At 32.0% G+C, this 144,179-nt stretch overlaps 2 protein-coding genes, 1 long non-coding RNA gene and 2 pseudogenes across 3 annotated transcripts; 2 read left to right on the forward strand and 3 right to left on the reverse strand.

Moving 5' to 3' along the window:
- Positions 1-4,028: 4,028 nt before the first annotated feature.
- LOC134261333 (multiple epidermal growth factor-like domains protein 10) lies at positions 4,029-42,448 on the reverse strand. Its single transcript, XM_062743770.1, has 17 exons — positions 42,376-42,448; positions 38,790-39,017; positions 31,857-32,105; positions 27,251-27,388; positions 23,331-23,468; positions 21,635-21,775; positions 20,113-20,250; positions 19,126-19,257; positions 18,891-19,028; positions 18,439-18,579; positions 16,960-17,091; positions 16,041-16,178; positions 10,058-10,198; positions 7,808-7,945; positions 7,028-7,126; positions 5,544-5,655; positions 4,029-5,403 (listed from the first exon to the last, which is right to left on the reverse strand). The coding sequence occupies exons 1-17, from the start codon at positions 42,437-42,439 to the stop codon at positions 5,229-5,231; spliced, it is 2,442 nt and encodes an 813-aa protein (XP_062599754.1). The 5' UTR covers positions 42,440-42,448; the 3' UTR covers positions 4,029-5,228.
- Positions 42,449-47,215: 4,767 nt separating this feature from the next.
- On the reverse strand, positions 47,216-85,869 carry LOC134261334 (multiple epidermal growth factor-like domains protein 10; annotated as a pseudogene).
- A 12,945-nt stretch (positions 85,870-98,814) lies between these two features.
- On the forward strand, positions 98,815-123,031 carry LOC134261335 (multiple epidermal growth factor-like domains protein 10; annotated as a pseudogene).
- A 7,450-nt stretch (positions 123,032-130,481) lies between these two features.
- Positions 130,482-132,867, reverse strand: LOC134261330 (uncharacterized). The gene is made up of 3 exons (XR_009990796.1): positions 132,838-132,867; positions 132,012-132,198; positions 130,482-131,079 (listed from the first exon to the last, which is right to left on the reverse strand). It is a non-coding gene; the product is annotated as an uncharacterized LOC134261330 (long non-coding RNA).
- Positions 132,868-136,156: 3,289 nt separating this feature from the next.
- LOC134261336 (uncharacterized) lies at positions 136,157-141,812 on the forward strand. The gene is made up of 3 exons (XM_062743771.1): positions 136,157-136,191; positions 141,099-141,272; positions 141,556-141,812. The coding sequence occupies exons 1-3, from the start codon at positions 136,185-136,187 to the stop codon at positions 141,810-141,812; spliced, it is 438 nt and encodes a 145-aa protein (XP_062599755.1). The 5' UTR covers positions 136,157-136,184.
- Positions 141,813-144,179: the final 2,367 nt, after the last annotated feature.

The following is a 144,179-nucleotide window of genomic DNA, read 5'->3' on the forward strand; positions in this document are numbered from 1 at the left end:
GAGCGCAAGGTTGTTCAACAAAGATATTTTCACACAATCTGTGTAAATATAATACACATATTATATTTTAATCTCGAATTTGAACAAATCTGCGCTCGATGTTTACGAAAGCTGACAAGTAGGTACCTGTCACAAATTTCTTTTGATATTCATGTAAATCAAAGGACCCTTCAAAACACAGCTTCGCGTGATGTCTATTTCAATTATTTGACATGTTTAAACGTTGAACCAAATACTAAAGACATGAGAGAATAATATAATTTACTTTTTAAGTTTTTTAAATCAAGTTAAAAATTTTACGAGTTACCAGGGACCACAGATAATGCCTTAGTGAGACTTCTTCTTTCCTCTATAATTTGATTAATCGTTTATAGTGAAGACACATTTAAAGAATAATAAAATTGTGATTATCGGTACATTCATGAACTCCATTGAAGTGCCTAGTAAACAGTGTTATAAATAAATCAAACACTTGTCTGCCCCCTGGAAATTTTATAAGATTAGAATAATAGTTGGTTCATGGTTTATATTTCCCTTCAATAACGTAGTAATCTCGCAGCACTGTTCAGGCCTACTATGAGAAATCAACGGAAAATAGACGTTCAAAAAGGGGGTTACTCTTAAAATTGAATTTATTTTAATTAAGCTGTTTATTATCACAGAACTTTAATACTCATTGAAATAACATTAACCCACTTCATACAGTATGAACTTTAGTCCCATCGATGGACAATCATGTGGTGAATGCATAGTTCGTGTACTGAAATTAGGTCATAAACAAATTTCAATATCGCAAGGGCATAACCTAGTTGAAATTAAAAATTTAAGCTATTAATTGTTTCTGCATGCTTTGTAGTTTCTGAAAAGTGCTGCTGCTTTAAATATATTACGCGTTTTAATAGTTAAATTTTCAAGTAAATAGTCTTATGTCGAAACATGTTTGAATTTTATAAAAATATTTTGTGTACTTATAAAATTACGTCGTCAATTTAAAGAAAGCAGAAGCACTTTTCAAGCAAAGGAAAATATCTTTTATCTATATTCAAAAAATGGTTAAAATCTATGCAGTGCATGCCCTTGCAAAAGTGCGATTTGATGAATAATCTCGATGTAAAATATACGTAATCTGAATATAAAAACACGACATAATTAAAAAAATACATTCTCTTGATAATTAATGAATAATCGCACTAAACAAAGGATATACATTGGTATTAATCGACTATTTAAAATCTGTAAATAATATTCCGTTTAATAATAAAAAGGCATTTTTCACTGTTGAAAAATTCCTCAATCTGCCTCACACATCACATGGAGTACGTCATTTTTACCCAAATGACGTCATATTTACAAGTTCATTGCGATCAGTGCTTTGTTTATAACCAGCTACATGGTAATTAACTAGCAACTTTTGTAATGCATTGATAAGATTTATTGTTTTTTATGCTAATGCAGTTTTAAGTTGCAAATTATTTCATTTTCAGGTATTATGAGAAATACATGAAAAATATATTTTTGTGTGACGTCACAAGTCAACTTTTCCTGTATAAATTTGACTCCATCCCCTTTTACAAGCCTTAATCATGCTGCACTGCATATTGAGGTAAAGAGAAAAGAACATAAGTACATTTATTAGATTATGTTTTGATTAAATGTATTGATGCCCTGCATATCTCGTATAAAACAGACAGGGAAAAAAAAAACAGGACACTTTAGTTATTCAGGTGTAAAAAAATCAATCTAGAAAGGAAAATAAAATGTTTTCCAATATATCGAATTCTTGCTGATTCTAAAGATTTGGAATCTATCATAATTTACTCTTATTTTCACACGATATCACTTATGTAAGATCGTCGCTAAGTATCTGTGAAAGGCTTTAAATATTGACCTTTACGCGAACCTATTGAGCAATGAGTTTATTTATCGTGCTAACACCTTTCCGTGACACAGTACCTCAGTTTCTAAGATCACATCCGAAGGACGCACATAACTCACTACAGGTACCGATCGCTGAACGTTGAATAAAATTTTCACATCTACTTTTTGTTGAGAAAAAATCTTTATAACTTCTCTAGAAGATAATTTTATTATATGATATCGGTAGAATTGCACAAAAAATTCTATCCAAATAATTATTACTATTAGAAACAAAAAAAATATATATTACTGGCATTAGATTAAATATGACGATAGAAACTATTCAAGGGTACAACTGTTCTGTGAGCTCACTATTTTATGGTACCCCCTCTTTCCATATGATTACTGTAGCAACATTCATGCTCTACTTTGTACTTATGGAGGATACAAAATAAATCTATCCCCGAAATAGAGATCAAAAAGTTAAACAGGAGTTGCACAATGACATCATATTTCGAAGAATCTGTAAAAGTATCGTTAAATTTTATTCAGTAACGAAGAAAGAGTTTTGGATAAGATATTGCAATTTGTAATTATCACTATAAAAGACAAAACGGCAGTGCCTATATTTTGCTATTGTAAATCGAAATTTGTGTCTGATCTAAAAGTAAAATGAAGGTGCCTAAAATCGTTTTGTAACAATGGTTTTGTAAAAATGTCATCATATTCCATTCAGTCGTATAAGAGGAGTTGCGGATAATATATCGTTACCCAAAGCGTTAAAGACAGAAGGATATACAAACAGACATACATTTATACTGATAGATGGACATGCAATGACAACACTTCCTCTATTTTTTTTAATTGGATATATATATTTGATGATTGGTGGGACAATTAAGAATTAGGTACATAATAGACTTTCAGGTGGAAAGGTGACTAGGACCCCATTGGAAATTTGCACGAATATCCTGAGACTTATTCACATGAAAATTAGACGAAAAGGACTTTGCCTGATATTTGCAAGAACCTACTGGTCCATGAATTCTGTGGTTCTTTTTTTACCCTATTTCTTTCCTATTATTTATTGATTCAGTCTTTATTAACAATATTTTTTGTTGAAATGCCTCTAAATTTCTGTTTTTCATGTTCTCTCTCCCCCCCCCCTCTCTCTCTCTCTCTCTCTCTCTCTTTCTTATTTTCTTGAAATATGAGAACACATTGAAAGAAGAAAGAATAATATAAACATATGAATTAATAAAAATGAAAGAGTTTTTGATTGATTGATTATTATGAACATTTACTGGAACCCACAATGTATCTTTCATGATTGATTATTGTTGTTTGCATCGAGTCGGAAAATTTAAAGCAATTTCTTAAAGCACAATGAATATTTTTAACATTTTAACATTTTACAAGGTTTTTTTAAATAAAAGAGATTACACAAACAACTCCTAGAAAACAAATAAATCGATTATTTTTATATGTAATTGGAAACCACATTATCATAAGAATCCTTACAAACAAAGATCATTGTGGGTTCCAGTAAATGTTCAACCAAGCCTCTTTCGTTACTCTTCACTAAGATATTGACAGGAGAGACGTCAAAGTTAACCTAACAACCAAGTTATATGATAAACGTGACGACTTTAACTTTTTTATCGACAACTCCCCTTACTTATGGAGCAATATACCTTCATCTTCTAAATACAGAGTGTATATATCTCAGGTGATTCGATACGCAAGAGCTTGATCTACGTATGAACAATTTTTAAAAACGAGGTAAATTTTTGAAAAGCAAGTTGATTAAACAAGAATATCAGCTGTCTCTTTTAAAGTCATCATTTTGTAGGTTCTATGGTCGATACAATGATATTGTCAGAAAATACAATTTATCATTGACCCAAATGCTGAGTGAAGTTTTTCATACCAATTGTTAGTCCATTTGTTGAAATATCTCTCCAATTTTCTGCTCTCTCTCTCTCTCTCTCTCTCTCTCTCTCTCTCTCTCTCTCTCTCTGATTTTCCTAATAAATTAAAATGCATTGAAGAAACAAACAATAATTTATTATCACAAAATGAAACAAAAGTATACATTGTAAGCTATGTTTGGAACAATACATACTGAAAACAGAAAAGTTTTCAGTATGTATTGTTCCAAATATCTAGGCATAAGTACTCAATGTAAAGTAAAGATATAACATTGTTTTTTTTTCTACTTTCAAAGACGCCCTCATCAAGAATAAAATACATTTATTTTTTTCTTTAAAGAGCTATTGTGACATTCAAAAGAAAAAAATGAAAAAAAGTAGAATTTTTGCATGAACCGAGTTCATTTCCTAAACGTATAAGGCAGAAATGTACAGGCTTCAGAACATTATTTTATATTCATTTAGAAAAATAAAAGTTGAAATAATTTCCGTATGCCCTACCCTGATAACGAAACCACTCCATTCACTTCCTCCTCCCTATTGTACGCGCGCACGTATAAGTTTAATGCGTTTCTATAGATAACTTAGTCTAAAGTACCTATGAAGGAATGTTAGTAGACCAAAACTTTTGATGCCATCGTTTCAAAAAGTTGTTGTTTTCACCTTTAATTGTTCCATTTTATTTTTTACAAGTTTGAGCTAAAATTAAAAATGCCGTGACCTTGACATAAACGAACACGACGAAAGGATCGATACAATCTTGTTTCTCCCGCACTTATATTGTGCAGTCTTTCTGTGCTTTACAGTGAAGTTCAATTAGCATATCTTCGCAATTTACTAAGTCTTATGATTTCCTCTGTATGCCTAATATTATTATAATAAATATATCTAAAGAGAAACACGTGATTTTGACTCATTGTAATTCTTTCAATTGTTATTTTAGAAATAGAATGTACAGACAAATGTTCTGTAGGTGATAATTCTACATCTGGTGGCTGATGAATAACTGAGAATGGATTTTAAATATTTTATAAAGAGACGGAAATATATGGGTTTGTGAAATTGTGAATTTTTGATGGATTTTGTCCTTGAATACTGCTCATTATATCCATATGTTTCAAGCGTAATGCATAACCGTATAGAGTCTAATTTTCGTCCTTGTCTCATTTTTGCCATTTTCGCTCCTCACACATGTGGTCGAAATTAAAACGAGACACACCCAAATAATAGAATATACCAGAAATATCTTTACAAACTTTGACTTGGAGAATAGAAGACGGGAAAAAACTGTTTAGAACTGTAAGGGTGCAAAAATAAAAAGGGTTGAAAACAATCCTGTAAATACATGAAACATATCATTAATTTACATAAGAGTTTGAAAAAAATCATTTGGTAAAAGGGTTAAACACTACATGTAAAAAGAGTTTTTGCACAATAATTCTATTGTAATTTATCATAATGAGAAGGTTGACTTATTTGACCAAGTTCCTGGTACCCAGCGTTGTCTTCCACTTTATCATAGATTTCTATGTTAGGTGCGGTGTGCTCTGTTGACAACTCTTTTGTGGTTTTTCTCTCTACATTTGATTTAATACACGTTCTATTTCTAAAAAAGCTAAATAAAAAAAATACATGAAAATCTTCATAGATTAATCAAATAATATTTCAATAGGGTTAGTCATTTGTCTACAAAATTTAATATATGAAAACCTATAACATGTTTTAATTGAAAGATGTATTAAAAGATGAACTCACAAAATTCCAAAGAAAAAATTTAAAGCGATGCTTAAGCAGAGAGCTGATATAACTCCGTAAAGAGATGGATAGTAATTGCTGTTGATACTCAAACCTAATTGTTGTCCCATCACTGAAATAAAAAAAAAAAACAAACTAATCTCGCAACAAGTCGTCACAATATTACTTGGGAATATTGAATCAGTTCACATTTTTTTAATTTCAACGAAATTTTTTTTCTTCAATTTAAATGCATGTAAATAATTATTGTTAGTAAGTAGAAATAAAAAAAAAATATATTTATAGGCAGGGCAACCATATTCCTTTTAAATAATATCAAAAAAAAAATGTACATGTCTTTCGAATAATAATCTTAATAAGTAAACATAAATCACAGTAAAATAAAAACTTCCCTGATGTAGAGTCATTTTATGATAGATGATCCTTTCGGGGATCTTAAAAATGTATCTACCACTCAACAAAGGCATACGAAATAAACAAAAAAAAAAAAACCTAAATAAATAAATAGCTTTAATATTTGTATAACATACCCCTTAGAACGATGATAACAACATCGACGCCAGCGATGACTACAACTATTACGACATACAATGGACAAATCTTGATCAGAAAAATTTACTAAAGAGCATGCCGCTTAAATGAGCTAAAAATTAGTAAACGTTCCCTTGCATGTACATATATGTCCAAATCCAGAGGTAAATTTATGAGTCGTGTATAAATTTGATCGGTACAAATGTTTAGAAATTATGAATTAAATATGTTTTGAGTGAAATTGACTTTTAACTGAATTTTTCTGGGGGATCGTATGAATTTTATCTTATTTTGTATAAATTGCGATGTAGAGCAAAACATGCTCCTTCTTTTCTTTCGTGGGTAAGTGGAAATTCTCGTTTAATATTTTCTTAAGAAGTGTAATTCATATTTGCCTCCAGCACTTTATGTATATACAATATACAAAAGATTATAATGCATTAGAAAATGTAACAAACTTTTCACAGTAATTTTGTTTTGCACTATCCAATTTTTGTTCAACGTGTAAGTTTTCATTGGTGTTCGTCACGTGGTCAGACAAAGTCATGTGTCAAAACAAAAATGTTTATTGTTATACTTGAATAGATCCTTACTACGAGTTGACTGGGAATTCATGTTTTAAAGGATATTGACATTGAAACCAAGCACAAAAAAAATAAATAAATTTTTAATGCATTTTAAGATTTTAATAGCTTTAACATAGCTGTGTTCCCTACCCGAACCCAGACAGATTCATAGAGAGGTTTTTTTTTATCTACATATCAGACCTTGTATTTTGAATATTCTAAACTACCGGTAAATGATTTTTTTTTTTGGGGGGGGGGTGATGGTCAGACATATAGGAATTATGTTTTCAGTGCCTTTTAAGCATCAGTATGCATGCTCAAATCTAGTTGAGATAAAATTGAATCATGGATTATAAATAATGTTAATAAAAAAGAAGGAATTATTACCGCTACATTGCCCCGAAATGGCGTCACATGTCGTTGGAACTCTACAGTTGATATTGCACGTCTCCTGGCAGTTGTATCCATAAAGCCCGTCAGGACACGCTGTGGAAAAACAAGTTCATATGGATACTTTATATATCTCCAAAAACATCTTCCATCTGTTTTTCAATCTCAAATTGAATTTTGATTCATTTCGTTTCTTTGCAATGTTTGCTTAAAACATGAAGATCTATATCTGTTTTTTATTGATTTATTTTCTAACTAATTTATAATATACTTTAACATTAAGTAACTTATCTACAATTTAAATCAAACACTATTTTGGTAAGTATTCGTATTTCATTGAATACATTATTTGTATGCTGTTTGTTTAGATGTTTCACACCCTTTTCGGAATTTTTCAATCATTGTGAAACACCGTACCGCTTTTTCTTGGAGTAGGATTGTAAACTTTTGAAAAGTGACTATAATCCTTTTTGTGCAAGAATCTACTATGACAAAATGTGTGTCCAATCGAAAGGACTGGTCTTCATGTTGCACAGAGGACTCGTTGCAAAGGACCAGCTCCTAACAGTGCCACTGTAAATCATTAGCTATCAATATTGCTATTCTACAGTAAACCCTGTAACTACTGCACCACAAATGCAACCTTTTATTGGATGAGACTGTAAACTATTTTGGGACCAGAATTTTATTTTTTTTTTTTTGATATGCGTAGAAATTAAAAAAAAAAATCAAAATTATATTAGTAATATTTCTTGAAGATACCCTTAAGTCTATTACCTTGCGTACAATTGATTCCTCTGTAACCTTTATCGCAGCCATTCAAGCATGAACCATTTATGTGATGACATTGTTCTTTATCAAGACAAACCCCGCATGACTGAGCACAATTTTGTCCGTATTTACCACCGTCACATTCTGTAAATATAATATCGAGTGCGTATGTGGTTCAAATTTTTTTCCCTCAAATTGTTCATGTTCTTCAAAAAAAAACACTGAAAGGGGCCTTTACAGTAATTGTACTGAAAGAATTAAAATTTATTAAAAGAATCAATTTGATATGTAAGCTAAGCACAAATAAATAATAGGTTAGGTTTTCTTTATCCATTAGAATGGCCTTGTGTATATCCAAGTCCGATCGTCCCTTTTTAAACATACATGACTGTTATAGTATTAAAGGAGGACAGTGTGCTATCATTTTATATTGAGATATCGTTTACGAACTTTTCATAAAATGAAGCAATTTATTACGATATGATATATCGACAAAATAATACGCTATCTAAAAAAGATATGCATCTTAGAACTTTTTTCTTAACTTGTCGGTTCATGATTGTGCTTATATATGATGATAAATGTTACATGCCCGAGTATCGTCTTTCCTCAAAAGATCACTTACACAAATGTTACATCAAACTATAGTTTACTATAGTTATCTTTAGTGTGCTATAATATGAAATAAAAACTTTTTATTTACTATATGAAAACGTTGGTACTTTGATTAACTATAGCAAAATACTTTTGGACATTGATTTACTATAATATCAAATTTGGAACTTTCATTTACTGTAGTAAAAACTTTGGGACTTTGATTTAGTGTGGTGAAAACTTTTGAACTTTGAATTACTATAGTGAAAAATTTGGAATTTTGATTGAGTCTAGTTAAAACATTGAAACGTTGATTTACTATGTTGAAAACTTTTGAACTTTGAATTACTATAGTGAAAAATTTGGAATTTTGATTGAGTCTAGTTAAAACATTGAAACGTTGATTTACTATGTTGAAAACTTTTGAAACTTTGATGTAATAAGATGAAACTTTGGAACTGTCATCTAGTGCGATAAAATGTATGAAATTATTTTTTTATGTTTTCCTTTCTGTAAAGAGGTAGAGCCACTTTGGGCTTCATTTGGCCATGAGAATTTCTGAAATTTCAAAACCGCTCAGTTTAGGTTGCAAATGCAGTATTTATTACTTGGACTGTCGGTGACCACGTATCTATTAATTGTGACGTAATTTCACATCTAGTCAGTGCATTATGACGTCATAAAATGCGTCATTTTCCTCATATCCTGTAAATTCCTTTGAAAATGACCTAAAGATGAAGCGTTTTTTCAATATTTCATATAGAGCACAATCTCTGATCCAAAATATGCCAATACATAATGAAAGGCCTATTTCTGAAGATCAAAAAACATGTTTTATTTTTTGGATCGTGGGCTGTGCTCATATTTAAATTCTTTGCTGAAGGTAGTCAAATAGGCATATTTTCTGCAAATTTCAAGAACATCGCAATTTCTCAAAGCCTGTTTTTAAATATTTGGATTCTCAAAACGAAATTTCATTATAGAACATGAAAGCACCAAGTGTCTACTTTATCTTGATATATGAAAATGGAAAGAGGGTGATAGATAATTAATTGATATAAGTACAGGGCCATTTTATGCAAAAGATGGCTCTTGCTCTTTTACATGATTTTTCAAGATGCAGATTCATGAAAGCTTCAGAAAACTTTTTTAACAAGACCTTTCCCCAAAAGGCATAATCTAATGGAAATCAATTTTATGTAAATGTTGTTTATTGCGCCAATAAAATAAGCAAAATTTATTTAAATCTATTCAATTTTAATGTTATACAGATGTAGCGTCTCTTACAGTGTATTTAATGAGAAAAAAAACTACGAAAATAGATTTGCGTCATTTAGAATTATTTTATATACATGTATTTGAATTTAAATGTTCAACAAAATCCAGATCCAACCAACCCCATATCACCCCTTTGAAATGTTTAGATATTCAAAATAACTTGATAAAAATACATAAGTTATAAAACTAACAAAAGGACTCCAAAATCTTGATAAACTACAGTAAAAACGTTGGAACTTTAATTTACTATAGTGAAAACTTTAGAACTTTAATTTGATAAAATAAATTACGGCTAACTACAGATTACTACATTTTATTTCGGTATGATCGTCAAGTTTGTGTAATATATTTGATTTAGACATTAAGTTCCTAGAAAAAACTTACGTTTGTCACATTTCGATTCTTTCCACCCTGGTTGACATCCACCTTGGCATTCCCCTGTTACTCTGTTACATCTATTAGGAACCCCACAATTAATGTTACATCCCTCTCTGCAGTTGTACCCATATTGCCCCTCAGGACATTCTATTAGGAAATAATACACAAAATTAACAGTAACATTTCACTTTTACTACTTAAACAGGTAACTTTCATTAAAATTGTTTTCTGAGCGTGGCTGTACACAAGATGCTAAAAATAGATGAAGAAAATAAAAATCATTTTAGGTGCACAAATTCCAATAACATAAATCTTTATATTTTTTTCTGAGAGGGTAAATAAAACAATAAATATAATTAAATATAATATAATTAAAGCAATATTATCACAGATAATTCAATTTATGCCGCTATGAGAAATATATAATATTTTACACCTTAGGATAATTCTGCATATCCCTGCGCAGTCTGCACGATGTGCGCCTTTATTGCAGGGCAATTGTCATATAACCTCTCACTGCAAAATTGCAACCTTTGCTTATCTTGACAGAGAAACCCAATCAAAATCCTTGATTTTGTTGCGCCATTTTTGTTAGCCTGGTAGTGCCTTAAAAAAAACCCAAAGTTTTTGTACAATCATTCAGTATAATGTTTTAAGTATTTTTGTGGAAGCATTCAATATAACATTTCAAAGCTTATGTCGAAACATTCAATTTAATGTGTCAAGTTTGTTTTGGAAACATTCAGTATAATGTTTCAAATTTTTTGGGAAACATTCAGTATAATGTTTTTAAAGTTTTTGTAGAAACATTCAGTATATATGTTTAAAAGTTTATGTCAAATAATTCAGTATAAAGTTTCAAGTTTGTTTTGGAAACATTCGATATAATGTTTCAAAGATTTTGTGAAACTATTCAGTATCATGTTTCATAGTGATGTATTAGTGTTTGTGGACACATTTAGTACAATGTATCAAAGTTTATGTTGAAACAGTCAGTATAATGTTTTGAATTTTGTTTTGGAAACATTCAGTATAATGTTTCAAGTTTTGATGGAAACATGAAGTATGGTGTTTCAAAAGTTTTCTGGAAACAATTTTAGTAATACTGTATAAAGTTTCTAGTCTTTGTGGAAGCATTCAGTATAATGTTTCAAAGTTTTGTGGAAGCATTCAGTATAATGTTTCAAAGTTTTGGGTGGAAACATTCAGTATAATGTTTCAAAGTTTTGTGGGAGCATTCAGCATAATGTTTCAAAGTTTTTTGTGGAAACATTCAGTATAATATTTCAAAGTTTTGTGGAAGCATTCAGTATAATGTTTCAAGTCTTTGTTGAAACATTCAGTATAATGTTTTAAAGATTTTTGGAAGCATTCAGTATAATGTTTCAAGTTTTTGTGGAAACATTCAGTATAACGTTTCAAGTTTTGGGTGGAAACATTCAGTATAATGTTTCATAGTGTTTGTGGAAACATTCAATATAATGTTTTAAAGGTTTTGTGGAAATATTCGGTATCATGTTTCATAGTCATGTATTAATGTTTGTGGTAACATTCAGTATAATGTTTCAAGTCTATGTAGATATTATTCTGTATAATGTTTCAAAGGTATTTTGGAAACATTCAATATAATGTTTCAAATTTTTTATGGAAACATCCAGTATAATGTTTCAAAGGTTTTGTGGAAATTTTCATTATAATGTTTCATAGTCATGTATTAGTGATTGTGGAAACATTCAGTATACATGTAATGTTTCAAAGTTTATGTCGAAACATTTGGTATAATGTTCTTTGTTTGTTTTGGAAACATTCAGTATAACATTTCAAAGTTTTTTTTGGAAACATTCAGTATAATGTTTCAAGTTTTTCGTAGAAAAAGTTCAGTATAATGTTTCATAGTATTTGTGGAAACATTCAGTATAATGTTTCAAAGTTTTTGAAGAAACATTCTGTCCATACTATTTATACCTTTGTGGAAACATTCTGAACAGTGGTTTAATTGTTGAAAGAAAAAAAATGAAAATCATATCAGTAGAAACATTCTGTTTCATCTTGCAATTTGAAGAGGAAAGAACTTTCAGTATTATGAGAAACAGATATTTTAAATAATTTGTTTCATGCGGTACATGTAGCATGAGTTCAGCAAATTGCTGATCATGTAAAATTGTTTCTCATTTTGTTTGAGTTCCAGTATCTACATATTCCTAGGCTTTAGTAGTGCATTACACTCATACACTATTTACCATTGTATTCTGTTACTTGTAGCAGTACATCAATGCCAAGGGCCAACATGAAATATAAAGTGATCAACACCTAACTTCATGCAGTACCAACCAAGGCACACAAAATGGAGAGGCAATGTAGCTTACAAATTTCAGATGGCGAAAGTTGTGCATTATTGGATTGACAATTGCAAAATTGTTGAAACAGTGCTCTCAGATAGAACCTCTAATGCGGATATATGATCAAGCGATCAACTAGATCATTCAAGGATTTAAGTGCTCTGGGCATGATGCCAGCTGTCTTCATAGTAAACTGTTGGAAAATGATGCCACCAAAGTTTGAAATCCATACCAACAGGAAGGACAAGCTACACCTCAATATGCTCAAGCTCCTGTAGTGGATTCTATGTAGATATCTGTGTTGAATGGCAAATATCATTTTCTCCAACAGGTACTGCCAAGGAAATTCATATAGAGCAGTCAGCACCTGTCATTTATCTTCTATGTAAAGTAAGATGAGGCAATGTATTAGCTTCTTATGTAGCATAAATTGTGCTGTCATTAATTTTGTAAATCTGGTCATGAGACAAGTAAAGAGTTTGATAATATTGCACAATGTACATCCTCTATAGTCGTCAACTCTGTATAATTCAGCTCAATTTTTTTATGAGGTCAGCACTTAGCTGCTTTTGCAAAATGTATTTTAGGTACTGAGCCCAGTATTGATGTACTTGTAATGAATCCATAATCTGCTTACAAATGTAAATGAATGCATCATTGAATGATTGAAATCGGCCTGCATAGTCTTTGAGCTACATGTAAGATGATGGCTACTCATTTAAATTGTATGTTTAAATCTGCTTCCATAGTCTTGCATTAAGATACATGAGTTAAGCGGATAGCTGCTCGTGTAAATTGTACGTTAAAATCTGCTTAAATAGTCTTGAGTTGAGATACATGAGTTAAGCGGATAGCTGCTCATGTAAATTGTGTGCTAAAATCTGCTTGCATAGTCTTGAGTTAAAATACATGAGTTCAGCGGATAGCTGCTTATGTAAATTGTACGTTAATATCTGCTTGCATAGTCTTGAGTTGAAATACATAAGTTCCGCGGATGGGTGCTCATGTAAATTGTGCGTCAAAATCTGCTTGCATAGTCTGGAGCAAAGATACATGAGTTCAGCAAATTGCTGATCATGTAAATTGTGCGTCAAAATCTGCTTGCATGTCTTGAGATAAGATACATGAGCTCAGAGGATAGCTACTCATGTAAATTGTGTGTTAAAATCTGCCTGCATAGTCGAGAGTTAAGATACATGAGTTCAGCGGATAGCTGCTCCTGTGAAATTGTATGATAAAATCTTGCTTGCATAGTCTTGAGTTAAGATACATGAGTTAAGCGAATTGCTGCTCATGTAAATTGTGTGTTAAAATCTGCTTGCAAAGCCTATGTTAAGATACATGAGTTCAGCGGATAGCTGCTCATGTAATTAGCATGTTAAAAATTCTGCCTGCATTGTCTTGAGGTTAGATTAAGACCTTCATAATTTCACATATATATACTAAATATTCCGTGCAGTGATTTTGCCTTCCCTTGATCCACAATTTAACAGCTAACAGGTGAATGTTAATGTCTTTGTTGCATCAGTATTTGTTATTTATCAAGAACACATAAATCTTTAAAGGATGTAACATCATATATGAACTTCACGTTCAATATCGTTATATGCGAAAAAATACTTTTAAAAAATGCTGTAAATTTCTGTATTTTGCTGTTTTTATAAAAGAAAGAAATTCTTTTGATTTTCTCCTTGTTTGGCGTCAACCCCTCACTGCGTGACACTGCCTGAGGGCTTGTGGCGCAATTGTTATGATGCCTGCAAGGATTTACTCATTTATGTTAGATTTTATGCATATTTACATGTACTCTGATATGTTCACTGCATGTAAATTTCTAGTCAGTCTCAGGGGGATCACACTTGTATCCTTCACCTATGTACATGTAACCTGTATTGTCTAATATAAGGTGATCCCCCTTAATGATTTGTTATACATTTTACTTTATGCCATTCAAGTAAATGACATAATCGACAAAACTGCATATCTGTGTTTGGTTATTTTTTACTGCACTATCAGGCTGATATTTCTCATAGGAGGCATAAATAATCATTGTGTTTGATTAAAAATTCTTAAATCCCCCTGTAAAGCTTTAACTCAACCAGAATAAGCTGTTAACCAAGGGCGTTTGAATAATAATTTCACCAATCAGATTCCATAGAATACAGGATTCAGTTAATCTTTACATTTTTCACGAATGGTTTGGTTTTAATCTATAATCTTACCGTCTTCAAAATGTAGTTATTAACCATAATTACAATTACCCGATTTGAATAATGTTTTAAAAATAATTGCCATCCTTTTTATGAATACACTTTTTATGCAAAATGTTGTCTACATTCCCAACGCGCACCTTAACTGCACTGCGAAGTTGATGTTTAATTCTTACTCGATACATGTAAGTCATTTTCCTATAGGACTGAAATTAGAGGCTTCATCAAAGCTGGCATGAGGTTGGATAGAGACTCAAAAGATATTTAAAAAAAAACAGCATCGATCTTGCAAAAATATCCAATAACATTGCCAAATGATGATCCACTAATACTTAAGCAGATATAATATGAGAAGGTAATTCATCATGGACAGTTTATACAACTTTAAAAACATCTTGAACTCTAAAATATTGGTTCGAGATGGATACTCCGTCTTCTGTTCCAAATAAGGATATACGAAAAGTGTTATCGTAGATGTTTTTCGGAAATACGTGGGTATGTTGAGAAGTATTGAAATCATTTCTCTTAAAATTTAGACACTTGGAAGAAAGTTTATTCTGATTGGCTATCATAGCAAATTATAAAACATAAATTATTATTAACGTTTTCTATTAACTATTGCATAAAGGTCAACTTTTGAATGCTATTACTTGCGAAAAATTCCTCAAGTTTAACATTACCAGAACAAAACAATCCAAGGGTTCAGTACGATCTTTGCCTGCATTATAAATGATAAAGTTAACAACATTTATTTTGCCCAACAATTTCTGTTACAATCCCACTATTCGACCGGAAAACATTTTCATCGCCTCTACCCGGTAAATAGTATGAAATTGTTATTAAATATTCAAAGTTTATAATCTAGTCTCATTTGCTTTAAAAATAAGAAAGAATTACTTGCTTTCATTTACACAGCTTCGCACACTTTTTAAGTTTACATAATTATTCGAACAAATTAAAGTCACACTCTTCTTGCAATAAATCTGATCACTATCGAACTTCAGTATGAGGCATAACCCGAATATAAGCAGTTGAACAGATAGGAAAGACCGTTATTACTTTGCGCTTTAGAGTCATGTTAATGTATAGAAAATACATAAGATACATTGGCTGCAATTTTCTTGTATCTAGGCAAGATAAAAAACTGTATTTAAAAGAACGGATACAAGGACGTCGACATCCAAAAAGAATATCAGAACCCAAATTAAATATCTGCCATAGTCTTGTAACTCAGAGCATTAATGTGTGAAATATTTTTTAAACTGTTGAGATCAAATCATTAATAAGTTATCAAAAAACTTTTTAGAAAAATACATTTTGTTGCTTAGTTAGATAATTTTGCATGATAGCAATGTGACTTTAATTTGTGCAAAAAGCAATTTAAATAAAAAAAAAGTTCGCGGAGCTGTACAAATTGGAAGTAAGAATTATCTTATATACCTTTAGAACATCTCTCTCCCTGAAATCCTCTGTCACATCCATTTAAACATGTTCCATTGATGTGGTGACATTGTTCAAAATTAAGACACGAACCACAAGAGATATTGCAATCTTTACCGTAACGCCACCCATCACATTCTAAAGGAAATTTGAATTTGCATTTATATACCTAATACCTTTAAGAAGAAATTACACTCAATATTCTAATTAGAAAAATAAGATATTCTAGGCATAAAAAAAATACTGCTGTAATGCAATCATCCCTGATTGCCTTATCAGACGGGTGATCAAACAGTTTGTGAACTAAATAAAAGAAATAAGATTATATTTCAGTGTTCATTATTTCGCACTGTACATGTATTCCTCCCCTATTTAAATGTGCTTCTCCCATCGTTCTGTTCATGTGTAAATGATGTAATCTAGGCGGAATTTGACATGCTCTGTAGGGTTCTGTCAGAAAAATATTATCCTTACGAACTCTTTATTTCTTTCCAAGTTATTATTTAGTTGCATACAACGTCCAATTCGAATGATAGGATTGGTGGATACATATATCCTTTTTTTCAGAATGAATGTGATTACAAGAACCTAAGTTCTGGTATGTGTCGTGGCTTTATGTCTGCCAAATCTCATTCCCATCGATATCTGAATTATGGATTTGTACATGTATGTATAAAAATAGTCTGCGAACTTTATGATAACATCTCATATATATTTTCAATTTTTAAATATACAATTTATGTAGTTCTAGATAGTCGAATAAAGCTTTGATGTTTTTTAATAGGGAATTTTCTTGTATATATTATTCCATTTTTAAACCTTTTTTTATTTGCGTTGCAACAGTTATGCCAAATTTTGCATTTGATAAAAAGGGAATAAAATGAAAGAAAGATAACGGTCTTAAAATATGTATTCATACCACTTTCGCAAAAGGTCCCCTTCCATCCAGGGTTACACCCAAATTCGCAGACACCAGTAAATCTGTTACAGCCTCTACAATTCTGTTTACAGGATTCAAGACAATTCTTCCCGTGTCTACCAAAAGGACAAGCTGTTGAAATGTGATTTTTAATATATAAGACACACAAGAAGTTGTTACTAGAAAGTACAAAGTATGCAAAACAATAAATAATTCCCCATTTTCTTCAAAGGGGGGATGCTCTTTCAATTTAGATATACGCAGCACTGTTAAGGCTTACTGTGAGATATCAACGGAAAATAGAAGTGCCAAAACAGATATTGTTTTTAAAACTGAATTTATTTTTATTCAGCTGCTTTATTATCACAGAACTTAAACCGAAGCGGTTTATAAAAAAGCGTAACGCGGGTATGTTAAGGAAGCATATAAGTAATTTCTCGGGAAATTTAGACTTTTTGAAGAAAATTTAGTTTAATAAATTACCAAAACCACTGATAAATGTAAACTGTTATTTACTATTGCATACAGATAAAAGCGTGTCTAACGCAAAGACGTGCATCACCGCCACGACATCACGTGACTTCTATTGATAGCAAAATTTTCCTTTATAAAAAGGCCTATAGAACAACAATACCTCGGAGTTTGATAATTTCTTTGAGTATGTAATATAGCTGAAAAACATCTATTTTGTCTAAAAACTGCTGCTAGAATCCAACTATCTTGTCCGTAAAATATTTATTCCACACATTCGCACGAAACCTTACCCTTTGTTTTGAATTTTATACATATGAATCGAGATTTTTCGTACAACCATGCTTAACTCGGAATTCTAGCAGCACTTTCCAAGTTTGTCAGAACGCAAACTTTAAATCTGTACAAATCGTATGTTTTGAAATATCCAGCTTATTGTTGTTCTGTTGCAATTTTTGGTCAAGAATGTCAGACGATAGGCCGACCGGGATACGTAATATAGCTGACTGTCTTCGAAAGATAATATAATGGATGAAAATAAATTAGCATACCTGTTAAATTTATTAAACTCCATATGAATTTAAAACAATATTTCCGATATTTCTTTTTAAACTCTATTTTACCTATCTTTGAACATGCCGTCTTAGCCAAATTCTCTTTACACGACATGATTAATTTCCAAGTTACTCGATGTACACATATGACGTCATCGGTGGTAGATTTCAATCATAATGACTGTTACAGCATAACAAAATAAAAACATTTTATTTTCGTTAATGTTTACACGTTTCTAATCATTTTCTAGAGTTAAATTACATCGCTAAATACCAATATAACGAAAACCTGATTTCTAAAATTGACGTCATCTTGCCTACTATGACGTCATATTGCAGCACTGATTTAGCCAAGGTAGAATATTTTGTATGCTTCCTTATTCCCCCTGCGAAACTGTGCCAACCCTCTAATTGTACTGTTAATTAAGATATATTGATAATTTTAAATGTCTACTTTGATCACACTTGGTCCCTTCCCAGCCAGCCTGACATCCGCCCTGACACTTCCCAGTTGTTCTGTTACATCTACCGGGGATTCCACAGTTGATCTTACATGTTTCATTGCAGTTGTAACTATAGCGTTCGACAGGACATTCTTGGAATAAAGGAAATATCTCTAATATGTAAGTCATTAAGCATGATGCAAGTAATAGTGAACTGTTAATGCACAATAATTTCGGGTTATTGAATTGATATTGGCACGAGTTGCCTGTTCGAATCTGTACAGCTAACTAAGGCCGATATTAAGCAATATAAGTTCAATAATCTTTCATTTTATACCTAAAACATCCATCATAGATTTATTTAAATTACATGTATACAAATTAAGAAGAATGTTCAGTTTCGATATTTAAATAAACGTTTGTCCTGCATTTGTTCAATATCTCCAAAGAAAGTATTATTCACCTTCAGTACATATATCTCCTTGGAATCCTCTGTCACATCCTTTGAAACATGTCCCATTAATGTGGTGACATTGTTCTAAATTTAAACACGTTCCACATGACAGACCACAGTCTTCTCCGTATGTCCGGCCATCACATGCTGCAAAAAATAGACATTTGATATTGTTCAACGAAATGATCCACAAAGTAATTTCTTATTGTACATGTAAAACTAATCAAAACTGGAATTAAAGTACCATCTTTACAGAAGATTCCCTTCCAACCAGGTATACATCCGAACTCACAAATACCAGTAAATCTGTTACAGCCGTTGCAGTTAATACCACAGAACTCAGTACAATTCTTTCCGTGCCTATCCGAAGGACATTCTGTCAAGATAGAAATATCTTTTCTTTTCTTTTTAAATGAAGGTAATCATTCTTTGAGCATTTTGAAAATTACAAACTTTCTGTTTCTTTTGAAAATATATTTTGCTTGTCTTAAAAAAAAAGGATAACAGTTTTAGCTGTGTTATCTTCAAATGATATGCTTTGAAGGAAAAAATAGAAAAAAGATCAATCCATATGTGTTATCATAGAAAACATTCTCATAATAAATCAAGGCCTGTCTTTCTGTACATCATCAATTTTATTTTATATAATTTACATTTTTACATATAGATATTAGCAAACGAGAGCACGTGCACGAAAGCCAGTTTAAAGATATTTTTTTTTCATTTGATATATACGTACATGCTTAACATAATACTTTTGTAACGTTTCAATAATAACATTTTTTGTTAAGTAGAATGATATAAATTTCATCGAAATTTCTATTCTTTGATATTAAAATCAAAGGATGACTACTCCTCCATGGTTTCACATATCTAGTCTGTGTTTGTTTAACTTTTAATATGTATATCTAATTGTTTTTATGATATAGCTTTTTTTTTGGGGGGGGGGGGGGCGGAAGAACCATATATTATATTTGTTGTATTAATTAATATAAGCATTAATGTGTATTTATACTGAGATTTCTTTTTTAAACAACAGTTTAATTGGGATCAAAATTAATGTAATATAAAACAACGAGGGGTTTATATAATTCCTATTAATTGACTCATGTTTTTATCTAATCTTATCAGAAATATTTACGAAGATTCAAATTTTTATATTGATATCGTTTGTCGAAATCCTTTTTTTGTGAATATTTACAATTGTACTACTTTTATCACGTGAACTGACCTTGATCACACTTAATGCCTTGAACACCAAAGTCACATCCGTTCGGACAACTTCCGTTCACGTGATTGCATTGTTCTACGTTGCTACAGTTACCGCAAGTGATATTGCACTCAGGTCCGTATCTATTATTATCACACTCTAAAGATAATGAAATAAGTTATTTTTGTCCAGTACAGTAACTTTACACTGAAATCTTATATAATTATCAATAATAATCAGTTCATGTCATCTCAAAGAACTATATGCGGTATATTGCATATGTTTGCCCCCACAAAAGTCAAATTTTGAAAACTTCCTGAAATGTGCTGAATTCAATAAATTGTACGAGAAATATAAGTTAACAGAAAATATTATAGTTCCAGAGCAGTGTATTCACAATTTCTGTTTTTATGACGTCACAAACTAGTCCGATTTTATATCCTTTTCCAGAAAGAGGACAAAATGGAGAAAATTTCAACAATTTAAGCTTTAGAATTTATAGAGCGCATGTGTGTTCAGGAACAATATTGACATATTTCATTGATATTATCATTCTACACATTATATCAAAATATTAATCCTGAACACACATGCGCTCGGTGACTTTTATTTAAAATGTCGACGAAATATGTACATTTTTCTGCAAAATTCATAAAAAACTGAAATTTACGTCATATTTGTGACGTCATTACGTACATATGACGTCATTACTTATGAAATTATTCAGTGCTTTGATGTCAGCATATACTCCCCTGTTTAAGGACTTAATTAAATATTACTCCATCAAAGTTTGATTTTGGGGGGCAAATGTTGGTTAATACCGCATATAGTTCTTTGCTTAAATATTTATTTTACATTCTGATAAAGTATTGAATAGATTATTCAACTCTTTCCCTAAACTGTGCGTCCATGATGAAACGCAAACACCATCTTTCAATTCATCAAGATCATATTTGGTGAAATCACGGACAGTATTACCACAAGCAAAGTTGTAAAAATCAGTGCAGGATCGGTTGTTACGAACATTAATTTCTGTTTAAAGTTTTTCAAAGAGATCCAATGTAGATTTATTTATTATCATTGAAACAAATGGGGATAACGAACAGTATTAACGATCAAAAGTCCATAATTGTATAGTATTAACGATCAAAAGTCCATAATTGTATAGTATTAAAGATCAAAAGTCCATAATTGTACAGTATTAAAGATTAAAAGTCCATAAAATAATACAAATAGGAGCAGCACACCAAAACATCAGAGGTGGGATCAGGTGCTAAGAGGCGTAAGCATCCCCTGCTGACCAGTCACACCTACAAAGTGCTCCTTGTCATGATCGAGAAATAACGAGAAATCCGTCGTCAAAATCAGTATAACGTTGATAAATAATAGCCTGACAATAACATAAAAACGTCAATTTATCTTGAGAATTTCATGTATGTCCTAATTCTTGCTTTATCTCGCACTCGTTAACTATAAACATGACAAGATTCACCTTTTAATTTGTATTGTAAATAAAGATATATTGATAATTTTAAATGTCTACTTTTGTCACATCTTGTTCCTTCCCATCCCGCCTGACATCCGCCCTGACATTCCCCTGTTGTTCTGTTACATCTACCAGGGACTCCACAGTTGATGTTACATGTTTCATTGCAGTTGTAGCCATATCGCCCGACAGGACATTCTAGGAATACAGGAGGTATGTCTAATATGTAGGTCATAAAGCATGATGCAAGTAATAATGAACAGTTAATGCACGATAATTTAGGATTATTAAACTTATATTGGCACGAGTTGAATGTTTAAATTAGTACAGGCAACGAGCGCGTATATTAACCACTGTAAGGTCAATAAATTCTTTATTATATAGCTAAAACATCTCCCATACATACACTTACAAAAAAAACACAATGTATTTCAACTAAATAACACAAATTAAGAAGAGTTTCCCTTTTATGTATTTAAATTAGCGTCTGCCCTGCAAGTGTTCAATATCGCATCATTTCAATGCCCCTTCCTAGCGTTACGATCTGTTTATGGAGGTAATATTGATGCTTATATATGTACTGAATTATGAATAAACAATGCAAATTTTGAGTGAAAATAAACACTTCTTACCTAGAAGCCACTATTTATCAGAAATCTGCCTCCGATATGTTGACCAGACGACAATTCTTGTTTACAAGGGGGCGTTCGATATTGAACGCTCGTATTTGGAATATTTCGGGAGTTCTCATATACGTTGTGCAAACTAATCGTTCATTAAAACACTAATATATTAAAAGCTAAAATTCTCTAGATTTTTAGTAGTTTTTTATGGACTATTCATTAGGCACATAATAATAAGTAAGATTGTTTAGTGATCAATTTTTTTCCAAGATGTTTGTCTTTATGCAAGAACTCAATAATAATTCTTAAGAGATCTTATCTTTATCATTTTGAATTGTTTGAAAATAGGACTAAATATATACCATTTACCTGAAACACACCTCTCTCTTTGAAATTCTTTGAATTAATAATTCTATCAGAACTGATGAAAAAAATAAGAGCACAAGTATTGTTACCTTTTAAGGAATGTTTCAACGAAACTCAAGTAAATATGTCTATGTACACCAGTGAAGGACTTCAAATTTTGACCTTTACTCAGCACTATAAGGACAAGTACGCAGTGAGGAATCTCTGTCGTACGAACGCCTGCCATCAAAAGGGTTTTAAGGTCTCGTCCGAAGGTTCAGTGCAAGCCCAACCGTGTGGCAAAGGAACAGTTGCTACCCATTTTGTTATCGACCTATGTGAGTTTCGACAGCCCTATCAGGGAGTGGGCGATCTACCGTCTGAGTTACAGTGAGCATTTTTCTTTAGAAAGGAAAGACATATCGGATACAATGACATTGTTAAGAATTACAATCATTGTAATGTCGATTTTTTTCATGTAAAATGTTTTGCTTTTTTTAATATTTGAAATAAAGGGGCGCTTAATTACTTCTCTGTGACATCTATGACCAACGAAATCATATATTGCCTTTTTCTTAAAAAAAAAGCAAGGAACTATATGAAAAAAGTTAATGTAAAATGAAACAATGATGAGATCATGGTGTCCCAATTGTCTCTTATTTCAATATTATCTGATTTAATGCGTTGAAGAATAGATGCATAATACCTCTTATTGATATCTTTTAACGATATTCCTGTAGTTTTATTATTTCTGACAATGATTTTGTTTAATCACATTAACTGACCTTGTACACATTTCTCTCCTTGGAAACCGACGACACATCCGTTGGGACAAATTCCGTTCACGTGATTGCATTGTTCTTCGTTGCTACAGTTACCACATGTCAAATTACACTCAAGGCCGTATCTATTATTATCACACTCTGAAAATTATGAAATACACAACCCCTGTGAAATACTTTTAATGGAAATTAAAAATAGTTATACAGCACCCCCCACCCCACAATTAACTTACTATTTCCTCATTGACTTCAATTATGAATGCAAGAGGCATTTTAACAAGGGCTTCTTAATTGTCCCTTTCGATAAATTTTCACTCATATGGAGAAGCCACCACTTTCCAGTGGAAAGCGGTAAATTTTGTTCTACGCCCGGCACTCAGGCCATATAGCTGTGAGGTGTCTTTTTGTGCCAGCACCAGACATGAGAGCTCGGTTTTATCCAAAGGACCGGTCTCCATGTCCCACAATCTTCAAGTCCCACAGTTGGATTTGAGCAGATGCCCTAAACACTTCGTATTTTTAGGGCGTAGACAAAAAAGTATAGATTAATTTTATTATCTTGTTCATAAAATATTCAAGTTAAATGCAGAGATTAAAAATCAACTTATCTTTCTCTCTTTCAAAAAAATTTTTTTATCTCCTAAACATATTACTTTTTAGTTATTCTACATTTCAATGTTCATTTCGTTTATATTCTGTGAAAACTGAGACAATATTATTACTCGGAAAGTTACCATAATCAGCACATAGTTGGGTATTTTGTAAATTGAGAACAATTTAAAAATTCTGCAATTTGTTCTTGTTTCATATCCAAAAAGGATTTCTGTAAACATATTCTTTTTCAAGTTCAAATTTTAAACAGAGTGATTGAATTATTGATTGTATATTGTTTAACGCCCCACTCGAGAATTTTTCACTCATATTGAGACGTCACTGTTTGCCGGAGAAGGGCTCCAAATTAAGACCTGAACTCGGCACTCGTGGTCATTAAGAAGTGAGGGCTCTTTATCGTGCCAACGCCTACCGTGACCTATATTTTTAACGTCATATCCGAAAGACCCCTGACTACACTTCTAGTGCCGAGCGCTTGGCGAAGGAACAGTCCCTACCTATGTTTAGGTCTTAGGTTTGATGCAGCGCCGCGAACGAGAATCGAACCCAGACCTCTCGATCACATAGCGAACGCTCTACCACTAGGCTACCATGACCAGTTTGAACAGAGTTTAATGTCTCTATTCACGTAGAATCAAAAATGTAATAAAGTATGAGACATGATACGATGATTATAAACCAAAATATAAATGAACAATATTTTTTTTCACTCAAAGTCCTCTTTCTTTTTAACAAAAAATCAAACAACAAATGCTTAGCAATTTTTTTTTTTTCAGGTACATGTGTAACAATATATCATGGCCAAAAAATAACGATAACGGAACCTTTTAAAACGGAATCAAAAATGATACTTTTTATTTTTAAATTTTCTTGTGAATGTTAATCATTTCACTTTCTCTTTATCTGTCTCTCTGTCCTCTATAGGGATCCTTAACAAGAGTACTACTTAAGTGAAATATATTTTATCTATTGCCATATCTTATTGAACTTTAGTCTTCAACTATTTGCATTTTCTAGAGCTTTGTTTTTCCCACTAGGAACCTTCAGTCCTCAATTCCGTTCATAGGACTACAGTCGCAACTTTTTTCTTCCGAGAGTGCTTCTCCTTTTTCAACATTTTAATAGTACATGTGCAAGTTATACTTCACTAGTAAAAGGCGTTCAGAAGTATATTAAATGCAATTTTGTGAAAAAGAAATAGATATAAGTTTTTGATAATTTTCTATGGATAAAAAAAATTAAATATAATTTCAATACAATTTCTGATATTTATATCTTTAAAAAAATATTTTTTTAATACACTTTTCATTGTATAATATTTTTTTTTATGGATGAGAACTACCAAATCTATATTTTTTTTCTATTCATATTTTGGCAATGTTTTGCAAAGAACGATACCTGGAACTCTTCATACCTGGGTGTTTGACACACAGAAAAATATAAATTTATGTAGTGATATGTCTATTTAAGGGACGATTTCAACTCTTAAAACTTGATTAAATTAGTTAACAAATCAAAGAAAAGCATTCTTGAGATTTAATCATTATTACAGCATTGTCTTTTTTCTTCATAGTATTAAATTAATGATTTTTGGTTAGACGGTTTCAATAACGTTTATGACGTCACAACTACGTCAAAACACACATGAAGACAATGTGACGGCAGCACAACTTGTATTCAGATTACTTTATTTGAGAAGCAAATAATTTTTTCACATTGTCTGTGATTTATCAGAGGAAATGTGCAATGATCAGACCTACTGATTTTATAGCTGTGTGTTTTCCTTTACTGAAGACAACAAGCCGCGTCCTTATGTAAACCAGGATTTCATCTGATATTCTTGACAACATCAAAAATGAAATATACTGAAGGGAAAAAGAAACACAGGGTAAACTTTTGAGGTGTATTAAATTTGTTTTTCTTAAAATACTTTTTAGTTTTCCTATTGAACTTTTAAAATCATCTTTCAAAAAGATATAACCAAATTCTCATATGATTTTGTGTAATTATTCATGAGTTATTGAAGCTCAAATGACGATACCCCACAAAAGGGAAAATCGACAACTCTCATTATCTTCAATGTCCATCTCGTGCATCTGTCAGAGTCTTTTTTCTACTTTGCATGGAATTTCATCGGAGTGTTTATCTTTTAAACCCTGGCTATATTTAGCATGGGTAACCACGCAAAAAAATAAGTCAAACGACGCGCGCATGCGCCAGTGAGAGGAATACAACAGTAAGTTGACTGGCTGAAAAAACCAAATTGCGGTATTGTTTTCTTTCAAATTTCGTATGAATGTAATTATTATAATCGTGTACACTATAAATGGCTGTTTTTGTGGTAGTAAGGTGGCGATTTAAAAGATGGCAGTATGAATAACCCGCTCGTAACATGGCTCTGTTTCGCGTTAACGTCAGCTTCACGGTTGATTGAAATCCACTCCAGACCCTCTCTGACAACGGCTAAAAAGTTGTATGGGGGGAAATTTACAAGAGACTGCTTAGTAAACCGTAGTTGCCTTTTTCATTAGTTAGGCAATTCGAAAACAAGACCCCATAAAACTTCCGTAAACTGTGCCAAGATTGCAATAAATTCATAATGTCTCTTAATATTGAAAAACGATGTGCATACCTCATATGCATCAAATAATGCAACAAGATTTGTGAACAAACACGTCGTTATCAAATTGCACGTGTTTTTGGCTTTTTGGCGTTTTCCCTACGTGACGTCATAAATTTTACGGTTGAGTAATTCTGAATACTGATTTAGGTTTACAGTAACTACATTTCCCATTTGACCAATTTTTGTAATTTTTGGTCATGTGGTTAAAATTCCATCGACAATTATGCTACCCTGCGTTTCTTTTTCCTTTCAGTATATAAGTAATGAACAACGTAAATTCAGTGAACATGATATTATGATTAGCAATATCTGTTCTGGGATATTGTCCATGATGCGTGCTAGCGCATCATGGAATATTCTAGCAGAGCAATTGATATTAAAAACGCCATGTTCACTGAATAACTTTGTTTATTTCTAAATTCTAATTTCTTTACATAGTACCTACATATTGAGTATGTCATTTTCTGATACAATGTGAAAATATACACGAAATACTCAATATCCGACATCCGCAATTTTCCTGTATGAATTAAAAAAATAAAATATATCGATCTGAAATAAGAGGCATAAATACATAGACTTACAGTTGTGAAAAAAATGATATACTAAATTGAAAATATTAAAATATGGTTTTAAAAAGTTAACTAAAATACTTTTTTTGTTAAGAATTGCTAGTATATGGTAATACCTTCTTCACACCGTGGTCCCTTGTATCCAGCAACACATCCAAGACAGGTCCCATGAACAATGTCACAATGTCCTTCCTGACAATTCCCTGGACACGGTAAAGAACAATTTTCTCCATAAAATCCTGAAGTTGGACATCCTAAGTAGACATTTATTTGTTTTTCACAAATCAAAGAAACATGATACACTGTACGTACATGTAAAATCTTATTCAATATGAGACGAATAGTTGTCGTGTTTTGTTTCTTTTCTTGCGCAATACATTTAGCTTCAACACGTTTTCAGGCGACTGAACAAATGTTTCTTTTTCTGTAACGCACAACTTTTATTTCATAAAGTGATATTTATATTTAAAAAAGAACATATTTATTCAAATTAAATGTTATACAGAAAATATCAAGTTGATATACTTCCTACGACGCTCACACAATGTGTTGAAAACAAATTCAACACCACAGCTATGATAAGGCTGTCCCAAGGCTTAAAATGCCTAAAAATATACATTTCAATTTGTTCCAGATTTTAATTTTGATATGTAATCCTTGTTTGAAATTGCAGTCAACTTGAGATAATAGTTAAATCACGTTTTATTTTAAAGCATTTTTGTGATGTCATTTGACTGTGATGATCACATGACGTAGATTCATGGTATTTCTAATTGTTGCACAAAAATTGCTTCGGCACGAGTACAAAACAAAAATATTATGCAAAGTTCGTTACATAGATCAATTCACCGTGATCTCTGGGATATAGAAAGTGCTGGGGCAGTTTTAATATTTACTCGTTAAGAAAATGTTCAGTTAGAGGACATACTTCTCGTGTAGATTCACACAGAATTTCTTTAGTTTATCCTTGTCTTTTACTTGTACTAGCCCAATATAAACACTTGTGCTAGCCCAATATAAACACGATTCATAAATTCTAGTTTTTTTTGCCATTTAATTTTTTTTAATCGCCAAAATATCAGAAACTAATGGTTCAATTTTCTTTATTTTAACAAATTTTATTCTGAAACCTATTTGAACCATTCTGTTAACTTTTGGCAAAAATTGAATAATACATTTTTTCTTTATAAAACTTTAAGTGTAGGATATTACATGTGAATTTTCAATTCCAAATCTATGTATGTTCTATTCTTACTTAATATTTTTCTCAAATGAACCAGTATGAATATGACTTACTTAGTTAAAGTAACAAAAATGTTATCTTTATCAAAATTATAACACTAACTTGTAATAGATCAATTGATAATTCTAAAATAAGGCTCATTCTCAAGTCGCGTGTCTGATTTCATAATCTGATAGGCCATATTTCAGACAATGTGGGCAAAATATGTGTGGTTAAATTTTATTCATATTATATATTAACAGAGATTTTGTATCCCAGAACAAAACATCAAAGTTTCTGAAAAATTGAATTTGAGGAAAAAATTAGCCTATCTAGTTGGTCCTACCTTAATTAGATTGATTAATTTATGTTTTTTTTATCTTCCGTCAGTACATATTTACCTTCTATATATTAGTTTGTCTTGACTTGAACAAAATAATTCTAGCCAATCAAGATCATTTGTAAAAAAAAAAAAAAAAATAAAAACTACAACTTTGGAAGATTACAAAATGTTCTATCTATGTGCAATGACTATTTCTCAAGATATTTCCAGCAAGTTCAAGTGAAATGTAAATACTGGTCGATACTTAGGTGTCAGTCTATATATTTCCATCTATTTTTTTATGAAGGATAAATAACCGGGATATATCCTTATTATAAATAATAAAATCCTGTAGACGTTTGTATAAATACCAATTTCGCGAGTTTATAGTGTAGTTGTAAACACAACGTGGTATATATATTTAAACCTTCACCCAAACGGAAATAATTTTAAAAAAAATAAATATTTCATTTGACTGTTCAAGTGTCCTAAATTCCAAAATCTTGAGTTTGGTTTGTCACACTCTTTATATTATGATTAGAATTCAAAATCCTATTCATTGGGCAATGGCTTTGCTATAATGAACTTCGGTAACGTAAGACTATACCCTGATCATTTAATTTAGTTAATCTGAAGTAAATTGAAACAGCCTGTAAAATCTAACAATGCAGCAATTGTTTTTAAAATGATTTAACTTCTTCTTAAAAACATATGTACTTAACAGTTGCTGAACAGCTACAAAATTTCAAGTTTTCTTGAAAATTTAAATTTGGTAGATTAAGAAACCTTTTATTCCTAGATCAATTAGTAATAATTGCGAATATTTTCTTTTATATGATCACGTGGTTTTACACACCTTTTTCTGGTGGCAGGAAGCCGTTTAGAGCATTTCAAATATTTTTTATCAATCCTATGATTTTTATAGTGGAATAAACTTTGAATACATTGAATATTTTACCTTAAATAGATAACAAGGTTTCAATTTTTACTTTTATTCTGATTATAACACCTTTTCGTATGCACATCAAGTAATAATGTCATTATGGTTCATGGAACAGGATCGCAGCACTGTTAAGACCTACTTTGAAAAATTAACGGAAAATAGATGAGCAAAAAAGGGGGATTTTTAAAAATTGAATTTTCTTTTATTAATCTGTTTTATTATCACAGAATTTTTATACTTATGGAAATAGCATATTATAACCCACACTGTACTGTATGAAGTTTAGTCCCATCGATGGACAGTCACGTGATGAATGTATAGTTTGTGTACTGAATGTAGGTCATTTACAAATTTCAATATCGCAAGGGCATACCCTAGTTGAATTTAAAAATACAAACTATTAATTGTTTCTGCACAATTTGTAGTTTTTAAAAAGTGCTGCTGCTTTGAATAGAATTAGCTTTTTAATAGTTAAACTTTCAAGAAAATAGCCCAATGTCGAAATATGTTTGACTTTTACCATATACTTTGTATATTAATAAAATAATGCCCTCGATTTAAAGAAAGCAGCAGTACTTTTCAATGTCTTTATCTATATTTAAAAAATGGTTCAGATCTATGCAGTGTATGCCCTTGCGAAAGTGCGATTATTTTGGCATCTCTGTGTAAAATAAACGTAACCTGTACATAAAAACACGACATAATTAATAAATTACATTATCTCGGTAGTTAATTAATAATCACACTTAACAAAGGATATACATTCGTATTAATCCACTATTCAAAACCTTGAGATAATATTCCATTTAATAATAAAACGCATTTTTATTGTTAAGAAATTCTTCAATCTGCCTCTCACAGTACATGCAATACGTAATTTTTACCAATATGACGTCATGTTTACAAGTTCATCGCGATCAGTGCTTTGTTTATAATCAGCTACATGGGATTTAACTATCAACTTTTTTAATGCATTGACGATGCTAATACAGTTAAAAGTTGCAAATTATTTCATTTTCAGGTATTATGAGAAATATATAAAAATCATATTTTTGTGTGACGTTACAGTAAATTTTCCTTTGTAATTTAGGCACCGTCCCCTTTTTCAGGCCTTAACAATGCTGCAATTGTGTAATATTTTGCTTAAGATATGTTATACTCTATACTTGGTCCCTTTTTTCTGAACCCGCTTTTGTTAACTTTGCTTTACTTCTTCCGTCATTTACTTTTATAAATGACATAGCTCACTTCAACATATTTGTTTGCCTCACGCAGTTTTTAACAAAACACGAGCTTAGTCCTTTGACCGGATAAGTAAAAGACATACCATGGTTAATATATTTTATATTGTGTGGACTAATAGATGGTGAACATTCTTCTGATAAATATACGTATTCCATCCATTGCCTAATTTTTTTTCTTAAGATAAAGTTTTTTCAGCATGTTCAAATGAAGTTAAAATAATACTCCCAAGAAAATAACGGCAATATACATTATTTATAAAATGCTCAAAAACCTTTTTTTTTTTACTTTGATCTATAATTTCTATTTCTATTATTTAATTTAGATATAGTTGTTTTTTCTTCAAAATTATTTTTTAATTATTTTTTATTAACCTGCTAATAAGTCGGTGAAAGTTTCAAGAATAAGTTGGTAGAGTCAGGAATTAATTTTCTTCTTTCATATATAGAAAATTCTCATTTACAAAGGCGACCCACCGGAGAAAAAAATGTGTACCTACTTGAACTGTTTAAAGGGCTTCAAATAGTGAAAAAAGATTGAATTTTAACATGAGTTCCCTACTAAAAAAATTTATATCTTCCAACGTTTGTGCTTATTTTCGGTAAAAGTAGCTTTCCATTATAGTTCACATACATACATGTATTTGGGATTATATTTGAAAAATGTGTTTGTAAAGGAATAATTATTCTAATTTGTCTCCAGGGACCGAATTGCACCTTATATATTATCATAACTGGATTAAGATAAAACCTATGCTTACTTTATTTTGAATCACCATTTAACTTGATGCTACCCGGTATGTATTATCAGAGATAGACATCCGAGGACCAGTGCATTTGTTATCACATAATAGTAACGATTTAGGGCGAAACGTGTCTTCATTATCATAAGAGTACTTTTCAAACAGTGTGTGAAAAGAATCATTTCTTGTTTTAGTTATAAAACAATCTTGAAATTAAGTGTATATTTTTCACCATTATTTAAATGTCTTACCGTAAACTTGAAGTTCACAAAGGTCGTTAGAAGCGGTAGAGGAATATCCAGGGGGATCGTTCGATCCCCTTTCATTGTAGTAAATGACGTATTTCCCATGCTTTACACATTCTATTGTAACATTTTCTGGCACTGAATCTCGTGTGTAATTTGTGTCTTTAAAACATTGAATCCCGTCATCTTTGTTGGTTGTGTTCGATATGTAGACTGAGAATCCAAGAACGTGTGCTTTAAAACCATTGGTCGAGTCTGGTAAAAAAAAAAAAAAAAAACAACCGTACATTTAAATAATGAGGATGTTTTGAATGTGTTATGATTATGCTTTGTTACTTGAAAAAGAAAATACATTTCATCATAATCATGATAATAAAATGACATATCCAGCTGTATACTAAAATGAAAGTTTTTTTTTTGTAGTATGCAGTCGGATATATCATTTTTAAAGCGCGCATAAAATCAAATTCCGTGCTGTTTTGGTGTATATGAAGCAGAAAGGTTTACAAAAATAAAAAAAAAATATATCACTGTGCACTGAAAAAAAATGTATCAATTATAGTTCGATTTTCCTCAACAATACATAATACAAGAGAATATACAGTATCTTTGACCCAAGCGCGTATGACTTCAAAGAAGACAGTAGATATTTCTGAACACAATTTAACCTTTTATTTTTGTCTATGACAGTATGTATATATTGGTAAACTTTTCTAGAGTACCATGAGATTTGGTGCCGAGCGAAGCGAGGCACCAAATCGAATGGCGAGGGAAAAGTTTAACAACATACTTAGTACATGTTTCACACGAGGAATTAAATTCTTTATGTCTTCATCTTATCATATCACAACTCCACTGTGTTTGTAATTATCATATCTTCATTATTCTAATTGATGTAGTTTAACACTGGCTAGGTTTGATAATTAGTACCCTTTGGCAAAGTTAACTGTATAACAGACAGGTAAGGGTCCAAAGTGAGTAGAATTCAAGAATACTAGGTCCTATTCTTACATATTCATAAACCTCATTTTCTATGATTTAAGACAGTATGGTATGTCTTTTCAAATTTAAGTCAAGCATTACAAAGTCTTTTCGATGTCAGTGAGGATTCGTTCTCAGACATTACTGGAAAAAGTACACGTTTTCCTGAAGTTATCACTGGAGCTGCATTGTTAAAGCAGAGAACTCAAAGAATACCCAAGAAAACGCGACAAAATAACCATTTTGCGGTAAATGTTTTGGTCGCCTAGGCAACCAAAAGGAACAAAAGAGCTGTATGATTCTTGATGAATATCAAACTGTCCCTCTGACTTTAAAATCCATATGAATTGTTGAATTAGACTTCTGGATGTGTCGATTTGTAAATGAGGCCCGCAGACAAGATGGTGAGTACATTTATATTTCCTATCTATTACACAAATAACTATTTACAATATACCCAATCAATGGCAGAGCTAAAATAAGAGAGAGAGAGAGAGAGAGAGAGAGAGATTGTAGAACTTAATTTTTAAATAATCTTTGCATCTGCGCTCCTGTTCAAATGTTTTGGAGGTCAGTGTTTGCTCTGCTTTTATTTTGTATATTGTTTAATGGACTTTGAGATTGAATACTGTTCATTATCTCCATATCCCTTGGTAAGTACATGCGGTCAATGCTTGATTGTGCTGGAATTGACAAAAAAGTTGTAAATCATTCAGGCAGGGTATACTGCTGCTGCACTCTGTACGATTCTGGATTTGAGGAGCAGGAGGTGATGAAACGCAGCGGACATAGGAGTTCTGTCGTAAGAACATATAAAAGAGCAACTGAAGAAAAGGAAAAGGATATTTCAAATGCTCTGCAACCCCCTGCTCCCAAAGCCCAGCTTTGTATAGAAAGTGAAAATGCACCAGCCACAATACCACCATCAACATTGACTGCAGGTACTTCCAAGGGTCAACTAAGCAATGTTTTGAGGGTAGAGATCCCATCATGTATTGATACTATTGTCATAAGCAAAGATGGAAAAGACATCACACTGTTTATTTAGTATACTTACCTCGTCATTGGTCATTTGCAAAATTATTTTGATAAAACAGATTCTGATTACACACAAAAGTACTCTGAAGTTAACATCAAGAAGATGCTTGAGTTTCTGATTGATAGTATCCATGTGGTTTAGGGCGACCAGGTATTCCAACAATCTATTGGAATTCCAGTGGGTACAAATTGCGCCCCGTTATTAGCAGACTGATTTTTATATTCATATCAAGCAGAATTTATGCAAAGTCTTATACGTGAAAAGAAGAAAACACTTGCTTTGGCCTTCAACTCGACATTTAGATATATCGACGACGTATTGTCAATAAATAATGATAATTTCCATTCCTACGTCGATACGATATATCCTGGTGAGCTTGATATAAAAGACACCACAGAGTCCGACTCTTCTGCTTCATATTTGTATATTTTATTTGAAAAAGACACTAATGGTAATATAACAACCAAGCTATATGATAAACGTTATGACTTTAACTATTCTATCGTCAACTGTCCTTTCTTATGCAGCAATATACCTTCATCTCCTACATACGGAGTATATATATATATCAGTTGATTCGATACGCATGAACAATTTCTTAAACGAGGTAAATTATTGACAAGCAAGTTGATGAAACAAGAGTATCAGCAGTCTCGTTTAAAGTCATCATTACGTAAGTTCTATGGTAGACACAATGACCTTTTCAGCAAATACAATTTATCATTGAGTCAAATGCTGACTGACGTTTTTCATAGCAATTGTTAGTCCATTATTTATACACTGAATTGACGCCGGATTTTTTCTGTTATTTCCTGATCATGACAACAAGCACACCGCGAGTGTGACCGGTCGGCAGGGATGTTTACTCCCACATGGTATCTGATTCCTTCTCTGATGTTTTGGAGGTCCGTGTTTGCTCTGCTCCTATTTTGTATATTGTTTAATGGACTTTTGGATTGAATACTGTTCATTATCTCCATATCCTTATTATGTACATGTATTAATATAAAATATAATAGTACTTTTCCTGTTCTTCTGTTTACTTTTCTTTTTGTTTACCAATACCATACAGTGGAGACGTGGTGTGTGACCCATAGTGTATGATCATATTTGATCATTACCTATCATTCGCAATTAAAGGTTCAGTAATTATAAACACGATAGCATGGTCAATCGCCCGTGAAGCTTCAGCTTGGAGTGTACCATATGAAGCTTTAGGTGTACCAAGTTATTTGGTAAGGCCAAAAATCCCTTGTTCTAGAAGTGACACATGTACTATGTTGGTCTCTATTTCTATGTAAATGTTCTTTACTCTCATTTTTTGGACTCCTGTGTGATATAAAGAAATAGTTTCAATGTACATGTATTTCATATACAATGTATAAAGGTTATAATATGTATCTAACAAAATAACATTTGGTTAAAAAATATGGTCATGGTTGGGTTTGAACCGTGCTCCTTGGAATTGTTCGGCGAGCTGCCTATCAGCTGGACCACGGAGTGATAGGACCATTGAATCGTAAACCATTTAAATAGTAATGATATAAATTAAATCTTACTTCAATAAATATTTTATGTTAAAATCACTCTTGGATTGATGTAAATTAAAGTGTAACAATAAAATATTTTGAAAAATAGTTCTTGTTTTATCAAGACTACGCTATTGTTTTACTATTCTATAATATGAGATATAATGATTATTTAACAGAAATAATAAATTTGATCAATATTTTCCTTTGTAAGTAACAATTTCATATGTAAACAATTAGCTCGATCATTGATTATACAGAATGAAGTCTTAGTATACTTTAAATCAGACATAATTTTACAGGATACTAAAAAGACAAATACTTACATACCTTGATATAACGTTTATAAAAAACAACAACTTTTAATTAATTAGAATTTCAAATGCTTTTAGGTAGCAAGGAGGGATTTTGATTGCATTATGGCGACGAATCAAGGACGAATCTAACAAAGGAACAAAAATTATTACATTAAAGAAACATTGTTTGGAATATAATGATCAGTAAGATAGAATATACATTGAAGGTCAGTTATATTATCATATTAAGTTAATAAAAGAGATGTGATAGATCACGATCCATGGGTTTTTGATTACCCCCTTACTTATGGTATGTTTCTTATCCATGAATGAGATCATGCATATTGGTATATGTAATATTCGCAGCATTGTAAAGGCTTGAAAAGGGGGTGGGGCCTAATTTATACGGGAAAAGTTTACTGTGACGACACACAAAAATATGACTTTTATGTATTTCTCATAATACCTGAAAATGAAATAATTTTGCAACTTTTAACTGTAATAGCATAATAAACAACAATGTAACTTATCAATGCATTAAAAAAAAGTTGCTTGTTAAATCCCAAGTAGCGGGGTATAAACCATGCACTGATGGCGATGAATTTGTAAATATCACGGCATATTGGTAAAAATGACGTATTACAGGTGCTGTGAAAGGCAGATGTGGCATTTTTTAACAATGAAAAATGCGTTTTATTAATAAATGGAATAGTATCTACTTGTTTTGAATAGTCGATTAATGCGAATGTATATCTTTTGTTTAGTGTGATTATTATTAATTGCCGAGAGAATGTATTTTATTAATTATGTCGTGTTTTTATGTACAGGTTACATATATCTTATATTGAGATGCCTCATAAGATAGTACTTTTGCAAGGGCATACACTGCATAGATCTGAACCATTTTTTGAATATTGATAAAGGATATTTTGCTTAATTTGAAAAATGCTGCTGCTTTCTTTAGATCGAGGGCGTGATTTTATAATTACTCAAAGTATTTAGTAAAAGTCAAACATATTTCGACTTTGGACTATTTACTTGAATATTTATCTGTTAAAACGCGAATTCTATTCAAAGCAGCAACACTTTTCAAAAACTACAAAATATGCAGAAACAATTAATAGCTTGTATTTTTAATTTCAACCAAGGTATGCCCATGCGATATTGAAATTTGTTAATGACCTACATTCAGTACACAAACTATGCATTCGTCACGTGACTGTCCATCGATGGGACTAAACTTCATAAGGTAGAGTGTGGGTTATAATATGCTATATCCATAGGTATTAAAGTTTTGTGATAATAAAACAGCTTAATTAAAATAAATTCAATTTTTTTTAAAAATCCCCCTGTTTTGCTCGTCTATTTTCGTTGATTTCTAATAGTAGGCCTTAGCAGTGCTATGTTGGCATATACAAGTATAATATTGACATAATAACAATTTATACGAGGGTTGTCCCATAAAATCGTGGACAAAGCGTTTTTCTCGAAAAGTAATGGGCGCACTAAGCGGAAAATTTCAGTAAATGTTTATTTATCATATTTAAGTGCATGAAAATTTTTTTGATTAAATATAGGCAAAAATAAAGATTTTATTACGCTTGAATGTGCACGAGGTATTGTCCTACGGCGCACGGTCAAAAAACCAAGGTTTTCTTAAAGAATATACAAGTTTGAATTCAAAATAAAAGTTTTAAATACATAAGATTTGGATTAAAATTATCCTAATTCAATTCCACAATCAATTTTGTATTCTTTGTAAAAATTTTAAGGCATTTGCTTAATTTTTGGCAGTTTCTCGAGCATTCGAAATAGGAAAGTGGTAAACACAACACACGAAAAATCGCGACGTTTTATGACGTTACGGCGCACCGGAGAACAGTTCAGTTTTATTTCGATGATGTAATGACACCTTTAGAGACTTGAAATGACCATAGAAGAAAAAAGATTATAAAAATATCACCATATCTTAAGTATACAAATGAAATAGGAGTTTTCTTAGCGAAGTTTTTTTTGATCGAGTCCCTGGGGAGTACAAAACATACGGACAAACTCCTAATGTAATAGCAAAAGACGCTGTCACAGTAGACCGCTGATATGAGATTTTCTATTAGTTGAATGATGGTGAGAATATTGTCCGTAACTTACTTAATTTATGAATCTTCAGAAGATGGCATGAGGGTGCCAATTGGTTCTTCGACTGTTTATGGAGACTAAAGAATGTGTATCAATGAAATTCCTTAATTTAAGTCGGACTCATCCAACTTCATTTTCAGCAAAGATAAAACGTGACGCTATTTTAGACACTTTGACGTTATAATCCATGCGCCGTAAGGTGATACAATACATGGCATAAAATCTCATAATTTGTTTATTTATGCATATATTTATCTGAAATTTGCTGCGTATATTGCTAAAATAAGTACTAAATAATAGTGAAAATTTCAGAACGCAGTGATGTTTATTTTTCACACTAGACAACTTGTCCACGATTTTACGGGACAACCCTCGTACATATGCCTGAGTGTAATGCAATTTATTTATTTGTGCAATTGCATTGCAAATTGCAAAATATGTAATTTTCACAATTATTACTATTGTTGTTAGATTGTATTACTTTTCATAATATATTGTAGGCCATCACCATTAAAATTTCTTTTAAGAAAAAAGTGAAAACCACTAAAATACGACGTGTTTCACTTGTTTTCCTCTTTTGTACATCTTTGTGAGTTAATTTCTAGATCATTATATATTCATTTTAACCTTGATAAAGGACGAGGGCTAAAACATGCTTAATCTGCTACTCAATTCTATTCACTACATGTTTGTGTGAAAAAACGCTTAAATCAAATTGAAAATATTCAGAAAGAAATATAATAAAATCATAATTATCAACAAACCAAGAAAAAATATTGAAATGTTTCAAAGATATCAGTGTAATATGGAAATGTTTGCTAGAAAGGTCGTATAAATATAAACGTAAGATTAAAAACTTTAGAAAAAAACCATGCCGAATAAGTTACATTTTTATCACTATTTTGATGTTCTTCATTCATTTGTTATATAGCTTTACTGTACTATTTATTTTTAATACCCCAAATGGAATTGGCAGTCCTGTAGAAGAAATTGATATGATGTATGCTGACTACGTCTCCTAAGTCCACCCGCCAGGTGGCAGTTTGTTTTCCGTTTGCCGATAACGTGCATTGTCCTCCACCAGCAGACCGGTCTGTATACCGTCCATCCACAGCTTTATCTGCTCCCCAAAAAGAGTTCGAATACGGATGCTGCTGCCAGGCAGGCTTTCCAAATGCAATATTTTCTGTTAATAAAAATATATGGTAATACTACTGTCGATCCCCTTGCAAGCAAAATTACACTGCGTCAAGGTCATGCCACGTTTTAAATGTCCTACCCTATCTTGAAAGGGCATACATTTACACTGTTTTGTTAGCCTAATAAAATGACATTAAGATATTTTTTTTGAGAATTTTCAAAAGGTGTGTTACGGAATCAACAAAGAATTTACGCAGATTTGTTTTTAAAAATTCAGGCCAAACATCGGCACAAGTGCAAAACAAAAATATTGTGCAAAGTTTGTAACATTGATCAATTCACCGTGATCTCTGGTACATGGAAAGAGCTGTGGTAGGATTAATTTTTACTCGTTTAGAAAATATTTTACGTGATATTCAACTTAGCAACATAAGAAGGGGTATTTTCCACTTTTTATCGCAAATTATACAAAAATGGATAAACTACACAAAATCCCACAGCAAGATTCAGATAGAGGACATACTTCTCTTGATCATTCAAACAGAATATCTTCAATTTGTCCTTGTTTATTACTTGTGACAGTCCAATATAAACACAATTCATAAATTCTAACTCTGTCTATGGACTTATAAGGGGAGCGTTTCACACATAATTTTCCCGACGTTATTGTTTGACTATGTGGATATCGGACAAGCAAAAGAAATTCCAAATGTTCAACATTATAATAGCACACTTGAGCTTAAAAAAACAATCCTAACACTTGAATTAAACCTGTTTCAATTAAATCTACATGCCATGTAAAAATCCGGACACTATTCCCGTCGTATTTGCCCAAGTATGCAGTGACTTGATGTCATATTCTTTTATGACGTCACGTCTAGATAGTTTAGATACGTTAGTACAGTTTTATTTGTTTATATTTTACGGGTAGCCTTATTCTAGCTGCGTATTACCCACTTCAGAATGAAATTGATTTTCAAAAGTGAATTTGAAAAATAAACATTATACATGGAATTATATAAACATACATTTGAAATAGATAAACGAATAGGGCTCGATGTTCAAGGCCTGACAAATGACAGAACGAAGTAAGTAAATTAAAAAAAAACATCGTATCGTATTCATTTATTAACGCTAATCATAAATAAGCGCGTTGCTGTCTGCACCAATTAAAAAAATATGAAGTCTGTTTTTATAGGTACTGTACATATACAGTACTTTATTCATTATCGATGGATTTGAATGAACTTCAGGTATAAAAAAATATAATACCTCTGTGAAATTTGGTCGCCCGCTTAGTGAAGTTTAGTAGTAAGAGTGTCTGCTCTAAGGGTTCGATCCTTAATCACACTGTGGGACAAAAGCATCGATCCTTTGGATTTAATCGTATAGGCCGTGTTTCGGTACGATGACGCAAAAATGTCCCATTACTGCTAAGTGACTCTGGGTGCAGAAAATGGGACGAACTTTATTGATCTCCACCGGAAAATTGTGGCGTTTCCTAGTGGTGAAAAATGCTCGAGAGAAACTTACTGTTCAAGGTAGCTCAGTCGGTAGAGCGCTCGCTTCGTGATCGGGAGGTCGTGAGTTCGTATCTCGGCCGCGACTGACCTAGTCGATAAAACGGGTAGCAACTGTTCCTTCGCCATGCGCACGGCACATTGAAGTGAAAGTTGCGAGTCCTTCAGATAAGATCATAAAAACCGAAGCCCCGTTTCAGCAGCAGGCGTTGACACGATAAAGATCTCTCACTGCTCAATGGCCCTGAGTGCCGAGTAAAGGTCAAAATTTTAAGCCCTTCACTGGCATACAGTGACGTTTCCATATGAGTAAAAAAATTCTCTAGATGGAAATTAAACAATATACGATCCATCAATCAATCAATCGATAGGAACTTTCAATAGCATCAATCTATGAAAGTTATTTAAAGACCCAAATTTTTACCGTACGGTTACTTGAGAGATTGGTCTAGGTAACAGTGGTGTTATTTACCTGGAGATCCCCAATACTTAAGATGTCAAAAATCTATATACACGTAGGATTACACAGGATGTCTGTCTTTGGTAATCATTACGTGTTTCGTGTCTAATTTTAAGTCAAACTACCGTGCTTGAAATAATCTAAATATAAAAAATAAACTATTCCATTTATCCTTCGCGTGAACATTGACCGCGATCGGAATATTTGTTTTATGTTCTGATTAACAATAGTGTCCAAAATACATGTATTCATAATTTCCGAGTCTTCGAATGTCAACACAATTTTTATTTGCTGTGCAAGATTTATTTTCTGTATCGATCGAGCATTGTTCGTTATCTTTACCTTTCCACTACGCATAGAGACAGACTTCAGAAAAAAAATCGAACAATAACTTACTCGAAACTCGCGTACTTATTCTCGTAACATTTCTTTATAACATGGTGTAGATTGTATCGATATAATTATACAAAGATAAAACATGTAAAAATTGAATTTTTTGTGATCCATACCGTTTGTACTAAATATCTTTTCTTTTTAAAATTTATTCTGTTTTGTATCAATTAAATCAGCATTAATTTCTGTGGACTGTCTACAGGACAACATATCGTTTACAAGAACCATGCTGCTGTGAAGATTGAAAACAAGTATTTTTTAAAGTCTTGTTTTAATTATTTATCTAGAATCGGGTAGATTTCGGGGCGTCAACGTAAAATTGGGTGTTTAAATGGATGGAACTTGAGAGGCCGTTCGTGTTTGAAAACATGACTATTTTTTGTTGCTTTAGACATTTTAATCAGGAATGCTTTAACTGTGTTTCGATCAATTGAAATGAATGATTGTGTATAATCACATCTTTCATTTTCAATTTTGCTACAGCGCACTTTGCTTATTTGGCAACCAAAATGATTTAGTAGATAGGTTTTGAGCTTTGTATATATTTTTGATTTATTCTTAAGAAAATAATGACTTTAAAAAAAAGTTACTTTTTGATAAGACAGCATGTTTAAATGTTATAAATGTATCTCTTGGGATGAGTAATGTCTCTCTTTATCTTAATTAAATGTTAAAAATGGTTTTCTTCGATAAAATAATTGTCCAATGCTTGTTTCTACAAGTTCAATCATACTAATTTATTTAGTCTTGCCCATAACACATTTGCATGAAATTCTTGTGGCAAAGAATTTCTAGAAATGTTTCATAAGAATATTTGCCTGAAGTATGCACGGATTTCATTTCAAATTTTTCGTAACATGTTAGTCTTTCATCGTTATGAGATCTTATATGAATTATAAACTATCGATTAAAAATCACAACATAAAAAGGATTAACCTATATAAATACAATCACACGAAAAGAGAGAGGGAAGGGGAGTCAGAGAGAAGAGGATAGAGAAAAAATGTTTCATTTGAGATTGCTATTCTTACCGTAGGTAGACACAATTCCTATTAAACTACCGAAAAAGTAAAGCGGCACAAATTCTCTATTCATATTGTTCGAAATGAATTAGTTGAACACAAGGAAGTAGAATTTAAGAATTTAATCGATATCGATAAGGTTAGATATGAGTACGAGATTTACAATCCCCCATAGACGAATTTCACATTCCTAAGAGTTATCTCCCCTAGTCGGCGTTATGCTCATTTTTCCCTCTTAAGGTTAGATATGAGTACGGGGTTTAAGATCCCCATAGATCTTTACATGAAGAGTTTTTGAACGCCTTTCAAATAAATTTAATTGAATTAATTTTGAAATCGTTAAGTTACAAAAGAAAATTGTTGCCAGCGAATTTTAAATCAATATTTTGGCATTTTTTTCCAAACAATTTGAATTATTTTTTTAATGTATGACATCGACCATAGTACTGTCTGAACATTATGTTCTTAAACGAGTTCAAACAAATTATTTGTGAGAAATGGAAAAGTACCTTTATATTCTTATTCATCTTATTTTTAGTGAAGACACTATTTTGAAATATTATAATAAAATTTTAATTATCGGTAAATTCTTGAACTCTTTTTAAGTGCCTAGAAAACAGAGCTATAAATAAATCAAACAATTAACTGCCATGTATAATTTTAAACTTGTAGAATATTGCTTGCTTCATGTATAATCTTCCCCTTTAATAACATAGTTATCTGTATAATAAGATGCAGAAAAAAATCTAATTTCGAGAACGTTTATTAGGTAATGGTTTTTATTCTATGTAGATGTACATATATTAAAGTCTTGCATATGTCGTAAAAAGACAAAGAAAAAAGGACACTTTTGCTATTCAGGTGTTAATAATTCAATCTAGGAAGTGAAATGAAATTGATTAAGAACCTTACAGGGTTTACTGGGGGGGGGGGGGATTTCAAGTGATTTTTGATTCATAAGATAAAGGGAAGTCAGTTGATCACTTAGAGATTTCAAATTCTAAATAGTTAAAAGAAAAATTTTTGTCACAGAAAACATTATTTAAGCCTTAGGATAGATGTTTAAGGATAGATGATACAAACATAAAAGGATGCCTGGATTGGTATATATTGTTTGACCTTATATCATTGCAAATCGATTCCTAGAATATAAAAAAAATGTAAACTTTCTGTGATGTTCAAAATTCAACCTTTCTGAAGCCATCTTTATTATTCTTTACGAATATTTAATTTTTTTTCTTCAAAGTCATTTTTGTGCAGCTTTGAATAAAAAATTTAAAACTACGCGGTGAAACTAATTCATTTCAATCTTTAAAACATTACCCAAATTGTTATTTAAAAGAAAATGATTAAAAGTATCATTTGTCCTTAAGATACCCTGCTTTGAAAATAACAAAGCTACAGATTTCTGCTAAACTTCATAGATCTGTGTTAATTTGGAGGTCAACCGGACCTCCTTTTGTGAGAACTGTTACTGAAAATAGACATTGCCTCGTGAATTACAGAAATGCAGTAATTTAAATATTTATACAAGCTTTTTAAATTAAAATGAAAATGAAAAACCTTAGATATGTGAATTATTAATCTAGAGAAGATATGCTAGTTTAACGTTCTATTATATTTTTTTATTCACGGGTCCTTTTTATAGTATATCTGATGGTGAAGTAAACATATTTTGGCTCAAAATTATTAACTCCTTTACTGGTATAATCAAATTACTGCTAGATATTTTACTGACAGATTTCTCTTGAAATAGCATGTTTTATTTCCGATGATATTTTCAGGAAAATTAAGTGGGACAGTAGATACCTAAAAAAAAATGTACATTTTAAAACCAAAATCCCTCCAAACTGATTATTTGATCGATTGATTGTTTAATTTCATGCTGTTAAATGTTTTGTTTGAGAATTTTTAACCCGTGTAAAAACGTCACCATGTACCGGAAAAGTATTTCAAATTTTGATCTTTACTCGACACTCAGGACTAATAATGAGCGATAAGGAATGTTTTTCTTGCGACTGACTTTTGACCGCGGTATCTTAGGTCTTACCTTATGGACCTTTAACTTTCACTTCAAATGTCGATCGCTGAAACTTCAATTAAGGTAGGATTCTTCTCTCACAAATCTGTATTTCTTGTATTTAAAAACTAATGAAATGTTCACAGAATCAAGAGGACAAGATCACTAATTGATGGCATCAGTAAGATTAGTTTAAACCGTTTTTGATAGGGTCAACGCAGTACAGTTAAGACTACATGGAAAAACTAGAGGTATTGTGAGCGATGAGCTCACTAAATGATACCCCCCGCCTCCCATATGGTTATAAGTGAAAAAGTCCAAGTTTTCCTGTGGCCGGGAAACCCAAAATATGTGTCAGATCAAAAAGTAAAATAGGAGGTGCACAATGGCAATATGTAATAAAGATTCTGTGAAAGTTTCATCAAATTTCATTCAGTGGTATGAGAGGAGTTGCGGATAAGAGATGGGTACCCCAAAGCGTAACAGACGGACGGACAGACAAACGGACGGACGGACGGACGGACGTACAGACGGACGGACGGAATTAACGATTACTATATACCCTCCCGCTTTTCAAGCGGGGGGTATAAAAATATGGTAATGAGGTCATAATGAGGTTTGACGTCATGATAAACCGAACATTTGTGGGACTGTTCGGTTTATGATCATCTCTCTGACAATAACAATGCATGTTTTATAAGATCTAAGGAACATGTTTGACCTCACTATCATATTCATTACTGTCAATCTGTCAGACAATAACAATTTAGAAAATATATTCTATTAAATATAAATTACTAAATTTTCATAAATAAAACAAAATTTGAAATTGAAGTACATTTGTACGGCACTGAGCTGACCATAAACTGAGAAGAAACGGAAGTTAAATGAAAAAAATAACATTATGATTATCTTGAATTTTATTTAGCAACTATATATTTTGCATGTTTGAAAAATATCACATACAACAGATGATGAACTAAAATTTTAAATAAGAATAAATTATGAATTTAAATTTAAAAAATCATACATTTAATATTTGATATTATAAGACAGTTTCACATTTAAAATGTTTAATATGTGAAAGTCAAGATTTTCTAGATCTACATTTTGACTTGTCTGTTTCGTTTATGGTCTAGTCATATCTTCTTTTTTAGAATTGCATACAGAAAAACATGTTATACAGGCACAGTTAGACTATACATGTACATGTACATGCATGTTATTTTCATGGTGCTCAGTTTAGTAAAAAATAAAATTTTACATGAAACATATACTTAAACATTATAACCGTATAGGCCTATGGTTTTTAAAAATAATTAATTATAACACGCCGGACGCAAGTCGCGATCCCGGGTCTCCCAATCATTGTTAGTAGGAAAATTAAAACACTAATTATATTTTTTCTATAATTCTTCTGGAAGCCAAATTTCTTTACAGATATGTTCGCAAAATCAGTACTTACCCACGTTTAATTACGATCTGTTTGTTTACATTAATTTTTAACAGGTAACGATAATCGTAAATTTTATTTGTGCGGTGAGTCGGGAATTATGGAATGCCGATCTCGATTATTTTTCTCCATTAAAATATATAACATTTAAATGAATGCCATAACTATATCTGATTTCTTTCTGGATTCCTTTTTTTTCCTTTTGTCAAATTAATTCCTAAATATTAAAAAACCGAGAGTTGAAGGATAGGATAGGATAGGATTAGACTGAAATCACAGGATAGGATTGTGGATGCAGGATTCACGATAGGATAGGATAGAATTGTCAACTTATAGGATAGCAGCACTGTACTTGTGCATGATTTATTTGTACATATTTCATCTTGTCTCTTAATATATGCTGTTATCAAAGCTTCCATTATCATGATAATGTTTGAAGCTAATGTTGATGGTGTTATATGTGTGTTGTTGATTTGAAATAATGGTTTATGTAGTTGATTACTTTCTGTATCAGTCAGTTGCGTAATCCGGAAATATTGTCCAGATTTTTTTTTTAACAAACCGTGTTTCACTCTGAGTTTACAATATCCACACTCCCTTTTGTATCAATACCGATAACCGGCAGACTGTTCAGAAATCCAAAGCTAAAATTGTTTAAAATACTCTCCCACCCACCCCCCTTTAGCTACTTTATTTGACTTGTTCAGGGTTTCTACCGTTTAAGTTTTGTACTTCCATATAATATTAGCTGTCTACAGACATAGGAATCCTTCAAGTACATCTTATCCCCGTTGCAGTATTTCAATTGTCAATACAAAGTGCTGTAAAAGCATATTATCACCTTTAAATTGGTTGTGAAAAACAAAAAAAAGGCATTATTGGACATAAAATCTCGCCACAGCGTTTTAATTCTCAAAATGAAGTGCAGCGAAGCCATATCGTCACCTTTAAGTTGGTTGTGGGAAAAAGACGGGAATCCTTAGACCTTTATTTCGTCACAGTGGTTTTATAATTGCGGTGTAGTCCTCTTCGTCTTCTTTAAGTTGATTGTGAATATGATGTTGATTTGATACTATTTTCATCTATAGATAATTTATAGTAAAGGGGTGTACATTTTATTAAATATTAATGTGTTGGTAGCATGATTGTAACCCCTACCCAGCATGCTACTTGTAGTTTCGGACTACACATTAAATGTTGTTGTAGGGGTGGGCCCTATTATCTTGCAGCCAACAGGTTGATGTTGATTGTTGAAATACATATATATGACCACTATGACCGAAATTACAATACTATAAACAATAAACTTTAAATATTTTTTTAATTCTGAAAAGATTCAAAAGCAATGTGGCAAATACAAGCATAAGGCTTATTTAAGCTCATGTATATTATGGATGTGTGTAGGATATTCCATAAGGCATTACTGTCTTTGATAATGCTTTAGTTATTTGCAATACAATGTTGTCCATTAAGATATCAATAAAATGTACATTTTATGATCAGCTCAGTGTTTAATTATTAATTTATCCATTAAACTAGAGAATTGCTTTACCTTTATGAACACTGCTTGGTCTGAAAATACGACTTTTCTCCGTATCTCTTTGTTTTTTTTTCTTTATTTGAATGGTCATTATCTCGGTCGATTCGTGAATGGAAACAAAAGTCTAACATTGTTTGAAAATTTATTTTAAATTTCATACTTGAACATCAACACAGTTTCCATGTTGAACATTTTGTTTACTCTTTATTTCATATTTTTCCCGTTGCTTAATGTTTGCCCTTATGACTTAACATGTGATGGAAATTGAAACGAGGCAAATTCAAGCAACGCAGTATGACTTCTTGAACAAGACTAAGACTTAGCAATATTAAAACGGGCGATATTGTTTGCAAGTCTATACATGTATCTGCTAAAATAGTATTGGGCGAAAATACACTATGAGTGAAAATTTTATGGAGACGCAAATTTAACGATCTTCTTAAAAAGTGTTGTTTTTTTTTAATTTTCAGTGAGTAGTAGTTTTAGCAATATTTAAAAGCTAACTAAAGAGCCCATTGCAGCTTAAACGCAAATAATTTTATGAGATCTCAGCACCCTTGCTAGAAATGTCAAAATTAAATTCTCGCTAAAATTCTGCTTATACGGTTACCATTTTATATTGTACAGTGTACATGTATATCCTCAATTTGCATTTCCATATGACCAAAAGAAACTAAAATTATTTGGTAAAAGGATTAATAACAAATTAATAACACGGGTGATACAAAGGATTGCCTGAATGTTAAGATTAATGTAGTTTGTCGTAAAGAGAGGGTTGACTTAATTGACCCAGTTCCTGATATCCGGTATTGTCTTCGACATTTTTATAAATCTGTGTTTTAGAAGTTTTGTTATCCGTAGACAGACTCATTTGACCCTGCTTCTGGTATTCAACGTTTTCTTCAACTTTTTCATAAAACTCTGTGTTAGGCATAGCGTATTCTGTGGACAACTGGTTCGTGTTTTTCGTTACTGGATGCTGTCGGTTGTATGCTCTAATTTTGTAAAACCTAAAATAAAACAAAATCCTGAACATAATAATTATATATTAAATAGAAACTACCCACCTTATATATCATTATACAACATTAATTATTTGTGTTGGATAAAATGAAAACTCACCAGATGACGAAAAATATATTTAGAGCCACGCTCAAGCGAAGAATTGATATAACTCCGTAAAGAGATGGATCACACCGTCTGCTTGCCTTGCAAACTGATGAATATTTTTTAACTGTAAGAAAAAATATAGACAGTTTATCACATATTTTATCCGATTGGTTATTTCTTTTTTGTCCAAAAGCTAACTTGAAAACTTTGAATGGTCTCGAGAATTTAAAGTAAGTAGTTTCATAATTTCTCACGATGGCAATCTCAATTATTTTAGTTTGAAAATTTGTGGACAGCTATCGCGGAGATTTTCAGTGCGTTTGTTAACCAAGTCGTAAACTGTGTCAACCGATGCTCAGCTTTAAAGGCTTGATGTCAGTTCATGATTATTTATTACTTTTCTTTATCTCATATTGTATAAAACATATAGAGATAACGAACAATATTCGGGATTAAAAGTCCGTAAATCAATACAAAAATTGGCAGTGCAAACAAGAATTTCCAAAATACCAGAGGTGGGATCAGGTGCTATGGAGGAGTGAGTGTCCCCTGCAGACCCGTGACACCCACTGTATGCTCCCTGTCATGCTCTAGAAATAAGGGGAAAGTCCGTCGTCATCTCAGTGTAAAAATAATAGACTAACAATCAGTATGAAAACGTCAGTTAACAATTTACTCAATGATAAATTGTATTTGTTGATAAGGTCATTGCATCAACTATAGAGCTTTCGAAATAATGACTTCACGAGATTGCTGATACTCTTTTTTTGCCAACTTATTTTCAATAATTTACCTGTTTTAGAAATTGTTCAAACGGAGAGCATGCGCTTACTATATTTAATAAACATAAAAACATAGTACCCTTTTCCACCTCAATCTCTATCAGCCCTCGACCAATATCAACCTTCGGACCTTAAGACCTATCGCTGATAAATTGGTATCTCGGGTTGAAACAGGATGTGAAATGGAGAAAAAGGTATGCACGAGGGTTGTACCTCGAGCATTGTTTTGTAAGAACCCCATGTCATACATTAATGAAACTTCGTAAATAGATTAAACCAACACAATCTAATAAATTTATGGACAAATATGGAGTTACTTCACAAGTTATTCAAATTTAAAAGACACATTTCATTGTCTGGTGTAGGAAAGCAGCTCAATACCCAAAGGTTGCAATTACAATGTATATTATATTCAAAATCCGACGGAAAAGCAGTTACTACCCGAATGTTTTATTAACGATATTTCCTCAAATTTTGGTGCTTATGCTTTGATAAATATGAACTTTATAACGTTTTATATACATGGAGTTAAAACCCGACTCTTTTAAAAAAAGATTGCAGTTGCGTTGGTGCAGGCGGCACACTTTTTGGAACATAGACTAGGATTTTTTTATCGTCCTTAGAATTTAAAATAAGGAAAACAGTTTCTCTCTCTCTCTCTATATATATATATATATGTGAATAACAGTAACTAAAATAAAAGACAGGGCTGACAAATGCACGAGGGTTCCATTGTGCAACTCCATTAGAGTAAAAAAGACGAACGGCCCGAAGAAATTAAGCGTTTTCAAATTATTATAATTTCATACAGGTAAATGCATATACTTTGTTTTACATATTTTATTGTTTGATCATATCATAGTAAGTAAAATACTGCACATTTATAACTATAACATTTTCGTTTAATTAAAGAATTTGATTCTTGTAATTGAAATATTTTTCTCCAAAAATTAGAACAGTTGACATTTCTATTGTTTGACTTTTCAGGTTGCTCCGGGTGTTAGAGATCGCCATCACTTTAAATGTTATTTCTAGAAAAGTTTTATAGTAGACATAATAAAACGTATTTTATCAACTAAAACACCCTTTATGTACTCTGAAAATTTTATAAAGATATATTAATTTCCTTAAAAGATACCGTGTAGCGGATTTTCTTGGCGGGTGTAAAATTTGGCGTTTTGCCAGCTGAAAGGTTTGCCAATAATTTTTGGCGTATTTAATTTAGCGGACACAGGGTTTCATCTCTTTGCAGTTGTACACTAAGAAGACTAAATTAACTTTTAACTGACTATTTAAGCTGTTAAAATTTTAGCGGGCTGCCATCTGAAAGCCAAAATTAGCACCCTATTAAATAACCCGCTATACGGTATAAGCCCATATCATTCACTATATCCCTACCACTACATTGTCCGGTTATGGAATCACATCTCTTTGGATCTACACAAGTGGTGCTACATGTCTCCTGGCAGTTGTATCCATGACGGCCTTCTGCACATTCTGATAAAAAAAACTGACAAGTTCAATATACATATATCTACAAAAACGTGTCTTCTGATAGATTTTATTTTGGTCACTGGTGCGACGAACTGAACAAATCGTTAATGATATAAAAAGGTTTTTATCTAAGTGAGTGATGCTCTTTTATAATGTGGTTACCTGTAAAAGTCAATGTGATTAAGTTTTAGGAGGTATTGACCATACATTATCTTTAATGGATATGGATGATAAATTACTCTCTTCTGACTGTTAGTCAATAACCCACAATCAACAAAAAGGTGTTTCTCGCTCATTTTATGAGCCGTAAACAACATTATAAAGGCATGCAACGAGAAAAAAAACGTAAACAGGTTTTTCTATTCGTAAATCTCATTGTTGTATGGATTTTATAGTACATTACCCTGTGTACAGCTGATTCCTTGGTAACCTCTATCGCAGCCATTCAAGCATGATCCGTTTATGTGATGACATTGTTCTTTATCAAGACAAACTCCGCATGACTGAGCACAGTTTAGTCCAAACGCACCACCGTCACATTCTGTAAACATAATATCAAATAGATATGTCATTGTCATGCTTTTTTGGACCTTCCATGTTCATGTACAAAAATTGAAAAGGAAACGGCAACGACAATGCTTATAATAGAACATATAGAATGGAAAAATAATCGGTTAAATAAACAAACGCGATTTTTTTTATAAAATCTTTTGCAATTATTCTAGTTGTGTGATTTCTACAGTTGTATCAAGCTTGTTGATTAAAAATTAACAATTTAGTAATAGGTTTGTTAATCAACTGAAAAAGCATGAGATATATCAAAGCTTTCCCCTAATTTATCAAAGTTGAGTAACGTTTTTCATTGACGCATTCTCTGTATGGAGTAAGCTTACTCTTGTCAGATTTCGTCCCTTTCCACCCCGTTTGACAGTCGCCTTGACATTCTCCTGTTGTTCTTTTACATCTACGAGGAACTCCACAGTGTATGTTACACACGTTTTGACAGTTGTAGCCATAACGTCCTGCAGGGCATTCTAGGAGGAAATGATAATAATAGTAGGAAAGAAAATAAATTGAAGTTTCATTGCTACTTCAGCAAATGGAAGTGTTTCTGTTTACAAGGTGAATATAAGATGGTACAAAACACTATAGGAATAATTGCACACTGACTTCCTTAACACGAATTTCAAGAAACATTAAATTTTGTCCTTAATTTTGCTAAAAAATAAATTAAAAAATCAAAAAAATTAAAATTGTTTTGATTCATATCTCAAAATTATTTTTATTCCAATCGTCAATATTATTTTACAAACCAGCAAGTATTCTTTCGTAAACGTCATATAATTAGTCCATCTATGATACAAAACTTAGGATGGTTATGAGAGAATTTTTAAGGTATGTCTCTCGTCACAACCTCTTACTTCACAACGAGCTTGATACAAGGATAATTGTATATTTTATTGCCTCTTTAGATTGTTAATACTACAGGTATGTCACTTATTAGTGTGAAAAGGTCATACGGTAATTTATGTGCATTTGCATGATTTACTCTATGATATATATTATTTCATCAGTTTTTCACAAAACCAATTACTTGAACCTCTCTTTCTCTCTCTCTCTCTCTCTCTCTCTCTCTCTCTCTCTCTCTCTCTCGTTTTTCGGAGGAGGCGGTACCCAGAAAAAAATCACAATTTACTAAAAAGATTGACAATCAATAAAAAAATAAGGAAGTTCAAACTCAAAAATCCTACTCCCTAGTTGTCGGAAAATGGGAGACAGAACAATAGATTTTATTCTTAACCAGATTTCATCAACATATAACCCATCACCACGCTAACACAACTTAACAGTAACTTAGTAACTTAAGCTTGTACATATCTCACATTTCAGAACAATTGCAATGGAAATTAGAACGATTTATATGATACAATTACAAATATACGGTATCATTAAGTAAGCTTTAGAGAGTAATATTGATGTAGAGATCAGTGGCAAATGTACCCGAGTTATACTTCTATGTTACTAACCGCTTACACTGTAAACTAGTAACTGCTTAATGATATGAGTAGATATTGTCACAGGGAAAAAATCTTTCTAGTAAGCGCTATCATTTCCATTCATTTTAATATCTTCTGAGTAATGACAGACTTAGCTAAAGACTTAACACATGAGCAGCAAACAACGTAAGAATAGGGACAATAAAAACAACGCAGCAAAGTTAAGGTTTAAGTAAGGAGGCGGGGCCTAAATGTACGAGAAATGTTTTCTATGACGTCACACATAATATAATACCACAAAATGAAACCATTTGCTATTTCAAACGGCTGGATAGCTGTAACAACATACACACTTACAATTACATGCAGTCATTTCGTTTATTAAATCCCAAACAACAATATATAAAAGATACATCGATCGCAATGCACTTGTCAATGTGACGTCATCTCGCAAAAATGACGCAGTTTGTACACAGTGCGAAGCTGATCAAGTCACAGTTTGAACAATGAAATATGTCTTTTGTTCTCAAATAAAATATTATTTGCAATTAAATAAAAGGCCGTTAACTTGGATGCGATGTCTATTGAGTATTTTATTTATAAACTGTCCGTACATTCTCCAGTTAGGTGATCCTGTCGTGTGTTTGTATGCAGATCCATTGAAAAAGCAATGTAATGGCCCAAATAAATCAATTTATTGCAAGGGCATACCCCCAATGTATCTTGTCAAGTTTTTACACACAAACTCAAGAAGCATTAAGATATTTTAAAAGTGCTGCGAACCTCATGGAATCTGCAAATAAATCAATTATACAGACCCTAAGCTGTACTACTACACCTCAGAAACGAACCGTACCGTTCCGTGCAGAAAGCGTACCGTACCGTGAACAAAACGTACCGTTCCGTGCACAAGGCGAACCGTTCCGTGCAGAAAGCGTACCGTACCGTGAACAAAGCGTACCGTTCCGTGCACAAAGCGTACCGTACCGTTCTCAAAGCGAACCGTTCCGTTCGCAAATCGTACCGTACCGTCCACAAAGCGTACCGTTCCGTGCAAGAAACGAACCGTACCGTTCTTTGGTTAATTATGCAAACCACGCCCCCAATGATTTTTGAATCATGTAATGACCAAATAAGTCATTTTGGTTTATTTCTCGCTACGGCGCCTGTGAAAGGAGGACGGAGGTTTTGTCTGCCTGTTCGAAACACCATTATCAAGTATCATGCATATGCCTCTGGGCCTTCAACTGTGAAAATAAGGAAACTACTCGAAGCAAAATACAACTTTAAAACAACTAGACAGAGTGTGAGACGATTTCTTATTTGCTATAAATTAGATCAACTGGTTGTGTTTGTGGCCAAACGTACAGTACAGGCCAGGAGTTTTTCCCGCAAAACACGTACGGGGCAGTGTGGACCTCGAACGATGTCGGCGTCTTTGAAGTCTTTCATTTTCTTTATATTAGCAAATTAAATCAGTTTTCTTTTGAAATATTAGTTTTTTTAATAATCGTAATTTAATTATACAGATATTTAAAATAAAATTATAAGGTGCCCCAAAATTCAATATAATCGTGCTCGTGCCCGGGGAAAAAACCCTCTTTTAATGTGTACATGTACATTCATGTTTCATAATCCTATAATTATATTTGACATAAAAATAGGTTCAATAGACTATAATACCACTAAGAAAGAACACGCTTTCATGAATTTATTCCCTGATTGTCTCTACTTTTGATATTAATTTTGCTCATTTAAATTATTAAATCTTATCGGATACAAGATTTTTGTCGTAAGTATGCATTCTTATGTAATACATATCAAATGCGTGATTCTACTAATGAATTATTTTGCAAGAATTATAAAACATATATTAACTGTCTAGAGTAAAAATTAAAAAAAAAAACCGTATTAGACTCTCACATTAATTCCGTTAAGATTTTTACTATAGGCGAATCATTGGTGCAGTTTTACTTACACTGAAAATCTGTAATCATGTAAAATATGGATTAAAATATTACATGCGGTAAATGTGAATATCTCTACTGAACTGACAGAGATGATAATCTTACTAATAAAACTGTGATAAACTTTCACGCTGCACATACAAAAATCGCCAGCCGAAGTTCTTGCAAATAAAATGTGCAAACTGCAGTATAAATATTACTTCATTCTGAAATACATCTCATGAAAAATGAAAAAAAAAAGTTTGTGAAAAAATAAAGATATTATAAGGTTTGTTACACTGTATCCCGATCCCCTTGTAGAAAGCAATACGAATTAGCTGGTCGAAAGTTCTTTAGAAGTCTGCAAAATCGTACGTTGTTGTAAGTAAAAAAAAATAATAATCTACAGAAAACATCCTTATTAGTGTCTGAAAAAAGATAATTTACTAAATAAATGAAATTAAAAAAATATCAATCCTCTTTCAAGCCATTCGAGTTATGTTTGTTACCCCCCCCCCCCCCTCTAGAAGGCGATACTTATGCAACTTTATGAGACTTTAAATTGTGCTTAAAAAAAAGAAAATTAAAATTTAGGGATACATGCTTCATTTTTGTCTGAAAAAGGATAATTTAGGAAGTAAATTTATAATCAGTGTTGTGGTGAAACATGGAAGATGAATTTGCTGGCTGTCAGTTGAGTGATTAAATACACTTGATGTGGTCAGAACTAAGTAATTGAAAAGCTGTGTTAAGCATCCCCCCCCCGCCCCTCCGGCTGTGACCCAATATTTTATTTAAACAGGTGTGAACTATGAACTGACCATAAGAATGTTTCAAATAACAGGAGAAATTCTTCTTGCGTAAACAGACTTTCCGGGTTACCTAGCGTCATACCATTTTGATTGACAGGTGATGCACGAGAATTTCATGCGTGCAGCATGCATGTACAGAGAACGGATTATTCATTGAACAATAGTTGTAAAGGGGTGGATTAAATAGAATCATAGACTGATTAATTGTGACTTTAGCGATGTAAATAAACGAAGAATGAGAATAAATACAAGTTATTTTTTTTTTTACAGATAATGTATTAAGGGGTTGCATCTTTCTCTCTCTCCCCCCCCCCTCTCTCTCATTCACGACATCGTTTTTACAGACTACAAGAATAGAATAACTTAATAAAATAAAGAAAACTTATTGAAATAATTACTTAATACACTGAAAGGATTATTGAAAACATAAATACTTGTCTGTGAAAAGAATTTTTCTGTAGCGAGAAAGCGCCCGGAAATTATTGTATTGATTTCATGTTTCTGCTGCCGATTTTCGTATTTATTTTGTTTACTGATATTTTTCTTCTGATGCAAACGTTTGAACGGTAGATCTATTATTTTAAAAATAAAAAACAATGTACATATCTAATTACTAGGAATAAAAATGAAGCAGGAAGAGTCATATTTATTTCTATAGATCAATGAATCAAAAATAAGTTACATATGTGCGTAGCGTTATATGTATAGAACCAGTTTATACCCGATATATATATTAATTCCTTTTAATTATCTTACAACTTTATTTGAAAGTGAAAAAAATATTTCATTTGATTTTTTTTCCGTTTTAAAATGAAGGTTCAGCATACGTAAATAATAAGCACGGAAATCTTTACGAGTTCTATATATATATTAATACATATCTATACATAATGTCAAAGACATCGGTGGGATGATGTTTTTTTCTTCCTTTCATTCTTTTTTCATTTTTCCTCAATCACTGCTGTAGTGTAAACTAATGTTTAAATTGAAACCGAGAAATTAATTTGTTAAAAGCGGAAATATAATTATATACGTGCATTAAGTACTTCAAAAGTCATTTGAAATGAATTAATTTTTAGCAGCCAATCAAAAATTAAAGCTAACAGGCTCCGCCCACTTCATTTGCATACCGTTTCCCAAAGCGTACCGTTCACAAAACGAACCGTTCCGTGCAAGAAACGAAACGTACCGTCCACAAAGCGTACCGTTCCGTGCACAAAGCGAACCGTTCCGTGCACAAAGCGTACCGTTCCGTGAACAAAGCGAACCGTCCCGTGCACAAAGCGTACCGTACCGTTCACAAAACGAACCGTTCCGTTCTCAAAGCGTACCGTTCCGTGCACAAACCGTACCGAACCGTACCGTTCAAGTGGTGTAGTGGCACGGTTTAGGGTCTGTAGCTTTATTTAAAGTAGTTGACCAGCAAAATATTCAACCTCCCGTCCAATAAATTAAATTTTAGCAATTAAAAAAGGAATTTATATATGTTTGCAGCTTTTTTCACAAACTCCATATAGTGTTGAAAAAGATTTTTAACCCGGTTATGCCCTTGCAATATTGGAATTTATAAATGAACTCTTAAAGAAGTATAATTGCTAAAATCATGTGACGTCGACATCACGTGACAAGTCTAAATATAAAAATCTAAATGTTACCAACATGAAGATTTAAAGCACATTACATTTTTGTATATCAGTTAAGTCCTAAAAAGAATCGCCCATCCAAATAAAGTGTGTATTTTTTTTATCTTAAAAGATTGCCGATATTTCCATTTGTAACCTTAACTGTGCTGCGAACAATTCATGTCAAAATCTGTATCACACCCCATTTAATTCTTTGGCCAATGTCAGCCCTCTGGTCTTCGGCCTTCGGATGGATATTGGAGTCTTAGGTTAGTGTGGGACGTGTTATTGATTTTTCCATGCTTTATTTTTTATTGATTTAACATTAAATGTAAGTAAAAATGTATATTTTCTTTAACATTCTATCTTGCATTATTTTTAGCAAACATGAAAACATGAGTGAACTAAGTACAAGAAATTATAAGATCTAATATCCAACTTTTTATCGCCATCTTAATATAATTACTTATTACATGAAAATTACTCCCGAATGACAAAAACAGGCTTATTAAAGGTTATTGATTTATAATCATTTGGTTATTTCTTTAGGTATCAAATTGCCAATGATGAATAGAAAATTTGTTATAATCATATCTTATTCATTTATACAATCATGAGAGAAATGTTCAGTTATCTTTCATTGTTCGTAATTTATCAGAATTTGATCATAAAACGTTCTTTTATAATGCATTTACACAATTCAACAACACAAGTGCCATAAATCTTCTTAATAATCTTTCTTTTTAATTTTCGCCTAAAAATCCAGTTAAGGAAGTAGACAAAACTTTTGATGAAAGTGCAAGTTTGAAAAATGAAAACATGTACTGTTAAAGAAAATTATTTCTGACCTTTATCACACATAAATCCTTGAACACCTAGGTCACATCCGTTTGGACAACTTCCGTTCACGTGGTTACATCGCTCTCCATTGGTACAGTTACCGCAGGTCATGTTACACCCAGGTCCGTACCTTTTAGAATCACATTCTGAAAATCATATTGCCTAGAATCATTTTCCTATTTAAAAAAATTGAAAAGAAAAGTAAAGACAATTGTTATTTTACAAAAGATTCAAGAAATTAAAAAAAATGTATTTGATGTATGACAACAAATGCGACACTCTTAAGATATATCAATTTCTTTATATATTTTATCCTGCAGCACCCCTTGCATTGGCCAAAAAATGTAACCTAATAAACCAAAGCTTTATCCGATCACCGCCCTAATAAAGCTTTGTGAATGTATTTCGACATTATAAATGCATTGTGACATCATGAATATTGCAATGTATAAGCCATGGTGTCATAGTTTCATCTGCGGAGATGTGCCTAGATCTGTCAAAAATAGCTAGTTTTGGACGTCCAAATGTAAAATAAAATATGTTGCAGATAAACAAAATACAAGATAACTTTCTTGAAATATAAGCGATATTTGTGAGTTCTTCGAGCCAAATGGTAGACGCAGGTAGCGATATATCCCGAAAGGATGTAGTGAGCAGTGATTACTGACGTAAAAATCTAGCAGTCCAGTAACCAGAGCTGGCATCTAGCTTGGAAAAGTACCTGCCACACATGACACTTGAGGAAGGATATCATCCAAGGTCCTCATAGGGTAGTGTGGTTTCAAAATGGCTTTGTTAAGTTCTATGGGATCCAAATATATTCTAAGCTTTCCCGATGCTGGCTTTGTAGTAACGACTAATGAGTTCACCATTCTGTTGGTTCTGTTACCTTGGTGATGATTTGCTCTGACTCCGTTTCTGTCTCTAATTTTAGCTTGTCGCGTAGGGCTACATGAACCTTGCATGGGGGGTTGAAAACCGGTCATTGGGATCAATCAGAATGTACATTCTTCTGAAAACAGACCTATGCCGTGAAATACATCTGACTACTGACTAAGTACATGACTCTTACTGATGAGTATAACCTTATCAATAGAGTAAGTGAGGTGAACATTTCCTAAATCTAAGCATGCTCGTAAACCTAGAATTCGATGCAAATGTGTCTGTACGACTTAATACTCTATGCTCTAGTCCTTACTCTTAAGGTTGCTTTGAATAACAGAATAGCCTATGGGGTGTACAGCGTGGCCACTATAAGTAAAAATCTTAATCTTACATTTGCCTTATGTGTGATAGGGGGCTAAATCAATGTACAAAGATTCGGGCAGAATATTGTATCTACTTTGAACCTAACCTCTTTGTGGTTTTGACCTAGCTTAGTGTTAATGAATGCTTGATCATGCTCAACATTGCTATCAATATTGGCAGTATTAGAAACTGAATCTAACTCGTAAACAACTTTGCCAAACCCATTACATGCATCATGATTAATGCCAACAGATCTCTGCACTGTCACTTGTACGATTATCATTGTTCATTTCACTGCGCAGCACAGTTAAGGTTACAAATGGAAATATATCGGCAATATATCGGCGATTTTCTAAGATAAAAAATATATACTTTATTAGGATGGGCGATTCTCTTTAGGAATTCACTGATATCAAAAAGGAGGTCATCTATAAATTTCAATATTGCAAGGGCATAACCAAGTTGAAAATCTTAGTTTATTTTATCATCCTTTTCAACATTATATGTAGTTTGTGAAAAGTGGTGCGAACCTATATAGATTCCCGTTTTTAATTGGTAGAATTTAATTTCATGGACGGCAGGTTGAATATTTGGCTGGTCAACTACATTAAATATAGCAATAATTAATTTATTTGCAAGATTTCAAGAGATTCGCACTTTTCCAATATCTTAATGCTTCTTGAGATTATGTGTAAAATTTTGACAAGATACATTGAGGGTATGTTCTTGCAATAAATCAATTTATTAGGGCCCTTCCATTACTTTTTCAATGAATCTGCATACAAACACACGACAGTATCGCTTGTCTGGAGAATGCACGTACAGTTTATAAATAAAATACTAAAATAGACATCACATCCAAGTTAACGGCTTTTTATTTTACTGCAAATAATACTTTATTTGAGAACAAAAGACATTTTGCATTGTACAAAATGGGACTTGATCAGCCTCTCACTGTGTACAAACTGCGTCATTTTTGCGAGATGACGTCACATTGACAAGTGCATTGCGATCGATGCATTGTTTATATACTGTTGTGTGGAATTTAACAAACGACAAAAGTGCATGTAAGAGTAAGTTTGTATGTTGTATACAGCTATCCTGCTGTTTGAAATAGCAAATAATTTCATTTAGTGGTATTTTGAAGACCTTATATTATTTATGACGTCATAGTTTACATTTTCCATACAAATTAGGTCCCACCTCCTTACTGTAACCTTAACTATGCTGCGTGGGCTTCTGCAGATAGTAACTCGAGTTCAAATGATTAATATCATTTACGGTTCGTGAGCGACACACACTGGCAAAGTGGTTCCACTTGTGGCATTTGTTGCACCTCTGACCTTGTGCCGGACAAGTATCTTGAGTTCCATGTCGCTTTCCGCACTTGCCGCATGGCTTCGTCTTCGGGGTAGACGGAAACTTTGTCGGAGTCTTTGCTGGAGTGGATCACGTCTTCCTCTGGAGGGGTGGTCTCCTATAGCTCCTCTCTGCGGGTGAGTGTGCATGGGGTGTAAACTTTGACAATGCTTGTACGTGTACTGATTACTGTCCCATGAGTTTGAGCTGCTCCTGAGAGTACTCGTATGCTTGAGCTATCTGAACCGCCTTATCCAGGGTGCGTCCCTCGCCAACGTTTATAAACTTTTCCCGATTTTTTTTTCCGATTGTATCCCAAACACAACCCTGTCTCTTCGGCGTCTTTAAAAATGCAGGCTCTTGCTAACAGTTTCAGTTTTGTTACAAACTGATCAAACGTGTTTGTTCCCTATACTTCATTGTGAAACTTGTATCTGGCGAAGATTGGGTTTAACTTGGGTAGAACGTACCTGAAAAATATATATCATAGTGTGGTTGTAGTTTCTTAATGTCATCCTTTGAAAATGCTGGGAAAGTGTTATAAATATCACGACCTTTCTAGCCAATCCACAATAAAAGGTATGAGACTTGTTCTTCTACATCCTTTTCTTTCAATGGGACTGCAAAATCAGCTTCACATGCTGTTCAAACTTTTTCCAGGCTTCGGGCAAATTCGAACTAGACCAGTCCATGGTCGGGGGTGGGGATGGGGTAGGGTGCTGCATAATTCGATGATAGGCGTGTCTCACTTGTGAAGGTTGAAGTATCCGCCACTTCTGACATGTATGGTTTTGAACTAGTCTTATAATGTGGGTTCTGTGGCTATGCAGATTCACAACACGTGCGTGCAAAACAGAAAACGTTTATTCAACGAACACAATACAAAAGTAACTCGTATATCATTCAGTGCGTACGTGTACATATTCGTATTATGACAGCATTACAGGCTTGGCAAGCCTCGCCCTCTATCACGTTTTCTTACCCTCACCAAAATATCGCTCATATTTCAAGACAGTAACCATGTATTTTATATATACGACATTAATGTGACCCATAATGTCCATACAGAAATCACTAAATAGATCACTTTTATTGTTTTCACCCGTAAAGCTAAACGGTAGTTATGGTATCTACAAAAGAATTTATTTGCTAAAAAAAAAAAACTGAAAGTGCTACTGCAGAAAACAAATGATCAATTAGATCGATCTCTCTCTCAAATGATATATACGTACTTTCCTCACAACGTGGACCTTTGAAACCATTAGTACACCCCAGGCATGATCCACTTACAATGTTACAACGACCCTCTTTACAGTTCTTTGGACACGATGAATTACAATATTTTCCATAAAACGTTGAGTTAAGGCACCCTAAGAAGCAAAAATCCAATAATGATAATCATATATTTGCATATCCACGGCTATCTCCCACTATGAACATGTGGTCATCAATTGCGTTCATAGGACTATAGATGCAACTGCTTCTGCTATGAGAACATATTGCTCTATTAAGTTTCTGTAGAACAATCTGCACTGTACTTTATAACCGTGTCGAGAATTATATATATGAAACTTTTCGTAAAAGGAATAGAAATGAGTTTTGAATAATGTTCTTTAAGAAAAAAAGAAATTCAGAATAATTCAAATTGCTGATCTATATCTTTAAAACATTAATTTTGGTCAATATATTTAACTGTATAATAAAACTTTGGAAAAATTGTAGAAAACTGCCCTATTTTTATTTTTTTCTACCATGCATATTTGTTCAAAGAACGATAACTCTTCACAATTGGGTAATAACATTCAGAAAAATAGTATAACTAGTATATCGACTTCAAGAATAAGCTATTAATAATAAATAGAAGAACTTAAAATAAAATAGAAAAGCATTCTTCAGTAATAATCATTATAAAAGCATTATCATTTTTCATCAAAGTGTTAAATCGTTGATTTTTGCTAGAGGAGTTCAAAAACGTTGATCGATGACGTCAAAACTGCATCAAAACGAAAATATTAGGAGAATTTGTTGACGGCGCTGCTTGTATCCAGATAACGGTGTTTGAGAGGGAAATACTTTATAATTGTTTGTGATTTATTAGATAAAAGTATCATTGATCAGGTGTACCGATTTTAAAGCCGTATGTTTTTCATTACTGAAGACAAGAAGCCGCGTCCTTATGTAAGTCAGGATTTCCTCTGATATTTTTGAATAAATCATAGAATACAAATATAAGTTATAAACAACGATTATTTAGTGAACATGGCATTATGAATAGCAATAGCTCTGCTGGCATATTTTCCATGATGCGCTAGCGCGGATCATGGAATATGCCAGCAGAGCAATTGCTCTTCATAACGCCATGTTCACTAAATAACGTTGTTTATTTCTTAAATAACACCCGGTGTATACATTCCAACATCCCTTAAAATATGAATTAAACATTGTAGATAACATTTTTCTGCACATTAACAACGTATTAACACTTGTTAAAACAAGGGGAAAAAGAAAATAAAATTGATAAGATTAAAAAATGTAGAATTTTACAAAATGCCATCGATATTTCATGTAGCAATATTTACGATTCTTTACTATCTCACTGGTTGATATTTGATATTTGCTGCATTTCCATTTTTAAGAACGTTACATGTACAATCATTCATTACACATGGCATTTCGATCGAAATTGATTCAGGATGGATATTTTAAGTTAATATGTGCAGGTACAAATTTCAGAAGCATCCTTTTCCTTTTGTTGATATCGATCAAAATCCGTCTTTTTTATTTAATTCTATGCAAAATTTGGTTTTTAATTTTCCCTAAAAAATAAGACAGTAATGTGTATAACTGCAAATAAAATCAATAAAGGTATCTACAAGAAAGAAAATCAAGAAAATCATTATTCTCTCAGTAAATAAGTTTTGTAACATTTAATTCTTATAAAACATTTTTCACTTAAAAACAAAATTCCTCTTGGGTGTAGAGCAAATTTTCCTTGTAATTCTCTTACCGTAAACTTCAAGTTCACAGAGCTCGTTGTAGGCGTATTGAGAATATCCAACAGGGTAGGAAACTCCTGGGAGTCTCTCATTGTAGTAGATGACGTATCGTCCATTCTTAACACATTCTATGGTTACATTATCCGGAATTGTGGCCCGTGTGTACTTTATATCCTTAAAACATAGAACCCCCTCGTCTTTGTTGGTTGTGTTTGATACGTAAACAGAGAATCCAAGGAATCGGGGTGCGAAAAAGTTGCTTGCGTCTGGTGAAATATTTAAAAAAATGTTATGTATAAAATTAATATGGATATGATATTGTGAACAACATTTAAACATATATTCCACTGCAATCAAAATTAAGATCTTTTGGATGCATGTAAAATCAATGACATATGGATTTCAGATTGTTTTACGATATAATTCTTATTTCAAAATGCGCATTTCTTTTATATTAAATAGAAATGTTATTTGTATATTAACATATTATCTACAAGCATTTAATGATATTTAAGTTCAAAAAGTTTTATCTTAAAAACCAAAAAAAATCAAAGTGTAAATTTTTATTCAAAATCAAAGAATCAAAATATTTTCTATAGTGATTTCGGTAAACTATAGCTAATCATGGTGAATGTTTGTGAGGAGGTGGTTGAAAGCAACATATATTATAATCACCCAATTATCTATATTTCAAGTCAATCAAAAGGAAAGAAGACATCATGTTTAAATTTCTTTATTCTTAGATGTTTCCACATAAGCAGAATGGCCAATTTAAAATAGGTACCCTTTCACATATTTGAGTTTTTGACCATTATAATGTCTTGGTCGTTAAAAAGAAAATTCTATATATTTCATGCAATGTTACAAAAAAAAAAATATCAAAAATGCATAATTATACTAATATAATATGGACGTGACCAAGTAAGTAACTGAAGACATTTCTATGAGGAGTAGTTTATGTAAAAAAAAAAGAATTGAAACAAGTTCGAGTATTCAATGTACGTATTAATCAATTTAAACTGTGTTTATTTTACCCCATGTCTTATTATCCGTCCTGTAGTATATCCTTATATGGTGTATACTGAGAAAGCCTCCTAGGTCCACCCACCAGGTGGCGGTTGTTTTATCGTTGTCTGATATTGTACATTGTCCTCCATCAGCGGACCGGTCTTTAAACAGCCCATCTACAGCTTTCATTGCTCTCCATCGCAAGGAAGGAAACGGATACCTTTGCCAGGCAGTTTTGTTTAATGCTATTTTTTCTGTAAATAGTTATAAAATTTAACTGTCGCAAAAAAATTCATTTCTCGACAACTATTGATTTCTCTTTATGATGCATTCATCAGAATCATAAAATTCCATTTAAAAGTCAATTTTTTTTATTGTGTTTGTTTTGTTTTAGTATACCCCGTCGGACATACTCATGACAGCATTTCTGCTTGATGAAAAAATCTTTACAACAGTATCTGTGTTCAGCCCATTATTATTATCTTGAAGCAAAATGAATGTGTTTATCAAAAAGGATTCTTACTGAGGATATTTTCTATCTATGGTATAATTGTTCTAACAAGTTCCACTGTGTCAATGTATCATTGAGGCAAATAGTTCTCAGGAAATTGTAATATATTTGGGACTCAATAATGTTCAAACTTACAGCAACATACTAGGGTAAAATATCAACAATATAAACAATACAAATATGTTTAGATGTACCTTTTATAGGAATACTTTGATTTAAGGTAGGATTCTTCTCATATTTCTAATATTTAGATATTAATGAAATTTTCACAGAATCAAGAAGACAATATCAGTAAGTGATAGTATCAGTGAAATTAAATTTGACCGTTTTATATTAGAGACAAGGTCAGGACAAGGTCATTATCTTGTTCCTTAAAATTAAGAAAAAAATTAACTGTTGCCAATCATGTGATACCTACTTCTACTTCAAAAGTTTAATGATTTTTCTTTTTGCATAAAAACATATTAATATATTGGATCTATAGCATGATATTATCAAATTTACATAAATAATTTAACTTAACTGGATATTGGCTTATCCGAATTTTCTCTGTTTTTCTTAATTTTTTTTAGGATATATTAGTCATTTTCATATGCTTTCTATATTTAACTTTTTCTTATTTTCACATATAATAAAGTATTCCTATAAATGTACAAAATGATACAAAAACAAAAAGTTTTGATCGTTTACTAAGAGAGAAAAAATACTTTTTATGGATTTTTGGCTCAAAACTACACTTCGATAGGAAGCGTTAAAAAGCTAAAAAAGTTCTAGTTTGTTTGAAAAATCATATTTATTTGATATATATTAAAAGATTAGCCCCTCATTATGAATCTAACTTACATTTGAAAATTTCTCCAAGTCTTAAATTGTGTAAAAATTATAACTAAATTCCTTGTTCTATTATAATTTTGAGAGGCAGAAAAGAAGATATTTTCATACGCCTTCATTCCGCCAAAAATATAGTCCCTGCTAGTTTTCAAACGCAGTTTACCATTTCTATTTAAAGTTGTACAATTGTGATGAGGAAAGAAAAATATGGTCTTTAAATTCCTTACACCTCAATATATAAGACATATAAGCAAATATACTTTAAATGTTTCATCTAGTCAGAAACCAAAAAAGAATCATACCTTTAATTATACGAGTAGTTACAAATTAAACCGAAAATCTCCAAAATCTACGAAAACCAATGACAAAATCCAATTCTTTTCAAAGCAGGTAGTTAAAGAGGTGCAGCTTCTCAGAAATTCCTAAAATTGCATTTGTTGGACGGTAGGATAATTTTTTTGCTGGTCAACTACAATGCGTATAAGAATAATCAATTTATGTGCAAGATTTCATGAGGTTTGCATCATTTTTCAAATATAACCAATGTATTAGGGACCTTCTAATACGTTGTCAATGAATCTGCCTACAAACATAAAACAACATCACTTTTTTTATAGATGTGGAGACAGAATTTGAATAAAATGATATAATAAACATCGCATCAAGGTTAACAACTTGTTTATAACTGCAAATAATATTTTATTTGAAAACAAAAGACATTTTACATTGTACAGACGTTTACTTGATCAGCCTCTTACTGCGTGGAAACTGTGGCAACCTTACATTGACAAGTGCATTGTGATCAATGAATTGTTTATATTTTGTTGTGTGGGCGTTAACAAACGACAAAACTACGTATAATAGTGAGTTTTATGTAGTCTGAAGGTATCCAGCAGATTAAAATAACAAATAATTTTATTTAGTGGTATTTTGAAGATCTAGCATTTTTTGGTGTTATGTCATAGAATACAATTCATGTATAAAATAGGCCTGCCTCCTTTCTGTAACCTTAACTGTGCGGCGTTCATAATCATTAATATTTTTTTAAAGATTTTAATGAAGGTAAAAGTATTTACATATTTTAAATTTATTTTTATGCATTTTTAACATGACTGATTTCTTTCATAATTTAAAAATAAATGTAATCTTTAAAAAAAGAATTGAAACTAGGTTAAAATATCAGCAAATTTTCATGAAATTGGCAACCAAATCTAGCAGAAAGTTGTGCTGACTTATATGCACGTCAATAGCTATTCCCTCCATGATAGTCTCAAAAAATAAAATCAATTTATAGGCGAGTATATATAGTCCAAAGCCTACTTTACAATTTTGTCCAGAGGCATTTACTGATACACTGAAAATGCATCCAATAACATTGAAGCAATATTTCAAAATATGTTTTGAAAAACTATAGAGCACATAACTAGATCATCCGATTTCCAAAATTATCAATGCTATCATTTTTAACCAAAATATTATTATTAGCAAATTCACTTTCATTTGGCAAATGCGAGTTATGTCCAAAATAGGATGTAGTTACGATATCAACATATATTTAATGACTTTCTATAATTTGCTGAAAATTGCTTCATACCAATGTATATAATAAAATAGTTTCTGTTTTACAAAACTTTCCAGCACTGTCAGCAAGCCTAATCTGACTAGTCGACATAAAACCGTGGATATCCCATGATATTATGTCGACTAGTCAGATTAGGCTTGCTCAAGGGATTATGATAACAACCCTTTATATTATGCTTTTAACGTGAGTTACTTGATTACTAAAACTATATAAAGTTTTCCAGTGGTGTCAATACCAACAATATCGACGATATCACTTCCATATTGAATCACGTTTGCTCTACCCTTGCTAAGTACAGTCCTTTTAATTGCGCATATTTATGTGTCTTTATATTTGAATTTGATAACATGAGGCTTACATGGAAGAAAATTGTAATTGCCATCAATATCATCCATATCGTATCGATGTTGAATAATATTCGCCATTGCTTTTGTTGCTGTATGTCTTTACGCAATACTTGTGCAGATGTACTTTCTTATTATTAGTTGGCCTTATATTCGATATCGACGATGTCGTTTCGATATCGAATCATAAGTTTTGAAAATATAACTTTTTTTAATAACATATACCCTAACAACAAACCTTATCTAAATCTTATCTAAGGCACTAACCTTTTGTTTGTCATTTATATTCACATATCCGTGCCAATACTTAGATTATGCCAACTTCGTTTTTGTCCATGTTAATTATTTTATAACTCAATTTTAAAAATAAAATGTGTATATCAGGATCGATACAATATCGTCATGGTATTGTCCATGTCGCCGAGATTGACAAAGAATTTGTTTTTGGACATGTATGACAAATGGCAAATTGATTGTAAATTAATTTTGCTCTACTTCTATAATATATCTTTCTTGTAAGTAGATGTGTGTGGTTGTGTGAGAGAGAGAGAGAGAGAGAGATACTCGGGGAAAGAGCAATATTTGGAATAAAAATAGTTTGAAAAAATGAATGCATCCAACCGTAGGCAGATATAACATTTCCTTTTAAAATAAATCCAACAATACAAAAATTACACACCAGCAAGGCTCCTCTACCCATGCTCTTTGATAAGGGCCAGTTTGATTGCTAGAAGTGCAAAAGTTTTTGAGACTTCGCCGCTATTTATGCATTATTTCTTTTTCTTATTTACGTTGAACAGTTTGCTTGGTACACAAAACAGATCGTTGAACTGGGGAAAAATTTCCTTGAAAAGGTTTGAGGATTTAGTAAGAAAACTAATTACGCTCCTTTCGTTGACATATATTTGTGTCATTGATATTGTGGCTTAACTACTCTCTGTGTTCCTATGAAATCATCTTTACAGAGTACTTACAATGCGGATAAATACGCTTGAAAAATATCCGGTGAGGCATGTTCCTTTCGTATTTTGTTTTTGTTTTAATGCATGCATAAACAAATTTTTTACGTAATATCACTATTATAATGTTTCCTTAACCTTCTAAATACTTCCACAAATTAAAACTGTTTAACAAGCTCCTGTACACGAAGAATCAACTCTTGCGAACATTCATTAATCTACAGTTAATTCTCGATAAACCGCCACCTTTTGTAATTTAGAAATCATGGCGGTATAACGAATTTGGCGATGATTTGAATTTCCCATATTTTAGGAAACAAGAAGTAGAGTTACCGTTCTTAGAATTTCTATTCTTATAATTACATGTACATGTAATAAAAGCATCTAAATTTTAAAATACTTCAAGTATTTTTTTATGTACAATTTCTTTAAAACAAAATGTGCAATTAGGAAATAAAGACATGTACATGTGCATTTATGTACTTGTAAATCGGCACGTCTGATATTGAAAAAAAAACATGCTGGGTCGATCGTCGTGATATATTGCTGACAGTACGTAAAATTTATTGTTTATGGCATCATTGTTCGTGAAACGTTCACAATTTATACCGTATAATCATTTTTAAGCAAACTTTGCATTGTTTAAAGCAGAGATAATCAAAATTATATCGTATTCGGCGTACTTTCACAACAACCGCTTTCGTGGCGAAGCCGTGACTAAATGATTTTTTAAACAAAACAACAGAACAAAATCATTGTAACAGTTCATATTAAAATTATTTGTTCATTCAATTATAATTTAATTATTTAATTGCGTGTACCTTGTCTGGCTTTGCATACTTTACAACAGGGATAGTGTCAACCAATTAGCCGCGCTTCACTGACTGCACGCACCTGTGGCGGTATATCGAGATAATTGACACTTAAAAATGGACGTTTGTTTTGAAAACAGGGTGGCGGATGGCGGTATGCGAATTTGGCGTTATGAAGAGAATTTTATATAGCAGGAAAAACGTTCTTGAGAAATCATGGCGGTATTGCGAAAATGGCGATGAATCGAATGGCGATAATTCGAGAATTGACTGTATATTCAAAAACCCTAATTATTACTTGCAAATAATATTAGTTAAACAATCATTTAGTGACCTAATATGGAGTCATACGGGGAGTGAAATGAAAATCCTGATTGGGCGAGGCGAAGCCGAGTCCTAATACGTATTTCCATTTCACATCCTGCATTACTCTGTATTAGGTCACTAATTGACTGTGTTACGAATTTATCCCGCTGAAGACCTTCTTAAATATTAAAAATATATATATATATGTGCATATAATGAAAAAATAAAGTTTTTATCCAACAACAATTAATATAAAATATCGTAACAAGAAATTATAGTAATTAAATACCTACAAAACCGTTTCTTAGCCGCCATTTTTATTTACAATAGCAACACTTTGAGCGTAATCGCGTGGGCGATTTTCAATTTCTCCTTGACGGCGACGTAGTACGGAAACTTTCCGGGCGTCATTTGATTAGCTGTTATCCAATCAGTAATCTACATTTGTATGAAGCAGGGTAAACATGTATACATGTATTGGACAAATGGATTGGGGAAAATAAAAAATAAGTTTAAGAAATTTCTATATGCTGATTTTTGTTTTACATTAATTTGTATTTCTGTTTTACACGTACCTTTGTAAAGATTGTCAAACGACTTAATGTTTCAAAAAAATTTACGGTCCATGTCAATCTATGTTAAACTATTTTCAATATTTTTAGAATGAGAATACCTGTGTTAATACATGCATATGTAAAATATTTATTTGTTCAAGTGTACATTGTCTTTATTGTGATTTAATGAAATTTAATGAAAATTATGTTCATGAATATATATTCATGAATGTGGGACAATTTTATCAACATTCTGGCCCCAAAGGTACATGTATATCGTCATAAGGTTTTTTTTTTTTTAAAAATAACCAAAAAAACCAATCCTTTATATTTCACATAGCAACTGCTCAAAACAATTCTTTAAATACTTGAAATTTAGTTTAACAAGTTTTGTTCCAGAAGCATAATTATATCACCCTGGCATATGTCTTTTGTTTTCTTATTTGTTTGCAGTTCCCGCGTGTTTGATCTAGCATCAGAAAACACCAATGCATGTACTTACATTTATCAAACAGTCATTAGGCTTTCACAAATGCCTCGAGAGACTCTTGGCATCACTTCATTACTGTGTAGGATTTATGCTAACGAAATAAATCCCTTCCTATAATGCAATCTTTGCTGAGAAGTCGGCATTTTTGACACTATTTTCTAAAATGTATTATCTATAACTGATATGAACAACACATAGGGGATAGTGTCAAGAGTCTTACATGTCATTAAATCATATCATATTAAAAAACTTATCTAATATGAAGCTTTTACATATAACCAATTTCTTGACGCAAAATACAAAGACACATTCTATATATTTCAACGCAGTAGATATGACGTTAGGTATAGTGCATACAGTTCCTCATAAATGTTCAATTAGAGGGCACTCTTGAAAGAAATCACACGAAGTATCCTCAATTCATCCTTTCGAATCACGTGTTTTTGTCTAATATGTATACTCTTTAAATATATTAGATTTGTCTAATAACGTGCATCTGGGAACATTCCACTTTCATTCATTGAATTTTCAATGCATATCAATCAAACAAGAGAAAGAATACCGAAGTTATTTTGCAAATATATTCAAAATCATAATACACTCTATTACATTGAAAATCAAACAATCCAGGGATCCTAATTAACAAAAACACAGGAGGAAAATTGAGAAACATGCTAATCCTTCATTTTTATTAGCCTGATTGTTAAAAAAAAATCAACTCATTTTTCAAGAAAGACGGTTTGATTACTTGGTGTATTTCAAGGTAAAATGTAAAGCAAAGTTCATATTATTTATGATTGGTTGAGATGTGTTACAAATTATAACATGATAAATGCCGTTCTAGACCGAAAAAAAAATAAAATGAAAAAATATAAACACTATTACATAGATACACTGTACAATGTTATGTGGGTAAGCTCAAAATCACGTGACAAAAAGAAGATCTAGCCTTCTGTTTTCCTTTTATTTGAAGGCTGTGGGAGAAGTGCCGTTTTCACTCAGTTCACCTCTGCGCATTTTAAACGCAAGCATTTTTCTCATTATTTTAATTATTTCTCTCTGATTTGCAAGTTGTTGGGAAAACAGGCTGTCTACGCACTGATCTCCATAATACCCAGGTTCACACAATCCAGAACAGGATCCGGTCACGTGATTGCACGGTTTATTGCCTCTACAGTAACCACATCGTTCTTTACATTCCATGCCGTACCAACCATGAGAACAGGCTGAAAATAGATGTAAGAATTGCATAGATCTAAATTTTAATGACCTCATTCACAGATTGTATTTAAATGATTGATAATTAGGAGTAGCGATAACTTTTTTTTAATTCGACAAGTTATTTTGTATTAATATGAAGAAGAGAAATGGGAAAAACAGTGCCGTATCATATTACATTGTGTTTGATTTACTCAATCCTTAACGTTTATTTGTTTCTCTATGTGCTGTTTAATGTCAGTTTCAAAAATCAATCCACTTATATAGAAACGCCACCACTTGCTTGTGTAGAGCTGCAAATGATTGTGTCCTTTACACGGCATTTACGTTCATTTAGCAGTGTCGTATATTTTTCCTGCAAGCACCTTCAGCTACACGGGACCTCCGTTTATATGGTCTTATCGCAAAAACAAGTCTTTAGCTCCACATTTCACAGTGGGATTTGAACCTGGGAAGTAAGGATCAACACCTTACCTCGCGACTCTTATGAAGGCCACTGTGCTACTCGGGCAACCTATTTGCTTTTATTAAAAACTAAGACAATTGAAAACCTTATATTTTTGTTGTTTTTTCCTGAAAGGTCTAGGGTTTGAGCATTAAAGAATAGCCTTTTAAAGGTCAAGATCTAGTAAATAAAAGGTGCCTACGTATTTATCAAACTTGAGAAATAAATGCCTTTATTGATGCTTAACCACTTTAGCTTGGTCGAATAAGGTGTTTTGGGGCATAATTTGCAGGTAAACAAGATGAAAAACTATATTTTAAAGTGCTATTTTTAATGGATAATTAAGAAAACCAGTCATGAATATTGGAGTTTTTTTTCATATTCGACAAAGAAAATGTATCCAGATTGCCTACAGTCTCTCAGAGAACGGTAATTAGTTTGTTCATGGCCTCTTCTAAATTAATATCAAATTTAATATAGGTATCCGGGTTACTTTTCATATTATTTCAAATTGAATGTCATGAAAATACCCCATTTTTTACATAATTCTGCTAAAGCCGTATAGTACCGAAAAAGAAAGTCAAAATTGATTATGACGTCATAATGGATCTAGCACCAAAAAATTAGTCTAAAATTATTTAGTAGATCTTGACCTTAAAATATCATGTTTTAACATACGTTCATTGCATTTTCGCTGCTGATACCCAGGTTGTCACAAGGAAAGACACGTCCCAGTCACGTGATCACAGGTCTCATTACCACCACAGTAACCGCAATCTTTGTCACAATCTCTGCCGTACCATCCCGGATAACATGCTTAAAATATAGGTCAAAATCACAGCTTTTTAATATTTGTAATTTTTTTTTTCATTTCTTAAGCTTTATTTTGATCTGAAACAAACACAGTGGTATTAGGTAAAAAAAAGTTAAAAGAGTAGAAACTTTATATGCTTCGCCCTACCAAAACAACATTCGGTACAAAGAGACATATGTATAATCATTTATTTTAGTCTTAAATATCATGGGAAATAAACAATATTTGTAACACATTTAGATAGTACGATGGAATTTCCATGAAAATATAAGCAATCAAACAGCTCTGTTATCGATAAACGGACTTATTAATTTCACATTAGCACTTTTCTCCGTTCTAAAGTCTAATGTCACGAGTACTCCAGCGACAGAGAGGTCATCCGGGCTGAAATGAATATGAGGTCACTTACAAGAAAAACATGTGTGACTTCTATATGCATTTAATTATGCTTTACTAAGAATGCAATGAAAGTTTTTCTTCTTTTATACAGATCTGATAAACTTCAGTGACTTTGTCTATTAAGTGATATATTTCTTAAAACCTACTACATATGAAAATTTTATATAAAGTTAGATTTATACCATTGCATTGTCCGGATACGGGGTCACAATTCTCGGGATCAGTACAGTTGATGCTACACTTATCCTTGCAGTTGTATCCGTATTGCCCACCTGTACATGCTAATAAAAAGGTATTTGTAAAGAAACTATTAGACATGTACTTTTATGCATGACAACACACATGTTTTATTGGTAAAATGTTACCTTGTGTACAGCTGTCGCCTTGGTAACCTTTATCACAGCCATTCAAGCATGTCCCGTTAATGTGATGACATTGTTCTTTATCAAGACAGACCCCGCATGACTGAGCACAGTTTAGTCCATATGTACCACCGTCACATTCTAAATAAAAATTGAAGATTGGTACTCTGTCTTTTTAAATATCTTTCATCGAAATTTGCAGGCATTTATTCGACAGTAAACACCAATAGGCATTTAAGCAAATAATGAAATGAAAATATTTTACCTTTTCAAAGAATATTTTATAAGTAAGAAAAAATAGCTAATATAGCCAAACTGCACAAGATGGAAGTACATTTATCATTCGGTTAAATTTATCAAATTGGCAAAGAAAGTATTTTAAAAGAAATAGAATAACAGATCCTTGCAGTTATGTGACTTTTTAATTATTGTTCAAATATGTAGCTAATTGGAGACCATTTTGAAGGCGAAAACATGTTTACGAATGACCTACTTTTGTCACATGTTTCGTCTTTCCATCCTGCCTGACATCCTCCGTGACATTGCCCTGTGAATTTGTCACATTTTCCTTTAACTTCACAATTGTAATTGCAATTGTCTTGACAGTTAAAACCATAAAGACCATCAGGACATTCTATCAAAACAAACAAACAAAAAAATTAAAACGTGTTTTCACATTTATACCTATACATTTTTTTTCACTTTTTGTTTGATATTACTCTGTGCTCGTACAAGAGTTGTCAATACTGTAAATCACTTTTTATTCGCGAGAACTTTATTTTTGCGTTATTAGGCGAGACAGTGTGCTCGCGAAAATTTAATTCTCGCGTATAATAGCATTCCTTAAGATTATAAAGAGCAATAACCACAATTCGCGAAAATTTTGTCTCGCTAATTAAGAGTCAATGACTATGTCGCGAAAATAAGGTGTCGCGAAAATTTAGTGATCTACAGTAGTTCATATAGATAAGAATAACTTTAGAATTTAGAGGGAGTAGGGGGGCCTGCTTCCCCATTTTTGTGCCAAAAACAAAATACACAGAATTTGATAAATCAATGTTTTGCTTTTATGTTGCTTATGACCCATACCCTGACCTCAAACCGGACGCCCAAAAACTTTCTTTTTTAGATTTCTGGATCCGCCACCGAGATTAAAATACATAATTTTACTAGCAAAAAAATTATTTACTGAAAAGTGAGAAAAAAATATTGAAAAAATCTCGCTATTTTTTTCTGATCTCTATATGCAATTAAAATCTTTGTTTCTGAAATAGACACAAAGGAACTTGTCATTTCATTGCAGTAAGAAATAGTTCATCATATTTGTATCATTTATAACAGTAATAAATGGACTCTTTTGTGTAAGTATTATTAAGTGTTAGATATCTAACGAGATATATGATGGTTAGACATAATTCATCCTTAAATACCTAAACTTTTGCAGAAATAAATAAAAATTAAATAGAGATCAGATTTTATATATAGATATGTTCATTATCCACTGCCTACCGATCACACCCACCGCTTACTACTTGTCATGAACATAAAATAACTACGATACATAGCATTTAAAAATATGTCAGCATTTGATTAAATGATAGGTTGTTTTTGCTTACAAGGTCATTGTTTCGATCATGTTTTAAATATATGTCCTTCTACCTTCAAAACATTTTTCTCCCTGGAACCCGCTGTCACATCCATTTAAGCATGATCCATTGATGCGATGACATTGTTCCGAGTTCAAACAGGAGCCACATGTCTGATTGCAGTTTTGACCGAACGTCTGACCATTACATTCTACATTAATTAATATTATGTCATAGCTAATTTTATACATCGATTTGTCGGAAAATATATTTAGCTTATAATCCATTTAAAGTAATATAAAGAAGTGTTAGTCAACACTAATTATCAATCGTGTTAATATGTTACTATTGCAGTTGATTTTTACAACGAAAAAAAAACCTCTCATTCAAAAAGCAAGAAATACCATTTTCACAAAATGTTCCTTTCCATCCAGCCAAACATCCAAACTCACAAATACCAGTGAATCTGTTGCAACCAATGCAGTTTGGTTTACAAATTTCATCGCAGTTTTTCCGTGTCTTCCGAAAGGGCACGCTGTAAGAAAAAAAAAGCAAACAAAATAGGTAAAAGTTTTGAATTATTAAATGTCGTAAATATTGACAGCTTATACAATATTAATCACCAGCTCTATGTGCTTAATTATTGTAAAGTCAAATACTTTATAAGGCACGGTATGAGACAAATAAATGTTCATAAAGATTTTGATCATGTGCTTTTAATCGACTTTTTTTAAAATTGTGATCTTTCAATCAAAATAATGTTTTTTTTTTGCCTTAGCTCCTATGACATTCATGGTCTTTTACTTTCTACGTTTAATCTTGATATTTTTTTGAATATATGTTTTACCTGTGACACACGTTTCTCCTTGAACACCGATACTACATCCGTTAGGGCAACTTCCGTTTACGTGATTACATTGTTCTCCATTACTACAGTTACCACAGGTCGAAGAACACTCAAGGCCATATCTATTTTCATCACATTCTGCGAATGTAACATATTTTATACATTTGTCCCTTGAAACCTAAGAATAATATATGTTATGATCATTATTGTATGTGTTGTAAACTTCTCAGTGAAATATGTTTTTCAAGCCCTATCAACGACAAAGATAAGTAACAATTAAAGTGAATACATTAACACCTACTATTTGTTTGAGGTGGAATTAAAATCAAAAAGTTGATGAAAGAGGTCCTTCACATCTCGCTTATCAATAGAAAGAAATGTAAGGTAATTTCAGCAGAAGGTACTCTAATTTGAATTTTCAGCACCATCACTCTCTTTTGTTTTCCTCTCACTCTCTTTCTCATACTTGTACGTACGTTTTTCACATCGTGTTCTTTTGTATCCAGGAACACATCCAAAACACGCCCCATCAACAATGTTACAATGTCCATCCTGGCAATGCTGTGGACAAAATAAATCGCAGTTTGTTCCATAAAAACCTGGAGTATGACATCCTTTATATAAAAAAGATATATGTATCATTAAGCCATTTGTTCTCTTTTTATTGCATATGCATGCATGTTCTACAAAGTTTGGTCGATCAGTCCATTAGGATATTAAATGTTACATCGATACCTATTCATTCTATTTCAGAAACCTAATGTAAATGCTGAATAGATATCAAAAGCTGACTTTGATAACTTATCTTAGCCTACCTCACCCAATTCCTGGAATTTGGTACATTCTAAAAATTGTGAAAAGTGAGATATTGCAAATTGGGAAAGATCTCAATGACAGTACATATGATTGTATTGTACACATCGCCCATCGGTACATATTATTGCTTACTAAACAAGTATAGAGGCACATACCATATCAAAAACTTACAATACAGATAATTACATCTAATTATAATTTCTGTTTAAAAATATCGATGCCCAACTTTTATTGTTGCTTTAAGTTTTTGTTAAATTCTTTAATTGATACTGGTATGATATCGAAACATTTTTTTTAGCTTTTACGCGAATGTGGTAGTACAAATTGTCTTTCTTTACATATTGCAACCTAGGACAATATGTTCCATTCTTCACTATAAATTTCATATAAAAAATGATACAATAAGCAGTAAATCACTGTACTGTAGTATCGAAATTATTTTGATGATTAAAAGTACAAAAACTGTACAATATTATTTCTTTTGAAAATGTTTGAATTGACAATTTGTCGCCAACAACATTGTTCTGGAAGAGGCCTACACTTAATATCTAAAGTAAAATTTTAGCAAATTTTGTTTATATTCCACTTTTCCCCCCTTTGAAAAATAATGCAAAAATTCACTAGTATGCGAAGTCATAAAACAAGAACATTGTCAATAACTTCCTTTGAAACTATAATATGTGTTGCAAATTTAGATTTTACATGCAATAAATGTGATTTCAACAAATCTCTTTTTTGCATTAATATGAATTATAGTGAGGTTAAAATAAATATCAATTTGTGGTGTTATGTTCTTTATGTTTACTTTTAATATTATTGTACTTTTTTTTTTATTTCTAAAGCTGCATATTACTTATACTGTAGGAAGTACCACAATATTGTTATATATTTTATGTGTATCACAAAATCATATTATAAGTGATCTTAAGTTATAATACTTGTTGTGTTCTCTTACCAAACACTTCAAGTTCACATAGCTCGTTGAATGCATATGGAGAATATCCATCAGGGTAGATAACTCCTGGAAGTCTCTCATTGTAGTAGATTACATACCGTCCATGTGTAACACATTCTATCGTTAAAGTATTTGGTATTGTAGCTCTGGTGTAGTTTGAGTCTTTAAAGCAAAGAAGTCCTTCATGTTTGTCAGTTGTGTTGGAAACGTAAACCGACATACCTAGAAATCGACCGGTGTATCCATTGCTGGAATCTAAAATATTGTGAAGGAGAAAGTAGTTATTTTGTGCATAGAAGATTAAAAGTACTTTTAAGATTCTAAAATTCATCCATCAAGATTGTAAATTTGGATTCACAATCTTTAAATAAATTTAATCAATTTAACAGAAAAATGCATGAGCTAAAATTGCAGCCTAAGTTTATATATATTTGACTGTGTTCATCACTTGCCTGTGGTTTAAAGGATTTTTGTTGAACAGAAAACTCTGTTATTATACTACATATGCTACGATCTAAAATGTGTTATACAATCTAATATACAATTATTGCTGGTTTTTGAGGTCAATACAATGATTTAGCCATCTGAGGAGTACAATATTCACCGAGCCCGAAGGGCGAGGTGAATATTGTACTTCAAAGATGGCTAAATCATTGTATTGACCGAAAAAACAGCAATAATTGTTTTATTATATGATTCACTGATAAAATGATACAGCTTATTTTATTAAATCCTAGCCAAATACAAGAGAGATGCAGAATTACAATGTGAATAAACCTTTTAAATCAATTTTAGTTGCCATGAAAAAAATATATAATGTCAGTCTTTTTAATAGGATAGATTTTGAAAGGAAAGAGTATTGTCAGGGAAAACTGACTGCCAAAAAGTAAAAAAGTAAAAAAAAAAATTGTTGTTCAGTAGAAGTGTTGGAGGGGGTCCCTGTATCCCCTCTTACCACCCTCACCTAAAATATATATTCGCTTATGTTTTGTTCATATGAAAATAAAAAAACCATAGTTCTTTAAATAGCTTTCTAAAACAATTTGTATCAATTTGGAATTTCCCAATCTATTTTTAGATCAATGTAGAGGAAATAAGTCCTTGTATTGACCTGGAACGTCACGTGCAGGTCAATACAACGTAATATTTTTCTAACATAGTTGGATCTCAGCCAATCAGAGAGACGGAAATTATTCAATCATATAATAAAGTGTGTTATACAAAGACATTCTAATTTTTTTTTTCAAATGTGAAATGAGTATTTTTTAAACCATAATCATCATTTCACAATTTATGTACAAACATGATTTATATATTTTATTAGTTAACTGTGTAGCCTATCTATTGCCCATCATGTCCGTCACAGCTTTATTTTTTTCAGCAGGTTATAACAGGCAATAAAATCGAACGTTTATTTTAGAAATAACATTATGTCTAGCAGTTAATCAAATTATTCGTGGTTAAGAAAACTAATGATAAGTAAAGTATAAGAGCATGATTATATGAAAATGTAGATAAAAAAGTGTTTTTACAAAGTACTGTGTATAGTATTTGTCTTAAAGTTGTTGTCCAAAGGCGGTACACTCAGTCAATGTGTGAACATAAATATTATGTAAAGTACATTGAAATATATATTGAAGTACAGTGTAGTAAAATGCAACTAGGTGATTGTATAATGTATTAAAGCACTTAAATAAGTGAACAGGAAAATACATAAGTATGGGTAAAATATGATAAAGTGTATTATGTTTGTTTATATTTGAATTGTATTAATAATATTGGTCTCATCTGTCTATTCAAGACCATTCATTCTGATTTTGCCATTTTAGAACGCATTTTTAAATATTGTGAGTAAAAAAACAATATTTCAAGAATAATTCGAAACCGAAGGTCACTCTGTGTGATATATTTTGAATATATGCACATGTGATACATGTAAGATACATGTTTTTCTGGCATATAAACAGTATTTGAAAGGGTTTTGACACAACATTTACTTCAGGAAAAGTATTCAAAGAAATTCATTTGAAAGAAAATCTTATTGAAGTATATTGTATGTATGTTGTTAGTCGAGCTGGTTCATACACTCCATCGATAACATAAACAAGCTAGTGGATAATTGGAATCAAGAGGTCCGGAAATTCAGACAAAAAAATGTATGATAAACCACTTGAAGCAAAATTGTCGAAAAAATGAGATGATCCCTAAATTGATTCGATACGTTAGACTAGGCTTTATGTACGTTTTTCGACAGGGGATGCTCACTCATCCCTGATAACTGATCTCATATCTGATGTTTTGGATGTCCCTGTTTGCAGTTATCTCATTTTGCATTAATAATTTACTTTTGAGCTTCAATACCATACTGCTCGTTTTCGACAGATAAATATCTGAATATCATATTATTTTCATTCATTTGGAACCGTCATCGTATACCGATAAAGATTCATTGATTGATCAATCGTATATTGCTTAATGTTCTTTTCGAGAATTTTTCTCTAGGAATGAAAATGTCAGTGCATAGTTCTGCATATTATATTTGAAACAGAACTGATAACGAAAATGGAACATGACCGCAAATGAGTTAAGGATACGTATTGCGGTTTCTGTGCTAATTAAAAATTATGACCCATAATTGCCGTACATACCACCAAGAAAATATTAAGACTTGTTTTCTTATACATTCTTGGTACCCATGATATTTTATTGCAAGTACACATTATGACGTCATACAATGACGTACTCAACCTTTACTACACACGTTTATAAAAAAAAAATCAATAAAATCGCTTCTGAGCAAGGGCACAGCCTATTTTGTTTTACAAAAACAAGGCACAAAGAGAAGCAATATATTTCTGGGATTTAAGATATTGCTGCACAAATGTCGACACTGCAATTGTTAAGTTACTATTTGCACAGATTTTAGTTGAAACAGGGTAAAAAGGCACAGTCCAGTTTAAGTTTAGGAAAATTTTTATTCGAAGAAGGGCATAATATTTGTGCAGCAAATTTGTTAATTTTAAGAATATATTATGCTTTATATTATACTTTATTTATTTTGAGAATTAATAGGATACATGTATGCCATTGCGCCTACGTTGTTTCGTTCATGTGGTTTTTTTTACCCTAAATTGGAAAGAACTATGACGTTATGATTTGACGTCATAATGTGCACTTACATTAATTGTTTGTGAAGATATTTTCTTGACAATATGTCAAAGGGATAGGACACAAGTTTCAAAAGTGGAGATAACCCTCTCCCATATAAAACCTGAATAGCCATACAACATTTACAAAATTTTACAATAATATATATATGTACATAGATTAGCAAAAACAATTGTTTTATGAATAAGGAAATAATATCAATGATTATCAATAATGATGATAATAAATACAGTGTTGCTATTGTTAAAATATAGTAATTTCAATACTAGGGATAATACAATTTAGTTTTCATTAAAACGACCAGATTGCTGAATAAATTTTTGAACAATACCAACTATTTTTTTTTCGTTTTCCTGCAAAGTTAAGGAACCATCTCCCCATAGCAATTGATGTACGTTAATCATTTTTACATTATGAGTTACAAGTAATGCATTCAATAATAAGCGTCTAGGTTCAAAATATTTTCTACAAACAAAGAAAAATGATGACAATCCTCTTTTATACCACAAGAGCAATTTGGATTACTTAAGATATTACATTGATGCAGATCATTATTTAAAATGCAATTGTGTCTTAATTTTGTATGTAAAATGTTCAGATATCTTCTACCATATGAAAAATACTTAGGAGGCTTATCATTATTATTACTCAATTTTCTTTTGAAAAATCCTATTGAGGTTTTTTCCCTTGTTTCGTTGCTCAGTGATTTCCAGTTGCGAACAATATCGGGGACAATGCACTTGCATTTTTATACTGCGCGTACTACCTTTATAATAATTTGAACTTTCTTTGTATATAAAATATACAATCTATGCATTTTTATTAGCTCATTTGCACAGAAAAGCCCATTTTCAGCCTTAACTCATTTGCAACCTTCGTCTTTACGGCTGATCATTCAGGAAAATCTGACTGTATTAACTTACTTTTGATATACAATCGATACCCCTTTCCGTTTAATTGTCACATAATGATTCAAAGCTGTTTGAACAATGATTGTGTTTACTTATTTTTCATTCATGTTCTGATATATAACACGTTATGCACTGTTTAATTGAGATTGCGAAGATAAGGAAGTTGCGTTTGTGTTTTGAAATAAGGGATTGCAATTTGTAACCGGTACATCGATTAATCGGTAGGAAAGATGCTTATCGGTTAAAAAATCCGTAATCGGTTAGTCGGAAAAATAAAATATATGTAAATTTGAGTGCAGTTTCCTTAAAATCACTTTTTTTTATAAAGGAGAGCGCTGCATAGATTTTTATTTAGTGTTTTTACAAATACATGTATCAACAAAAATTGCATAAAAATAGATACCTTATAGAGATTAGTGTGTGAGAAAAACGAAAGGACATTCACTTCCTAGTTTCATAACAAGAACTGCTTAAAATAGAAACATGTAAATAATATAACAGACATTAGTGTATTAGAGAAACGATAGGACACGAGGGGATCAATATTTCCTTGTATCAGATAGAAATGGTCAAAGATGCTGAGTGAACTAATCGGCTGTGAAATTCGGTGAATGTGGTAGCATTCATGAGTGTGATGAAAATTGATTTCGTCAGGTCATTTTTGGTCATAGGAAAAGGGAGAGCCAATCCTATGTAACAAGCGAAAGGTCAACCATTGGAATGAATTATCGACAAAATGATAAAAAGTAAAGATTTTGCAAGAAGTTAATATTTATTTTAAACTGTATTTCAAAAGTCAAAGGATAATGAGGTACAGAAATGTAATTAAAACTTCAAGTCGCAAATTGATGTTTGTAGTTGAAAATTTTGATAAGATAACAAATGTTGTCAGGGCGGAGCTCTTGCACATGAGTAGTATAAATGCGACAGGGAAATATTTCTCGTCAGAAATTTCGACGAGTTGAGTCTTCTCTGTTGTATTTATACAGGTAAAAGATTTTTACAAGCTTTCACATAATTTCAATAAAAGCTACGTTTCAGGTTGTTAAGTTTCAGTTGGCTCATTTTCTTGACAGGAAAATATATGTTATAATGTTTAATATTTCTTATACAATTTATTGTGTTGAATGACGTTGTTTAAAATATAAGGTGTATTGTAAAAATAAAAAGAAATTTCGAAGAATTGTGTCTTCTCTGTTGTATTTATACAGGCAAACCAGTTTCCAAGAGGGGTGAAATAAATGCTTTCGTAAATAATTGGTCATGGTCAACAGGGGTGTAAAAGAGTTGTTCAGTTGGTTAACCTCTCACTGCGGAATTCAATAAGATCCTGTTGATATCAAACATAAGCATGAACGGCTCCAATGTCATTTGCGAATCTGCCTTCCTATACCTCTGCTGGTTAGGATCTAACATTAATCAAGGCTGGAGTCTAGAATGAGGTTGACCCGGTCATGATACACATTTTATAATTAAGAATATTTGGAGGTGATTATATCTCTCCAGATTGATATCACGGGGTAACTGGTCAATTCGTTTAGTGTTTATTAATGTTTTTATAACATCATGTTGTTACCCAGATAGTCTTGTGTTTTACTTAATGATATTAGAACATCACCGTTGAGAAATTTTAATGATATTATGTCTATATATTTTGCCGCTATGTATTAAATTATATTATTACAAAAAACGTTGTAAATTGTAAAAAAGTGAGAGTTCAGGTATAGACTAGTTCTGATTATGGTGACAATGCAGAATTACATTATAACTTCTTTTTACATCTGCATTGGAAAATTATCCTTGCATGATTTCTCGAGCAAGATTCATGTTTTTTTTTTATTTTTCTGGTCTATTGAAATTAAAATAAGATATACAACAAACTCGGTAAAAACGAAGTCACAGGGACCTACGAAATTTACTTCGCTACATCCTTAATTCGTAATAACCGTATAAGAAATTCATTAAATTTATTCAGCTAGGGATCCAAGATGACTTCCTTATATCCGTAAATTTGCAATATCCGTGTTCGTACTAAACGAGTTTTGCTGTATTTTGACGTACATGAAATCCACCCATCCAAATAATAAATAAAATGCAAATTCTATCGTGTTTTTAGCCTTTAAATGGATATGAAAAGTACATTTCAAAATGTATATCTTGAAACGACTAACCGCTTAATCGGTTGGAGCGTATAGCAGTTAACCAATTAATTATTCTGCAATCGATTGCCATTCCTATTTAAAATACATGCCTACTATATTATTTAAGCAAAATTCAAATAACAATTTAAAAAAAACAGTTTGATAAATCAATACCCCATTCCATATTGGCTGTCCTGTAATAGATATTAATTAGACGGATACTGAGTACTTTTCCTAGATCCACCCGCAAGGTCGCAGTTTGTTGATCATTTCCCGATATCGTACATTGTCCTCCTAAAGAACTGCGGTCTGAATACCGCCCATCTACTGCCTTATCGGCTCCCCATGGCTGGTCACCATATGGACATTGCTGCCATGCAGGCTTGTTTAATGCGATGTTTTCTACATGTAGAAATGACATTATATGTAGATGAAAAGATCGTAATTAAGTCGATTAGTAATTAATATTGTCCGGAAAACATACAATGTTAAAATCTTTCAATCTTTAATCAAACTCGGTAAAGGTAAAGGATGTAAGTTAGAGTCAAATAAGTATTTAAAAAAAGAAAAAATAATAAATGATGGCTTATTCTTGTGCTGTAACTCAAATTGAAAAGTTGGGAGAAAACTTACCATAAGCAGATGTTAAGCTCACGATCATAACCAATCTACCAAAACATTTCAAAAATATCACTCTTTTGTCCATCTTAAAATGAATAAGTGGACAAATATATAAATGTATATAAAGTATTTTCCTTTCCTCAATACAGAAATAAGGAAGATAGCAAGATTTATTTTGTCAATATTTACTTTCCATTTCCATTTAATTGGATATCAAGGAAATTAATGCATCACAAATAAATACATAAGGATAGGCCATGTACTCGTATAACTCATTTTCGTTTGAGAGAACTTAATGAATAGTGACTACTGGTATTTGATACAAAAGGCATAATGCATTTAAAAAAATACGTATTTTCATTTTTTTTTTTCTTAACATTAGTTTTTATATGAAAAATGATTTGTCCGACACTGGTAAGGGCTCTGACATGTGTACATGTATTTTATACAAGAAAGGGTGGAAAAGGGATTTATAGGGGATGAGGCGGGTCCATAATGCAAGTGGTTTAGGGGGCGCCTTGTCTGTACTATAAGGGTCAAATGCCTGCAATCTTTAGACTGTTTAAGTTTTAGAAGGGCCAAAATGAAATCTTCTAATTGTACAACTTTTACTCTATCTGTCAACATTGAAGATAATTTGTTAGAAATTTGATTAAATTTCAGGGTTAATGAAAAGGCCATATTAAAAGCTGCAAAGCGGATAGATATATCAGTTAAAGTGTAGTTTGAGACCTGCAAAAAATGATTTTTGATTAAATTTTCTTAAAGACATGAATGCAAAGGACAGATTGAAATATTTTTTTTAGGAAAAGATGATATTCATCTTGAAACTTGAAACTTCAATCAATATGAATAAATATAATTATTCTTTATTTTCATGTTAATGCCATTTTCTACATTTAATCCCCAGAAAAGGACCTTATCTGAAAAAAAAATTCTTCTTTCAATTTTAGTGAATATGTTTAGTCAAACAGTTTCACAATTACGTCCCTGCATGAGCTGAATTCTTACGTCTTCCACTTACAAGTGCCTCCTTTAAACGGTTTATTTCCTGCATCATAGTTTTCTTGATATTACAAAGTTTATATGCTATTAAAATCACCCATAATTCTTTTTTTTTTTTGCTACAAAGTTGATATTTTGGTTGTCTCTGCAATTCAAATTTTCAATTTCTCATTATGCATATTTTAATTGTCGATGTTGCGCGCAATTGCTCTGACGTCATAGGTGTCAATTCTATGGATATAATTTTACTTATTAAAGAGTAAGCTAAGACCAGTTTATCTACAAAAAAAGTTTATTCTTAATATTTGATTTATGGCAGATGGTGATCAAGGAAAATTAAACAAAAAGGCAAGGAGGACCAACCAACCGAGAAAGAATAAACCACACCGATAATGAAACATTTGTTTAGATATAATAAAAAAAATCTAAGTTCTACAGTTCTAGTGTGGAATCATATTACTTATTCAAAATAGCGGTAGAATTCAAAAATTGTAGCACATAAATATTCTTTTTTGAAGTACACACAACTAACGGACCAATCAAGTGAGGTAGCAATTGGTAGAGGGTTTGTTTCATACTGATAATAGAGGTAAAGAATTGTTGTTTTCTTTTTTTCAAAAGGCATTTTTTATGTATCACAAACGAACATAATAGTATAACATTTCATAGTAAGTGAAATAAATACATGTAAGAGAATAACAATTTCATATCTGAAAATTTAAATCGATACTTACAATCAATATTTTCACGAAAAAACACAAAAATAGAGTGTTTTATAAGAAGAAGTTTGTGAACAGAATTTTATGTATACTACAGATAATCAATGCACATAAATCTAATTATCACTCTTTCATATATTTTAACAGAAAAATTATAAAAATAAAAAAAAAGAACGAAAATGACATGCAAGCATATTTTAATACATATATTTATAAACCGTCGACAAATGCATACATGTAAAAAGTAAATAATATATAAGATGTATGAGAAAATAAATTATTTCATATTGAAATTTTTGCTAAGATTATACAGAGTCAGATGTGCACGAGATTTGCATGCATATAAGGCCTCCCTAGCATCTGACCTTTTCGGAAACTTCATTTACATTCCGTTGGAATTATCAAGAAATCAACTCCACTAACTTTCAAAGACTTTTCACATAGAAGCAAATTAGAAATGGAAATATATAAGTGTATTCTAATTGATGACCTTTATATTTTTATATTTAACGCTAAAGCGTCAAGAAGCATGTTTGTTAATATAAAGATTTTCTCATATAAAACTAAAATATGTACAAGAGAAATAAAGGAAGCGATGTAATAATATTACATATATTTATTATAGGAATGAAATAACAATTTAAAGAAAATAACCATAAGGTCAACTTAAAGGTGATTCGAATCTGTCATGAAAGTAATTGGGTATATAAAAGACAGGTACATTTAGATAAAATACATTGTTATAATTTGAGAACAAAAAAAATTATATACGTAAATGCATTTGTTTCCATGACAGCAATCTCTGAAAATGGCCATGTTTTAAAATGTAAAATCTGCGAAAAAAAATCTCACTGTCGGTAAAGTAAGTGACAAAAAACTTATAATCAGAATTTATTCGGTTTTCATGTATAAAATAGGGTAGCAGTTCAACATCATATTCTATTTTATACATCAAGATATAACATTCCAAAAACATTCTATAACAGCTAAAATTTCCTTTATCCATTTTGTTCTTTAATCTTGACAAGAGACATTCTCTTGAAATACTCAGATTACGCATTAATCAATTACATGCTCTTTCATTCTCGTCATGCAAAATCAAAGAGAGCCAAAACGCTAAACAAATACAAGCTAGTGGTCCCACATGACATGATTCAGGACATTTTATACATGCACCACGACTCTCCAATGGATGCACATAGTGGCATTCATGACACTCCAGATAAACTTAAGGGACATTAATTTTTTTTCAAGAAAATGTCTCCAGTTGTCAGCGATTATGTGAAGTCTTGCAAACATTGTCATAAACGACAATTTTCTCGAATGACTAAAAAATTTTGGGTAACTTCGTATCCCACGCAAACCACACACTTTGAACTGTGGGAGATTGCTTTGTAAAGACCAATATTCCTATCTATACATTTTTAGCTTATATTTCTTTGCATTTCCTATCAAATCAAAAGATGATATGACAGTCGCCAATGCATTTTACAACATATTTTTTTTAACTATTTATTTCTTACCTTTGATGAATAAAACAATCTTTGGTTCTTTGTTTATTAATTTCTTTTTTTTTATGTAGTTCATTGAAATGAAATAACATTCTATTTTACTGTGTGTAAATAATTTTTTTAAACATTTTAAAATAAGGAAATAATAAAACTATATGGAATTTGGTATAATGTCATTCTCAATGGTATATGACATATTTTTTAACAAAATATATTAAAAAAAATCACAAATCATGAATACTTAGATGTTAATCAATATGTACCTCTCATTATCCGTATTTATCAACAGTTTTGGTGAAATATATAGTTTTTGGAGTGTTAAGAGTAATTCAGTAAGTGTCAATAAGTTCAACATTTGTAGATTCCTGAATAGAATTTGCCAAATATATCTTTTAGGAAAAGATAATAGAAAAGAAGATAATTTTTGATTCAAGCAAAGACTTTTCTCTATATGTATTGGTTTACCGAGGCAGGGGTAGTTGTACTGGTTAGGTGGTAATTGTGTCACTGTTTTACAAATAGGTAAATTACGAGATTGTAGCAAGAATAGATTTGAGTTTTTATTTATAACTTTTTTTAATATAATTTTTTGTCTTTGTCAATTATCATAAAGGGGGTTCTTACTCAAGGCATTGTAACAGCTATCCACATTATTTAAGAACACAATAACTATCGTGATTATAAAAAAAATCAGGAACTTCAAGCTATATTACCTATAATTATTGTGATGTCATCACTTTTGATATTTGATTATTTTAATTCATAAGAAGCTCAAGATCTATACAGGTAATGCAAGTGTACCTTCTGTTATGTTTTTGATCACGTAATCAAATTTGAGTCCATCAGCTTAATAGAATAAAAAAATATAATATTTTTTATATAATGCTCTTTCCTTTTAGTGAAAATGGTCTCATTTCCAGGATAATGACTTTGTATACAACTGAAAAAAAAAATCTTATCTAAGCAGCTATCAATTGTTTCTAAAATGGACATGTTTGTGACAAAATCATTTCTTTTCATTTTTGCACAGATTGTGTTTATTTGATTGTAAAGATAACAAGTCATTATGCATAACACACTTTGCACAAGAACACATAACAATAGTTTTAAAAAATAATTTTTACGACAAAGTTACGACACTTTATAATGAAAGTGTTTGTTCTGACCAAAATTATTAATCCTTTTTGAAGAATAAAGATAAAAACGAATCATGTCTTTGTGACGTGAAAGCTTTTTTTAATGTGTGGTATTCGTTTCTTTTAATTAACTGTTTCACATCAGCAAAAATGGCGACTTTCTCATTTGATTTATTTTAGAAAATACATTTCACATACTTTATTCTATAGAAAATAACTTGAAGCCAGGAATGGGAAAAAGATGAGTTCTCTTATTATGGCTCTTTTTGCTTATAATAGATTACTTTGTGCTTAAATTGGATCATTTCGTGTTTGGGATCTTTAGCCTGTAATTATTGCCAACTATGGATCATAGTGGAGATTAACAAACGCTTTAAAAATAGGTCATTCATTTTCAATGTAATCACAGTTTAGACAGTGCGGTACAGAGGAAAAAAAAACTTCTGGATAAATACACACATAAAGTGCACACATAAATATCACAAAGGGAAATCACGTGCGACAGAATAAAAAAAGGATACGCTATCTTGTAAAATCACTTTGAATTAGGGAACAAAGACGAACAATAAACTACTCAAATAAAGGAGTTTTCCACTTAAGTATAGTAATGTAGTCCCATTTTTGCCCTTATTTTACAGAAAATTCATGAAGATGCGGTATTATTTTAGTTTCATTGTGTAAAACAAAGAATTTCTAATTAACATTTTGTACAATCATTATTAATAACTTGGAATATCAAGAAATTCATGCACAAGCCGATTTTCAACACCTACTGAACACAAATTCCGGAACGTTTTCTTTCGAACAGAGTACGGTTTCTTTATTACATACAAATGGGCGGAAACATTTAAATTAGGTATTATATATAAAGGAAGAAACAGAAATAATAAACAATATACCATGGGTTATAATAATCTTCAATACGTTTGAATTTTATTTTGCATCTTAACTTGGGGTGGGTAGAAGTCTATTTTAGTTCTTGTGGTATTTTATTCGGGGTTTTGAAAATCCCTATAATCGCAATAATTTTTTTTAAAATTTATCATTGTTGAATAAAATGTCAAGATATTTTACCCACTACAATAATTTTCTTTTATATGATTGTTTGAAAAGTGCAAGCGATTGCATAATTATTAATAGTAAATACAGACAGACATACACTACCATTCTTTTGTAAAGGAGAGAGGCTGAGAAAAAGAAAACAAGAAACATGAATTTGATTAAGCAAAAGAAAAAGATCGAGGGAATCCTTCTCCAAACTTGAAAACGATTAATATAGAGTTAGGCGTTAAAAAGATACTCATTTTTTATTTGAAAAATTAAACTTCAACATTAATGTGTGTTTATTCATATTGTAGCAGCGTAAAGGCGTATGACTTTTTTTTTTGGGGGGGGGGGGTGGGTGGGGGTGAAAAAACTTAACATTTATCCCTGAAAAGAATGGGTTCACCTCCCCCAGATACTACCTGCCTGACATGTATTTATATTTCTTAACTTCGCTGTAAATTCTGCAATGAAAGCAGTATGAGCTGCATTTTTTGGGAATTTTATTTTGCAGGTACAATATGCTATTATGATTAATTTGTATGTAATTTAAACCGTTATGACCAATAAGCCCAAAATGAATTTCAAAAATTTCTCAGAAGAAGTATTTCTGCACGACAAAATATACAGCATTATATAAGAAATCATTATTGTACAGGACGACAATATTTCAATTTTTCTTCAATCAATGCTAATAAAACATTTTTCTATCGCAAATATTTACAAAAGAAGTTTATAAATGTTTTATTTTTCTGTCATTGAAAAGTTAATGACAAATTTAAATCAAATTTCCGATGTCATACATACAGCCCATATTGCTTGAATATTCCGAATTACTTATCGATTATAAATACATTCGAAGTTTTTCCGAGTTTATATAAAATTCTATATGCATGCAGCTTGCATCCAAAAACGTGACAAAAGTATAAAGTTGCTTTGAATATTGAAGTGGTCAGTATACGAGTGCATTTGTTTAGACAGTGATTAAATGTGAAGAAATTAATACGTCTTTGGTATTTTCTGCTTATAATATTTTGTTTCTTTTTCGCAAGAAATTGATTAAATGTGTATTTATGTACATCAACGCGTGTGCTTTAATTTTCGCAATGAACAGGAAGATTGCGATAACGTGCATGAGAATTACAAAATGTCCCGGTCTGCTGTCTGCTCTTTTCAAATACACCCCTACTAATGTGTTCGGAACCTTTTATTTTTCGGTGTTCTGCAAATTATAAGACCCGATGAGTTCAGAGTAGCTCTGGCAGTGACTCTGGCGAGAGTTAGCGAGACTTCAGCGAGATAGGGTAAATTATTCACGGAAATGTGACTAGGAAGTGACTAGCACGTGGAGACATGGTAAACAGAAAAGTTATGTTGCGTTTCAGTTTTTACCACCCTAGAATCAGCTGATAATGTCTGTAGAAATGTACTTCAATCAATCGATCTCTCTTACATTCATTCAAACTTAAATAAGTATTCTCTATAATAAAATTTTCTGCAGTCAGGAATCAAAATTTCTTTTTGGAAAAATATTTTTGCATGGGAACCGGGACTTTATTTTTTGGCGTCAGTTAGCAAATGAGGCACCAGCATGGTTTTAACTGACCAATCAGCTGAATGAGTATTGCGTTATGGGTTACTACGAATACTACAGGAATTTTACGCTTGAAAAAAGGAAAATCTTATCTTATTGTAAAGGAAAAGCATTTTTAAAAATATTATTTTCATGCTCATAATGACAAACAATTCATTTGTTTAATAAACGGTGGAAGTCTAGGTTTCTGAAAGTCATACTGCAAAAGCGGTTTGCGTCTGTATTAATTCCTTTGTTGTACTATCGGTGAATACAATTGCCAGGTGGATTCCCTGGCCAAACACGTGATCACGAACGTAAACAAAGTTTTGTCCATTTAAATGCATAAGAGATGCTGCTCGTTTTCCTTACCTTTGAAGCGCTGGTGTTCTGAACTAGACACAAGCTACCTTTTATTAAACATTTTTTCCAGTAAAAAATAAATTAAAAAAGCCCGTAACATCTTTAATAGTTTCTTATCTTTGAATTTTGTTCTTAAGAGCATTTTATTATTATTATTTTGTATTCCATTGACATGTTCATAGATTGACTTGAACCACGTGTTCGAAGTAAAATGTAAACATGTATTTGGCGTAAACGTTGCTATTCATTCCAACGATTGGTCAGTTGCTCGTGGTAAGATCCTCTGTGCGCATTTATAACAATAGCCATATAAGGCAAACAAAGGTTTGTCAGTGTAGATGATAAAACACATTTTTACCAGCGAATCGGTCACTAGTGAGCTCTTATTTTCGCCGAAAAGTATAAGATATATTGTAATTTTAACACCCTCTCCTTTATGCCTAGGTCACATTTAAGCCGATGATCGGGCGACTAAATTTTTCTGGTCTTGTCGGCAGAAAAAACAGGATCGGCCGACAAAGTATCGGGCGACACGGAGCAGTCACATTATTTCCTAGAGACACCAATGACTTGAATAAATAACACAAAAAAAAATTTTTCTTTAGAAATCAGCAATATTTTTTCATAGATCTATATTCAGATAGGTGACTTGAGTAATGTTTGCAAGGCAAAGCGGCAGAATCTTATAAAATTGTGACTCAATGTTGAAAATGTGTGCAAAATTTTGTATGGAATTGCATAAAAACGACAAATGGTGCATATCTAAGCAGCAAAGAATACTTAAGATTTCTTTATATCTTACGGATTAAATATTTATGTTATTTCCATTCAAAAAATTTTATCAATCCATGCATCAAAATTTTGTTTGTGTTATGTATCCTTGATAGGTTAAACATTCACAAGTCGGCCAATCGAGCTCTGAGCTACAGTTTGATTTTTACCGTCGGCCGAAATTTTCAACACCCTTATTGTCCAACGACGGACGACCGACTTAATTAACTGACAGCCGATGGTCGGACGATGATCGAAGGTTGGTCGACGGATAACTGCACTTGAAGAAATCGGCCACCGACGCATGAAAAATTATAACTTGGCCCGATGGACACAAAATTTGTCGGCCGACAAAAAATAGGTCAAAATCGGCCAAGACAACGGCCGATGAACTGACGACTGTCACCCGAAGAATCCCATTTTTGCTTCAAAACCCGTCGGCCGTTGGTCGTTTTTGGAAATGTGACTGGGGTTTTAGCCACCCCCTTTCTGTTGAAAATCATGAGAGTCTTTCAGAAAGGTTTGGAAATATTTATTACAGGACATTTTTTCAAAAGAAACAGGCTATAGCAATATCCTGTTTACTGCCAATTTTATTTATAAAACCGGTTCTACCCTATAACCTTTGAATAGATCAACCTAAACCACGTGTCTTGAATTTAAATCACAATAACATTAGTAGGGGTGAAATACGAGCTAACAGATTGTGTTGCTTTCTATAGAATACACGCTTTCTAAAGGTATTCACCTGTGGCGGAATGGAATCACGTGACATATATAGTATCTATTCTTAGCAGGTCAACAAGAGGTTAATCCTATGTAAATGTACTCACCGAACAGATTCAAAATCGTGATACTTTTAAGTAGAAGACATAGAGCGCAATGTTGTTCAACAAAGATATTTTCACACAATCTGTATAAATATAATATACACATTACATTTTGATGCCAACTTTGAACAAATCTGCGCTAGATGTTTACGAAAGCTCTGAAGTGGGTACCTGTCACAAATTTCTTTTGATATTCATGAAAATCAAAGGACCGTGCCTTAAAAACACAGCTTCGCGTGTTCTTTTTTTGCAATTATTTGAAATTTTTAAACGTTGGAGCATATACTACAGACATAAGAGAACAATGCAATTTACTTTTTATGCTTTTTAATGAAAGTTTAAATTTCGACGAGTAACCGGGGACCACAGATAATGGCTTATTGAGACTTTTTTCTTTCGCATTGCAAAAACAAGAGACGATCCCGTTTAAGCTCCAAACTAGTGAAAGCTGACTCAGCTCTTCTCTATAGTTCCAAGGATTGGACGACCATTTTAAACAAGATTATTGCAAAATTGCAAAGATTTACTGCACACTGAATGCGAGGCCTTGATCGACACTTTCCATCACCAAAGACTTTGTATTCTTAGAGAGAAATAAATGAGATAAAAATTATTCAGAAAAATCAGTTTCTTATCTAGAAACGTCTATTTAGATCTAGCTACAAATTGTTTTGTAAGCGTCTGTTTATTACGAGTTGTGTATACTTTCTTTGAGGGTACAATTTAAAAGAAATGTCAACATATTTTTCTTTACAAGATATTAAGACGTTACAATAAAAATATATCAGCGAGTACCTTATTAGGGCCCCGCTTGGAGGGCGCCCTATAGTGATCAGTCTGTCCGTCCGTCCGGCTGTCCGTCTGTCCGTCCGAGATCTCTTGTCCTTAGCATATCTTCGCTCTCCTTGGCCCAATCTGGCTCATACTTCACTCACAGAGTGTCTTTGAGTTACCGATGTGCAGTGACCTTGAACCATGTTTCTAGTTCAAAGGACAAGGTCATAGCATAACTATATGAAAAATCCTTGTCCGGAGCATATCTTCTCTCTCCTTGGCCCAATCTGGCTCATACTTCACCCACAAAGTACATTTGGGTAACTGATTTGTAGTGACCTTGAACCAGGTTTCTAGGTCAAAGATCAAGGTCATAGTACATGTAGAACTTGAAAAATCCTTCTCGGGAGCATATCTTCTCTCTCCTTGGCCCAATCTGGCTCTGCATACTTCACCCACAGAGTGCCTTTGGGTAACCGGTGTGCAGAGACCTTGAACCATGTATCTAGGTCAGAGGTCAAGGTCATAGCAGAATTGAATGAAAAATCCTTGCTTGGAGCATATCTTCTCTCTCCTAGGCCCAATCTGGCTATTACTTCACGCACAGAGTTCCACTGGTCAATGGTTTTGCAGTGACCTTGGTCATGGTCAGAATTAGCTTCTCTGTTTAAAATCTTTGTTTGGTGCATAATTTTTTCCCTTCAACTCAGTAAATTTATATAAATGGGGATACAAGATAACTTCGATATATATCTGTAAATTTGCAATATCCATGAAGTCGCATTAAATTTTCGTATTCATTGTTGAAAGAAAGGCCCTTTGAGATGGCCACCATCTCAATGATATCTACTTGATATTGTTTCTTGTACAATGTCCTTCTTGAGAAATGTTCACTTCTATGGAGACAAAATCAGTTGCCAATGGGGGGGGGGGGGGGGGCAGTTAATTTATACTTGTATTCTGCAGTCAAGACACATTGAGAAAATCTTTTTGGAACCAGTTCAGTAGTAATCGTATGAACACATCTTTATACAATGTGTCTCCAGCTTCCAGATTTCGTGTTAAACCTATTTAAACTCATAACACGTTTTATGTATTAAACTGAAGAAGCTATGCATGAATTAAGATTGGATAACACGGGATATCGCTCTATATTTTACTCAAGACCTTCTTAATCTGTTAAAAATTATAGACATCTTATGAACATGCGCGCAAGTGAACATATATATTGAGTCCACAAACATGATGTCCAAAACTATAATGGTAAAAATACATCTTGTGTCTAGGAAGAACGGAATTATTCTGGGATATGAATCAAAGTGATGTTGAAAAAAAGAAAATCCTTTATTAATAAGGAAAACTATATAATAACCTTACATGTGGAAAAAAAGTCACGTGATTATTTTTTTATGCAATGCACTTGTACATATACTATTAACTTTGCAAATTTATCAACTGATTAGAGTATTTGTTTTGCATTATCTTTAGAACGGGACCAAAATCTGTCTTATAGAGAAAATAAAAGAAATATAGAGCTGTATGTATTTTATTTCTATCCAATAATTTTGATTATTTGTTTGTATAAATATTTCAAGTTTTAGGGTTTGTTTTCGTTAAATCTGAAATTTCTTTTTGTTCTTTTATATGTCAATTTTTCTTTGTGTTTTTGTTTTTGTTTTCATTGTTATTAAAATATTATTATATTGCAATATTAAATTATTAAAATATGTTTGCTAAAATTTTTGATTGATTGATTGATTGTATACTTTTAACTTCCCTCTCCAGAATATTTCACTGATAAGGAGACGCCACCATTACCGGTGAAGGCCTGCAAATTTAGGCTCTTACGGCCTTTGAGCAGAGAGGGATCATTGTCGTGCTGTGACACGGGGCCTCGGTTTATACGGTCTCATCCGAAGGACCGCCCCATTTAGTCACCTTTTACGACAAGCAAGGGGGTACTGAGGACCTATTCTGACCCGGATCCCCAGGGGACCTACAGTTTTTAATATTTCATTTAAAATTTATTTTAAATGTAAAATAAAAGAGCCTTTGCTGTCGGTAGTTAGGCATTAATTAACCATTATCTAATCCAGCTTTCTCGTTTCGTCTCATTTTTTTATATTTTATTTATTTTAATTATTGTATGCAAAGTAATACATTAAGTAGACTGTTCACGGTAGCTCAGTCGGTAGAGCGCTTGCTTCGTGATCAGGGGGTCGTGAGTTCGTATATCGGCCGCGACTGACCTAAGTCGATAAAAAATGGGTAGCAACTGTTTCTTCGCCATGTGCTCGGCACTTTGAAGTGAAAGTTACGGGTCCTTCGGATGAGACCTTAAAAACCGAGGCCCCGTTTCAGCGGCAGACGTTGGCACGATAAAGATCCCTCACTGCTCAATGGCCCTGAGTGCCGAGTAAAGGTCAAAATTTTAATCCCTTCACCGGCATACGGTGACGTTTCCATGTGAGTGAAAAATTCTCGAGAGGGACGTTAAACAATATACAATCAATCAATCAATACATAAAGTAGACATTTTCAAATTTTTAATCGTGCCACCATTACATTGGATTAAGCAATTAAAATATATTATCTTTGACTCTCTTGAATAATATTTCAGACTGCTATAATAATATTTTTGTTAATTGTAATAAAAAATCCCACATACGTGTATATGTTTTTTAAACTCTAGGACGGGGTTAATATATTTATATATATATAGCTTTACTAACCTGACCTAATTTAGATACTTAAACTGCTATAAATAACTGTTAAAATTCACTTCCTGGAATAAAATTATCCCGAGTCAAACAAAATGCACAGAGAAATTGGAATGCTTAGTTGTCTTGGTGGAATGCTATTCACAGTAAATATTATTTCTGCTTATGGTTAGACTTATTTGTATATGATTATCTCTCTCTCTCTCAACCATTATTTAAATACCTTCACTTTTTTATTTTAGTGCAATGTTTAAAGCAGTAGAGTTATGACATTTATAAACAGTTAACGATCACAACACACAGTACCGTAAATCTGGAAATTTTAAGTTGATTTTATTTTGCTAATTCGGGTCAAAATGCTGTTGATTAATTTTTACGTTTCAAAATTTTGCGAATGACCACTGCTTTGTTTACATTTTCTTGTTGATGATTTATTTTTAAGAAAATTATTTTTGCGAATGCAATGAACTCGCAAATTTGCTAAAAATTTATCTACAGCAAAAATTTCTGGAATTACGGTATGTTTCAGGGTATACTTTTAACGAGGCCGAGTCTAATTCGAGTGCGCATTACTTTGCGCAGCTTTTTAATTTCATGCAGTCATTAATTATTTTAATTTCAATACAAAATTAACGTTATTTGTAACTCCTACTGATCTGAAAATGTGATTTTACGACAATTATTAGAAAAAGAACCTTGAAATGGCTCTAACAACGTCACCATAGATATGTATTTTTACCGTAATATGGCAATTTTAGAGGTATCTGGCTTCGACCTAGACCAATCGAGATGGTGAACGTTTTTGAAATTTCACAGTTTGGTGACTTTTTACATTTACTTTCATTTACTTGAATGAAAAAGAAATCTCTAGGGCAGAAATACGAAAAATGTTGAAAAAATGTGATAAATTGGGGCTTTTCCTACATATTCCCATAGGGTCCAATAGTAAAAATTGACAACTTTTGAGATGGTCCCCAAAGAAATCGGGGTGGTAAACATTCGATTTTTTAATTTTAAAACAATAATTATAACAGTAAAAATTAATTATCAAAATATTATCAAAATCCCTAGGGCAAAAATAATTGGACTCGGCCTCGTTAAGCATGGAAGGTATGTCCATCTCATTTCACATCGGTATTTATTATGTGCACTTTACAGTCACGTGTCCCCGGTTTTAGGGCCAAATATGAAAAAATAGAATTGTTATACACACAAACAAAGTGAAAAGTAGTATACAAATACACCAAAAAATAATTGCAATAAAATTAATAGAAAGGTAATGTTTGACAACCAGCACGAATACCGTTATACAATAAAGCAGTCACGTGTAACGAATACGGAGAAATTTTTCAGGCCGGTAATGATTTATCGTTCACAATTGTATCGAAAATAGGAGTCACAGTGTATGTCTATAATTTACTAGCCGTGTTTTGCTTTCATGTAGTTTGTTTACCCCGTACATAAATAACACATGCATACTGTGCTAGGCTTTATTTCACCAAATGAAAACGCAGACCTGCCTACCTTTTTTTGCTGCAAGGGTGTAATTTCAGATTTCTTTTGGTAGAAATGACCACAAAGCAGTTTATGAAAAAGCGTAAACTGTTCCAACCCAGTTTATACCGTATAAAAGGGTAGCTATTGAATTAATTGCTTATAATTTAATTTTCATTCATTTGATGTAAGAAAAAAAGATGATTGCTCTAACAGAATGACTTCAATTTGTACAAATTTTGAATGTAACGTCAGGCGGATTGATACGTTTTTGACGCAAGTCATTGTGACGTAGGCAACCTATTTTATACGATATAAACTAAATATTGTATCCAACAAAATACAGTGTTACAACCAGATTAAATTATATAGTTTCAACTACACATCTCTGTCAGATATATACAATAATATAAAACTGTATAAAATTAACAGCCAGTAGTTTTTCTTTAATTTACTTAATACGCCATGTACATGTATCACGGTTTAAGATATGGTCTTCTTGGACTGATGGTTTATACATAATTTTATATAAATTATTGCGTAAATGAATATTTCATACTCTGTGTAAATTATTTAAAAGAATACTTTTCGTATATTTACGAAATATGTTAAATTCCATAAATTCTACACAATCTTAACTCTACATGTACCTGAACTACAGTCAGAGATGGACAGTTAATCTCTTAATTGACTTCTCTTGAAATTTATTGACACTTAATCCTTAACCTACTTAATTCTATCATACAGATGCAGCTATAATTTCACCAGTCCTTCTGTAATAACTTATTTATTGATTGCGTCATACGTTCTTGTTAATCCTTTTATTTTTGTCTTGGTTTAGTGTGTATGTTTTTTTCTTATGAGATATAGTCAGTTGTAATCATACGTAAAAGTATATTCCATGCAAAGGCTTTATATATAAGAGTACTAAAATTATATAAATAAAATTATATAAAATATATGAGTACTAAAATTATACAACCTTTTGGCTTGTTGGAGATTTCATGTGGATCTGAGTTCAAAAATAAAAGGAAAACTCAAAACATTTTACAAAAAGGTGATTTATTTTCATTATTTTGAATTAGATATACACTACATGAAATCCAAAACAAGCGCGGGAAATAAGTTTATAGTTGTTACTACGGACAGATATGTCATTTCTGTTTCTACTGACAGCTTATAGGCCAATAGAAGTATATTAAAAACAATCTGTTTAAAATCCCGGAAAAAGTAAATGTATGTCCCCACTCCCGTGACCTTTTTGAAAAAAAAAGTTACAGTATAAAACTCTTTAATCACAAACAAGGATATAGCGAATTCACGGATATAGCGAAGTTTTTCTGGGTCCCCGAAAAAATTCTTAACAAATCTTTGTAAAATTTACGGTTATAACGAACTCTGATATAACAAATTGACGGATATAGTGAACTTATTTTGAGTCCTGTTGAGGCTAAATATAATTAAAATATAATTACATCTTTCATAACAGACTTTCAAAGATTATAAAAAAAATGATAAATTGAACTTACTTTATTTCCTTGAAGCATTTGTATATAAAATTAAATTCATAAGAAAACCTTAGTTAACGAAGATATGTTTTGTAATATTTGATTCCCTAACATAGTTGGTAGTAATACTTGAAAGAAAGCATGTATAGTGCGAATTCGCTATAATGGTTATACGGATAAAACGAATTACGGATATAGCAGGTCCCCATGACTTCGCTATAACCGAGTATTACTGTATTTCATAAATTGACGTTTATAATAATTTTTACCACGATTATTGCCGAGTTCAAATAAATGCCGCGGACATTATTCTCCAAAATATCGAGGATGTTATCAAAACATGTCCAATCAGAAACACGTAACACACCGGTCCAGTTGAAATAAGCATTTGATTAAAATGAAATATATATTTAGAATCATCGATGTTACGTCTTTTGCAGTCGAAACACTGTGTGAATGGAATAAAGAATCTGCTGATTGTGATTTTATAGCTGAATGGAACTGTTTCACGTATAATATATTATTCCTACACCATATTTTAACTTTATCTTAGTGATAAAGCAGTATAAAAGAAACAGATTTTGTTATTGTACATTCATACAAAAAAATAAATTTATGTTAAAAAGAAATTTACAATAAATAAAAAGGCTATTTTGAATGCAATGAAAGCACAAATCGCCTACTTTCCATACGGAAGTAAGCAAATTTACTCTTTGGCGTTCAATGGAACAGCGTAATCGAGACATGATGACCTAATTTGGTTCTCTATAAACAAAACGATAAGCCGTATCCTAGAACTCATAGTGATTAGAAATAAAGTCCTTGCTGTCCTGAATGATGCAGAATAATCTCCAAAGTCGAGAAATATTGTTTGAAAGAGAGAAAAGCCGCGAAAACGCAGACTTTATTTTCTAAAACCTGGTATACTGCCTGCATGAAATTATTATTGACTTCAGATGTGCGTATTTCTTTTCCATGAAGGATAAAAACGGCGAGTGTGCATATTTTACCGATAAATTGATTTGGGGTGGGGGTGCGTCTTCTCTTGCAACTCTGGATATTTCACAGTCACTGCATTTTATCTGCCTTTCCCATAGGTAGAAAAGTATTACTGCACGATGTATTCCTTATTCCTCCGTGTATTCCAGGGTCCCGAATTTGTTGTTTATGGACTCGCACTCGTGCGTTCAGTTTGCCGGTTTGTCCTATGTAGTTTTCATTGCAGGTCGGATATATACATCCATAACATACCAACATTCCTGAGACTTTCATGAAATTTAAAAAGAGAATAATTTTGTAATAAAGAAACAATATTAAAAAAATCCCCGAGGATCAATATACGAGCAATGTATACGTAAAAACATATTTTGATTCGTCTAATAATAATTCATGAAAGAAAACCTCTATGTTACACAGATGTTCATTGGATGCCCCCCCCCCTTCCCGTTTCACATACAAAAAACTACTAGAGAGAATCTAGATACTCATTTTTTCATACTGAGTACGATAATGACAATGAATGCTTCGGAGAAAGAACATGCAATGGATGAAATATAGATTTTCATAGTCTGTTGTTTTTCCCTTCTTCTTACAGAAAACATAGCATTAAACAAGACCGCCTGGCAGCAATATCCATATTCATCCTCCAGTTGGGGAGGGATAAAGCTGTGGATGGGTGGTATTCAGACAGGTCTGCTGCAGGAGGACAGTGTACGATATCTAACAATGTTGCACAAACTGCCACCTGGCGGGTGGATCTAGGAGGAGTACTTAGTATACACCATATAACTATCTACTTCAGGACAGATAATATTGTTTGGGGTACTCTATTAAACATCACTTTAAAAATTGATGAAATTTAACATGATAAATTATTTTATGATGAAACAAGAATATCAGCAGTCCCGCTTAAAGTCATCATTTCGTAAGTTCTATGGTCGATACAATGACTTTGTCAGCAAATACAATTTATCACTGAGTCAAATGCTGACTGACGTTTTTCATACCAATTGTTAGTCCATTATTTATACACTGAATTGACGACGGTTTTTTTCCGTTATTTCCTGATCATGACAAGGAGCACACGGCAGATGTGACCGGTCGGCAGGGGATGTTCAATCCCCCACGGCACCTGATCCCACTTCTGATATTTTGGGGATCCATCTTTGCTCTGTTCTTATTTTGTAATGTTTTATGGACTTTGAGACTGAATACTGTTCGTTATCTCCGTATCCTTCCTTAGTTAAGTTGCATAAATCAATATACGTATTTGCATTTCACTTTTTCCCCGACGTATTTTACTGTAATCTACTTTTAATATGTGTACATGCATTTCTTTGTTTTCAAGTGTAGAACTACGGAAGCGTCTTAGTGCCAGTTGGACATTTTATTTTTTCCAATTTGTACACTTTAATCTGTACATTTACACTTAGATCTGTAACATTTACAAATTAATATGTGAATGTACACTTCAAAGTTTAAAATTTAACCATTTATCTTTTTAATTCACATAGTCAATTTGTCATTTTAGACATTTTCTAAATCCAATAATCCTTGAATCATGTCTGATAAAATTTAATTCATTTTTTTTTTAATTTAACAATTAGTGCAAATAATAAGCAAATTAGTATTACTGATACAAATAAGACTTCCTTGGAATATTAGTGAAGAGCGAAGCAAACATCCATGCATACAGTTGTATATTCTCAATGAATATGATATTAATATCATCATACGCATTAGTACATACAGTGTATAGTGAGATCATCAGTCCAAAAGCATTAATTGTAAATCATTCTACGTGCATTACGGGCAAAAAGTGAATTTATCTCTGATTTGATTTTTTTTAAATAACCAATTAAAATATTAATTGGTAAAGTAAATACATGTAAAATAAAACATATGGAGAAACCGAATAGTATTTAGAATTCCATGAAACAATTCAAAAAGGAGCAGAACAAACACGGACTTCCAAAAACCACGGAGGTGGGATCGAGTGCCATGGAGACGTAAACATAATTAAAGTATAAGACTTTATATTAATCTTTGGACAGAAATAAATTAATATTCTTTGATTTAATGATGTTTCTTATTGCTAGGTTCCAAAAATGACATTAATTTTAATGTTATAGTTTATATCATCATGTTCATATACCCATACATTACAATATCAATCTGAACTGCAAATAAGAAAAAAAGTTCTTTTTTAGTGAACGTCGCACAACTAAAGAAATATACTGAATTCAAAAAAAGATACCAGACCTTTTTGCTCGGACATTACAAGGACATCATTATAAAGATCAAACTAATTTCATATACTAGGAAAAACCACTAACATTTCTATTTCATATACCATATATATCCATAAACTCATAAATGCTAAATTTTACAATAAAATAAAAAAAAAAAACTTTTGATGTAGATATCGACCCCATTCAATTATAGATATTTATAAGGGTTACATTTACTGTAAACTGATGAAGAAGAAGAAGAGTTATGTGCAATTTATATAACACCATTAGGAATTATTAGTTATATGTACTTCGTAAATGAAGAACTCTTATACAATGACATTAATTCCTCATTTGTGTTTAAAAGTTTGATCAACTAAAAGTATAGTTGTGTTATTTCTGATGAAACAATGGAAACGGTTTTGGAAACAATATTTAATAAAACATTTCCAGATTAGTTTAATAAAATTATTCCAAATATTAAGCTTAAATCTTTAACTGAAATCTTTTGGAAGTCAATAAACATTAATAAAAATGATGTCGTTGAGCGGATTTCTTTTTCTTACTTGACAGGCTAATAAACATAACTGTATTTGGAAGGGAAATCATGACTTATCAATGAAACATATGGGGATAATGAACAGTATTCAAGATCAGAAATCCACAAAACAGTACAAAAAAGAGCAGAGCCAAAACGCACCTAAACATAAGAGGTGGGATCAAGTGCCATGGATCAGTGAGTATCCTTTGCCGACTGGTCACACCCGCTTTCTGTTCCTTATAATGATCGGAAAATAACAGGAATGTCCCTCGCCAATTAAGTGTAAAAATAATGGACTAGCTATTAGTTAAAAAAACATCAGTCAGCATTTAACTCAATGATAAATTGTATTTGCTGACAATACCTTTGTAACCATTGTACAGACCATAGAACTTACAAAATGATGACGCTGATCGAGCCTTCTGATATTCTTGTTTCATCGAATTGTTTGTCAATTAATTACCTCGTTTTTTTTAGATTGCTAATACGTTCAGCGTGTTCTTGCGTATCAAATTAATTGAGATATTACGGTATATAGTTGCAAAAGTGGGGGAGGTTGACAATTAAAATGTTGAAGTTTTCCCGTTTATCTTAAAGCTTGGTTGTTAGATAAACATTCCGGTAGGTCCCTACTCGTGGAATTAGTTGGTTAACAGTGCAATTTTTGTACTGATTTATATCAAGATATACTTTATCTACTTCAAAGGTACAAAAAGATAGATAATCTATATCTTTACTGAGTATGATGTGAAACACTCATCTACCCTCTTGTACCAAAAAACAAAAACGCGACTGTTTTAAGGACGGCCTTGATGTCATTGCACATGGTAAATGAATTCTTTAGAACATAAATCACAAGTATAAGGATAATATTAAATAATTTTAGGCTACGGTACACATTACTGGTTAAAACTAAGAAAATATTGAAGATTTAATCTTATTTTACTAAGAAAGTAACAAAGCTCAAAACTCATATAAAGTTCTGTATTAGAATAATTAATTTGTTTACCCTCATTGTTTGTCTTTTTTAGCTCACCTGAGCCGAAGGCTCAAGTGAGCTTTTCTGATCAAAATTTGTCCGTGGTCTGTCGTTGTCGTTGGCGTTGTTGGCGTCGTTGTCGTTGTCATTGTCGTAAACTTTTCACATTTTCATCTTCTTCTCAAGAACCACTAGGCCAATTTCAACCAAACTTGGCACAAAGTATCCCTGCGTGAAGGAGATTCAAGATTGTTCAAATGAAGGGCCACGCCCTCTTCCAAGGGGAGATTATTATGAATTAGTGAAAAATTAATAGCATTTTAAAAAAATCTTCTTCTCAAGAACCACTGGGCCAGGAAAGATGAAACTCCTGTGGAATGATCCTCAGGTAGTGTAGATTCAAGTTTGGTCAAATCATGACCCCCGGGGCTAGGGTGGGGCCAAAATGGCCGACCAAAGTTTTACATGGGAATATATAGGAAAATTCTTTAAAAATCTTCTTTTTAAGAACCACTGGGCCAGGAAAGATGAAACTCATGTGGAATCATCCTCAGGTAGTGTAGATTCAAGTTTGTTCAAATCATGACCCCTGGGGCAAGGGTGGGGCCAAAATGGCCGACCAAAGTTTTACATAGGAATATATAGGAAAAATCTTTAAAAATCTCCTTCTTAAGAACCACTGGGCCAGGAAAAATGAAACTTATGAAGAGTCATCCTCAGGTAGTGTAGATTCAAGTTTGTTCAAATCATGACCCCTGGGGCTAGGGTAGGGCCAAAATGGCCGACCAAAGTTTTACATAGGAATATATAGGAAAAATCTTTTAAAAATCTTCTTCTCAAGAACCACTGGAATTGGAAAAATGAAACTCATGTGGAATCATCCTCAGGTAGTGTAGATTCAAGTTTGTTCAAATCATGACCCCCGGGGCTAGGGTGGGGCCAAAATGGCTGACCAAAGTTTTACATAGGAATATAAAAGAAAAATCTTTTAAAAATCTTCTTCTTAAGAATCATTGAGAAAGGATATATGAAAATTAATGAAATTATCCTCAGGTAGTGTAGATTCAAGTTTGTTCAAATAATGACCCCTGGGGCTAGGATGGGGCCAAAATGGTTGACCAAAGTTTTACATAGGAATATATAGAAAATTTTTTCAAAAATCTTCTTCTCAAGAACCACTATGCCAGGAAAGATGAAACTCATATGGAATCATCCTCAGGTAGTGTAGATTCAAGTTTGGTCAAATCATGACCCCCGGGGCTAGGGTGGGGCCAAAATGGCCGACCAAAGTTTAACATAGGAATATTTAAGAAAAATATTTTTAAAAAATCTTCTTCTTAAGAATCATTGAGAAAGGAAATATGAAACTTAAATGAAATTATCCTCAGGTAGTGTAGATTTAAGTTTGTTCAAATCATGACCCCCCGGGGTAGGGTGGGGCCAAAATGGCTGACCAAAGTTTTGCACAGGAATGTATAGAAATTTTTTTTTTTTAATCTTCTTCTCAAGAACCTTTGGGCCAGGAAAGACGAAACTTATGTGGAATCATCCTCAGTTAGTGAAGATTCAAGCTTGTTCAAATCATGACCTCTGGGGCTAGTTTTGTGCCCAAAATGGCTGACCAAATTTGTACACAAGGATATATAGGGAAACCTTTCAAAATCTTTTCAAGTACTTCAAAGCCATGATTAGTGATATTTTTCAATTTATATGGAATCATCCTCAGGTAGTGTAGATTGTACATTGTTCAAATCATGACACCCAGGAGGGTTAAAATTCAATCCCCCCCCCCAGTAAACTTTCAGTTTTGATCTGATATGTGCTTTTTCCTAGTAGATGTGCTCAGGTGAGCGATGTGGCCCTTGGGCCTCTTGTTTTTATAGCAACCGCTGCTTAAAATAACTTTTAGGTATTACGATAAATGTATTGGTTATCTGTCTTTTCACCTAGATATATATGGGGTAAAATATACAGGTACATGTACCCCCATTGCTGTTTAATAACTCAGGCCTTTTATGTCAACAAAGATATTTATAAATTAGCTTAAAAGTGATATATTGTTTTGAAGAACAATTGTATCAAAATTTATACACCCTTTCCTACCAAAAGCAAAAATTTTATTCTCAATATAAATTCGAATATATTCACAGTGACCTGTAACAAACTGTATTTGATTCTGATTTTACGTAATCATTATATGTATGCAAAAAGAGAAAGGGAAACAACGTCAGCCCGAATTTACACAGTGTCGATCTCGGAAATATTTCGTATATCATAGAAAAAGAATTAACCAATTAAATTATAACTAGGAATAATACTACAATAAATATTCTTTAATAAAACAGAAACCTCATTCATTTACATAGCGTTTAAGTTGGGTAATACTAACTCGATATCCAGTTGTGCGAGTCTATGTACTTTAAGTCGTCCTTTAAAACGAGGTAAAATTTGCACATTTTCTCCAGATTTGAAGTCTTTTCAGAGATGGAAAACAAAAAGTAAAGATCCAGCGTTCACGAAAATAATCTTTTCCTTTTGTTAATTGCAATTAAAAGGTACAACATCTCTGATTTGAATAAATACGGTAGCTTTTTCCGTTTTCAACAGGGCCCGAACCAAGAACAGACGACATTTTGGAAAAAACCCATGATTGGTAAAAGACGGAGCGTGTTTGATCAGATCTGTTCTTTAAAAGCACTATTGACCAATCACATCTCGCGTTAAATCTTGGATGCAATAATAAGCCAGGGACGTAGCATCCGGGGGGCCGGGGGGGGGGCTGGTCCCCCACTTGTTTCCCCAACATAACCTTTTCTATAGTAAATGTTAATTGATAGGATGGATCCCCCCACTTTATAACCATAGTATAGTAATAGCAAGGATTGGAAGGAAAAAATTGGAAGTGAAAGTAAGTTGGCTTTGAAAAAGTTGGCCACATATACAAATTGTTGGTAGCCTGTGTTGACTTTTTTGTCATTGGCCGTCAAAAACAAAAGAAGAAATCCCATCGCACCGCATACCAATTGTGCACAAATAAAAAGAAATGAACGAAAAGTATTGTTTAATGACATAAAAGCAAATTATTTGCTACGTTTTCTGTAAATAGGTATCAGAAATTTTTGAGTTGTACCAATGCAATCACAGAAGTATAGTATAAAAAAACCCGCCTAGGTTAGAATATACTGCATATGAAATGTCTGGCATTTGACCTTGCGCTTGTGTTTTAAATCGATTCAATTTTCTGCTACATACAGTATAAATCTCAATCATTGCACAAAAATACCCTCAATCATCTTTATACACCCCAAATCTCCACCGGCAAGTGGTGGTTTCTCCATAGGAATAAAAAATTTTCGAGAGGTACCTTATTCACCATACAAACATACAATCATCTAATAGAATTCAATCCAAGTTCTTCTACAATACAAATTATAAAATAAGCCTTACAAACGAAGACAATGTGTTACCTGTTCTGTAAGCAAGGACCAGGACGTACTGGTCATGTAATCTATCTATTCTATGTTCCCTTCTGGCTTATTGAATACAAAAGTATATATGATTTTCATATTGCTTCCTCCCAATCTTTGATACGCGACTGTAAATTGATGAATTTCCGACGCCAGATGAAGAATCGGAGTTCTCAATATTTAGGGCCTTTAGAAATAAGTTATCTAAGGTCCTTATAATTTACTATATTAAGCTAACCAGTAATGATACATCCGCAGGACTATAGTCATAGGGTGATGAAGAATATGAACACGAACGATGATGATTTTTAAGATATTCGATATCCATGAAAATTTTTCTTGTTATTAAAAAGTTTCGAAGAATGGTCGATGTATATTTATATGAAATAAAAGGAGTAGTCCTTAAATTGAAATATGGTTCAATACAAGAATTGCCTTTTTTTGATTAAGAATAGTACGTATATTAAAGGGGGCAATTCCTTTAATGGCATATTGAAGTTCAATATCTCAGCTACGTGATCGTCTCTTAAAAATAGGATATTAGAGTTGCAAGCATACTCGCTACACTAACATCTAACAACATCCCACGGATGGTCAAGTTAGAGGTCAAATTCTATCAACCAGTCAAATCATTGCCTGCTAAATGCTTGTATTTGTTGAAGCAAATAAGTCTAGAGTTGTTCCGATTTTGATCTCCGGTATGAACCACTACGGGATGTTGTTAGATGTTAGTGTATCGAGTAAGCGAGAAGATCTAACATCAAATTTGAATAAGATTGAGCTACACATAAAATTTTAAGTACTTTCTTTCAGATGCAAGTAATGGTCATACAAACAGAGTCCTTGGTTTTTCTGTTTACATATCGAACACAACAGACAAAGATGATGGCATTCTTTGTTTTAAAGACAACATGTACACCACGGCCACAGTTCCAAATACTACTACAATAACATGTATAAAACATGGAAAATACGTAGTCTTTTTTAACGAGAGACTTCAAGGAGTTGCCTATCCTGATGAATATTCCCCAACTGCATTCAACGACCTCTGTGAGGTTGAAGTCTATGGTAATATGACACAAGCAACAATTTATTAAACCAGAATACATTTATATTTTGAAAAGACATAAGTGTACATTTTTCAAGTATTTTATACACCAGCAAGCCACAGATCTGCAGCTAAGTAAAAAAAAACAACACAAGTTTTTGAAAGAAACAATTCGATGATTTCAATGACCATCATTGATGCACACTTTATATAATTCTTTTGTATTTTAGTATCTTTAAATTAAATTCTTGAAAATTGGAAAGAATGAATAACTTGGGCAATCTTTCCTATTGTAAAAGTACAAACGAAGTTCATTTATACGACTGCATCCATGTAAAACGTCAGAAGTCAATTATATTTTTTTACCAATAGAAATATCATGAAGATGTGACGTATATCTGAGTGACGATGTTTTTAAATCCATTTATTTTACACTTTGGCACAAGCGTCCGCTTTACTTATGAATAAAGGAAGTTATTATAATATTAAAAGAATCACAGAAACTTATTTAAACATCTTTTAAATAAATGTTAAACACTTGTGTATGTCTAAGCAGCTTCAGCTAAAATGATAAGCTAAGAAGTATAAACAAACAGATTTCAATATTGTTTTGAGAAAATTAACCAGCTTTCTTTACTCAATCAAAACTGAAAAATATATATATATATATAGTAAAAAGAAATGAAACCCCAACACTTCTTTCAACAAAAACAAAGAAAAATCTTTTGTAAAATTTTACAAATCAAGCAAACTAAATCAGAATACTAATTAAGGGCATACAATAAAAATCATTAAAAAAAACTGTAATGCATGTATTTCAATACAAAAATACAAAGAAATATTGACATGAAGTAAATTTAAATATATAATTGATATGATGAATAGTGTAGAAAATTGATTTCATTGATTAATGGAATTCGTATCGTAATTATAAATATATGGACGGTATTTCCAATTTTTTGCTACATTTCATATTTCATGTATCGTTATTTATATTCTCTCATCAATTTTCAATAAGGATGTCCTACCTCGGGTTTTTACGGAGAAAATTGTTCTTTACCGTGTCCACAGAACTGTCAGGAGGGACATTGTAACATTGTGGATGGGACTTGTCTTGGATGTGTTGTTGGTTACAAAGGTTCCCGATGTGAACAAGGTATGTGTATAGAAACCAGAGAGAGAGAGAGAGAGAGAGAGAGAGAGAGAGAGAGAGAGAGAGAGAGAGAGAGAGGTACAACTCATTTTCTTTGTAATGTTTATAAAAAGAATTCTTTTCGATGGATCATTCAAATTCACTATATATTTAATTGTTGATGAATCGAGATCCTTTGAAATTTTGACGAAGTTTCATGTTTGAGAGGACACAATATTTCTTTTTTAATTTTTACAGAATGTGATAATAATAGATATGGACTTGAGTGTTCTATGTCCTGTGGTTACTGTAGTAATGGAGAACAATGTAATCACGTGAACGGAAATTGTCCATACGGATGTGTCGTTGGGATGCAAGGAGATAAAGTGAAGAAGGTGATATATTAATCTTTAACAGTGCATCATCTTTATAAGATGCCTGAAAAACTAGGTTTACTTTCCAGTGTTTTAAATAGTAATTTTATAGACTATTATTATTTTAAATGTACAATGGCTTGTCTGGAAAAGACAATTTAAAAGATAAAATTAATTATTATCTCTTTGTATAATTCCGTTTACCAGAACTTGAAAGGGAGCACAAGGCGGTTTGAGAGGTCTAAGGGAGTTGCTCACTCCACAATTGCATGTGATTCTATTGCTGATCTTTTTATAGGCCCGTGTTTTCTTTGTGCATTGTTTCAAAGGATTGATGAGTCTCGAAGGTCGTATCATATTACATCTTTAACATTGATGCCAAAATTAGAACTAAAATTATTCAAAGACATTTTTTTTCATTTTGTGAAAATTGATTCCATGAAAGGACGATTTTTAGATATGCTGTTGGAATGGTTTTCGAAATGATTCGCTCTATTGTTTCATTTCTACTTTTAAGAGCAATGTTTTCACCGATCTAATAAGAGCTCTTTAATGAATTTCTTTAACAGGGTGTCCCTATGGTAGACATGGAAAGAATTGTGTTGAGTTCTGTAAACCAAGCTGTAGAGGTTGTAACAGATTTACTGGAGTCTGTGAGTTTGGTTGCTACCCTGGATGGAAAGGGACCTTCTGTGAAAATGGTACTATTTAATTTCAATCTGTATTTTTCCTCAATTCTTAACAAAACCTGTCATTATACATATTAATGCGTAATTATTGTCATCATTTCGACCATGAAAAGGTATTACATGGTTTTGATGTATACTTACCATATTGATGATTGCAAAGTCTCCATTGGTTGTATAGTTATATCTCATTTATATTAGATAATAAAGTTATACAAGAACTGATACAAGATTTTGAAAAAAAAGACAGATGATGTTTTCATATAAATGTAGTAGAAGGGCAATGTTTAACAACAAATTTCAATATCTTTTCTGTCATCTAGACTCTACATTAATTTTAAAGCACCCTGTGTCTTATTTTGAATATTTTCAACATACAATTTGACGTTAGAGAAATTATAGGAACATTTAATGTTGCAGAATGCGATGGTTGGCGTTATAGTAAAGATTGCAATATCTCTTGTGGTTCGTGTCTTAGTTTTGGGCAATGCCAGCATATCAATGGAACATGTTTAAATGGATGTGAAAGAGGTTTTCAGGGAGAAAAATGTTCTGAAGGTTGACAAACGTTTTCTATACACACATGATCCATTATTCTATTCAACTTTTCTCGTAAAAGAAGTCTTTTTAAAAACTTTAAGGAAGCATCAACATGAAAAGGAAGGAAATGTTTAAAAAAAAAAAAAAAAAGTACATGTACTGTGGATTTAATTTTTAGAAGAATGTTTTTTATGTTTTTTTTTCATTTCTTTGTTATTTATTCTTTTTTACATCTTAGCATGTACAGACGGACGTCATGGTTACAACTGCAATGAAACATGTAACATTAACTGTGGAGTCCCTGGTAGATGTAACAGAGCATCAGGGGAATGTCAAGGCGGATGTAAGGCGGGGTGGAAAGGGACGAAGTGTGATAAAAGTAATTCTGTTCTATATAACAATATTTGCAATTAAATACATGTACATGTACATCATCTATGCCAACTGTGGAAAGGTCTTAAACAAAACCCCCCCAAAAAAACATTCCTTATATTAACAGTTTACATGAAATCTTAAAAAAAGTTTGAAATGCCACTCGTATTTCTTTTTTAGGTGTTTGTTATTTTTTTCTGTTTGCTGTTTAACTGCATATAGATTACTTAATTCTCAGTTTTCGTTATAGAACTCTAAAGTAAATCTACTACAAAAACTTTTGTACAGTATTTATTATATTATTGAGATTTGCCTAATTTCTCTAATCTAATCGTAGTAAACGAATAGACAGCTAAAATTATATAGGCTCAAGCATTTACCATAAACATTTTTAGTTGATTCTTCTCTTTTTTTATATCTGGCTTAGGGCGTTGACTTTGTGTTATTGGCAAATGTAAGGAAATAATGCCTATGTGCGAAAGTCCAGAAGGCTCATTCGAGACTCAACTCTTGAAATACGAGATTCGAAATTCGAGATTCGAAATTCGAGTTTCGAAATTCAAGATCCATACTAACCAACTAAAAGCGGGTTCAACATTTGATTACTTCCCTTTATTATATTCTATCAAGAATTCGTTGATTATATTTTTAACAATTTGACCATTTGCTAAAATGATAATGCAAGAAAAAATGTTTTATATATTAAAACGAACTAAATATAAAATTTATTTTACATCTTGAAAAATGCATATATAATCTTATTTTTCTCATTAAACAAAACAGAAAATACGTATATATATATAGAATATTATATTGTCTTATCGTTGTTACGAGTATATTTTAATTTTTGACCATGTAAGGCTATGGTCAGAGACTAAAATATATAACCATAACGCTAAAGTTCTGCAGCGTATTTAGATCAATCTACTGTTTGATATCAGATAAAATGAATGCTGCATTTATTTTAATTCATATTGGCAATCTGTATTGTATATATAATTGGTTATTTATTCAAGAAATTAAAGCCTTAGATGAAGATAAGTAATTGAAAACTTTATTTTTATGTATTCCCTCTATTAGGAAAACGAACGCCGTTTTTATTTATCAAGGCTACATTTCCTTTCAAGTTTTTAAAGTAACATTTTCAGTGTTGGGAAAAATGGGCAGGTATTGCCGGTAGTGGTTGGGCTTTTGTTAATCTTTAGACACTATTTATAACTTTATTATTATGTCAACAACCCTTTAAATAAAGTAGACAATGCAAAAATGTATATATTCCTGATAAATGTATTCTATTCAATATTTAAGAAGTCATAATATAAATTGAAATATATATTGCTGATCAAAAATCCAATGATTATTTAACATTCCTTCTAATATATAACACTCCTTTCTTGGATTGTAATTTAATCAAATGACCCATTTGTTATAAATATATTAAACGATTTATTGATAGATAAAACATAATAAAGGGGAGTAATCAAATGTTGAACCCACATTTGATTGGTTAGTCTGGATTTTGAATCTCGAAACTCGAATTTCGAATCTCGTATTTCGAACCTCGAATCTTGAATGAGCCTTTTGATTGGTTAATCTGGATCTTGAATCTCGAAACTCGAATTTCGAATCTCGTATTTCGAAACTTGAATCTCGAATGAGCCTTCTGGGCTTTCGTACCTATGGATAACCTATGGATAACCATCACGGTGGCTCAATCGATAGATCAACAGAACGTGGGATGGAACACCGGCCAATCAAAGACGAAAAAAATATGTAGAATTTGTTCTCTAAAAATGAGCGTGAGAGTTTGAATAGGAAATCGCTGGTCTTTTTTTTTTTATAAAATAGACTTGAAGTTAATTTAAGGATTTTACATTCACAATATAATATCACCATTTTTTTCATGCTTTCTATCATTAAGGTCTTCCGTTTCCAACGGAAGACCTTCTACTGATTCTGATGATTAAGATTATTCTTATTATTCTTTTTTTTTTTTTCTTCCTAGACGCCAACTTTGAGGCCTCATATCTCACTCATTTCTCAATGGATTTTGCTCAAATTTTCAGACATTATAGACGATAATAAACTCTATCAGAATGCTGTCTAAAATTTCAAAAAGTCACTTCCGGTTTTGAGTTATTTCCCTTTAAACGAAAATTTATAGGCTTTCATTTCCAGACAAAGGCTCAGAGACCACAAAAGCTGGAGCAGAAATTTTACTGCTTTTAGATAACAGAAGGATTGAAGTTGTGCACATCGGTTTTTGTTTTTCGATTTCTATATTCAAAATGGCGCTATACAGGGGTCAAAAATTAGAACGCCTAAAAGAGCGAAAATTAACACATATTTTCCTTTTTATCTTGAAAACTAAAAATATTTTGTTAAGACATGTAGAATAAAAGTTGTGCATAATTGCACGAGCTTCCATTTAATATCATTTAAAAGGGGCTGGCCCCTAAAATTAGGGATCTAGGGCCCTTGAAAATTTTTGCTTTATAACTCAAAAAAGGTAAATATTTCGGAATGACTGTCGATTATGAAGGTTTGCTTTAACATCTTATTATCTCATGAAATTGTTTTGTTCGAGTCTTGTTTTAAATGAGCTAGATACATGACCCATATATGTACAGGTAATTCTTTTCACTCAGCACGTAAACGCGAGCTCCTCAAGCGTGTAAACCAAAACAAACTTACTATAAATGATAAACATGGCTACATTGGATGCTCATATTTTCTTAGAATAAGGTTCTTGAAGTGTTTTGTGTTTTTCCCCCAAATTATCATGATTATTCACTGACAATTTTCCCTTTTATTTCATTTTTTTTAAATCGTATAAATCAAGTCTACTAAAAATGGAAGAAAAGATAATCTTTTCTTCTTATCATATAAAAACAAACAATATAGTTAGAAAATAAAACATAACTGTAAAGCATATACTATTCACAGCCTTTTACATTCACCTTGTTTGTTTACGATTATATAACGCGCCTCCCTCGATAACGCGGGGCAAAGTCGGTCACCGGGAATCAATCGGCGTGTTATCCAGCGACCCCCAGTCATATACACAAAAGAAACCACATAATGGATAAATTTAATTAATATGTTGAATCTTTCAAATTATTTCATAGTATCTTTGACTGATTATGTCGCTAGTGCATTTCATTCAATAATTTATTTGCTGAATTAAATGAAAGTTGCATATAATTATTTTTTTTTATAGCAAATGTTTTTCTCGATATCGAGGTTATGATCTGTCTCACCTCAAATACCATCGAAAATATGCTCCTTTGATTAATTTCTACTAGTGATAGATTTTTTGTATCTTAAGTTAAATGTACATGTATGTAAGTCAATAATATACGTTCTTTTGTCGGCGTCCTTAAAATGTACAACTGTATACGTCCCAAATACATGTATACAAATATCGAGCGTTTTATCAGAATACATCAATACAAAATCCCACATTCACACGCGCGTCCAAAGTATGTAGATTGAGACACACATGCGTAACTTATTCCATTGGACAACTAATTAACCTTGAACAAATAATTATTTTCTATTTAACTTGTAATTTTTTGCGAGCAGGTTTCCGTTTATTTTTTCTTATCAGCTCTCGTAATGCTTCATTAAGGTTTTACGGAGACATATAATGTACATGCATGCAAGTACAGAACATGCACGTTTTATAATTAAAGTATAATGCATATGCAAGAGTGCCCAAATATACGCATGTAGAGCCTAATCTGCGTTTGAAATACAGACATTAGAGTGAACTAATTATAGGTCCGCAGAGTTGATTATGAGTTGATTTTATAACGGGTAGCCCATCCTGTCCAGTCATCGTCACGGTTTGTAACCTCGTAATTACACAGGTAAATACTAAGGTGTCAATCTATATATTTTCACCTATATTTTCCCCCTAAAAAATAAATTACCGAGAGATGTATCATTTTCTCCTATCATATATTAATTGACAGTATTTATGAACAGCTGTTAAAACACAGGCCTGTGTAAACGGTAAATCAAAAGAAAGGAAATCTGGGGTATGAAAAACAGAAAATATATATAATGCCTCATTCTCTGAAGATTACGTTGTCTTCAGATAACTAAAATACATGTACCAGTAAATTAATGTCTGTCGAATTTTATTTTAATGATAACATTTACTGGTGTGTACCTGTACACGCAGTGTGTCACTTTTTCTAAGCCTTCGCCCAAACGAACAATTTAGCAAATCTTGAATGAATTAATTTACACTATCCCTTCTACATATCCACACACATTCGCCTATAGCTAAAATCAGATTTGTGACCATTTCTTTATTTTATCAAGATCGGTTGTAATTAAGAGATCATGTAGGAGTATTAATATTAGTGTCCACTATTGCAAACAGTGATGTATCGTCCACGAATCGAATTTCATTATGTATGCCCTGTTACGACGCACTTTGAAAAATTACACACTTTGAAAAATATTTCCAAAGTGCGTTAAATTTGGGACCAAATCAACGCACTTTAAAAAAATAAAATTTCTTTTCAAAGTGCGTTAATATCGACTATATAAATGCACTTTGAAAAATGTGTATGGCTTGGTCAATATTCTTGCAAATCTTAGATATGATAGAAATAATTGAACCTGTTTGATAACTCTTCAGTATGGTCACTTTACGATATGAAAGTGAGCGATTTTGATTTTTCCATATATGTACTTTGAAAATTCTTTCTCCCTTAATTATTTTACTGAACTAATTTTTTTTTTTTTACAGTTTTCATGCATTTTATGTAAACTAAAATTTATTGAAAAATTTTAACGTCATACCAGTTATATTGTTGTGAAGCATAAGCATCTGTACGGGGGGGGGGGGGGTGTCACACAAATGTTTTGCAAATACATTATATAGGCATTAAAAATTGGGGCTTACCTTGGGGGTGTATCCTATTTCAATTTAAATTATTAAAATCTACAAGTCTAGAATTTGTTTTATGCATTTTTTTCAAAGTGCGATGCCACAATGCCCTCAGTTATGTCATTACAGTTTACATCCACCTCTGTTGCCTTGTGTCAAAAGTTCAAAACGTTTTGCACCCTAGTCCTCGTTCACACGTGCGTGGCCGCAGAGAGCCGCGGGCATGTCGGTGTTAAAAATACATCGTGTACTCAGATAGTTATAAATGGAAATAATTGTAAGTGTACCAGTAAGTGACGTTTCCAACTCAAGGGAAAAACCCGAAAAGAATATTTCAATTGCAGAATTTTACGGGAATATGCTTGTACATGCAAGTTTAATTATATACATGTATTCATTTTTACATGTACAAAAGTGGCCAAAATATATGCACATTTTGAGAGATATATCCAAACCTTAGTCTAGAACAGATGATCTAACCCCTGTGCCACACGGGCGGTGCTCAGATTTGAAGAATTAATTCAAGACATTTTTATCAAACTTTAGTATGCTGATACACTTTAACCTTGCACTTTCCTGTGACCTTTACCTCACTTGTCTTTAATTTGCATTTTTCTTAGTATTAAAGAAATCATTTGAGATATTTTTATGTAAGCTTATGCATTATTTGAAGGGGATTTTATAATCTATATCCATTTTTTAAGATTTCAATTTTTAAGAAACTATTCAAGATATTCTCAGCAAACGTCATACATTAATACAGATTTTAATGTTGCATTATGTACTAATATACACTTGGCGATGCATTCATGTCTTATAGACATATTTCTAGTTAAATCCTTAGCTAAATCATAGTGTTGAACCTAATAAATTCTTCCGATTTGATACTGTATATGCTCAGAAAAAATAAGGCTGAACATATCCATTCATTCAGACAAGTCAAGGTTACTGACAGAGAAACTGTAAATTCGCTACAGTATTTGTACCTGTGAAACATTGTTGATACATGTATAATGCAGGGTGGGACATGATCTTGACTCAAGTTCAAGGTCACTAAAGATAAGATGTTTTGGCTGGATTCATGGACTAAAAGAATATATAAAAAACATATGTGTACTTTTCCAGTTGGTAATACACATACCGTATGATCCCTATTAACCACCCCTGCCCCCATAAGCGCCCCATAGGTCTTTTTTCAATTATTAGAAAACAAGGGCCCCCTCTACAATGATTAAAATCATCTAGAATCGTATCAAAAGTCTGCCAAAATTTGAACAAAGTGAAAATGTAACTTGTCTATTATCCAATTTCTCAGTGGAAAATGAATCATATCGCATAAATTGGGTGGATTATCCTCACTTAAAGTAAAGTTCGACATTATTTTAGCTGTTCTTTAAAATTTTTGAAGACATTAAATATTAATATGAAGAGAATACCAAAATACCGCCTCCTTTTCGAAATTTTCTAAGCGCCCGGGGCGGTTAATAGGGATTATACGGTATTAGATTTTTATAACAGAGTTTGTCATTGCATGACGCAAGGTCATTTAGAAAGTTCAAGTTCACATACATTCCTTTACAGCATTTTTCATGGCGAAACATTGCTTGACGCAAGGTCATTTAGAAAGTTCAAGGTCACATACATTCCTTTACAGTGTTTTTCATGGTGAAACATTGTAAGTTTCTTCCTTTACAAGCCTTTAGGTTGCTTACTTGTATAACTTTATAATGTGGCTTGACCTAGACTCAAGGTTACGTCTTCCTATCCGTAGCTCCAACGGAAGACCTATTCGTTGCTTTGCAACGAGCTCGGCTCTAGTTAATTTTATTTGTGTTGTGTTTTGCTACGTTTTGTCACTATTTAATCTAGTTTTGTTTAAGCCATGCAAAACATGTCCAATCCCTCTATAAATTTTAAGTCAGGATAATCAGGAAAAATAAGCATTTTCACAAAAGGACAATGTATTTCAACATAAATCTTCATTCAGTAGTTGATTTATGGAGTATATGTAAGTGATGCATTCTGAAAACTTACGTAGATGTATTTGAAAGGATCACAAATTGGGAAATGTCTAATATAATGGGTCTGACAAAGTGGTTTTCTTTACTTTACCTTAACATCCAGTTCCGCTGTTAACACCCAGTTCCGCTATTAATAGCATCCACTTCATCTGTTATTTTGTCTGTTAAATTGAAGATATACGTTCATATCACTGACATAAACTAAAAATAGTTTAATATATTGAAACTGAAAATGTTTGTTACATGAAAACTTTTCATCAAGATTATAAATCAATTATGTAACTTTTTTTAAATTATAGTCATATTAGCCAATTCTGATGAAACGAGTCAGTGCTGTCCATATCTTTACGGTGTGGCCTCCACGCTGTGCTTAAGCGTAGTTTTAAATATTTTGTGTGTTATCTGGTAAGTTTTGTTTTGTTTCTTTTTCTTCCAAAACGCATACAAAAATATGTTTTCTCAGTTCATCAAAATTCTTCAATTCACGTACATTTCCTTGATTGTACATGACTAAATACTCTTTTTATTTTAGGAATTGTAGAAAGAAGATATGCAATGAAACGTGTCAAGAAGAGAAAAGCACAAAACAGGCGTCCAATGACCGGACCAAGCCTAACAAAGGGATTTATGATAAAGTGGAAGACAATACAGGATACCAAGAACTGGGTCAAATAAGCAAACCTTCTCATTATGATGAATTACATTAGACAGAACTGAGGGTTTTATATATAGAGAGCACAATCGCAAGTGAGTTAAGGCTATATATGGAGGTTTCTATGCAAAATATCTAATTAAATTCCATAATTGCTCTACCTACTACACAGAAAATGTTAAGACTTCTTTTCTAATACATTCTTGGTACCCACGACATGCAATAGCCAGTACACATTATGACGTCATATTATGACGTCATCGGCCTCTACTACACAAGTTTATAAGAAACATCAACAAAATCGCTTCGGCGCAAGGGCATACCTTATTTTGTTTTACAGAAGCAAGGTATAAAAAGACGCAGGATATACAAAGAATTTGAAATATTGCTGCACAGATGTCAGCATTGCAATTGTTTAGTTACTATCCGTGCAGTTTTAAGCTTAAACAGGGTAAAAATTCATAGTCCAGTGTAGGTTTCCTAATTTTTTTATCGTTTGAGAAAGTGCGCATGATTTGTGCAGCAACTGTATTAATTTTAATAATATTCTCCTTAATATTATTATACATTGTTTATTTTAAATTAGATAGGATATGCCCTTGCGCCGACGTGATTTTGTTGATGTTATTTATTACCTTGAATGGGAGAGAACAGTCACGTCTTAATATGACGTCATAATGTGCACTTGCATTAATAAACTGTGGGTACTAATTATGCATACGAAAATCAATTTGAGCTTTCTCTGTACAAAAAATATACAACTTATGAATTTTTATTAGCTCATTTGCATAGAAATATTTATATATAGCTTAACTCACTTGCGATGTTATTTTTTGTCAAAAGTCTTATCATGGTCTTACTGAATTACGCTGTATTAATTAGAAAATTTTTGAAACCATTTTTTTTCTAATGCTTCATTTGTTCCTGATATCATAACAAATATTATAACATATAAATACAAAAATAAAAAGCTGAAGATTTCTGATAATGCGCGAGGAATTAATTTCCGCGTAATTTTGCTAGAAGCATCGTTCACGAAAAAATATTACTCGCTTTTATTTTGATGGCACTGAAATCTATGTAAATTCCGTTGATCAACCGTCCATTCGCGAATTTTAATTCTCGCGATTAGATGTGAAAGAGCCAGTTCGCGAAAAAAGGCACTGGCGAAAAATAAGGAATCTACAGTATTTTTACTACTTGAAAATTTAATCTGAATTTCAGTTTTGGTACTCTGAAAATTGAGTTTCATTGCAGACTGTCGTTTATATGATAGTTTGCTTCCGTTATTACTCGATAATGACAAGCAGCACACAGCGGTATGACATGTCGGCAGGGGATGCTCACTCCTCCATGGCAACTTATCAAATTTCTAAGGTTTTGAAAGTCCGTGTTTGCTCTGTTTCTGTTCTATTTTGTTTTTTGAATACTTAACTGTCATTGATGTGTAATACAATCCTTGGTGCTTTGTTTAAATATGTTTATTGGTGTAGTTCATTCAAATCAAATACTATTCTATTATATTCTTCAGGGAGAGAAAATGATGTTATTGATCTTTTTAACAAAGTAATAATAAAACTGCATGGGATTTTTATATCATGATATATTATAGAACCAATTATGCATATATTCGACAAAACAAGATTACTTTGATGTCAGTCAACATTGATGTATTTAAAAGTTTGACTATCTAAAATTAATAGAATGTTGATAATGAAAGATTATGCCTTTCAAGTCAAGTCAAGTGCTTTTCAAGATATATGTGACTTTGTATCTTCAAGAGCACTCAAAAAAGCTAAAGTTAGCGGTTATAAATTGTGCCTAAAATGGAATTATATATTATACTAAATCTTAATTATATATCTTTTTATTGGAAATTTCTGTTCAAGACAACCTCAATTCTCCCCTTTATTATACAGGTTGTGATTATTTAAATGCTGAAACAAGAATTAATTTTGTACCTTTAAAATTTATTCCTGTACAAATCCATACGAAAAAAGTTTTACATTTCTAATGTTTTGATGAGGATACTGAAAAAAGTCGATGTTGGGCCGTTTGATGAAATATTGGTCCACTTACGTGACAGAATGGGCGGAGCTTTCATCTCATTTTCATTCGCTGGTCTTAAAAGTGAGAGACCTGAGGTCAAATCATGGGAGACCATACAAAATACAATGTTAAAAAATTAAAATGAACGATATAACAAAACATTTAATGACTACGTTCAATCTCGGAGAAAATGTATATTTCATATTTTTCATATTGTATAAATATGTTATCTATGTATCAGTATGTAAAACATGCATGTTAATTTTTTTCTGTTCATGTAACACGTATTTCATTATTTTATTAGATATTTATTAAACAAATCCCATTAATACTCATAAGTTCGAAATAGTTTTCTTTTCATGAAAGGAAATGCAATGTTTTCGAAATGACTTGATGAAGACGTATCAAAAAGGCATGCAAATGAAATATATAAGTGTCATTATTTCTAATTCATAAAACCATCTTTTTGAAAGCGTTCTTTGAACAAGAACACGGAACAAGAGTACTGGAGTTTCAGTTCTGTAAAACGCATATCCCGACAAGGATGCACTTTAATGGACGTAACTTTGAATTTTTTTGGGGGAAAACAAAGAAAGAAATGTGAAAACCCTTCCTTGATGACGAGAAAGCTTTTGATTGTGTGTGATACACGCTTTTTTATTAACTATTACACATCAGCATCAAAAGCGTCTTCTTCTTTTGATTCATTTAAGAAAACAATTTCTCATACTTTCGACAAAAAATATGAAGCGAGAAATGAGGAAAAGAGTTCCCTTACTTTTCTTCTCATAAAAGACATCCTTAAATTGGATCACCTCGATATTGGGGTTTTTATTTCCCTTTGTTAAATTATTTAAAAAAAAAAACTCGTTGATATTCATTATCAGAAACAATCTTCAAAAGCAGCTAGTTGCGGTTGCCAACTACGCAGGAAGGTTAAGGTTACAACCAAATATTCTACTTGCCTATATGATATGACGTCATAATAAGCTATATGACGTGAGATTTAGAGATAGAAATTTCTTAAAATCGATAATTTAAGATTGATTTGAGGTCGTAAAAATGAACCAAAATATGCAGAGAAATAATATCAACGGAATTTTGTCGTTCCTGGGCCTCTGTAGTTATCACAGGGGTTACATACCAAACCCGTGACGTCATAACTGTTGATCATGCAGTAGCACAGTGAAAGTGAAAAGTAACGAGAATTGATGTAAACAAACACAAGAAATCGGAGTTTAAAAGCATTTAGAATGAATATCATGTGTGATTCTTGTGGGAATAAAGCGTATGAATAAGGTATGGTAATGTAATTCTGCAATTTCTTCGTAAAATTAAAGCAGGGAGGGTGTTTACTTGCCGATCAGCCTTTCCTCTGCCGTTTGTCACAAAAAAGATGCAAAAGTTCAACACTACGCTGTATACCTTGAAACTTAATTTTTGATTCTGTTTAAAGTTCTTATTCTTTTGTTTTTGGAAAGTGCTGCTAGAATCGTATGGTTTACGGGAATTGATGCATATTTTTCGATGTTATGAACAAAATGTAAAATGTAAAAATTTTGGGAAGGTTTCGTCCAAAATTGTTGAATAATTGTTTCTAAAAGGGGACGGTAGGATTCTAGCATCACTTTTCATGGTACAGAGATGCCTTCACATAACTATTACTTTAAATTGGAACTAATTATTCCAGGATAGTGTTAAACTTTTCACTTTTTCATTAAGGCATATTTTCTAATAGACGTCACGTGGTGACGTCGTGGTGAAGTGGCTCCTGTAGTACAAGTCCCATTGAAGTCTATAGAATGCATAATTATAGTATAAGTTTATCCTTGACTTTTCCGATTTATTACCGGCCGCCAGGAGGCGGTCGGTTATATGATATGAAAGTTTTAAGTCGCTATGCGTTTCTGCGGAGTTAACAATTTAAATAAAAATATTCAACATTCATCATATTGATATCGCTGGCGAGTCAATATTAAACAAAGATTGTCTAAATGTTTAGAAAAGCACAATAATCGTAAAATTAAATTTTATAAATAATTGGGTAAATATTTCATCCAATCCTGATTGACAAACTCTGATATAACTGAAGTGCGGAGAAAATTGGTACGAGAGTTAGGCATAGTCTAAAACAAAGACCGCGTTGTAAATCAACAATTTTACTTTCTCTTTTCAAAACAGGATCTGCTGTATTTATTTGAATTGAAGTGTATATTTAAACATTTCCTTTAGATGTTTTTCAAAAATATGATGAAATATTGATTTCTTAAAAGCAAAGAATATTACGACATGTTCGTCCAGGAGACTAGGATAGAGCGCGTTTTACAATGTGCCAAACACTTTCCCGCAACATCTCAATACCAAAACAAAGAGATTGAAAGAGAAGTTAATGTAGTGGTGGATCTAGAAGGAGTTCGGGGGGGGGGGGGGGGGTTAACATCCTCTAAGAGAGAGAGCGAGGAGCCCCACATATTATATATTTGTTGCGTTTTTATTAAGGTAAAACTATAGCTAAGTTTAAACTTTAGTTTTGTACGTTTTATGTAAAAACTACTTAAACAACAAACTCACAAGAGTTCGTTAAGTTGTACCAAACTGAGTGCAGAGACGCAGAGGACTATGCACAGTTCATATTGCCTATACATGTAATATTATACATGCATTATTCATGAAGAAAATTGGCATTGTCGCATGCATTTTTTTTTTCATGTCACGAGGATATTTTAACAGAAAAATATAAGAAATTAAAAAAAAAAAAACAGCAAATTTCAGTTTCTAAAATAATTTCAACAGTTATATAAATTGGTTTGCGGCCGATTTTTGACGCTTGCGTCAATATGTTTCTTGTTAGTGTTATATAATTATAAAAAAAGTGTTAATTCGCCGAATTCTTATCCTTGTGCTGCCTTAACAAACCCGCGTACGGATTGAAATAAATAAATATTAACAGAAAGCCCATAGAAAAACCAGATCGTTTAAGTGCACCTATAAACAAGGCATTGTAGATGGAACGATACTTTCTGAGTAAATGCACACATAAAATGCAAAAAAAAATATCACTCAGGAAATCGCGTACGCCGGGGGTAAAACAGGATAGACATGTGAAAACCTTATCTATCAACTACAAAACGAAAAGTAAACTCCCTAAATAAATCTAGCATTGCCAAAAAAATGTATGGATTAACAAAAAACCCCAGAAAAACAAGATCGTTTATTTTTAATGTAAGTGCAATTATAGACAATGCATTGCAGAAGGAAAAGTACTTTCTGAGTAGATGCACACATAATTGTACAAATAAATATCACAAAGGAAATCACGTACGTCGGTAAAAAAGGACAAGCTATCTTATGAAAGTGTATCTTCCAACTATACAAAAAACGAAAAATAAACTCACTAAATAAATTTTGCATTACAAAATTACGGAATGATCCCCTTTAAACTCCAAACTAAGGAAAGATGAATCAGCTGCTATAGCTTAAAGATGTGGATAGCCTTTTCAATCAAGATTATTACATTAATGTAAAGATTTACTGCGCACTGGCCCCGAGGCTTTAATCGACAATGCATTGCAGAGGGAAAAGTACTTTCTGAGTAGATGCACACATAATTTACAAATAAATATCACAAAGGAAATCACGTACGTCGGTAAAAAAGGACAAGCTATCTTCTGAAAGTGTATCTTTCAACTATATAAAAAACGAAAAATAAACTCACTAAATAAATTTTGCATTACAAAATTACGGAATGATCCCCTTTAAACTCCAAACTAAGGAAAGATGAATCAGCTGCTATAGCTTAAAGATGTGGATAGCCTTTTCAAGCAAGATTATTACATTAATGTAAATATTTACTGCGCACTGGCCCCGAGGCTTTAATCGACAATTTGCATAACCATAAACAAAACATTCTTAAAAAATAAATGAAAAAGGATTATTTAAAAAAATCAGTTTCTTTTCTATGCAGATCTAGCTTCAAATTGTTTTGTAACTGTCTGTTTTTACTTTCCTTGAAGTTACATGTACATTTCAAAAGAAATAGGGATTTATAATTTTTTTCACGAGATTTTAAAACCTTACAATAGAGAATACTTCTTCATTGATTTTTTTTTCTTCTTTTTCAACGTACCTATTGTTAAGCTATTACTCCTAGGGAGAGTACCTCTTTTTATCTATTACTCCTATGGAGATGCCACCTGTTGCCGATGAAGGGCGGCGAATTTATACATGTTTTCTGCATACAAGACTCATATAGAGAAAAAGTAATTTGAACCAGTACATCAGCAGTTTTATGAATGTATCTTCATATCACAATAGAGAATATCTCTTAGAGGCCAACCAAAACACAATATTTTTTTTGCAGAAATAAATCAAAAATTTCAACCCAACCAGTCCGAATGCTTATACTCCAGCTCCCAGAACTCGTGTTAAACCTATTGATACTCATAACTTTTTTCATTAGATTTGAGACGGGAGAAGTAAAGTGTAAATTATGATAAAGAAAAATACAGGATAACGCTCTATATTTTCATATTGACCGTCCTATTCTGTGCAAAACTATGACCATTTTATGGACAGCTTACCAGTGAACATTTATATTGAACTAACCTACATGTACAAGTCCAAACTATAATTGTTGATATACTTTTTAGGTCTAGGATGAACAGAATGATTCTGAGATATGAATAAATCACGTATATAATATCAGAATTAAAGAGATGAAATATAGAAAATCTATTATCATTGAAGAGAAAAATATGGCCATGTTTCATTGTGGAAAAAGTCACGTGATCATTTTTCTGGATTGCAATCGTATACTTATATATGATTAAATTTTTATTGCAAATTTATTAACTGATTGCATTAATTGGTTTTCATTATCTTTATGATAGGACCAAGCCCTGTCTTATATAGAAAATAAAGAAATATGCTTTTTTTCGGTCATTATAAAGCTGCATATGTTCATTTTTATTCATTAAGCCTGATTGTTTGTTTCAATTGACATTTCAAGTTTTTGTTATCCTTTGATCTCAACATTTCTTTTTTTTAATTTTATATGTCAATTTTCTTTTCGCGTTTCTGTTTTTGTTTACATTGTTATATCTACATTAAATTATTTTGCAATGCTTTTTTTTATTCATAATTCAAATTTATTACAAATGTGAAATAAAAGCTCCTATACTGTTTGTCAGTTAAGCAATGATTTACCATTTCTTCAATCACAAATAATTTGTCAACTTAACTAATATATGAGTTTATTACAAAGGTAAATTTGAAGGCCTAAAAATAGTACCGATTTATGAATAATACATTAAACATAGAACGCCTAATGGCTAACGCCTAATGGGTAAAAAGTTGGGAGGAGACCCCAAGGAGAAGAGAGCATCCCACGGCGGTCGACACATCGTCTGTAATCGCTTAGTATTGATCACCTAGAGGGGATTTTCTGTTCTATAAGCAAAAAGGTCTTTAGCACAATTAATGTCAAAACCTCAGACAAAACACAACCCACTGATAGGTATGGTAATACTGTTTATGCTTCAATTTTATTTCAACAATATTTTAACAAAAAAAGTGGAGGTAATACCTCATTGGAGGCCCTCATAAATATATCTTCATCTGGGGTGTCAGGAGCTCCCTGGATCAGATAGAAAGAATCAGTACATTTAATATTTGGTATACATATATTTAGATATACACAGTTCAATAAAGTAGAACCATTGAAAAAATACAGTTATATGTATAGATAGATAATATAATATTCAACATACCTAAACTTTATATAACATTTTCATATATATTTAGCATTAAGAAAACAAACACATTCAATTTCATAAAAGATAATCTTTGGGGGACAACAACACACAAATGTCCACAATTCCCCCAACGAAAGTATAGCCCAAAGGCCAGTTCACCTTTGAATCAATAAATAATATATAATTTCATAATTTTTCTGACAGATCTGATGACATTAAATCAGTAAACACTAGGAAAATTGGCTTTGGAAGAAATCAATTTAGGTAATTTTCATTACATGTACAATCATCAAGATATTCTACAATGCAAGTCTGAAATAAAACCAAATTTGACGTACATAAAACATCAGGTTTTTTCAAGGTTTCTTATTAAAAAGGAATCATCTTGTCATGTTTTTGTAATAAAGTATCAGAAGAGAATATATAACTAGGAGCACTCATCTATTTTTCATGCTTAATTATATCGCACTTCGAAGTCAATCTTTATATTTCTTAACATGGTTTAGTAAGACAGACTGCAAATAAAGTTACGCAATAATAAAAATCCAATGAAAGCAGCCAATCTGAAATTCAATTTATTTGGAAATAAAAAAAAAATACTTTAATTTTTTTTATTATCATTAAAATAACATTTTACATAAAGGGTATTTTACATCAAAAAATATTCTTTGAAGGTTATATTAATGAATCTTAAGGTCATAGGGAGTCTTTCGGGTTTCAGATATTTCAAGCACCGATAAATGTTTGTCTGTTCATGATTATAACCTTTGTTAGCAATGCTTGTCACTTAAGAACATGTCTACGAGAAAACCATGCAAGAGGTTATGGGAGCAAGGTTCTCTGCTCAACTTCATGTTTTGTGTGTAAATTTCTTCTATAATATGAAATATTTTGCCACAAATTTTTTTTCAGTGTGGTCTCACTTAAGGGGTAAAATCGACACTGTTACTAAAAATAGAATTCTTGGTCCTTACGCAGGGTGAAAACAGGAATTTTATAGGATTTTATATTTAAAAATTCAGCATTTTACTTGATTATGATATAAATTATCCATATATGATTGAAAGTAACAAGATATACTTGTTTCGGAAATTTTTTCATAATCACAAACTGTGCCCTCGTTTAAGTGCAAAAAGGTCACAAATCTGGCATACTTCCAGATTTTTGAAAACTGGTAAAAATATTAACTTTTCAAAAACCCATAACTCAGAAAGTAACGCTTAGAATCAACTCAATCTCATACCAATTATTAGACAACATGTCTGTCTACATTATATAAAAAATCTGTCTTTGGACTCTCAAATATTTTGCTGTACTTTTTACTTAAAGTTGGACATTTTTTGTGAATTTTCAAATTTTTTCTCATCCCTGAACTTCAGCAAGGAGTTATTTGCTGATTTAAATATTTTCAAGAATTCAAATTTTGTGGTTGAAAAATACCAGTATATTGAAAATTTTTGTTTTCAATCAATAATTATTTCTTAAGGGGTTAAATGGGGTTAAATTGGGGGGGGGGGGTAGCAGAATTGTATTATTTTACATTTTCTTTGAGCAGGGTGATATTCACATACTGTTTAGTACCTGTTTGTCAATCAGTAGACCAAGTTTGTTCTTTCTTATCTTAAAAAAAAACTTGCTTGATAAATAATAAACAAAGTACACTGGTATCTACTAATAAGTAGATGACCCCTTTTAATTTGGAGTTCACAAGGTCAAAGGTCAAGGGTTATAATTCTCCATATACCAGTATGTAGATTTCAATCATTCAAAATCGTGAGGACCCATTGTTTGAGAGACATGAAATTTAGTACATTGGTTTCTTGAAAAGTAGGGGACCCCTTTAGATTTTGTGGTCACAATGTTAAAGGTCAAGGGTCAAACTGAACAGAAAGGAATATCAGAGCTATTTTCTTGACAGATATATTGTAATGGCAACAACCTCAAAATGAATGAACACAAAGTTTTAAAAAATCAACAAATTAGGACATTAGTTATTTTATAATTTTTAATTTCATTGCATATTAAAATTTGAATATTACTCAATAACTAAGTACATTCAACAACAAATAAATTACAATGCTTGACTGCTTCCTGATATGTTATATTCACTTCCAAAATTAAAATGACCTTGAAATTTTGTATGCTTGAAAAAAATCTACTTGCTTAAGTATACATCATGGTTCTAAATTAAGGTAAGATTTAAAAGAAAAAAATCATGGTTTCCCCAAATCATATTCTGAATTATTTGCTATAACTGTATACAGGAAATTAGTCTTTATAACAGTTTTATATTTGGTAAAACTAAAGCACTGCTGACCTTGAACTTTGATCTTCTCTAAGATAACAAACACTTAAAATTTACTCTGAATTTCTGTGTATTCTTGCAAGTGAACCCTGATACATATTAAATATTATTTGGGTTGATCTTGAGGTCTCAATCTTTCAAAATCTATAAGGTGTGTCCAAACTATTTTGTTCAGTATGATCCCATTTTCTTCCAATGTATCATCCAATAACTTCTGGAGAAAATTTAACAAGCACTGAAATTTCCACTTCTGGTTTAAAGAACAACTGGACTGTCTCCAAATACGCAAGAGTAGTACTCAAATCAGGTACCTGTGAAAAAACACAGTTTTCAAATTAAATTGAAATAAAACATACAAGACATATTCTAAGATTTTTAAAATAAATGTCATGTTTATGATAATGATACATTTAAATTAATCAATTGAAGAAAATGTCATCAAATGATTTAGGTAAGATTCTTCACAAATTCTTCTGGCTTTCTTTGAAGAAAACAAGAGCTTCATATATCCTTGAAGTAAAGTAATAGAGTAGGGAAAAATGCATGTGGCAAATCGACAGATAGACAGGGCAATTCCTTTCCATGTACTATAGTATACAGTTATGAAATGGGTATGAGGGAAATAGCAAATTTATGATTCCCCGAGGGAGGAAACTATTTCCCGAAGGAAATAATTTTCTGCCAAGGGGAACAATAAATTTGTTATTTCCCGAGTTCCCATCCCATAACTTTTTTATTATACCAAAACAATGATAGGCGATTGAAATTTTTTTAACCAGATATTCCAACATTTTTAAAAAAAAAACTGTAGAGGCATAATTACAAATGCATGCGGTTTAACACAATGTATGATAAGTGAAGCATCGTGTCCTTAAACAATTAATTTATTTTTAAAAAAGTATTTTCACTGACATTTCGAAAAATTATCGTTGTCTTCATTTTGCTAGAATTCAAGTATGATTTTGACACTGCATGTCGAAATGTTTTGACGTCATAGTTACATTGCTAATAACCTGACATCACAGACTCGAGATTCTTTGAAAACTCTGCCCACTGAATGCTTTGATTGGTTAAAATTACTAATAAATATTCATGAGGGAGTAGTCCAAGGGAGCAACTCTGATTTTCCAGGGAGTAGTCTTCAGATGAGGGCAATAGTCACTTATCGGGGAAATAGAGTTTTATGGTATTAATTTATACAGAGTAATGACAGTAGAGGTATAATAATATAACACATCTTTACCATTTCCTCAGCAGTGATAAGTAGTTGGTAATTCTAATGCTGCATCTGCATTGTCTTTTCTCTTCTTATTTCTGGATTCTGTACACAAAACTACATTGGAAACCCTATGTAGTAATTCTTTATAGCTCCACAGCTGAAAATCCCATTGTAAAGCCCAGCCCTAACCAGGGAAATGAATTTGAATAATCTGAAATTGCACGAGAAATGTAAGAATGAAAGGAAATATTCTTTACAAAGTATAATTTCCCAGACTTATATTTATAATATTTAATTAGTTTTGTTTTCAACAGTAACTTGTCAAGGAACACATGGTTACCTTTATTTTAAAAGTATGGGATTATGAGATTCTTTATAATCAAGCAGCCACATATAAGGCAATAATGGTGATTTAATTGACAGTGAAGACCCACCTATCCAATTCTTAATGTACCCTATTAGTAAACAGTCTTTGAAAACCCTGGACCTATTCAACTTTTCATTCTCTCTTCATCACCCCACGAAGGCTACTTATGCTATTTATAATTATTTTGCAATATTGTTGAATTTATACAGATATTTTTATTGCTACATGTACAAGTACCAACCTTGAACATGTTGAAATTTCTCTTGACAGGTTTGCTAGGTATATATTCAGGTCCAGTACAATCACTAGATTTAGCTAAGTAGGTATATTTTTATAGAAAAAATTAATTTGGCAGCTAAATAAAGCTACTTCAGGTAGGTAAAAAAAGCTAACTAAGTAGGTATAAATCAGAGAGCAGCCCCCAAGATGCCAAAGTTTTTTTGTAATGTATTTTTATGATAATATAAACCAAGATCCACCTACCTGTTTCTTTTTCAAATTCAAACATTGTTGATTCAGTATCATCATATAACTACATCCGTCTTGCTACCAAATGCTGTCAGAATCGTATTCATCAAAATCAGAGCCATAATCCGAAGACTCGTTGACAATTAACGCACTTGAATCTTTTTCTGGGGACGTACAAAAACGGTAAACAAAACGTCTCAGGATGCCATAATGTTTACACGTGGTACTTCGATCCCGATGGTTTTCATAATGTTTTATGCATTTTAAACATAGCCACTAGTATATACGTAACAAATTACATTCACAGGAGGGACAATTTTCTTCAAATCACACATAATTGATGCCTAAAACGATTAGATGACAGAAATCTGTTTATAAACTTCGTAAACATAATCATTATCTACCTTCTCTACAGAAGAGCGCAACACGGGAGATAATTCTAACAAAATCTAAATAAATAGTAAAATACGGTTTTTTTTCACAGGAAAAACAGGGAAAAAATTATTTATAGCTTTTATAAAAATAAAAATAATTTTCATTGTTTATATTTGTAAATGTTTTACACAAAATTCATTAAAATTACTGTTAAAAGTAAAACTTATAAAATCATGAATTTTTCCCTCATTTGAATTTGGGGTAATTTCATTACGATATAACTTTTCTGTCCTTGAGAGTCCAAAGGTGGATTTTACATATTGTTTGGATAATATCCTAAAGATTCTTAAATGCACAAAATTCTGAAAAAAGAAGCGTTACTTTCTAAGAAATGTATCCCTGAATATTAACAAAAAATGAACCATTATCATTTCTTGGCACCATGCCAATATTTGTGCCCTCGTGACAGCCTTCTATATAGGGATTTTACAAAAAAAAAATGATTCCAACTTAATTTTACGACTTAATTCTATGAGAAAACATAGCCCTTTTATTTATATATTGTGACATGACCCGGCGAGTTTTCCTTTGAAGTCAAGCATACTGTAACTGCGATACAGAACACTTTTTGTGGGCGTTTCTTATGCAAATGAGCAGAAACTGTACTGTATCTGCAAAATATCAACGATACAGTACGGTTTATTTTTAACCATGACAGAAAGCTGTATCTGTATATACAGACACAAAATCGTTCAATTAGCATGATACATGTAGCACTGTTAGTATTCACTCAAAATTTGAGGTGAATTAAGAATAAAATTTTACAACGTAAATTTAATAGTATCGGATTCAATTTAAAAATTTAAGAAAAGAGGGGGTGGGGCAGTTCACAAATGACTACTTTGAACACCCCCCCCCCCCCTCAAAAAGAAAACAATCAGTGGAAAATCGTAATTTGTGGGGTTAGATTTATATCCAACCAAGACACCATGTGCTTGATATCGTTAAATGTTGATAAATTAAAAAGCGTATTTATACATGTTTACCAAAAATCATTTACGAAAGCGAAAAAGAAAAAAATCAAGGAGGGTGGGATGGGGGGCACCAGTGATTTCTCGCATTCCCTTTGGTTATACTACATTTTATTAAAAATATGAAGTTAAATATGGATGGGCCCCCTTCCTTTCATCTGTTTATTTCAGTTTTGTATATGACGACCGGAGGAGGACATTGTCGGACATTTCTCTCAGATTACGTTCTCCCCGAAGAATTTTTGTTTCAAAAATACTCCTGCACGATTCTTATATATTAAAATCTTTTGCATTAATTAAGACGAGGCTTAAATTAAAAAAAAATGTCAGCAAAAGCTGAATAGAGAAAAAAGCACTATGTAATTAAATTTAAATTTAATTTTTTTGGAAAACAAATTATATTATGCATCCCCTAAATAATTATTTTAAATTGATAAATACCTGCACGTCCACCTCACTCGGCATTTCAGTTGCGAATGCTTAAAATGGGATACTAAATCAGCTTTCTGCAAAATCATCTGATTGGTTGAGTGATAAGTACCCAAATACTCATGTAAATTAGTGAGGTCATAAGAAAGGTCATGTCACAAGTCATTTAGAGTACTCGTTTCCTATTGTATCGGAGATACAGGGCGGGGCCCGGCTCGAGCTATCGCTCTCGCCTCAAGCCCCGCCCTGTATCTCCGATACAGTAGGAAACTCGTACTCTAAATAATACTTGTTTTTTTCTTTCTTACTTTTAACTATTGAAATTGTCATTTTTTCACCAACTTTTTTGCATTTTCCCTTGAATATTGACCAAAATGAATTATTGGCTGTTACTAAAAATAGAAACAACCAATGCAAAAATAAACAACATATTTTTGACTCTCATTTGGTGTCCTTTTAGTTCAGAATAAAAATTAGTTTGTTCTTGAGAGTGCCTATCAGAGCGTTTTTCTATATATCTGCATGGTTTTCTCGTAGACAGGCTCTTAATAATATTTTCCATTATCCTAAAGATTTATGTTGCCGTTAACCTTTGTTTAATTTTTAAAGGCATAACTTTTTAAAAGATTTTTGTAAATGTTTTACACTTTGTTATTTTTTAGGGAAAAATTACATTATTTTTAAATTTAATAAATGTAACTGAGTATTGGGAAAACAGTTTTTGTCCCATGATGGGTATTTAATACTTTAAAAAATATTTTTGCCCCGTGGTTGTCGTCGTTGAAAAAACTCATCGCTCCATTCCAGTTTGTAAAGATCTCATCAGTGTGATAAATGTTGCCTGGTCCCTTAATTAACTTTAAATACAACTTAATATAAAAGTAGAAAAGTCAAAGACCATCATGTGATTATGATATATGAAAAAAACAAACACCCCACAGCTTTTTTGCAATAAACTTTTCTGTAGAGTGGGCACTTTCATACTTGGCAATTGTCCTTGTACTATGCAAAAGTTACACAGTTGTAGCAGTGAAAAAACCCATTTACATCATAATATCAAAGCTATATATATGAAATAAATATTAAGTAAGAAGGTCACGTGTGCAAAAGAAATTCAGCTTGTGATTGGTTCAAATCTGACATATAAACAGCGAACGCTTTTCTCATCTCGAGCTTTGCAGATGATGTTTTACAATTCAGACAACAACAATGAAACTTAATTGTCAATTTTTCATAATTAGACTGCTATTAATATTTTCGGATCTTCTTCTCGTGAAAACAAATGGAGAATATTTTCAAAATAGCTGTGAGCGTTGGAATGCGATTCAAGTAAACATTCAACCAACTTCTACTTGCCTGCAGAGGAACAAACCTCCAAGTATTTCGCATTGCCTTTATGATTGTTTATCAACCAAAAAGCATATTTATATGTTCAGCTATAATGGGGACGAGAAGAACTGTTTATCATGTTTATGTTGTGTAGATTTTCCTAGCAATATCTCTCATAATCAAAAGTGGAGATCGTTCATGCCTCGTGAGTGTTTCATCTGTTTAAACATTTTTATATAAATCTGCTATTTGGTTATATTTTCTATTTGAAAAAAAAAACATCATAAAAAGAAATGTCAAAGATTTATGTTAATAGAATACATTTTTTTCATTAAGATGTACTTAAAATATATTCATTTGTTCTTAATCTGGAGAAAAGATACTATCCAATTCTGAATGATATCGTACACATAACGTAAACTTATCTTCCATACAAAATCATTTATACATATTTTTACAAATATATAGTATTCTAACGTTTTTCATTCTAATTGTTATTCAATTATTTATAATTACACACTGATTTTCCGGTTATTTCCCGATCATGTCAGAGAGCACACGGCGGGTGTGACCGGTCGCCTGTGGATGCTCACTTTTCCATGGTACCTGCTCCCATCCCCGATCTTTTAGATTTTCATGTTTTCTCTGCTCCAATTTATGAATGTTTTCTGGTCCTCTGAGCTTCAACACTGTTATCCTCACATATTTCATCTAAAGAACTCATAATATGACTTGACATATGTTACTTAACAATAAAATGCTTTGAAGTTTTCATAGTGTATTTCAAATTATCTAAATGTTAAAAGTGTTTTCATCAGTGTATTGTAATTATTAATAAACAGATAAAACATTTTATACTTTTAAATAGAAATATGCTAACCATTTGGTTTTTTTCTTATACTGATATACTGAGAGTTTGTTTTTTATGATAATTTTCTCTATTATTTCATTATGTTTGAAACAGCCTTCAACACATAATGTTCTAAATGACATAAATGATTAACCTTATTTCATTTAGTTGTCTAAATTAGAATTTTTGAAGGTATATCCTTATTACAAATAATTCAATATATTAATAACGTAGAACATTGAAAATTGATTTTTTATATCAATTAAAATATATTATCTTATTATTCTTTAATGCAGTATAAAACATCAATAGAACCTCTTTAACTGATTTTCTATTTAAAAAAAAAACTTGGTCTAAAAAACTGAAAATTATTATTTCAATCTCAAGGTCAAAAAACAGTCAAATAATTAAACATCGTCCTCTGTATTTTTTTTTTTCAAATTTTGTTAAATAATCAAAATATTTGAAACTGTCAGTTAAATTGTCCTCATTATGACATACTATACTTAAAATTAACTTTGAGGAGAAAATGGACCATTTATTATGTGCTACCTTAAATGATTTTCCCCCTATATCATCACTGTTAAGTCCGATTCTCTATGTGTTGACCTACTTCTTATTACCGACGATTTTGTTTTTCGCTATAACTGACATAGGGGAGGAGTTATTTGTCATTAAGAATAGCCAGAATTTATTTTGGTGGCAATTGGAGCACTTATATATTATAATCAACCTATTATGAAAATAAACCAATCAGTTAAATATTCAAATAAGCAAACAATCGATTAATCCATCCACCTGTCAATCAAACAATCAATTAATCCATCCACTCGTCCATCAAACAATCAATTAATCCATCCACCCGTCCATCAAACAATCAATTAATCCATCCACCCGTCCATCAAACAATCAATTAATCCATCCACCCGTCCATCAAACAATCAATTAATCCATCCACCCGTCAATCAAACAATCAATTAATCCATCCACTCGTCCATCAAACAATCAATTAATCCATCCACTCGTCCATCAAACAATCAATTATTCCATCCATCAAACAATAAATTGACAATCAATCAAACACTCCATTAATAAATGAATCCATAATTTCATCCATCAATCCTTGAACCAATCAATCAATCAATGTAATAATGATAATAATAATAATAATAATAATAATAATAATAATAATAATAATAATAATAATAATAATATTTTATTTAAAGAAGGTAACCTGATTAGTGCAAGCACTATTCATCCCCAGGGTCTTCTGACAATTAACAATTTAAAGATACATAGTTATACACATACAGACATATTATAAATATAACATAAATATACAAATACAATTAAACATGAATCACAAATTATTCTGACGGTGTTTTACATAATGTTTTACTTGTCTCTTGAAAGCATTAAGATTTGTTGACATTTTTATTTGCACCGGTAAAGCATTCTATAATATGGCGCCAGAGTACTGGAATGAATTTTCAACAAGTTTACATTTATGAATTGGCACACACAATAATTAAAGACAGATTTATAAAACAATACATATTTATTTATAGTAAGCTGTTCATAAACAGTACGCCAATCAGGTTTATCAAAAAGGGGCCTTAAGGGTGCATCAGGGAGAGCATCTAAAATATACCTTGCAGCACGCTTTTGAAGTTTATGAACTCTTTCATACGAAAGCCCAGAAGGCTCATTCGAGATTCGAGTTTCCAAATACGAGATTCGAAATTCGAGATTCAAAATTCGAAATTCGAGATTCAAAATTCGAGTTTCGAGATTCAAGATCCAAACGAACCAACCAAAAGCGGGTTCAACATTTGATTACTTCCCTTTATTATGTTTTTATTATCAAGAAATAGTTCAATATAATTATATCAAATGGGTCATTTCATTAAATTACAATACAAGAAAAAGTGTTATATATAATATTAGAAGGAAAATTAAATAATTAATGGAATTTTGATCAGCAAAATAAAAATTTTATTCATATTACAGATTCTTAAATATTAAATAGATTTCACATATCAGGAGTATGTATATTTTTGAATTGTCTACTAAACTTAAATTTTGTGCATTTCCTCTGCAAGGAAAACAACAGGTACTTATGGACGGTTCCACCTCTCCCCCCCTCCCGCCTCGATATTCAACCTTAGGGCTTATTGGACATTTTCTTCACAAGTTATATGTATTTAACTTATTCATCATGTGTACAATAACAAAAAATGGTAAAATCCCCAGAATAATCACTCAACACCCCCCCCCCAATACCCACTATACGTTATAAGAGAAGGATATGTCACTCCAGTCTGTTTACGTTGTACCCCCACTGGTATTAATTAAATGCATTTATTTTGTTTTAACTTTAAATGTCGATTCACACTGTCTCTACATAATTTATACAATGTATTTCTGTCTTCGTCCATGCTATCGGACTGACTCTGCATCACGTCATAACCCCACATTTTCTCCGTAAACAGCATTCTTTCTTTTAAAGGGGTAATAAATAGTGTTTTGTTTTGTTTTGTTTTTTTTTTAATTTTTTTTGGTTTTGGTTATTCTGGGGGTTTTACGTGAGCGATTTTTTCGCATTGTAAAGCTACACATAACAAAGAATTAAGCCCTGGAGTTCAATATCAAGGTGGGGGTGGGGGGGTCTTGTCCACACGTTCCTGTGTTTTTCTAAAAATTAAGACAAGAAACATATATTGACGCAAGCGTCAAAAATCGGTCGCAAACCAATTAAAGTTCCTTTTATGAAGCAACTAAAGACTATGGTGATCTGTTTTTAAAATATCTTACATCTATCTTTTAATATATATCCTTATGATATTAAAAGCTTGTGCTCGACATTGTAATGTTTTCTTAATTATATAATGCATGTTCAGTATTAACCCTGGTACTCTGCGTCAACAACTTTTGAACCGTGGGCCTGTATGGCATTTACATTAAAAGTTTAAAACTAAAATTTAATGTAATCTACAACTAGATATGCAGTGTAGTTTACTTTAATAAAAATGCAACAAATATGTTGGTATCCTAAAATTGCTCTCTGTTAGAGGAAAGAACTAAACTCCCTCTAGATCCGCCACTACATTTCTTCTCTTTGAGTTGTAGCTGGAAAATTCTGGCACATTGTAAAACGTGCATTATCCTCGTCTGCTAAGGGCCAAATCTTGTAATATTCTGTAGCCTGCTAAGATAGTCTTTTAATGAATTAACATTTAACCATATTTTTCAAAATGTATATATATGTACATATGTACACGTCATTTTAAAATAAATACGTACAACAAATCCCGTTTGAATAGAGAAAGTATAATTGTGTAATATACATAACGCGGTCTTTGCTTTAGACTACGCCCAACACACACCTCAAACATGTCTAAATTTCTAAATCAGTATTGGATGAAATATTTACCTCATTCTTCTTAAGAATTTTTAATTTTATGTTTATTGTGCGTTCTTCTTTAACCTTTAGACCGTCTTTTTAAAAGATTATTATATTAATGTTAAATTATTTTTATTTAAATTCTTTAAACTCCGCAGAAACGCACAGCGACTTCAAACTTTCACATCACAAAACCGACCAGCTCCTGGCCGGCCGGTAATTTGTCGTCAAATTAGTCGTAGTACAAAAATATAATTATATACTCCTGATATATGTAATCTATTTAGTATTTAAGAATCTATAATATAAATTGAAATATTTTTTGCGGATCAAAAATCCATTAATTATTTAAATTTCTTTCCAATATATATATAACACTTTTTCTTGCATTGTAATTTAATGAAATGACCCATTAGATATAATTATATTGAATTTTTTCTTGATAGTAAAAACATAATAAGGGGAAATAATCAAATGTTGAACCCGCTTTTGATTGGTTCGTTTGGATCTTGAATCTCGAAACTCGAATTTCGAATCTCGAATTTTGAATTTTGAATCTCGAATTTCGAATCTCGTTTTTGGAAACTCGAATCTCGAATGAGCCTTCTGGGCTTTCGCACTTTCAAGATTTGATCTGGACGTATTTTCCCAAATTGTTAGGCAGTAATCAATGGTAGGCATGATGTACGCATTATAAAACAATTTACGTGTTTCAACAGGCAGATATTTTTCAATTCTACGGAGTGCAGATATTTTACGTGACAGAGTTTTACACACATGGTCGAAATGTACAATGTATTTTTTTTTTTCAATCAATTAACGAATCTAAAGATAAAGTCACGTTTCATTTTCATTTCAGCCCACTGTCCTCCTGGATATACGGCTTATAACTACTCCTACTTTGAGATTTGTTTGAAGTTTGTACCATTATTTGTAAACCACACCGAGGCTGTGAGCAGCTGTGTAAAAGAGGGGGGAGATCTCATTAAACTTGACTCAAGGGACAAGTTCAAAATTTTTCAAAGGCATATGTGTATGTATAGCCTATATTTTTTTTTTAAATGAAGAAATTATTAACACATGTCATGTATTTAATCTGTATATAAAAGAATATGAAAAAAAAAACAAAAAAAAATCCATATGAATTTGTAGGCGTCTAATGAGGTAATGAGGATATTTCGCTCATAATTTTGACAAATACTCTACAAGTTATAAGTAAAACGAGTTAAATTAATTCCCTTTAAAATGTATTCATCAATTGAAGAAGCTGTATTCATTGAATGATAATCAAATCCAATTATTTTGACATCTTTCAGTACAACTTCCCCCCTCCAAGTATCCTTTTAAAGTGTGGCTTCAGGGAGAGGAAACAGATCGAAAGAAGGGGGAATGGACATTCCACGATGGATCTATCTTCGACTTTGACTGTAAAATCTTCATGCAAACGAATCAGCCGGAAGAGACCCACTTAGCTGCCTCCAATAAAAAAGATTTTCCATGTGATGACGAGGATCCGGCAAACACACATCATTACGTGTGCGAAATTTATCGAACATTCAAAGACACTTATTAGCTACGTCACGATAACTGTGGTCCTGCATATCAGCTGGGATAAATAAGTCTGCTAAGGGCCAAATCTTGTAATATTCTGTAGCCTGCTAAGACAGTCTTTTAATGAATTAACATTTAACCATATTTTTCAAAATATATATATATATATATATATATATATATATATATATATATATATATATATATATGTACATATGTACACGTCATTTTAAGATAAATACGTACAACAAATCCCGTTTGAATAGAGAAAGTATAATTGTGTAATATACATAACGCGGTCTTTGCTTTAGACTACGCCCAACACACACCTCAAACATGTCTAAATTTCTAAATCAGTATTGGATGAAATATTTACCTCATTCTTCTTAAGAATTTTTAATTTCATGTTTAAAGGAGGGACCATCCCCTCTGACTATTCATATCCGCCATGTGCTCCTTTAATATTTGCTGACAGACAATAAGATTACTTTTATAAATCATTTAGAGTTACATCAGATATAACCAGCTTTATCAAGTTGTCCTGCAGATGAGAACAACATTTTTTTCTATCAAACCATCTTTTACCTTACTACTTTTTTATTAATACAAAATAATGCTAAATATAAACCACTAAAGTACATTGTACTTAGACAGTACTGAAAGACGGGGTCAAAATAAACTTCATGCAATTTTTCAATTATTTCATTACTGAATCGTATTCTCGGTGACTTGGAAGGTGACGACGGCTTCTCTGGGAGACAGTTCCTGGGGTGAGGAGTGGTAGTTGAGTGATTCATCCTCTGGACGGTGTGGCTCGGCGTGGGGAACGATGGGAATGTTAAGGGACTCCTCAACTATGCTCTCGGCGTCTGGGAGATGACGTGAGAGGAGCTTGCTGGTGGTAGAGACCTCGGAGAAGGGAACTGTGGGCTCTACACACTCAAAACACTGAAAAACAACTTGTCCCAGGCTTCTTATCCGCCGATACCCCTCACGTGAGATGCCTGAAAAAGAAATATGTTTTTCATTTAATTCATCAATTTATACGGTCATTATGTCTATAACTTTGCGCTTTATAGGGGATAAGATAAGATTAATGTATTTAGTTTTCTATGAACTTATGTACAATATAGTTTTATATAATACTATTTCTTTTTCAAAGCTGAATTACATATTTGCATTTTACCTTTCGAACACCTTAATCACGTGTTACAATCTAATCGAATATTGCCAAGGAGGTTCCAAATTATTGAAACTTGTGTTTGAAAAAAAATCAATTCTGCATAAGACTTTAACATGTTTAATAAATAAAGGAATTAAAATTATGCTTTGTATTTAAAATGATTTTATTGTTTAAATTCAATAGTCCAAAATTTACAGGTAAACCAGTAGGCAAGTTTTAAAACTAATATTTATTTAGTAAAGGTCTTTTATTTATAGGCTGTCTCCCCTTAGCAACAATATCTTAGTAGACTCGACTGTCATAAAAGGAACTTTACCAAGTTCGAATTTCTAAAGAGTGTATATTGTTTGTATTTATTGTTGTATTACACAAAATGAATAAAAAAAAAATCTGGGTAATTTTTTTTTCAGTATTAGCGTTATAAGTTCGGTTTAATTCCTCCTTTGCCGCCTTTGCAATTAGAGCAAAATGTTGGAATTTTGTTTTTGATGAACCTATATCAAACATTCAGTAGACTGACCAGAAGCCTTTGCCGCACCATTTCTTTGATATTCGAGCAAGGATGTTAGAAAATGAATTAAACGGGATATTTGTTTGTAAGGTATGCTCATATATTTCTACTATTTCTTTGTAGAATAAAGGCAGACAGGGTGTTTACTTGCCGATCAGCCTTTCCTCTGCCGTTCGTGACAAAAAAGATGCAAAAAATTCAACACTACGCCGCACATTTTGAAACTTAATTTTTGTTTCTATCTAAAGTTCTCAGTCTATTGATTTTGGAAGTTGCTGCTAGAATCGTATAGTTAACGGGAATTTATGCCTTTTTTCGATCTTAAGAACAAAATGTAATTATTTTGGGAAGGTTTCGTCCGAAAGTGTTAAACAGTTATTTCTGTGATAGGACAGTAGGATTCTAGCAGTACTTTTCATGGCACAGAGATGTTTACACAACTATTATAACAAATTGAAATTAATTATCCCCAGGGTAGTGTTGAACTTTTGACTTTTTTCATTAAGGCATTTTTTCTAATTATAGACGTCACGTGGTGACGTCGTGACATCGTGATGAAGTGCTTCCTGTTGTATACGTCCCATTAAAGTCCATAGAATGCATAATGATAGTTTTATAATAAAGAAATAATAATGCATAATGAAATTTTATCCATGACTTCACCGATTTATTAGTGTTACATATTATAAAAAAAA

Source organism: Saccostrea cucullata, unplaced genomic scaffold (genome assembly GCF_032062105.1).
Source record: "Saccostrea cucullata isolate Sc308-1 unplaced genomic scaffold, CSIRO_AGI_Scuc_v1 ctg811, whole genome shotgun sequence".
Lineage (NCBI taxonomy): Eukaryota > Metazoa > Mollusca > Bivalvia > Ostreida > Ostreidae > Saccostrea > Saccostrea cuccullata.

What these genes read in the sequence shown, in the direction of transcription:
- LOC134261333 (XM_062743770.1), bottom strand. Translation starts at nt 42,439, where the DNA reads ATGAATAGAGAATTTGTGCCGCTTTACTTTTTCGGTAGTTTAATAGGA. An exon ending in GGGAATCTTCTGTAAAGATG is followed by an intron (nt 19,029 to 19,125) that starts GTACTTTAATTC and finishes TATTTTTTGCAG; the next exon opens with CATGTGATGGCCGGACATAC. An exon ending in AGAATCGAAATGTGACAAAC is followed by an intron (nt 7,946 to 10,057) that starts GTAAGTTTTTTC and finishes TTATATTTACAG; the next exon opens with AATGTGACGGTGGTAAATAC.
- LOC134261336 (XM_062743771.1), top strand. An exon ending in AATTTTTCAAAGGCATATGT is followed by an intron (nt 141,273 to 141,555) that starts GTATGTATAGCC and finishes GACATCTTTCAG; the next exon opens with TACAACTTCCCCCCTCCAAG.